The following is a 144,179-nucleotide window of genomic DNA, read 5'->3' on the forward strand; positions in this document are numbered from 1 at the left end:
TTATGTTAGCGGGGTTTTCTTTGTGTGTGCTTGTGGTCTCTCCCCCATTAGAATGCAAACACCTGGAGAGTCAGGATTGTAATTGCATCCTCAGAGTCTGGTGCCTAACATAGGGACTGACTTACGAGCTACTTGTTGATTGATCGACTGCCATGTGAAAAACAATGAGTGTTTGTTGGTTGATTGCTACGTGACCAAATTAGAAGAAAGAAAATTTGAGATCTGGCTTCAAAGAACTAAGAAAAAGAGGGGGAGTCACATAGAGGAAGAATCTTTTCCTGTCTGGAAAGGCAAGCCAATAAGCATTTACTAAGTGATTACTATGTGCCAGGCACTGTGTTGGGTGACAAGAAGACCATCGGAGCTTACATTCTAATGGAGCAAGACAACACACGAAAGGGTGATTGGGGAGAAAGAACCTGTGATGAGGCACATGTAGAAGGGCAGAGAATGGAGGGGAATGAAGGGTGGTCAGTCTGGGACCTTCTCCAAAATGGAGGCCCCAAGCAGGAACCTTTCAACTGGAAAAAGGGTTGGTATGGTAAGGAAAGGGAGAGTCACAGATGTGTGACATTGGCAAATTTTGGATCAATGTTGACTTCCCTCTCATTATGCTTCTGGAGGCGAAAGGAGAATGATTAGGGTGTGCTGGGAAATGTTGAACAACCAACTTTCAGAAAATGCATGACATACCTTTAAATTTAATCAACCTTATTAACATTTTCTCCATCACTTTCTTAACTCTAAACAATAAATAAAACAATAATCAAGCCTTGATTTGTGGTGGGATTGCTGAGTAATTAATGCTTACACTGAAAAAAATTTGTTACTCCTTATCTACCTTCTGGAAGGAAGGAAGGAAGGAAGGAAGGGAAGAAAGAAGGAAGGAAGGGGACAGGGAGGGAGGGAGAAAGGAAGGAAGGGAGGGAGAAAGGAAGGAGTGGAGGGAGAAATGAGGGAAGGAAGGAGGAAGGAGGAAGGAAAGGAAAAGGAAAGAAGGAGCATTTGTTATATATGAACATAATCAAGTCTCTCCCATTCTTGAAAGAAAAAAAAATTCTCTTGACCCAGACATCCTTTCCAGCTATTTTTCTATACTATTACTACCAATGATAATGATGACAATGATGATGACAGTGATGATGATGATGATGCTGATGATGCTGATGATGACAACTAGCATTTATATAGTTTCCACCATGTGCCAGGGACTGTGTCAAGTGCTTTGCAAATATTATCTCATTTCATCCTCACAAAAGCACTGGCTATTAGCATTTTCATCATTTTCCAACTAAGTAAACTTAGCCAAATATAGGTTATGTGACTTTCCCAAGGTCACACAGCTAATAAAGTTTCTGAGGTTGCATTTGAACTCAGGTATCCCTGACTCTATGACCAGTGCTCAATCTACTGTACCAGTTAGCTGTCTTTTCTTCCCTTTTATTGCCCAAATCCTAAAAAGAATAGTGTATCTCCTTCTGCTGACTCACACAATCACTTTTCAGGTTCTTGCGCTCTGACCTTTGACCCAGTTTTGTTGTTTGGTTTTTTTTGTTTTGTTTTTACTGAAATTACTTTCTCCATGGTTCTCGTGATCGATTACTACCCAAATCTTGAGGACTTTCCTTTCTCTTTTGGATCTTCTTCAATTTAATATGATTTCAAAAGCATGTCTCAGATATAAAAAATATTCCAAAAGTAATCCCAGACCATATTGTTCTTCCTGTTCAATTCTGGACCCAGGTCACTGTCCATCTGACAAGAATGTAAAGATATGATAAATGTAGGAAAACAAAGCTACTAATCTGTCTAAATGTTTAGAATTTTTAAAGAAAATCTTTTTGTGACTACATTTTTTAACATAACCTGAATTTCTCCCTGTGCCCTTCTCCTTCCTCTTCCAGAGGGTCATCCTTCATAATAAAGTTTTGTTTTGTTTTGTTTTAAGAAAAGGGGGAAGTTTTTTTTTTAATCAGAAAAACAAAACATTCAAAACATTGAAAAGAAAATCTGGCAATATGTTCAGTGATCCATACCTGCAGACTTCCCATCTCTGAAAAGGAGCAACGTCAGGTGTCTTCATGTGTTTCCTTTTGGTGACCATGTTTTTTCTTTGTAAGTCTGCAACATTCATTTGCTAATATTTTGTGGTTATTTTTCTTTCCATTTACATGATGTTGTAATTATTGTGTAACTTGTTTTCTTGGCTCTGCTTACTTCACTTTGCATCAGTTCATGGAAGTCTTCCCTTGCTTTTCTGTATCTATTATGTTGATCACTTCTTAAAAAGAGTAATATACCATTACATTCGTGCACAATATTTTATTTAGCCGTCCCCCAGTTTTGTTTTCAGTTCTTTACAGACGCAGAAAGTGCCACTGTAAAATGTTAGTGTATATAAGGCCCTTTTTATCAATGGCTTAACTGGGGTATATACCCCCACAGTGGATTCTCTGGGCCAAAGGGTATTGAGCCACTTTATTTCAAATTGCTTTCCAAAATGATTTTATCAATTCACAACTCCATCAATTTGGGGGGGTGGGGAAATGCTTCCTTTTGATGTATCGGTTATTTCTGAGGCAAACTTGTAATCCTTCAGGATTTAATTCCAAATATCAGTTTGATGGCCCAAAGAGACAGAGAGAATTTTAGCAGTAGGTCTTCAGTTGTTCTGTCACTTTGTGAGTGCAGGGACTTCCAGCACTGGGGCAGATCACAGCCTTCTTTTCCTTTATATCCGGTGTTCTTTGTTCACATTCTCCCATACACTGTCCCCAGAGGAGTCACCCAACACTCTGGAGCTCTTTTAAACTTGTTTTGGTAGTGGTGTGAAACAGTTGTAAGAACATTCTGGAGTCAGAGGACCAGTATTCAAATCCTACTTCTGATGCTCACTATCTGTATGACCTTGGGCAAGTCACTTATTAACTTTTCTGGGCCTCAGCATCCTCATCTGTCCAATCACACTGTTGGACTAGATGGCTCCTGAGGAACATTTGAGTTCTATCCTGGAGCCCAATAAAGCACTTTGGCCATCTCCTGGTCATTCATTTGGCAGCTGGGTGGTACAGTGGACAGAGCACTGGGCCTGAAGTCAGAAAGACTCACTTTCATGAGCTCAAATTTGGCCTCAAACACTTACTAGCTGTGTGACCCTGGGCAAGTCACTTTACCTTGTTTGCCTCAGTTGCTCACCTATAAAATGGGCTGGAGAAGGAAATGCCAAACCACTCCAGTCTCTTTGCAAAGAAAAGCCCGAATGGGGCCCCAGAGGGTTGGACACAGCTGACCAACAACAGCTGTCATTGATCATTCCCACCATCTGACTGGCCCAGCACGTTCCCAGTTGTCTTTTCTCCCCTAGATGACACATTCCTAATGGCTCTTCTTAAACATAGGTCCTCACTGGAAACGTACTGCAGACTACTTCAGGCCACCACGCACCTCAAAAACCGTACGCCTTCTGAAAGACTGAGGGTCCAGGGAACTAGGACGTAGACAATGAGACATGAGTGTCGATTCTTTCCCAAAATGACTGAATATTCTCAATCGTTTTAAGAAAATGGGGCTCTGAGTTCCTTTTCATATGAAAAGGCCTCATTTTTCCTAACCACTCATCTCCATAGATCAACTGGAAACTCTTAGTTTAAGAAAGCTAGGACACCTTGAATCTCATAGCTGTTGGGTGGTTATTGGGCAATTAGCTATTGTCTGGTCATGGGCTAGCATGCAGAGATGAAGACTTGTAAAATATACTGGATGGTTACCATAAATGAGAATGAGTTCACTCATGAAAGGGATCCAGCTCTGAATCTCAGAGTTGTCAAAAGGAGATGCTAACCTCTGCTCTCCTACTTCCTGCCTAGGAAATGACAAACTTCAGTGAAGGACTCCAGGGAGCAGAACTGGAGAGGCTTCTGCCAGTGCCTAGTAATCTTTGTCTTTTCTCCAAAAGCACGACAGTACCACCCAGATGAGTGTTACAGCTGCGTCTGGAGTTGGAGGTGGCGACTATAGCTACCCACCATGGAGCAAGGCCAAGGATTCCAGTAGATCAACCTATCTAGCAAAGATTGCAAGCCCTTCAAGGAGCAAGTGCAGCCTGGCAACAGAGCGATCCCTCTGTCATTCTCCCCGACGTGAACTTCAAGGTGATTCTCTGAAGACAGAAAGAACATTGAGACCCTGCAGCTCAGGAGAATAAAAGTACATTGAAAACTCTCAGACCTTACAGGAACAGGAATTGTTAGTTACTCATTACCAAATGTGCTCTCTACATGTGGGACTCAATACCGTTGTACTCTAAATTTATAACCCTTCTTCCCACAGACATCGTATGTGTGTGTATAATATATGTATGTGTATATGTATGTGTATGTGTATGTGTATGTGTACATGTGTATATATATATAAATATCTATATCTATATCTATCTATATCTATCTATATCTATATCTATATCTATATCTATATATATATATATATACACACACACACATATGTATATGGAAGAGTGTTCCATGCCTTACCTTTTTTGGGGGAAAGCTTTATAAGCAACTGTTCTTACTATAACATCTTAGTAAATGCCTTTACTGAAAGCAGTTTAAATTTAATACCTGATTGATAATGGAAAATACATTGATGGGGACTCATGCCCTATAGAGGTAGGAAGAGTCAGTGTTACACTGTAAAACCCTAGAGTAGCCACACACACAGCAGCCTCTGAACTGAGGAGTAAAATTGGAGGGGAGTTCCCTAAAGGAAATGTTACGTGTTATTAATCTTATAACCTTTCATAGATGTTTTCTAAGGCAGTGTGATCTCTAGCTGAAAGACACATACTCCTATGCTCAGGACCTAATAAAATTTGCCTCTGCCTTAAGTGTGCTAAAAATGACATGACCAATTACATGTAACTGAGACAACTTTCACTCTCCATCATGTTTTCGATGGGTTTTTTCTTTGTTTGTTTTACTTTGAAAGATTCCTGCCCTAGGACACCAGGACTCACAGATTTTGTACAAAGTGGAAGTGAGGGTCTTTATTGAGGCCATTATCATAAACCCAACCTCCACAAACTAGAAATTATTTCTAACAGAATTTCCAAAGAAACACACACACAGGATAACAATCCAGTGCCAAGTCATGTCCCCTTAACTGAGCAAACCAAATGGAATATTTCTTCACAGATGAAGCCTACTGAAGAGAAGAACCCAAGTCCCTGAATCTGTATTGACTCTGAATAATGGACACAAATGGTGAGATAAATAGAAACAGATTTCACCCCAATTCAAACAGATTTCTTGTTGTGGTTTCCCAGACTTGGGCTAGTTTTTTTTCCATTTTTTTTTCATGTAAGTGGCCACACAACTTCCTGTCTCTGGAGGGATTCAGAAGCAAAACCATCCAAAAGACCACTCATACAGCCAAAGATGGGGTATTGCTAGGTTGACCTAAAAATGAAAATCTTGTTAAGGAAAAAGACCATGTGGCCAATTCCATTGACTTTGGTTCTGATCTAATGGCAGTAACAGAATTCTTTCAGCTCCACCTTTGCTCAGTGTGTGTGTGTGTGTGTGTGTGTGTGTATATGTGTATATATGCATACATTTGTGTAAAATATTTGAGGCTATGGTAACAGCCATCCCAGCTTTGGCTTTCACCTTTTTGTTGTCAGAGATTGTTACTCATGGCAAGAACTGGCTAACAACCAGCTTGGCTCAGGTCCCTGGGATGCCAGAGAAGCTGGCACCTGAGGTGAAGTGAGGACAAGTGTCTACATCAGGTTTAGATCTAGTAAAGTACTGTCCACTTGATGCATCTCCTAGAAGAAGACACCTAAGGATGGTTTGAAAGCTTTCTAATTCAAAGATACCCATCGTGTCTTAGAGATAACATTCAATATTAGAACCCCAGAGATAGAGACAAAAGGAGAGAGAGAGAAGAAAGGAAACAGAGAGAGAGAGGTGGGAGGGGGGGAGAGAGTGAGAGAGAGGAGAGAGAGAGAGAGACAGAAGCACCCTTGACAAGAGGTCATCACACTTTTTTTCAAGACTTCCAATGTGGGGAGAGCACAACACTTCCCAAGCCAAGCCATTCGACTTTGGGACAGCTCTAAATATCTGATGCCTAATGAAATGCGAGGAGACTAAATGTCTCTTTGCTTCTTCCATTTATTGCTCTTGGTTCTGACCTCTGGGACCAAACAGAACAAGTCTCATGCTCTTCCACAAAACAGCTATTCAAATGCTCAAAGGTAGCTATCATGTTTTTCCCTATATCTTCCCTTCTGCAGGTTAATCATTCCCAGAACTGAACATGATACCACAGATGCAGTCTGAGTACAGGAAGAGGACAGAGGGATTATCCCAAGCCTTGGCCATTGGGGGATCTTACCTGGGATTGTTATGCTGTTGTGGTTCAGTCATTTCAGTCATGTCTGACTCTTTGTGACCCCATTTGGAGTCTTCTTGGCAAAGATACTGGAGTGGGTTGCCATTTTCTTCTCCAGCTAATTTTAGAGATGAGGAAACTGAGGCAAACAGGTTGAAGTGACTTGCCCAAGGTCACACAGCTGGTCATATTTGAACTCAGGTCTTCTTGCCTTCAGGACCAGTGCTCTAGCCCCTGAAGTGGTACCTAGCAAGTGAGGAAGCTTCCCAATCCAGATGGCACTCACCTCTTTTGCAGTTTATAATCTCAGAGAGTTGCCTGGGGCACTAAGAGTTACTCAGACTTACCTAGGGTCACGTAACCAGTAAGTGCCAGAATCAGAACTTGAATTCAGGTCTCTCTGAAACAGAGGCCACCTCTGTGTTCATTATGCTACCCTGCCTCTGGGTCCAGAAGTTTAAGCCTTTCTTAGTTTAGAAAGAGAAACATTAAAAAGCATCATGAATATTTTATCAGCCCCATCATGTATTCAGTTAGACCTCAGATAAGCAAGGCTTCCATCCCAAGGGCCTTGTCTGGCTGAATGGGCCATCACCTTGGAGAACTCAGGGCATCTGAGACTCTCTTTCCTCTTCAAAATCTCAGTGAATTTCCTCATCCAATAAAAGTTAATTTTATTTATTACATTACACATAAACACATGGTTGAGAAGCTATGTGATTATTTGGGAAGGGAAAGAGAGGAATTGTTTAGATGATTGTTGGGAAATACAATCTGGCTTGATCATTGAAAGAAATTTAATGCTTGAAGAATTTACAGTTTTATTTCACGTCTTTATACTGAAGGAAATTTGAACTAAAAGCACGAATGAAACATTTCTGTATTTCTTAAAGGTTAGGAATCCAACTTGTGTGTGGTAAAACAGTATTTAAAAACTGTCATTACATAATATTTATCCAGCCCAGAGAAAGCAGTATATCCCTCCCAAGGCACACCTACCTCTTTTTTGGGGGACAGGGAGGGAGCAAGGAGGGAATCTAAGGTCAAACCTCTATCCATTGTAGCCTGCTGCCTCAGCATACCCACCTGGATCGATAAACAGCAGACTTCTGGGATTTATAGGGCAGCTGGGTGGCACAGCGAATAGAGCACTGGGCCTGGGGTCAAGAAGACTCATCCTCCTGAGTTCAAATTTGGGCTCAGACACTACCTATCCAACCCTGGGCAACTCAGTTAACCTATTTGCCTCAGTTTCCTCATCTGTAAAATGAACTGCAGAAGGAAATGGCAAACCACTCCAGTATCTTTGCCCAAAATATCTTAAATGGGGTCATGAAGAGTAAGACGTGACCGAAAATGACTGAACAACAACAAATCTGGGATTTATACCCTCGAAGGAGAAGACAAGTAGCATGCTAAATTTGCACACAAGATGGGGTCCAGTCAAGAAGGGATAGGGATGGGGGCTGCACCTGTCATTGCATTGGTGTAAGAAATTCTCTATACCAATGCTACGTAAGACAGCACTTTCTCTGCTACTTATGGTCTTTAAGAGTTGTCCCAGGTGACGAAGAGCGAAAACATCTCACTCAGAGCCACACAATCAGTATATGTCATAGGTAGGACTTGAACCCAGGTCTCCTGGTTTCCAGACTAGCTCCACTATGCCATGCTGCCAATTAGGAAAGGGTTTGACATTGAACAAAGCTGATGATAGGATTGGAAAACTAGGATGTCAAAGAATTACAAAAATATGGGTGCCACAGTTAAAGATAAAAATTCTATCGTTTTTAAAAAAGATCACTTTGTTGTTCAGTCATTTCAGTCACATCTGACTTTCTGTGACACCATTTTGGTGTTTTCTTGGCAAAGATATTGCAGTGGTTTGCCATTTCCTTCTCTAGCTCATTTTGCAGATGAGTAAACTGAGGCAAACAGTGTTAAGTGACCTGCACAGGGTCACATGGCTAGTAAGTGTCTGAAGCCAGATTTGAACTCATGAAAATGAAGCTTTTGTTTACTGCACTCACAGTGTTACACCACCTAAAACATCTGCCTGTCATCTATAAACATTTGTATACTTCTCTTCCCTCTAGGACAGAAAGCAGAGATTTTAAAGATTTGTAGTATCCAGCAGCTGCTTGGCCCTCAAAGGACACATCTGGAAAAGTAAATGAGCTATTACTGTAAACAAAACTATTGTTTAATTTCTCTGAAATTGAAATAAGCCAAAACTTTGCATAAAGACATCTGAATGCCTTCAAAAGGGAGAACTACTTCCCCAATCCAAAGGCCCAGAATCCCAGAATTTGAAAGTTGGAAGAGAACCAGCCACATTTAACCTAATTCAGACACAAAAGGAATCCCCACTATAGATACCTCATGGTCATGCAGTATGTGCCAGAGGGAGGCTGGAAACCAAGATTTCCCTGAATCCAAGGCCAGACCCCTATGTCCTATGCTTTGCTGTCTCTGCATACCCATATGGCCTGATGGACCGCAGTCTTCTGGGATTTAGGGTCTTTAAGCAGGTGTTCTTTTAGTATTTAATTAAAGACCTGAAATAAATGGGAATCCATTGCTACTCTAGGTAGCCAATTGCCCTCTGGGAAAGGTCATGTCCTTAGGAATTGTTTCCTCTCATCAAGAATAAATTTGCATCCTTACATTTTACATCCATTGCTCCTGGTTCTGCCCTCAGGGACCCAACAGAATAAATCTAATCCCTCCTTCACTTAACAACCCTTGAAATATGAGAAGACTGCTCTCATATCTCTCCTGCTACCACACACACACATACAGAGAAAGAGAGAGAGAGAGAGAGAGAGAGAGAGAGAGAGAGAGAGAGAGAGAGAGAGAGAGAGAGAGAGAGAGAAAATGGAGTTAAGATGGAGATAAAAGTATTGCCTACCTCCCAGGGTATCAGGATCAAGTCTTCATAATAACCAAGTCCTCATAATAACAATCAAGTCTTCATAATAAGCCCAGAAGGTAGGTGCTACCTTTATCTCCAGCTTATCTCCATTTTACAGATGAAGAATCTGGTATAGAGGTTAAATGATTGAATCAAGGTCACTCAACTAGTCAGAGTCTGAAGCAGGATTAGAACTTTTCCCCTTACCTGCCTGCTATTTGAAAATTTGATGAGCATGTGCTCTACACCATTGTCCAAGTCATTAATAAAAGTGTTAGGCAGCATAGGGCCAACCATGTGTGTATCCCTGTGGCCCTCCACTGTAGACCCTGTGCCACATTGATGTGGCACTTTTAACAACCATTCTTTGAGTTCCACCATCTGACCAATTCTGAATCCACATCATTATGGTAACATCAACAAGAATGGCAGAAGATTCTTTATTAACAGCATTACCAAAATCAAGGTAACATTTCTCCAGCATCCCCCTCACCTATTAGTTTAGTAATCTTGCAATAAAGGGAATGAGGATAGTCCAACATGTAATCTCCTGTTCTCAATGAAGCCAGGATGGCCTTTAGTAATCCCAATGTTTTCCTTCCATTTATAATGATCCATTCTAGAATGTTCTCAGGAACTGAAGTTGAACTTGTAGACCTAGAGTTTACAGCCTTTATCCCCTTTCCATTTATGAAAATCAGGATAATATTTGCCCTTCTCCAATCTTATGGTACTTCTCCCATTTCCCATGATCCTCCAGATATCAACAGTGGCTCAGCAATCACACCTGTTGGCACTTTCAGGCCACGAGGATGTAGTTCATTGGCACCTGGTAACTGAGGGCATTGTGGTCTTTTTTTACTATCCCCTTACTTGTTCTGGGTATCAGCTTCCTGACAGTCATGTGTATTCTGTTAATTCCAATATAAAAACCATTTTCCTCTGCAGATAAAGCAGACACAAAGACTTGAGCTCTGACTTATCTCTCTTGTCAGTTGCTATCACCCCATTGACAACATAGCCTCCACCCAAATATTCTATCCCTTCTTTGAGCTTCCTTTTTACTCCCAGTATGGATTTTTAAAAAAAATTGTTTTGTCTTTCACTTTCCTTCCCATTAGATCATTCTGATTTAGTTTAATATTTCTCCCACTATTTTTATAGGACAGTGCTATGTTCCTATACTCATCATTTGTTACCTGGCCTTGCATCTGTCTGTACATTTGCTTTTCCTACTAAGTTGATTGATGAGTCCCTGTGCATCCACATTGATCTCTTCAGACAAGTCCCATTTTTCCTCCTTTTTTGACTTATTTCCCCTTGTGTCTACATTATTTCACTTGGAACATTTCCCATCTATCCTGGACTAACTTTTCTCTGAAACATTTTTCCCCATGGGATCCTATCAATTTATGCACTGAACTCTTGGAAATCTGCTTTCCCCAAATCTAGGGTGCATCTAAACTATGTCCGGCTTTCCTCTCCTTCTCTCTCTCTCTCTCTCTTTTTTTTTTTTTGGTGAGGCATTTGGAGTTAAGTGACTTGCTCAAGGTCACACAGCTAGTAAGTGTCAAGTGTCTGAGGTTGGATTTGAACTCAGGTCCTCCTGATTCCAAGGCTGGAGCTCTATCCACTGTGCCACCTAGCTGCCCCTCTCTCTTGTTCTCTCTTACAGATTCTCGGAGGGAGTGGTCTCTCCTCCATTCCTCTCATTTCCACCCCAGCAGCCAGGTCCTCCCTGTTAGTGGAATGAGAGCCAGAACAGAATGTCCTCATCTTTGTTTCTCAACCATTTGAAGGATAAAATTGTTTTTAAGCAGAAGGTTGGGATAGCTGAAATCTCTCATGCCGCTATGCCCAGCTTATGATCTAATTTCACTTTCTCACTTATTTCCTGTTTGTGTTCAGGTAGTTTGTGGTCTGCTCCAATGTCAAAAGTCACTTCTGTTTCTCCCTCTTTTGACCTTCATCCAAATACTCCTGTTTACGACCTCACTGGTTCCCAGATTTCCTTACTTGAGTATGTCTTCTTAAAATACTGTTCATTCTACTGTCATTCACTCCCCTTCTACTTATCTTGCTTGTTTTGAATATTGCATACCCATCCAGAGTATGGGTCCCACCAAGTCTCAGGGATACTTCTGAGGTCAAATCTGCCTTCTTTCTGAGGACTTCTAGGTTCTCTTGTTTGTTACCTAAACCCTGGGCACTCATTGTGCAGAGGCTTTCGAAGCCATGGGTTTTGCTCCTGGCTCCATTTTTGGATTATGTCTCCTGTGAATTTATGGGTGGCCCAGTTCTTTTTCCTTTTTTGTAGTTATTTTTTATAGTATCTATCTTGGTGGGTACACAGAAACAGTTTTCTCCCTCCACCATTGGTCCCTTTTATTTTAAAGGCCTTCTCATTTAGATTTGCAAGGCACTTGGCGGAGATCAAAGAAAAAGGAAAAGGCCCTATATGTACACAAATATTTGCAGTAGCTCTTTTGGGGATGGCAAAGAATTAGAAATTGAAGGGATATTCATCAATTAGTGAAAGGCTGAACAAGTTATTGCATGTGATTGTGATGGGGTACTATTTTACTATAAGAAATGATGAGGGGGACAGTTTCAGAAAAACATGGAAAGACCTCCATGAATTGATGTACAGTTGAATGAGAGGAAATGGGAGTTCATTATGTATAGGAACAGCAATGTTGTAATGATGGTCAACTGTGAAAGGCTTGGCTGCTCTGATCAATACAATCCAAGCCAATTCCAAAGGACTCATGATGAAGAAATGCTCTCCACCTCCAGAGAGAAAACTCATGAACACAGCGCAAATCAAAGTATAATTTTCTCACTTTTCTTATTTTTCTAGCTTTTTAAAAATATGGCTAATATGGATATGTTTTGCATGATTTCACTTATACAATTGATATACTGCTTGCCTTCTCAGTAGATGGGGGAGAGGGGAGGGAGGGAGAGAATTTAGAACTCAAAATTTAAAAAGAAAAGAATGTGACAAATAAATAATATTTTTAAAAGAGTCTATTATGGACCAGGAACTGTGCTAAGTTCTAGCTAGGGATACAAATAGAAAGATGTTCTCTGCCCTCAAAGATCTGACAATCAAAAGGGGGGAGGCAACACAAAGAAGAAAGCTGAAGGGGGAGGGGAAGGCAGAGTACATTGGGCACAGAGGCAGGCTGCAGAAGTCAAAGAAATCCAAAATGAGTTCAGCCCAAGAAGCCAAAAATTAAAAAAAAATTGAAAATGAATGCAGCCAGAGAAGCTGAAAAAGACCAAAATGAATGCAACTGGGTGGGAAATGAGAAGATGTCTTCATCCTTCTCAGTCTTTTTATATCCTCTTTCATCATCCTTGAACCTGCTTCTCTTATGAGCTGGAAGTTGAATCCCAGACCAATAGCTGGATCTGGACATTGACTTACTTCAAATTTCCTCAGTTATTCTCAAATTTTGCCAAATTTCTCTCCCCATATTCAATATCTATGCCACTTAATAATTCAAACCTGTCTAAGTCACCTACATAATTTCCTGCTTTGGGGGCTCAGGTTCTATTCTCTTTTTTCCTTAACATTATTTCTTTTTCCCATTGAAGTTGTAAATAGAATGGGAACTCCAAAGAAGGAAAATTCTGTGGCCATTTCTCATCAATCACCTTGCCACTAGTGGACAAGAAACTATGTCCTTGAAATATACCTTTTCTTTTTTTTAATATCTGAAATTTCTGCCCTGGGGCCCCACTGTCCTGAAGGTGAGAAAAAAAATGGCCTAACCAGCCATTTCAGGCAAGCCTCTGACACACTTCTTTTTACTCCTTATTCCCCAGCTATCTTCTCAACAGCTTCACCCCACCCTTAGTTCTAGAACTATGATCAAACCAACTCTTTTATTTCTCTTTAAAGGGGTCTGTCAATCTACCCCTATAGGGCCTCACTCACCATCCCTATGACTTTCTGGATCAAAGTGATCCTTTCTAGTCATTATTCCCCCATATATGTTGTTTCCCTCATTAGAATATAAGTTCCTTGAGAGCAGGGATGGTCTTCACTTTTTGTATCCTTAGTGTTTGGTACAAAATAAATGGACACCTCATAAATTTGCTTTCATTCATCCTGGGCCTTTTTCAGTCATTCTGATCTATATCTTGCCACTGGCCCCAGATGGCTCCAGAGGAGAAAGTGAAGCTAGTGACTTTGCACAGCCCTGCCTCACTTAAATCCAATTCACATGGCATCATCTTCCTGACGTCATGGTCCTCTTCAAGAACGAAGGACGAACAACAACGTCAACATTCATTCATCCATTCTTTCAAGCAATATAGCTTATCAATTCATCCTTAGAATAAGCTATGATAGGGCTTGATATGTTTATGCCTCAGGAAACATAACAAAACACCTGACGGAATAGAATCAAGATGGACAGAATATCAAGATTATTAAAGTTGACTGGAGTTATCAGGAGAGGTTCGATGCAGGATGTGTGGCTTAAAATTGTATTTTGAATGATGGGTACAATGACAACATAGTAGTTTTATAGTAGAAGACATCTAAGACATCATCTGATCTAATTTCCTTATTTTATTAGTGAAAAAACTGAGGCTTAAGAAGGGGAATGACTTACGCATGGTCACAGAAACAATAATAATAGCTAGCATTTCTAGAGCACTTTAAGATTTGCAAAGTGCTTTACAAATATTATCTCATTTTAGCGTCACAACAACTCTGGGAATCAGTGCTCTTGCTATTCTCATTTTACAGATGAGGAAACTGAGGCAGATGACGATTAAGAGCCTCAATGCACTAGTAAGTCATTGAGGCTAGATCTGAACTCAAATCTTCTTGACTCCAGGTCCAATGTTCCATCCAGCGTGCCACCTACCTCAAGAAAAATAACAGAAATGGGATCCTGTAATCCTCCTAGGGTTGTTTTGAGAATCACATGAGAGACTGTATGTAAACGTGTCAAACAAAAGTAATAGGATATTATGATTCTCAGGCAAAGGAAATCTCATTTATAATTGGAGCCAAGTGAGAGAGGAAAAAAGAAAACTAATAAATATTTCTTAAGAAAACAAACCTGTTTTCCCTTCCTTCAGCATTTTTAAACATCCTCCAATCTATTCTTTGTTTATCTTTTTTAGTCGTTTTTCTAATGCTACATTGAAGTGGAAGGCTGAGCAACTAGAGTGCCTGGTGATTTCAGTGCATGCTTTAGGGAAGAGGAGGAAGGCAGTGTAGGCCAGAGAGTTCATTAATGTTTCCCTCCTCGTATACGAGGCCAAGAGCTCTAAAGAGTCGGGACGTAACTCACTGCCTCTCTACCTCTCAGGACTCTATCTGTCACAGCTCGACTGATCTTAATCTTACTTAATCTGTACTTAATCTTCTTTTACCCTGTGATTTTCAGAATATCAGGGGAATTGACATGATGGCTAAAATTGAGACAAGAAAGAAAATAACTATGTTTTGGATACTGAAGTGGGTCTCTTTAGGGCAGAGCTGAGGCACTGGAGGAAAACCTGGAAATGTTTCCCAAACACCACATTCACCCAAGAAAATGAACTCAGTTCTTTAAGGGAGAACAACTTTGAAGACAAACAAGCAAATGAACACACAAGGATAACAGCCGAGGCAACCACAAAATCCATTATGGGCCCATTAACAATAGTCAAAGGAAGTATGTGGAAAGAGTCTTTCTGGTGAATTCAATTCAACAAGTATTTATTAAGTATCTCTTATACTTAAGACAGGGTAAGAGGCAGGTCATATAGTGAATAGATAGCAGGCCTCAGAGTCAGGAAGACCTGAGTTCAAGTCTAGCATTTGTGTACTAGCTGTGGAATGATGGCACTGTCATTTATCCTTTGGGTGCTTTAGACAAGGCTCTAAGACTGTGGTTGCAGAGAAGGTGCCAAACTTCCTCATCACAGAGTTCCCCATGTGGGTTAAATCACCTCTCACTATGTGCCAAGTCCTGTGTTAGGTTTGGGAAATAGAAAGATGTGATGGAAGCATTCAGGGAAATTTCCCCATCTCCAGTTGGTTCTGGCTAGATTATACTCCATTGACCTGGACTTCTCCTGGTGTCACATGTACTGTCCTTGAAGCTGGGTCACATTAGAGGCACATTTACTCTGGCTCTTTCCAATGGGTGACATGTGCTGGCTCAGTGATGAAATACTTAGTAGTTTGGGACAATGTAGTATGATAGGAACTGTAGTTACTTTATGAAGGATGGGATGGTTTTACTCTTAAGAAGGGGAGGAGTCCATTAACCATTCAAGTAAAAGTGATTTTATCACATTTTATGGTCTGCAAGTGTTTTGTTGAATTTTAGTCCCAAACTTGAATCACTGACTGTCCTGAGCTAGGCCTGCTCCAGAATTTACAGTAATCCTTGAATCCCTGTGATGGCAGCAGATTGAGAGGGCTGCATCAAAGATAACTGAACACGAAGACAATGAATGACTCACCCACCTCTCTCTGTCTCTCTCTCTGTCTCTCTGTCTCTGTCTCTCTCTGTCTCTCTCTCAGTCTCTCTCTCTCTCTCTCTCTCTCCCCATCTCCAGCAGAAATGGCAACTTCTCACACATAGTCAATGGAGTAGGTGCTTATCTAGATGAGTCTATTTTGGGATATTGGTTCTCTGCTGAACTCTTCTGTTTTGTGTTTCTTTGCCAGAATATAGTTGATTAAACAGCAATCTTGAGAAGGACATTGACAGTCTTGGTAGCAACTTTGTGAGTTCATGAAGTTAGGAGCTCCTGAGTCTCTCAGTATAATAAAGGTGGCACCCCCTTTGATTACTATCGAGCTTTCTGGAGGAGAGGGTGACCATTGACAAGAGGAGGACTCCATCCCTTACCTTGGGTGACAGAAGAGATGGACCTTAAGAGAGACAATGCAGAGCCAAGACAAGAGTGAACTGCATTTTAATAGTCATTCAAAATACTTCATATTTTAATGTTTGGAGTATCCAGCTACCCAAAGAGTAGCCCAGGATACATTATTGCCTTATGACTAAGTCTTTGTCACTATGTGCCTTTGAGTCTTCTGTGTTCTTAGCAATCTCTTTTGTGTTGTACTCTATCTAATAAAATATTCAAGTACATTGAATACTTTTCCAGCTCCTTTCAGGGAGAGCATGATAAGTATGAGCCAAACCTCAGCTTTGAGTGAATTTCCCATAAAGTTCCAGGGTAAGTGTGTAAAGCTACAGAATTCAAGAAAAAGACCACCCCTCTTTTTGAAGGCCAAGCTCCCCTAGGTTTGAACCTAATCTGCATTCATGTGTCCAGAGCCAGGGGCCCGTTGAGAGGAAGAGAACTCCCTATTCTCCCTGGACCCAACAGTGGTACTTGATTATTACAAAGACCAAAATGAAATGGGCTTTGCCCTCAAGTAGTATGTATGCTACCAGAGGGTCCAGAATAAAAGCAGGTAAGTAAATAGGTCATTTGAAGAGGAAGGAGAGAGAAGAAACAATTTGGGGGATCAAGACTGGTACTCCAGTGTGGTGGGAAAGTAATCCTCAGTTCTGGAAAGCTATGTCAGTGTTTGGCCACCAAGCATTTTGTTTTTGGTCACAGCAACTCATGAACATGACGTGGTCTGCTGCTATGAATACTACTACTAGCTAGCTAGCTACTAGCTATTATTAATCATTAATACTTCAGATTTACAACTTACCAAGTATTTTCATTAAAATTGATAGTAGCTCATAGCCATGTTTCTCTCCACAACATTTTTTTATATCAGAATGCAGTCGAGAGAACCTATTTCTTGTATGGATGTTTTCGTCGAGACTTATACATGCCTCAAACCAGAATACAGTTATCAGAGATATGAATCTCTAATAAAACTGCATCATCCTTATTATATTTCAGAATCTTCCACATACCTTGTGCAATCTCATAGGTTTTTTCTTTTTCTTTTTCTTTTTCCTGGCCCTTCTCTGTGTTTTTGAGTTGTCCCCATGGAATCTAGAAGGAGAAAAGAAAAATCCATTAAAGAGAAGAAAAGTCTCTGTGCTAGATAAATATCTGTCATGAGAAAAGACTAGTCTTCTAAACATATTACTCACCCAAAGCCATGTTTTTATTCTCACTTCTTGCCTATCACTCTCCTCTCTTCCCCTACCTCCATTGGTTGTCTGAAGATTGACCATCTGACTTGCCTTCTGCATCATTTCACTGCCAGGTGAGACATTCGTTCTAAACACAGCGTCTCAGTCCTTCATTTTGGGAAGAGTTCTTTGACAGAAGGAAATTGTCCAGGATGATAGAGCAGAGCCCTGGACATCCCCAATTAGGAGAAGCTGGCTGTGAGAACTGTCAGAATGTCAGGTTTGGCATAAAATTCTCCCCAGCTCCAAAAATGGCAGATTTTCCAGGAGGAAAGCCCAAGATTCTCAGTTCTCAGTCTTCAGCTCTCATGACACCTAAATAGTTTTCTCAGGATACCATTTTTTCCAGCTGTGTTGTCCAATAAGCATTTAAGTCATCTTTTCAGTGATATACAAAATATCAAGGGAATGCACTGGGCAGTTATAATGAAGGCAGAAAAGAGAAGTACCATGCCTGGAATCCAAGAGCCTGTATTTACAGAGTCCTCTAATGAAGACTGACTGCACTTTAAACACCAGACTGTGGTCAAACATTTTGCAGAACCTGTCGCCTTCATCAGGGCCAAAACAGACCCTCTGGCTGAAAATGTCCAAAGTGGTGTATATATTTTAGAAGCCAAATCCTCCAGGCACTTAACACATTTTAAATACATCTGGGAGGCACTAGATTACTACGATCCCTTTAAAAACACAACGCACTTCAGTTCTGTGGGAAACCTGAAGCCAGCTTGTCTGAATTTTATGAGGTTCTGTTAAATTGAGACAAAGAAAAAAAAAAACCAAACCAGAGAGTTAATTGTTACAATGCTCCAAGCAGAGAGGTTTTCTTTTTTCCTTTTTTTTTTCTAGCAGGCTGTCCCCACACAGGGTGGTAGGTGGTTTTAAACTTTGTTTTGCTTCGGGCTTGTGGGGACTGCTGAAATGCCATCCTTTCCGTCCACGGCAGTCCGCTCTTGGTTGAAATGGAAAAAGAGATGGTGGCATAGCACATCACACAGGGATGTGACCACTCACCCGTCGGAGGGTGCTTGAACTTCCCATAAGACCAGAAGCTCCTCCTATGCGGCCCTCATTGAAGGAATGACAAGCATTTAGTAAGCACTTACTGTATGCCAAGCATAGGCCACTAGGTGGCTCAGTGCGTGGAATGCCACAACAGGAGGCAGACTCATCTTCCTGAGTTCAAATCTGACTTCACACACTTATTAACTGTGTGCCCCCGGGTCACTTAATCCTATTTGCCTCAGTTTCTTCATCTGTAAAACAAGCTGGAGGAGGAAATGGCAAACCACTCCGGTATCTTTGGCAAGAAAATGCCAAATGGGGTCACAAAGAGGCAAACACAACTGGTCAACAACAAAAATATGCCAAGCACTGTGGTAAGTCTACTGGGGCTAAAAATACAATAGTACCATAAAAAGTTTGCATTCTAATGGGGGAGAGGACACACGGAAGGGAAAGGAGGCCAGTTTCATCTAGACAGTTGATGCAATAGTGAATGGAACAAGACAACGTTGTATGCAGTAACGGCAATATTGTTTGAAGAATGACTTTGGGTGATTAAGTCATTTTGACTATTATAAATATCCAAATGAACTGAAAAGGACATATGAAGAAAGATGCTATCTGTGTCCAGAGAAAGAACTGATAAATAGATATGTAGAATAATTTTGCATATATGTGTATGTATGTGTGTATATATACATATGTGTATATATATATACACATATGTATATACTCCTATTTGTGTCTAATAGTAGCCATCTCTAGGGTGGGGGGAGGGAAGAAAAAAAGGAAAAAAAGAAATTTATATGATAACTTTATTATATAATTTAAAGGAATGGCAAGGTGTGCATAATAGATTTTCAGTCTCATGTGTAATCATCTTTTTTATTATGCTATATCATGGAAATGCTTGTTTTATGCCATAAATTAAAAATAAAACAAATAAATGTGGGGAAAAAAAAAGCAGTCCATCGACACGACATTTCCAGAGGCCATGGCATGTGATTTGATTGCAGTTCAAAGTACAAGAAGTAGAGTAGACTAGAATGGGGTTGGGGGAAGGAGGAGGGTGGGAAACAGGTCCAAAAGTGACTAGGTGAAGGGGAAGAGACATGGTCCCAGGGAATACCATACTTGCCCCCTTGCAGGCCTTCCAAATCTCTGGAGGTCCAGATTGGAGAGTCGGTGTGGGAGCGGGCAGCAAGCAGCAGAGTGGAAAATGGCCGGGGTGAAGAAGAGGATTTGTGGCCTCTTCATATGCCAAGCAGATCTTCTCAGACCTGGCCTCTGCATGTCAATGATGGTGACACAACTCTGACAGCCAAAAAATTATGTGTCCCTTGTTCGAGTAATATGTAGCATGCCACTTCCCTAGCCATCACTAACCCTTAGCACAAAGGCCTAGAGAATTATGAGTTTGAATCCTTAGGACAATGAATTCCTTCAAAAGCCTTCAAAACACTATTTGTCTCCTTATTAGCAAGATGATCTCTTCAAGAAGAGCCAGACTCTACTTCCGCAACACGTCAACTGAGGGAGGCACTAGAATTAAGAGAGTCTGGGAAAGATTTCCCTTAGAAGGCAAGATTTTAGTTGCAGTTGTTCATCCTTCATTCTCAGAGGACCAATGACATCAGGAGAGTGAATTGGATTGAAGTGAGGCAGAGCTGTGCAAAGTCATCAACTTTACTCTCTCCTCCAAAGTCATCAGTCCAGTGGCAAGACGTAGGTCAAGATGACTGCTGATGGCCCAAATGCAGTGGGAGACCTTGGCCTTTTTAAGCTAGGGTCTTTGCCAGGTCTCAGTTTGTCTGAGGCAGCACCCATTCAGTGCTCAAAGGGCAGGTAAGAATTGAGACAAAAGCTGACCTATTTTGCCTTCACAAAAATATCAGTCTGGGACAGAAGACTCTCAGAGCTTCTAGGCAAAACAGAAAACAATTGCTATTTATACTCATTCTCAACCATCAAAACTCAAACAATGAGCAAGAGAGGCTGGGGCCAGGTGGTTAAACAATGAAAGCCAGAGTGATTTGGGTTTAGAAGTATAGTCAGATAGCTCCATTTGAATCACAATGGGCTTTTTCAAAGCCTGTTTTTTCAGAGTTATAGTTCACAAAAACATAAATGAAAACTACACAAGACAAAAGGTTTTGAGGAAAAAAATAATGATACAATAAATAGACAAGGAAGAAAAAACCTAACCTCCAAACCTGAAGATATCTTGCAAAGTATAAGTAATTAAAATTATATTTCTCTGGAGAGAACACCCACATGTAAGGGTATAACTCCCCATGTGCACAGAGGGACAGGAGGAGGAGGCCGGTCTGGGTCCCTAGGAGGCTGCTACTTCTACTACCAAATTTTGGTTCATCCTTCCTTCTCAAAGAGGATCAGTGACATCGTAAGGGTGATGTCTTGACTTGTGAGTGACTTGAATGTAAGCAAGGTAGAGCTGTGCGAAGTCAGCAGCCTCACTCTCTCTTCCAGAGTCATTGGAATCCAGTGGCAGGACATGAGTCAAGACAACTGGAAATGGCTCACAGAAGGCAAGATTTCAACTGGGTCTTGAAGGATGTAGGGCACGTTGTCTCTAACCTTAGTGTGTCACCTAGAGCCCTGAGAAGCCAAGTGACTTTCCTAGAATCACACAGCCAAGGTTGTCAGAGGTTGAACTTGAAGCTAGGTCTTTCTGGCTCAGAAGCTCCTCTCTGTGCCTTCCACCATGGTGCCCCTAGAGGCACTCATATTAAGAAGTTTGTAAGATGACTAGCACCTACCTCAGAGGGCAAGTCTGAAAATGCTACATATCTGCTAACTATTGTTATATTATTGTGATCACCTCCATTTTTCAACTGAAGAAACTGAGGCTTAAGGAAATATGAGTTAGTATTAAAGGCTAGAATGAAAGCTCTGGCAGATCCCAACAGAATGAGAACATTTCAAATATGGGCTCAAGGTAGGAACTGGCACAACCCTTATGTGAGGTTGAACTCAAGTCTTCCTGACTCCAAGTGCGGTGCTCTCACCCACTGTGCCAGCTAGCTCCTCCTTACTGGCTCTATGAGAAAACAGAGATTCCTCGGTGTGGTCTCAGCTCTCCTCCAAACTACATTTCTCCTCTTGACCAACTCTACATTTTGGCCAATCTGAGTTATTAACAGTTCCCTCTGATTTCAGGCAAGCCATCAGCCAAACCTGGCATATTCTCCTTGCCCATCTGGGACTCTCAGAATTCAGATTTTCATTCAAGGCTCTAGCAGAGAGAAAAAATAGTCTTTGTTTTTGCCGAGAAAAGGGTTGAAGCTTTCCTCTTCAACCAGAGGAGTTTATATTTGATCCTAGAGGTAACAGGGAATCATTAAAATTTAAGCAGTAGGATAGTGACATGGTCAAGTTTGCATTTTAGGAATGAATCCTGAAGGATTCTATGAGGATTTCTATGTGACATCTGCTTTGAGAGGGGAAGGGAACTACCATTTATTATATGCACACTATGTGTCAGGTACTGTGCTAAGTGGTTTACAAATGTTATTTCATCCGATCCCCATAACAATCCTGCGAGGTAGATGCCATTATGATCTCCATTTCACAGTTCAGGAAACTGAGGCAGGGAAAGGTTAAATGACTTACCCAGGGTCAATAGGCAGTTTGTAATTTAACTTATCAACAAGGTTTTTCTTGTTTGTTGTTCAGTCATTTATAGTTGCGTCCAACTTTTTGTGACCCCATTTTGGGTTGTTGTTTTTTGTTGTTTTTTTTTTTGGCAAAGATACTGGAGTAGTTTGCCATTTCCTTCTCCAACTCATTTTATGGATGAAGAAACTAAGGCAAATAGGGCTAAGTGACTTGACCAGGGTCACATAGCTAGTAAGTGTCTGAAGCCAGATTGAACTCAGGAAGATGAGCCTTCCTGTCTCTAGGACCTGCACTCTATCCACTGTCACCTAGCTGCCCCATAGCAACAAGGTTAATAAGTGTCTAAGGTCTAGGTCATCCTGACTCCAGGTCTGATGCTCTAGCCACTGTGTCATCTAGCTGCCTCAGAATCTTAGAGCCTTGTGTATGAGGTGATGCATTTTATAGACAAATTCACTCATAAAGATTGGTCTACAAAGCACAGGAGTGCATCAGCAGAGGGAGTATTCCACCAAAGAAATATCACATCCTCGAACTGTTGAAGCAATGCTCAAAACTGCATCAAAATTCCCCTATTTCTGCCCTGACTACTTCTGCTCCTAACTGCACTTTATGAAAGATCCCTGGTTTTGAGCCAGATGACCCTGATCCAGATGTCCCACTGGGTGTGTATTACCTGTGTGACTTTGACCAAGTGTCTTTGTCAAATGACGGGATGTGACTAATGGTTTATGAAGCCCCTTCTAGGTCTCATCCATAATCCTGTGATTTGGTAATTGGGAATAACATTCGTTGTTCAGTAATCCAGATATTAAAACCCAGGAAGCAGAAAACCTCTTGAGGATATGATGCTTTCACCTTCAATTTTCCATCCAGCTAAAACAAAAATTTAATACAAAAGGACAGTGGGAAAATGTTGTGGATTTTTGTTGATTGAAATGTTGATCATAGGTTTAGAGCTAGGAGGGCCAAAAAGTGAAGTTCAACGTGTTTGTTTTATAGATGAGGAAACTGTGGCAAAGAGAGAGATGACCTGTTCAGGATCATATGAGTAGTAAGTGCCTGAGGTGGGGTTGACAAGCTGAGGGGGCAAGGAAGGTGATCATCCCACTGTACTCAGCCCTTGTCAGATCATAGCTTTAATACTAAGAGCAGCTCTTGTTTTATTCATCTCAGCAGGCACTTTATAAAGTGCTTACTACTAGGTTGGAGGCAAGAGATAAAAAAGAATTGAGATATAACAAAGAGATGAAGAGAGAAAATGAAAACAATCTCCCCCCTCAAAGAATTTGGCTTTTGTTGAGGGATACAAGAAGGCACAGATCAAGAGTGCTCATTTTAGGAAACATTAAGTTTCCCAATCTGTAAAATGAGGATAATATCACCTCCCTCACTGGACTATTGTGAGGATTACATGAGATAACATTGATAAAGCCCAGAGCTTCATAAGCCCTAAGAGCCATTTGAGTGCTCGCCATTATCGTTATTAACAGTTAGGAGAATTAAGGAAGCAAGCACAGGGAAGGAAGCAGCTAGGAGAGCTGAGCCTTGAATGAAAATCTGAATTCTGAGAGTCCCAGATGGGCAAGGAGAATATGCCAGGTTTGGCTGATGGCTTGCCTGAAATCAGAGGGAACTGTTAATAACTCAGATTGGCCAAAATGTAGAGTTGGTCAAGAGGAGAAATGTAGTTTGGAGGAGAGCTGAGACCACACCGAGGAATCTCTGTTTTCTCATAGAGCCAGTAAGGAGGAGCTAGCTGGCACAGTGGGTGAGAGCACCGCATTGGAGTCAGGAAGACTTGAGTTCAAATCCTACCTCAGACACTAGCTGTGTAGCCTTGGTCAAGTGACTTGGCCTCAGTCTCAGTAATTTAGGGGGAAGGTCTTGCCATCTGGCAGGGGTCAGGAAAGGCTTTATGCAGAAGGAGGTGCTTGAGGTGAGACTTCAGGGAAGCTATAGGTGAGGATGGAGGGCATTCCAGATACAAAAGATAGTGCCATGGCACTGGCCATGGGAGATGTGACTGTGGATCCAGAATGGTAAGAAGGCCAGTTTTGCTGGATGGTAGAGGCCATAAAGGGAAGAAAAATGTAATAAGGCTGGAAAGATATGTCGGTGTCATATTATGAATGGTCTTAAATGTCAACCAGAGGAGTTTATATTTGATCCTAGAGGTAACAGGGAATCATTAAAATTTAAGCAGTAGGATAGTGACATGGTCAAGTTTGCATTTTAGGAAAATAATACTGTCAGTGGTGTGAAAGGGCAGATGGGAGAAGAGAGAAACTTAAGGCAGAGAGACAGGATTTTATAAGTGGATTTCCAGTGGAAAGCTTCAACCCTTTTCTCGGCAAAAACAAAGACTATTTTTTCTCTCTGCTAGTGTCCTGATAGTGATAAAGTATTCTAATAGTTATAAAAATAAAAACGAGGCAGCCATGGTGCAGTAACAAGGCAATGAATTTTGGAGTTGCAGGAACTGAACTGAAATCCCAGGTTGGCTACTTGTTACCTACATAACCTCAGGCAAGTCAAGTAACCTGTCTGCACCTCAGTTTCCTCTTCTGTAAAATAGAGTGCCAGACTTCATCTCTGCCCTTGTGGGTGAGAGTAAGCATTCACTTCTTCCTTCTCCTTCTTAGAATTCCAAATTTCTTTCATAAGCAGAACTTAACAAAATAAGGCAAACCAAAAGCCCATCTCAACTGCCACCTCCTATGTGAGGCCTTCCTTGATGCCCTGGGTGCTAAGGACCCACAGTTATTTTTCATTTACTTTGCATATATCACATATTTGCTCATCTCTGTCCATGTTGTTTCTGCCATAGAAAGTGTTGTCTTGGAAGGTGGAGAGCATTCCTGTTTTTACCTCTGCATCACCAGCATTTAACACAAAGTCTGGTACATAATAAATGATTAATTGTTGAGAGTGGAGTGTAACAATGAGAAGAGTACTGACTCTGCAGAAAAAGGTTCAAATCCTGATTGATATTTACTAGCTGTGACCATGGGCATATCAATTGGGATACTTGGTAGCTCTGGTGTGAAGACGGACGTAGAAGAGGAGCGTGAATCATACACAGAAATTGTGTAAAAAGGATTGGATTCAGAGTCAGGAAATGTGGGTTCGAATCTCAGCTCTCTTAGTGTGTATGTCAGTACTTAATACCATCACCAATATGACCTTGGGTAAATCTCTTAACCTCTCTGTGCCTCAATTTTCTCATTTCTAAAATGAGGGGGATGAACGGATGAACTTTAACTAGTTGTAAGTCAATGATTCTATGAAGCTGCCTACCTTCCTGGGCCTCAGTTTCCTCATTTACAAAATGAGAAGATTTAGACTAAACGGCCTCTAAGGTCCCTATCAACTGTAGATCTATGATTGATCAAACATCATGTCTGTTCCAGACTTTCTGTATCTTTAAATTTCAAATGCAAAACTGACCAGAAAAAATGACAAATATGTCACATTGGAAAGGATGACTATAAACTCATTCTGGTGCCTCGTATCTCTTTGTGTTTGAAACACCATTGAGTGCCATCAGAGACAAACCAATTCTTTTTTTTTAAATTAATAAATTTATTTATTTTTAGTTTTGACCATTTACTTCCACAAGATTTTGAGTTCCAAATTTTCACCCCATCTCGCCCCTCCCCCCACCCCAAGATGGCACGCATTCTGAATAGCCCTCCCCCTAGTCTGCCTTCCCTTCTATCTCTCCCCCTCTTCTCTTATCCCCTTCTCCTTCTATTTTCCTGTATGGCAGGACAGATTTATGTAACCTATTTCCTGTATTTCTATTTCCCAGTTGCATGTGAAAACATTATGTGTTTTTAAAACTTTGGGTTCCAAATTTTCTCCCTTCCTCCCTCCCCACCCACCCTCATTGAAAAGGCAAGCAACTCGATATAGGCTATACATGTGCAGTTATGCAGAACACTTCCATAGTATACATGCTGTGAAAAACTAAATCTATTTCCCTTAATCCTATCCCGCCCCCATCCCATTTATTCTATTCTTTCTTTTGACCCTGTCCCTCCTCAGAAGTATTTGCTTCTGATTACCCCCTTTCCCAATCTGCCCTCCTCTCCATCATCCCCCTACTCTCTTGTCCCCTTCCCTTCCTATTTTCCTGTAGGGTAAGACAGATTTCCATACCCAATTGAGTGTGTATGTTATTCCCTCCTTAAGTCAAATCCTATAAGAATAAGATTCATTCATTCCCTCTCAGCTTTCCCCATTTCCCCTTCACTGTAAGAGCCTTTTCTTTTCTGTTTGTTTTTTTTGTGAGATAATTTACCCCATTCTACCTCTCCCTTTCTCCTTCTCCTAGTATAATCCTCTCTCACCCCTTAATTTTATTCTCCAGATATGACCCCTTCATCTTCAACTCACCCTGTGCCCTCTATCTATCTATATATCTATATACATACACATAATTTTTTCGCTCCAACTACCCTAATACAGACAAAAGTCTCATGAGTTACAAATACCATCTTTCCATGCAGGAATGTATACAGTTCAACCTTAATAAGTCTCTTATGATTTCTCTTTCCTGTTTATCTCTTCATGCTCCACTTGAGTCTTGTATTGGAAAGTCAAATTTATCTATTCAGCTTTCGTCTTTTCATCAAGAATGCTTGAAAGTCCTCTATTTCACTGAATAACCATTTTTCCCCCTGAAGAATTATACTCACTTTTGCTGAGTAGGTAATTCTTGGTTGTAAGAATTGGTAATTGGTAATTGGTAATTTTCTATCTCCTTTGCCCTCTGGAATATTATATTCCATGCCCTGTGGTCCCTTAATGTAGAAGCTGCTAAATCTTGTGTTATCCTGATTGTGTTTCCACAATACTTGAATTGTTTCTTTCTGGCTGCTTGCAATATTTTCTCCTTGACCTGGGAACTCTGGAATTTGGCTACAATATTCCTAGGAGTTTTCCTTTGGGGATCTCTTTCAGGAGGTGATCGGTGGATTCTTTCCATTTCTATTTTGCCCTCTGGTTCTAAAATATCAGGGCAGTTTTCCTTGATCATTTCTTGAAAGATGATGTCTAGGCTCTTTTTTTGATCATGGCTTTCAGATAGTTCAATAATTTTTAAATTCTCTCTTCTGGATCTATTTTCCAGGTCAGTTGTTTTTCCAATGAGATATTTCACATTGTTTTCTAATTTTTCATTCTTTTGGATTTGTTTGACAGTGTCTTGATTTCTCATAAAGTCACTAGCTTCCAATTGCTCTATTCTAATTTTGAAGGAAGTATTTTCTTCAGTAATCTTTTGGACTTCCTTTTCCATTTGGGCAATTTTGCTTTTTAAGGCATTCTTCTCTTCATTGGCTTTTTGGACCTCTTTTGCCATTTGGGTTAGGCTATTTTTTAAGGTGTTATTTTCTTCAGGATTCTTTTGGGTCTCCTTTAGCAAGCTGTTAACTTGCTTTTCATGATTTTCTTGCATCACTCTCATTTCTCTTCCCAGTTTTTCCCCTACTTCTTTTACTTGCTTCTCAAAATCCCTTTTGAGCTCTTCCAAAGCCTGGGACCGATTCATATTTTTTGGCTTTGGATGTAGGAGCTTTGACTTTGTTGTCTTCTTCTGGTTGTATGTTTTGAACTTCTTTGTCACCAAAGTAAGATAATATAGTCTGACTCTTTTTGTGCTGCTTGCTCATGATCCCAACCAATTACTTGAGTTTTAAACTCTTTGTTAAGGTAAGAGTCTGCTTCCAATGTGGATAATGTACTGTCCCAAGTTTTGAGGGTTTGTACAGCTGTTTTCAGAGATACTTCTAGGGACCTGAAAATTTTCAGTTCTTCCAAGGTTCTACGATAAGGGGTGAGGTGTTTCCTCTCCACCTCCGCAACAAGCTCCACCACGCCAGCATTCCTCCTCGCCCCGGGACTGCCCCTCAGAACTGTGACCCAGATCCAAGCATGGGCAAAGCAAGAGATTCCTGCCTCAGCACTGGCAAAGAGATCCCTGCAATCCCCCTCTGATCAGCCACTCTATTCCCCTTCAGTCTGTGGGCCAGAAACTCAGGAGGCAGCCACTGCCCTGGGGGCGGCTGAGACCTAGCTTCTTCTGTCACTGCAGTCACAGACTTTTCCCACTGGCCTTCTAAGTTGTCTTTGGTGTTCGTGGGTTGAGAGGTCTGGAAACCACCACAGCTGCCCACAATTCAGTCCTCTGAGGCCTGCTCTAGGTTCGCTGAGGCCTGTGTGCCCAAGCTGAACTGCACTCCTCTCCCCACCCACCGCAATATACCTTTCTGATCAGCCATCCAGGTTGTCTTGGGCTGGAAATTTGTTTTACTCTTTTTTTGTGGGTTCTGCTGCTTCAGAATTTGTTTAGAGCATTTTTTATAGGTATTTGGAGGGGTTTGAGGGTGAGCTCAAGCAAGTCACTGCTTTCCCTCTGCCATCTTGGCTCCGCCCTACAAAACAATTCTTAGTTATGTTGGGGTGTGCGTGAGCAGAAAGTCTTCCTTTCACTAATCTTCCCCAAATATCTATTTTACTAGTCCTCTTCTAATTATAAAAAGCAGAGATTTGTGTGTTTTTTTCCTACCGTAGATGTATGTTGCCAAGCCAACCAGAATGAGGATATTTATTTGAAATAAATGAATCACTTGTTAGGTTACATTGAAATAAAGTGGATTCCCATTGATTGGGGAATGGATAGAAGTGAGGGATGTAAATGTAATAGAATATTACATTCCAGGAAGAAATGACTGAGTATTAGAAATTCAGAGCAATATGGGAGATTGGGAGGAACTGATGCATAATGAAACAAACAGAGCTCAAAGAGGATTATACATGATTCCAGCTATTTAAATGAAAAGACCACTAAAAGGAAGGAAATCTCTGAGTAACTGAAAAAAGAATGGAGATCCCAGAGAACAGATAATGTAACATACCTCCTCACCTCCTAGTGGAGAGTTGGGGGACTATCAGGACAAGATCGAATATCCATTATCAGATGTGAGCACCCCATCAGACTCTTTTGCTTATTAATTTTTCTTTGTCACAATGAAGACACTAATTGAAGAACTGAAATGGCTGGCATAAATGCAAAAGGCACCAATAAAACCCATTTTGAAAAAAAAATACTGAACCAAATAGCTTTACTCTAACTTGGATCCCACATATAATCCTGTCCTTTTCAGAATTTGTGATGTTTTGGCCGATCTTTCCATTTATCTTCACAGGGCTTCCGGGACAGGTAAGGAGATTGAGATAGTCTATTTCTCTTTTAAAGTTTTTCCATCTGACACGAAAAGAGCTTACACAACTTGTCCAGGCTTACTCAGTTTAAAGCTGAGCTGAACGTAGAGGACAAATCTTCCTAAATCATGGTATTTGCCCTTCCTGTCCAGTAAGCGATAGTACCAAGCCCATATATTCTCTCCTTGGAGTTCACAAAGCACCACCACTCACAGCAATTGTTTCTGTAAGAAATCAAAGGAGTTTAAAGCAAAATCCTTGTGGAGTTTCACAGAATCATGGCATCGCATGTATTCAGTCCAACATAACCTGGACAAGAATGCCCTGAACAACATACCTGAAGAGGGGTCATTCAACCTTTGCTTCAAGACCTCTAGTGAAAGAGAATCAGTGTCTACCTCTGGAGGCAGCCCATTCCATCTTGGCAATGTTCTAGTTCAGGGATTCTTAACCTTTTTCTGCTCTGAACCCCTTGGGCAGTTTGGTGAAGCCTATGGACCCTTTCTTAGAATGATGTCTTTAAAGGTATAAAATAAAATACATAGGATTACAAAGGAAAATAATCATATTGAAGTAGCCACCAAAATATTAAAATGACAACAACAAACAAGTTCACAGACCCCAGGTTAGCTCCTGCTCTAGTTGGTACAAAGTGTTGTTTTTTATTACTTTCACTCTTGTTGTTGTAGTTTTGATTTTGATTTTGATTTTTTTCACATTAAACTGTTTTAATGGTCTCAAAAATCTGTGACAGATTTTTGATCAAGCTGTTTCCATTAAAAAATCACTGATTTTAAAAACTAATAACTTAAAAGTGCCACAAAATATATGGTCCACAAAAGTATTCCTTTGCTCCTGAAGCTTTTACAATGCATTGTAATCATTAACCAGTCTTTTGCTATTAAACCTAATTGACCAACTGAGGCAAACAGTTCTGAGATCATTTTTCCACTGCTAACTAAGACTGGGGTGGCAGATGTTGTGCAGAATATTCGTTTAGCCCTTTAGGCAGATTTTGTGACCTTGCCAGTTCCAGCAGCCTTCTTGTCAACAGCCTCAATGACACCAACTGCAGGGGTCTGCCTCATACCAGGAACAGCAAAACAACTCAGAGGAGGATAGTCGGAGGAGCTCTTTACACACATAGGCTTTCCTGGAATCATGTCAACGATGGCAGCATCAGTGGATTTCAGGAATTTAGGGCCATCTTCCAGCTTCTTACTAGAACAATGGTCAATCTTCTCCTTCAGCTCAGCAAACTTGCGAGCAATGTGAGTGGTGTGACAATCCAGAACAGGCACATAGCCAGCATTGATTTGGCCTAAATGGTTCAGGCTAATGACCTGTGCAATGAAGCCAGCTGCTTCCATGGATGGGTCATTCTTCCTTTTTTTCCAATTTATTTATTTATTTTTAGTTTTCAACATTTACTTCCACAAGATTTTAAGTTCCAAATTTTCTACCTATCCCTCCCCTCCCCCCACCCCATGAAGGCCTGCATTCTGATTCCCCCTTCACCCAATCTGTTCTTCCTTCTATTACTCCCCCATCCCCTCCCCCTTCTATTTTCCTGTAGGGTAAGATAGATTTCTATACCCCTTTGCCTGTGTATCTTATTTCCCAGTTGCACACAGAAACAATTTCTAATAACATTTGTTTCTAAAACTTTGAGTTCCAAATTCTCTCCCCTCCTCTCTCTGTACCCACCATCATTGAGAAGGCAAGTAATTTGATATAGGTTATACATGTGTAGTCATGTAAAACACTTCCAGAATAGTCATGTTGTGAAAGACTAACCATTATTTCCCTTCATCTTATCCTAGCCCCCATTTATTCTATTCTTTCCTTTGTCCCTGTCCCTCCTCAAAAGTGTTTGCTTCTGATTACCCCCTCCACCAATCTGCCCTCTCTTCTATCATCCCTCCCCCTTATTATTCCCTTCCGCCCTACTTTCCTGTAGGGTAAAGTAGATTTCCATACCCAATTGGGTGTGTATGTTATTCTCTCCTTAAACCAAATCCAATGAGAGGAAAGTTCACTCATTCCCTCTCACCTCCACCCTCTTCCCCTCCACTGTAAAAGTTTTTTCTTGCCTCTTTTATGTGAGATAATTTATTCCATTTCCCTTTCTCCTTCTCCCAGTACATTCCTCTCTCACCCCTTAATTTTCTTTTTTAAATATTCCTTCATATTCAACTCACTCTATGCCCTTTATCTATATATATATTCCCTCCAACTACCCTAATAATGAAAAAGGTCTCACGAGTTACAAATATCATTTTTCCATTTAGGAATGTAAATAGTTTAACTTTAATAAGTCTCTTATGTTTTCTCTTTCCTGTTTATCTTTTCATACTTCTCTTGAGTCTTGTATTGGAACGTCAGTTTTTCTATTTAGCTTTGACTTCTCCAGAATGAATTAAATTCCTCTATGTCATTGAATGTCACTCCCCCCTCCTTACTTGATTTTCAAAATTGGTTACACTCAGTTTTGCATGGTAGGTAATTTTTGGTTTTAATTCTAGCTCCTTTGACCTTTGCAATATCATATTGCAAGCCCTACAATCCCTTAATGTAGATGCTGCTAAATCTTGTGTTATCCTGACTGTGTTTCCACAATACTTGAATTGTTTCTTTCTGGCTGCTTGCAATATTTTCTCCTTGATCTGGGAACTCTGGAATTTGGCTATAATATTCTTGGGAGTTTTCCTTTGGGGATCTCTTTCAGAAGGTGATCAGTGGATTCTTTCAGTTTCTATTTTACCCTCTGGTTCTGGAATATCAGGGCAGTTTTCCTTGATAATTTCTTGAAAGATGATGTCTAGGCTCTTTTTTTTGATCATGGCTTTCAGGTAGTCCAATAGTTTTTTAAGTCATCTCTCCTGGATCTATTTTCCTGGTCAGTTGTTTTTCCAATGAGATATTTCACATTGTCTTCTACTTTTTTCATTCTTTTGGTTTTGCTTTATAATTTCTTGATTTCTCATAGTCATTAACTTTCATTAGCCCCATTTTAATTTTTAAGGAATTATTTTCCACAGTGAGCTTTTGGAGCTCCTTTTCCATTTGGCCAATTCTGCTTTTTAAGGTATTCTTCTCCTCATTGGCTTTTTGGACCTCTTTTGCCATTTGGTCTAGTCTATTTTTTAAGGTGTTATTTTCTTCAGCATTTTTTTGGGTCTCCTTCAGCAAGCTGCTGACTTGTTTTTCATTATTTTCTTGCATAACTCTCATTTCTCTTCCCAATTTTTCCTCCACTTTTCTTACTTGATTTTCAAAATCCTTTCTGAGTTCTTCTATGGCCTGAGACCAATTCAAATTTTCCTGGAGGCTTTGGATGTAGGAGCTTTGACTTTGTTGTCTTCTTCTGGTTGTATGTTTAGATCTTTCTTGTCAGCAAAATAACATTCTATAGTCTGACTTTTTTTCTTGTTTGTTCATCTTCCCAGTCAGTCACTTGACTTTTTAGCTCTTTGTTAAGGTAGGCTCTGCTTCCAGTGTAGAGGGTGTACTGTCCCAAGCTTTGGGGGTTTTGTGCAGCTGTTTTCAGAGACACTTCTAGGGACCTGTAAGGTTTCAGTTTTTCCAAGGTGATATGTTCTAAGGAGAAGTGTTTACTTTTCTCCTGGCCTGTGCTCTGGTCTGTGAGTGACCACAAGCACCCTTTTCTACCCTGGGAAATGAGAGGAGGGTTCCCTCTCCACTACTGCCACAAGCTCTGCTATGTCAGCACTCCTCCTCACCCCAGACTGCCACCCAAGCCTGGGACCCACATCCAAGCATGAGCAAAGCAAGAAAATCTTGCCTAAGAGCCAGGAAAGAGATCCCTGCAATCCCTCTCTGATCAGCTGCTCAATCCCCCCATCACCTGTGTGGTCTGACAGCTCCAGAAACAACCCCTGCTGTTGTGGCCACTGCCCCAGGGCTGCACTAGAGCCAGGGCTGGACCATGCTCCTCTCACACCCAGGTCTGACAGACGTTTCCCACTGACCTTCTAAGTTGTCTTTGGCATTTGTGGGTTGAGAAGTCTGGAAACCACCTCAGCTCCCCTTGATTCACTCTCCTGAGGCCTATTCCAGGTTTGCTGGGCCCCGGTATTTGCCAGCCCAGGTGAACTGTGCACCTCTCCCAGCCCAGAGCAACAGACTTTTCCCATTGACCAGTCAGGTTGTCTTGGGCCGGAAATTTGTTTCACTCTGTCATTTTGTAGGTTCTGCTGCTCTAGAATTTGTTTAGAGTCATTTTTACAAGTATTTGGAAGGGTTTGTGGGAGAGCTCAAGCAAGTCTCTGCTTTTACTCTACCATCTTGGCTCTACCTGCATGGGTCATTCTTGTTATTACCAGTCACATTACCACTGTCGACATCCTTGACAGATACATTCTTGATTTTAAAATCAATATTATCCCCAGGCAGAGGCTCACTCAAAGCTTCGTGGTGCATTTCAACAAGTTGTACTTCAGTTGTAACATTGACTGGGACAAAAGTGACCACTGTGCCTGATTATAGAATACCAATCTCCACACAGCCAATAGGTACAGTAACAATATTATCAATGTTGTAGACATTTTGGAGGTGTAGACACGGGCTTGTCAGTTGGACAAGTTGGTGGCAGGATGCAATCCAAAGCTTCAAGCAGCATAGTTCCATTGGCATTGCCATCCTTATAAGTGACTTACTCTCCCTTGACCTAAGGTATGTTAGAGTTTGGCTCCACCATGTTATCACCATTTCAACTGGAAATTGGCCCAAGAGCTACTATGTCAGGGTTGTAGCCAATTTTCTTAAAATAGGCACTATCTTCCTTGACAATTTCCTCATATCTCTTCCGGCTATAGCAGGGCTCTGTGGAAACCATTTTGTTGATCCCAATAATCAAAGGTTTCACACCTAGTGTGTAGGCCAGAAGGCTCATGGGGAAGCCCCATTCTTTGAGATACCATTCTTTGAGCTTCAAATTCACCAACACTAGCAGCAACAATCAGGACAGCATAATCAGCCTGAGATGTTCTGAGATCATATTCCTGATAAAGATTCTGTGTAATAGAGTATCAAGAATGGTCACAGATAATGACAGGCAGGATGATTTCAAAAAACCTGGAAAGACATGAACTGAGGCATAGTGAAGTGAACAGAACCAGGAGAATTGCACACAGTAATAGCAATATTGTTTGATGAAGAACTGTGAATGACTTAGTTATTCTCAGCAATACAAAGATCCAAGACAATCCCAAAGAACTAAGGAAGAAGCATACTATCTGCCTCCTGGGAAAGAACTGATATTGTTTGAATACAGACTGAAGTGTGCTATTTTTCTCTTTCTTTCACTTTTTTCTTTTATTTGAGTCTTCTTGTATAAAATGACTAATATAGAAATGTTTTACATAATTGCACATATATAACCTATATCTGATTGCTTACCATCATAGGGGAGGAAGAGAGTGATAGAATTTGGAACTTAAAACTTTAAATAGAAATGTTTAGAAATTTTTAAAAAATGTAATTGGGAAATATTTAGCAAGACAAATAAAAATAATGTAAAACATTAAAAAAAATGGTCACATAATACTTCCTGGCCTCAAATTTCCACAGGAAGATATTAATATTGACACCACACTCATGTTCAGCCTTCAGCTTACCCAAGACCCAGATATGTTTGAAGGAGCTCTGTTCCATCTCAGCAGCTTCCTTCTCAAACTTCTCAATGGTTCTCTTATCAATTCCACCACATTTGTAGATGAGGTGGCCAGTAGTGGTGAACTTGTTAGAACCTATAAGTCCAATAATGACAATGTTAACTTGAGTCTTTTCCTTGCCCACTTTTGTGGAGGTTTAGTCATGGTTTTCATGATACTTATGTTGGTGGCAGTCCATTGTGAAAAAGTGGTTTTGGTTTTTTATTGATACCAAGACAAAATTTCCCTAGTAGTATTCCACCACCTCCCTCCTCCACCAACCTCATCCCTCAGTCTCACTTCCTCCATCTGCTTGTATTCACTGAAATCTGACTCCCCCTGTCCTCCACCCACCAATGACACAGCTTCTTTGGCCTCCCTTTCCAGCATTGGTTGCACATTCACTCATTCCTCTGACTTAATGGATAAGGTAGGAAAATTCCAATATTCCTAGCTCCCCGTTGACACTTCTAGGTTGTCCCTCTACCATCATCACTGAGTCACCACTCCTCCTTTGAAATTTACCCAGTCCATATATACCACCCTATCAATATTCTGCTAACTATTGTCTACCTGCCTCCAAGACACTCTTCCTTACTCAATGAATTCAATGACTGAGTCACAGTCTCTCTCCTCTTCAACTCCTGCCCTCATATTAAAGAACACATATACATATATACAATATATACATATATGCCATATATGTATATATGTGTATATATGAATGTGTGTGTAGCATCTCTCTTCATCTGATAATCTATTGGAAGTCTATTATTGTTCTCATTTTTGTCATGTCTCACCCTTCATGACCCCGTTTGATGTTTTCTTGGCAAAGATACTAAAGTGGTTTGCCATTTCCTTCTCCAGCTCATTTTATGGATGGTGAAATTGAGGCAAACAGGGTTAAGTGACCTGCCCAGTGTCTGAAGTCAGATTTGAACTTAGGAAGGTGAATCATCCTGACTTCAGGTCCAGCACTCTATCCACTGTGCCACCTATCTGCCCTATCGAGTAGATAGGGAAAGATTAAAGAGAGAATGAAGACCATGGAAGGGGAAAGATGCAGGAGAAGATGGAAGGAGTGGGGATCAAGGGTGCATATTGAGGAATTTACTTTTGCAAGGAGAAGGTCCACCTCCTCACATGAGATGAGTAAAAGATGAAGTAGTGGGGGAAGATGTCTCCATGATGTCATACAAGGAGAAGAGGAGAAGAGGGAACTCTCAGCAAATTGCCTCAGTTTTTTCAGCAAAGTATGATATAAGGTCGTCAGCTGTGTTGGTGGGTACTCTAAAGAACCCAAAAAGAAATGAAAGTGTTTGAAATAGCAGCTGTGGTGGGGGATAGCAAATTGATTAGGGAGGTGTGAAAGGATTGCTTTGCAGCAGTGAGAGAAAGTTGACATCATATAACATAAATTTGTAGCAGAACCAGTCAGCACAGTTTTGTCATTTCCTCTAGATCAGTTTAGCAGTACATGAATAGGCGGGAAGAGGATGGATAGTGGCAGGAATCCAGGGTTGGGATTTGGCAAGACATGATCTTCAACTGGACAAAGAGACAAGAGACTGCAGTGTAAAGTATAGTGCAGGGTTGAACCCAGATACTGAGATAGGGATGAGAGCAGTGCATGGGGTGATGGCCTCAGAAAGAACTGAGGTATGGGGGGCTTGAAGGACATGGTGAGGATGACAAACAGGTGTTGTAAGGCAGAGGAAAAAATGAAATAATCAAATATTGTGATCAGGGAAAGGAATCTCATGAACATCCAATGAACATGGAAGTCGAATTCTTATAGGCAATGGTAAAGGCATGACCATTTCTGTGTGTAGCTGAGATGGGGTGGAGAAATTGGTCATGAAAAGTGAGCAGTTTGCAGAACTGGGAGATTGAGATATTTAAAGGATCATTAGTGGGGTCCTTAATGTTGAAGTCCCTCAGTAGGAAGGCAGAAGTTGGGGAGAAAAGACTGTGAGCCATCACTGAACTCATTGAGGAAAGAGACATAACCTGGAGCTCAATAGGTAACAGCTGCCAGCATCTGGATTGGGTAATGCATTTGAAAATTGTGGATAGCAAAGAAAGAGAGGTTGCTGATTGGTGGTGCTGCAGGGAGATTCTGGATGCAACAACAGAGGGCAAGAATAAAAATTCTCTCAATCAGTTAACTATTCCTGGAAAGGAAGGCCAGGGATGCATCGGCAACAAAGACACAACCAAGACTCAGTGAGGGCCAGAAGGTGGAAGCAAAGAGAAATGAAAAGGTTTAAAATGAAAACAAGTGTATTCATTATGAAGCAGACATTCCAGAAAACACTTTGGAAGGGCAGGTAGATCTGGAGAGGGACTTTTGTGGGGAGGGGCTAAAAGGGATTTAAGTAAGGGAGTGGATGGTCGGGAATGAGGAATGGACTTTGTACATCACTAGAAAGGAGTTTGGAATCACTAAGACGGGGAAAATGAGGGGGAGGATGGAATATGTTGACCATTGCGAAATGAGGCCAGGGAGAGAAACAGCAGCTAGAGAAATTCAGTGTTGGAGGTGAGTGATTAGACGTTCAACCCCTCAAGATGCAACAATGTGGGAAGTGATGACATCGTTTACTGTGAAGTCCAGGAACCTTGCCTCACAGAAGGCAGGAGCAGATGGAAGAAGTGTGGCCTAGGGTCATCTGCTCAGGAGGCAGGAGGCAGCATTGGGAGGCAGGACTGGTCCAGGGTTAGCCTCTGGAGTCCTGGAAAGGCTGTGGGGTGAAGATCAGGTTCCAGCTTGATACCGAGCTCAAGGGACGCACTGGGAGCCCTGAAAGGAAGACTGAGCCCTGAGGTGGGGGGCTAGATCCCAGACTGGCACAGGACTTGCTGAATGCCCCAGAGAATTTCTTCCAAAGGAATCTTTCCTGTAATGGAGAAACAAGAAAACAAGACACTTCCTTCTCAGCCAGGAGGGCATATCAATGGGAAAAAAAATTTAGATCAAGACAGAGGCTTTTATATTTGGTCTTGAAGATAATAGAGATCCACTGGAATTTATTGAATGGCAGGGAGGCAGGAGATAAAGAAATAAGTAATGGCAAATCATGCATAAGGATGATATAGTCACACTTGCGTTTTAGGAAAATCAAGTTGACAGCTGAGAGCACCAATATGTATGCTGAAGGAGTGCAGAGAGATTGAAGTCTATGGACTGGAGTGGGGAAAGACTTGAGGGGCCATTATCTTAGGGTCATGTGGATACTAAACCTTCATAGAATCCAAATGAAAATATTAATAATTATAATAATAATAAATTATATAGGGGAGGGGAGTTCTCGAACTTTTTGTGCATTGTAGACTCCATTGTCAGTCTGATAAAGCCTACTGATTCCTCAAAGTAAAGTTTTTTAAAAGCAAAAAATAAAATGTGTAATAGGATTACAAAGGAAGCCAATTTATTGAAACACATTTGTCAAAATATTAACAAAACAAGTTTTTGGACCCCAAGTTAGGAACCTTGAAAGACACATTCCATCAGGAAAACCACGAAGGAGAACTCCATCCAAAAGGACAGATGTGCACTGATGGGAAGATAGATCGGGCGCTGAGGTTTCGACTGTCTGAAAACGGCGGAATCACTGGGTCATAGAGGTGGAGCTCTTAGGGGCTAGCTGGTCAGCCCCTTCACTTCAGAGAGAAGGTTACAGAGGAGCAGGGAAGGCGCATGCCTCTCCCTCCCCCATTCCAGCTCACCCAGGCAGTAAATGTCAGAGGGACAACTGCCATGGCTCCCATTCCTCCACAGACCTTCTCCTTTAACTTTCCTGCCTTCTAAACTTTTCTTCTTTGCAGCACTGTGATTTATAAATTCTGGACATTTTGTTCATCTTAGAAGAAGGAGGATCTAATCAGTAAAAATGGTAGTGGAGGCAACAGGTCCAGTGCATGAGTCTTTCAATGTTAGTTGCAGGGGACATCAGAGGTTCAGCTGGAAGGGACCTTAGAGATCATCTCATTCAATCCCTTTGTTTTGTAGCTGTGGAAACTGAGACCCAGAAAAGTTAAATAAGTAACCTCAGGCCAAATGGAGAATAAATAGCAGAGATGGGAATTCATCCCAGAACCTCTGGCTTTTGTTGATGGCTATTATTTAGAACAAAATTGTCAATACAGGGTGTCCCAAAAGTTTTAGTGCAGCTATGAGCTTGTTATTTAAGTCACTAAAACTTTAATAGATTAAAAGTGCACCAAGATTTTTTTGGATACCCTGTATCCAAACTAGTAACTCTTTTGTCTCTCTATATTTCCAGCGTCTAGCATAATGCCTAGCATGCTCTAGGTGCTTAATTAATGCTTCTTAAATGAAATCAAATTGAATGTGGAAGTTGTGTTCTGTTCTTTAAAAAAAAAATTCAGGAAGATTTCTGAGTCTCTCTTGCCTTTTTGCCTTTTTAAGGAAAGTAAACTCATTACCAAAAACAAAAATAAAGTGATATTTTTCGAAGGCATTACCAACCCTCATGAGATCACAGACAGATGGAGGTATCAAAGTCTCCAGGAAAATATTTGACGATTCTCCTTGATAATAACAATTATCCTAAATTGACTGCCTGGCTTCCTCATTTTATAGGGAGTCAAAGAAATGTAACATGGAGGGGTAAAGCTAGAGCTGAATATACAGGTCTGTGAGACATCAGTATAGAAATGCTAATGAAACCTTAATGATCTGAAGAGGTCATCAAATTAGAAAGTATAAAGAGAGAGAGGAGGGCCCTGATGAAATCTTGCAAGGCCATCCACAGCTAAAGGCCACGAAATGGCAAAGGAGGTTGAGAAGGAGCAGGCGGATGTAGTGTCACAGAGGGCAGCTAGGTGGTACGGTGGAGAGAGTGCCAGGAAGGCTCATCTTCCTGAGTTCAAATTCAGCCCCTGACACTTACTAGCTGTGTGACTCTGGATAAGTCACTTAACCCTGTTTGCTTTAGTTCCCTCATCTGTAAAATGAGCAAGAGAAGGAAATGCAAGCTACTCTAGTATCTGCCAAGAAAACCCCCAAAAAAGAGTCGAAATCGACTGAAAAATGACTAAGAAACAACAAAGTGGCACAGAAGCCCAGAAAGGTTAGAATACACAGAGGTAGGAGGGTTGTCAATACTATCAAAAGCAGACTGAGAGTAAAGGTCATCAAATTTGGCAATGAACAGATCATTGGTAATTTTGGGAAAAGCAGTTTCAGCTGAGTGGGGTCAGAGGCCAGAGTGGAAAAGGTTGAGGAATGAGTATGAGGAGAGATAGCTCAGTATAGAATAGAGATAGCTCTGTGCGTGTGTGTGGTGGGGCTGGGGGAGGGGACGAAGCATAATCTCTCTCTGTTTACAGGCTCTCATGTTTATGAACACTGGCACTTGACTAGGGGAATATCAGTTTTCCTCCATTGCTTTTGGACTTCCAAATGGGATCAGTGTCTGTTTTTCCTCCCTTCTCCTGCCTCAGCCACCTAAGTGGGGGTGTGTCCCCCTGTCCCTCTACTGAGACCAAAATTTCTTCCCAAATCTCTAACTGCTACAGAAAGGATTTAATAGCACTTGATTTCCTTTTCTACTAAAAGGCAACAGGTCTAATACAAATAACAATGATGATAAGCAATCAGGGAACAAACCATTTGTAAGGAAAACCTATCTGAACTGCCTTCAGTGGGGGATAGTAGTGCCCTCTTCCCTTACATTCGGTTGCTTGACAAAGGGAAAAATTATATCCACCAGATTAACAGAGTCAAGCTTTGCATTAATCCCTCTGAACAGTCAAGTGAGGAGAAAAATGAAGCTCTCTTGAATTTTTCTGCCATCTCACCAGGGTCAGTCCTCTACTTTGGACTCCCAGTGTCTGATGCAAGAGTTCAGAGGTCAAAGAACCAATCTCCCTTAATTATTCTTCCTCTCTTCTGTTGATTACCTCCAATGTATACTGTAAATAACTTGTTTGTACATAGTTCATGTATGTTGATTTCCCCCCCCCATTAGTCTGTGAGTTCCTTGTGAGCAGGAATTGCTATTTTTCCTCCTTTTTATTTATTTTTTTAAGGGCAGTAGAGTTTTATTAACACAATAAACCACCAGGAAACATCCTCAGCCAAACTAGTTACTTGAGTCTTTTGGGAGTGTGGGTGACACTGAAGAGAGTGAGGTGTGTACACTCACTGTTTTCACTGAAGAAAGCATTTCTTCCGTATTTCTATGGAATGTAGCTTTGGCTTCTGGTCCAACAACCTCCCTGAAGAAATTCTTAGCAGGTCGTATCCTTGAGATCTAGGTTGTTTCCACCTTCTGTTGCCCAACAAAGACAGCAATGCTGCATGACTTGCTCAATAAGCACCATTTCCTCAAGGAAATCAAGTGATTCTATTCTGCTCGTTTCAGTTGGGATAGACTGACATAGAATTTCATCGTGTCAATGGCAGAAGCTTTCTCCAATCTATTTGACCACAGACATTGTTTCTGAGAGTCTGAAGATTTTCAGGGTTTGTGAAAATATGTTTAATAGGAATGTATATGTACAGCCTATATCAGATTGCATGCTGTCTTGGAGAGAGAGGCAGGGAAGGAGAGGGAGAAAATTTAAATTCAAAAGCTTGTGGAAGTGATTGTTGAAAACTAAAACTAAATTAATTTTTAAAAAATTTTAAAAAAAGATTTTTCAGGTTTCAACTCCAGCCGGGTCATACTGTCACCTTTAAAGGTTCTCCATCATGATCTGCCCACACTTATCATCCATATTAACCTGTTCATAGTTTATGAACATCACTCTTTCAAAGATGTTGACTGCCCATTTTATAAGACTTGCTGACTGCTCCAACGTCATGTAAACCAGTACACATTCTGCTATCAGCCCAGTTGGTAATTGTGCATTCACGTGACATTTCTTTAGTTTCTCTTCCATTCGGGTTAAGTCTCTGAGATCTGCGCCCACAATTGCAAATCTCTTTGAATCTAAGACACATCCATCCCGAATGTAATTCCTGGATTGGTTTTGATAGAGAAGATTTGACTTTGACATTACATAATTTTCTTATAACTATCATTGGAAAGTCAACTTCAAATTATTTTTGGTAGAAGATTTTCATCCTTTAATCTTCAGAATGTAGTATCCATATCAACATCAAGATTTATAACTTGACAATTACATTCTGTCTTCTTTAGGAAAGCCTTTAGCAGCTGATTGACACCATGAACCAGAGCAAAGTATCCTCTGTTAATTTCAGGAGCCTTCCTTTCTTTTGACAGCCTCACAAAATATTGAATGTAAGGGTCATGCCAGTAGCCAACACAGCAAAGCTCTTGCATAGGGAGGTGCCATCATAGGTGCCTCTCATGCCCTCCTTCCCATGTCACTGTCTGTGTTGGAGATAGGGGGCTCCTGGAGGCTCCTGGAAGCCATGGCAGGCTCCAGTTTGGCCTCTGCATTAGACTCCAGGGTGGGCTTCAGGGCGTGCTCACAAAGGCACACTCCTGGGTGGGAGGAGAAGGAGACCTGGACTCCCAGACCAAGATCAGCAGGTGGAGAAGAGGGGCTGGCCCAGACTGGGTGCCCCAAAGTTGTTCTCGGGCATCTTCCTCCAGCAGCAACTTCCCCCTTCTTTTTACCCTCAACATTTAACATAGTATCTGGCACATAATAGGTGCTTAATAAATGCTTATTACTAACTGACTGCTTAACCCTACCTATCTGCTCCATTCTGCTCTATGCATATAAAATGGAGGGTGATGTCTTCTCCATGGCTTCTTTCTCCTAGAAGTCTCCAATCCCAGAACAATAAACTCAAAGAATATCACCAAAATGGTAAAGTCTGTATGGTAGCACTATCAGGCCAGGAGCCTTGGAACCTGAGGCTACAAAAAAGATTAAAACACAAAGTCAAAGGACAAAGTATACTGGATATGTCTGTGTCCAGTGGATGCCTATAATAAACAAATGGAACCATTTGGGCTGATCAGTAGGACATCTAACCTTCTTTGTATCATACACTGTAGACCTCGGCCCAATTAACTGTTAGCTTAGGCTATGTGAATGGCTTGGTCCTCAAAAATCAATTAATTAGGTGACAATAGCTATGATTTAGGAAATCAGTGGGAGAGTTCCACTTAAAAATGATAAGTTCAGGGCAGCTAGGTGGTGCAGTGGATAGAGTACCGGCCCTGGATCCAGGAGGACCTGAGTTCAAATCTGGCCTCAGACACATAACACTTACTAGCTGTGTGACTCTGGGCAAGTCACTTACCCCCACTGCCTAGCAAAAAAAAAAAAAAAATGATAAGGTTAACTTTCAAGTATGAAATTTTGAAGTCAACCACGAATTTCAAACTGACTTAGTGAAAAGTAAGCTCACTGTTGCTTTCAATACAGAAAAACAAACAAAGAAACAAAACATTATCTCAAACTGGAACTGAGGCTCTCTAAAGAATTTTGTGTCAAGCCAGTTTTAACTTTAAGCCCAGAAAATGTGAAGAGGTTGAAGGGTCTTGTAATGCCTTACCAAAACAAAAAAATCCCATTGGGGTATTTAGTGACAGCAGGGAGGGTTATGTTCAATGGTGGCAGCTAGATGGCCTCCCCCTTCCTGAATGACAAAGGACTATAAAGATGTGTCTAAGGCACCTTTGGAGGCACCGGAAGGAATGTTGGCCTGAGAGTAAGGACAGTCGGCTTCAAATCTTCCCTCAGATGGTTACTAATTGTGCGATGATGGCTGAGTCAGTGAACTATTTTCAACTCCAGGTACCTTATCTTTAAATTGTGATAACAATAAGAAAACCTGTATTACCTTATACAAAGAGTTGTCATGAGGGTCAGGTTAGATAATGATAATAACAACAACAACAACATAATCATGCAAACAGCATTTTAAAATCTGCAAAGCACATTATCTCAAACCTTGAACTGTTATATGTCTTAGTTGCTAATATCTTGTCTTTAATTGTAGACTCCTCTCCTTTGAAGGGCAGCTAGATGATGCCATAGTGCATAAAGCATTGCATCTGTAGTCAGGAAGACTCACCTTCCTGAGTTCAAATCTGGCCTCAGACACATAACACTTACTAGCTGTGTGACCCTGGGCAAGTCATTTAACCTGGTTTGCCTCAGTTTCCTCATCCACAAAATGAGCTGGAGGAGGAAATGGTACACCATTGTAGTATCTTTGCCAAGAAAACCCCAAACAGGGTCATGAAGAGTCAGACATAATTGAACAACAACCCCTCCTTTGAAGGTTATGCTATTATTAAAGATAAGTAAATTTATTAATTTTTTGACAGCATACTAAACAGGGAAAGCATTTTATTTTTTTCCTTTTTTAAAAAAAATACTTAATTATCTTTTGTTTGTACCTTAATTTCCAAAAAATCCTCCCTACTCCCCACCCAGTGAGCTATCCTTTGTAACAAAGAATAAAAGGACAAAAAATACAGTGTGTGTGTGTGTGTGTGTAGAGAGAGTATGTGTGTATGTGTATATATATGTATGTATATATGTGTATATGTGATGTCTAACAGTATATGTAACATTCCATACCCATAAGTCTCCCACCTCTGCAAAGAATGGAGGGAGGTGCATAAGAAAGCCATATTCATAAAGGGTGTAGAGAGAGAAATATATTAGTTGATAGGAAATAGAAGGGAAAATTTCTTCTGACCTCATGGAGGTTTTGTGGGGATCAACCCAAGCTCCTAGTTTCTTTCCTCAACCTCCCACTCTTCTGAAGAGGAAAGAAGAAGCTTTCATCATACCATCATAAAATGCAAAGGACTGATTGGTCTTTAAACCACATTACTGCTTCTTGTGGCCATCCAAACCATTTAATATCTCCTGAAATCCCAGAGCTGGATACCAGCCATCCAAATGAGTTTTATTGTCCACAGAGGAGCTATTAGTTTAGAGATTTGACTTCAGGGAAAAATAAGGAAATGAGTTAGAGAGAATTTAATAAAATTTGAAGATGACAGCTTAAAGTACTTGACACAGAATGTTTTGCACATGGCTCAGCAGAGAGGAAAGTGTCTTAGGTGGAGAAAAAATAAAGGTGGAGATGGGAAGGAAAAAAGAGACAGAGGGACATTGGGAAGAAAACCAGAGCAATTTAGAGGCTGAGGTTGGGTAAGAAAGAAAACCTTAAACTTTGCTTTGACAGTAGAGAAGAAATCTTGAAATGCAGGAAGTTCCTGAGATTGAAGATGGGAAAGAGATATGGCATTGAAAAAACTCAGCTGGAGTCTTCCCTCAATAATTACACCGCTGAGTCTTTTTTTTCTGTTGTTTTTTTTTTTTTTTTGAGTCTGGGCATCCCCATGTCACCCAGGCTAGAAAAGCATCAACCTCCATATACCCAATCCCACTGACGACCCATTGAGGACATTTGTCCTGCTATTTCTGACTTCTCCTGATAACTTACCTTTACCCTAACCTCCCACCACCAACCCCCAGTCCTGGGAGCTTACCATATTGGTTCCAGACTTAAAGCAGATATCTGATCAGTTTTAGCACTACTGCAGCCCAGAACTGCCAAGCTCAAGCAATCTACCAGCCTCAGCTTTCCCAATGGCAGGGTTCTCGAGTCTGCATCACCAGACCTGGCTACTATGTCTTGAGACTAAAAACTGGCTTCCCACAGGTGTCTTCTGAAAGACAAGCAGAGTGCTTCCACAGGCTTGACTTTTGGCCAAGTTACAGGGATTCTTTAGTCTCTGCAGGGAAATGCACATGCAACACACACATATACACACACAATACATAACATATCCAAATGGGAGATCATAAATGGTGTCACTATGGGTGAGGAATCTATTGCAGATGTGTCTGGCATTGTTCCATGGAGAATTTCCCTAGGACATAACCAAATGAGTGCAGGAAGGTGAGCAGCACAGCCATTCATGGAGGGGATGACGACAGGTACAGTCACAATGGTGCCAATTATACTTTGTGTAGGGAGATGACTTTTGGAAAGCTTGGAGTTTATAGGTCTTAGATATAGAGCTGGAAAGGATCCTAGAGACCAGCTCGTCCAGCCTCCTTGTATCCCCCAGAGTCTAGAGTGGGAATGGGGAACCTGCGGCCTCAAGGCCACACGTGGCCCTCTAGGTCCTCAAGTCCACCTTTTGACTGAGTCCAAATTTTACAGAACAAATCCTTTTATTAAGGGGCTTAGTTCTGTGAAGTTTGGATTCAGTTAAAGGGCCACACTTGAGGAGCTAGAGGGCCACGTGTGGCCTCGAGGTCAGAGGCCAGAGGTTCCCCACTTCTGGTTTAGTGCAATGTCTGATTCATAGGTGATTATTAACAAACACTGATTTACAAATGAGAAAATAGAGGCTCAGAGATGTTAAGTGACTTGCTAAGTCTGACGGAGGAGTTGAACCCACTTCCTTTCCAACACTTTCTCCAGTAGCAGGAAATGTCTCAGGGCATATAGAACCTGACTTTGAGGTAGAGAGACTTTGGAGAGGGGCCTGATCATTGGATCTGACCTTAACTTCTCAAAGAGGCTTCAAAGAAGAAAAGAAAACCAATTAAACAGGTCTAAGTGAGTAGAGGGATAGAGGAAAGGCAGCGCAGACAGCAGCTGTGATGATCCCTGAGACAGGACTGTTCCCTTGGGAAGAAGTAGCCAAGAGGCCCTCAGAATCATCTGCTGAACTTGGGTTTCTCTCTGGGCACCAGCATGCTCTCCTTGCCTTCAGGCTGCAGTCCCTTCTACTTTCTGGTTTGTCTTAAGTCTTTTTTTTTCTAAAGATAGAAAGGAAGATGACCAAAGGTCAGGCCCCTCACCCTAAATCTCTCCATTTCCAAGGTAAGCTTTAACCAATACATTGCCAAACTGGTTTAAAGCCATTGCTTCTCCCTCAGCCTAATTCTTTGAGAATGATGGAGTCAATCCAGAGAGCAACTCCACCCCCTAAACAGGCACACATGATGTTTATGGAGATCATGGGTTCATAGAGTATGAGGCAGGAAAGGAGCTCTAAGATCATCTCATCCAATCCCCCCATTTTACAGAAAAGAAAACTGAGCCCTCACCAAGTTAAGCAGCTGGCCCAAAATCACAGAGGTAGAGAATGAGAGAGCAGGGGAGCAACAGAATTCCCAGTCCACTCCCTGGGGTGTTGGCTGTGCTTTTGCACCAAGCCCACTTGGGCAAAGTCCACACTAGTCCAATCAAAGGAGTCCAATCTCCCTTCCTTAGATGAAGAGAACTACCCCATTCCCAGAGCCATTCCCAATTGTCTGCTTCATTAATACATCACCTTTTGGATTCCGTTTTTTAAAGTAAGGTTTCTTGACGTCTTTTGTTTCTATCACAGTCATCCCTGTCCCCCATATACCACAGAAATGTCCCCTCCCTTAGGACTATGCAAAGAAATTAAGCAAAATTAAGTCTATGCAACATTTGACCTTGTAGTTCCCCTATCTCCTTACTGAAAAGAGGGGCTTATGACCTGCTCTTGATCAAAATCATAAATTTATAGCTGAAAGTGAAATTAGAGGTCATCTAGCTCCACCTCCTCATTTGACACATGAGGCAAGAAAGAAAGAAGTTGGTCAACTAGCTGAGGGTCAAGTCGCTGGGATGTCCTGTTTTCTTCTCTCCAGACAATTCAGACAAGTCTTCCCATGTTGTTCTGAATTCCTCCTAGGCATCATTGTTATGGCCCAGTAACTTTCCAGGGTGTTCATTGGGCACAGCTTGTTGAACCACTGCTGAATTCTATTTCCTTTCAAGCACAGCAGTATGATTAGCTGGTTTTATTGTAAGATGACTAAATAAAAGAAGACAGAAAATCTGGGTCATCATTACTTACAAGACTTAGAAACAATTATGTTCAGCTACAAATTAGTACTGACATTTTTATTTGCATTTAGTTTTCAAGAGAGGGATAAAATCAAGGACTTAAACAGTTCTCTCCATTATGCTAATTTCACTCCTCCATGCCAAGCCTTTTACAATTCTGAATCTGACTCATGGAATATCAATACCAAACAACCAGCCCATTACAATGTAAAGTTTTCTTGAAACTTCAAAGTCTCTTGAAGACTTTAGTGTTTTAAACTTTGATGGACATAAACCCACATGAGGGTATGAGAGTCTTCTCAAAAGAGTTCAGGGAATATTTGGTAAGTAACTATAACCTCCTATTAAAATATTCCAAAAGTAGTAGTGTTAGCAAAAAAAAAAAAGTTTATGATATTAACAGTGCCTTTATGTTACAAATAGTTTTCATTATAAAAAAAGTAATCTATTTCTTATGTGCATATTTGTATGGTAAACTCTAGGATTTGCTTCATTTCATACTGAACAGAAGATATGGGAAAGTTTATTGAAAGCTAAAGGTTAGAGAGACTAAAAAAGATAGGGCCTCCCTGCTTTACTCACGCTGTTGTACCATCAATGTGGGCATTCGCTCCTGGGATACAGATTGCAACCCATCCATGCCTGGTCATGCTGAGTGACTCCTGTCCCCATTTTCCCATCTATCATCCCAAGGGAATCATTCAAGATGAGAGAGGTCTTCCAGGTCTTAGGGATTTAGTGGAAACCTAGGAATGGCTCTTGTGCAATGGACACGAAAGCTGCCCATTGGCCATCCTTCCCTCTTGCTATATGACTAGCCCACTAATCCTCTTTTCTGGTCACATGTTGCTCAACAATGCCTTTTAAGCTGCTTCTGTGGCATGGTTCTATATTGGAAATGAGTTGTGGTCTACTCACACCCACTTTGGCTTCCCTCTCCACTGCATTATAGATAAAGGTCATCTGTAATTCTGGAAATAATTGTATTCTATAAATTTAAAGTTGAAGCCATTAAAAGATGTAATTTTACTGTCTTAAATAAGGACTAATTACAAGTCAGCAAAATTCTGCTCAGAAGAGGACCTGAGGAGACAATAGAAAAAGGGGCACTGTCCCAAGAGGGTTTTCCATAGAAGATGAAAGGAAAATCTGGATCAGAAATGCAGCTCTTTGGGAGGACATCAAGGCTTTCCTGCCCACCCAATCCAGGAGGGACAGCTCTCTCGGGAAAGGGAATCCCAGGTGCTGACAGGATGAAGAGGCACTCTGAGAACCTCCAGACATCCAATCCTTTTGACTTTTCCCCTCCTCACAGCTATGTCCTTTCCTGTTGTCAATATGCACAGAGACACTTTCTCACCCTCAGGCAGGGGCCCTACCTGTTTTTCCCATTACATACATCTTTGATCAGCTCGTGTGTGGTTGGGATTACCACCCAGAAAGTTCTAACTTAGAGCTAAGACATTTTGGACCCAATTCTGTCAGACCAAAATAGAATTATTTACACGTTTTTCTTCCAAGGAAAAATGAAGGTCAGGGATGGAATGCTTGTGCACATTGTTTGATGAGAAATTGTCTGAGTACTGTTTCCTGTTTCTCCTGGAAAAGAGAGAGAGAGAGAGAGAGAGAGAGAGAGAGAGAGAGAGAGAGAGATTTCATTTCCATCTTCTGCCACCCTCATTTGCAGAAAATCACACTCCAAGGAGCTTCAGATTTTATCCCACTTTATTGATCAGGGGTCTTTTACACAGGGGAGTGCTCAGGAGATCTGGAAAAATGTAGAACTGGAGAAGAGGTGTAACAGTGTTTGTACCACATGGAGCATGAGTGGGAATGGACCTATGGGGCCATCCCACAAACCAGAGAATCTTAACCTTTTGTGTGGATAGCAGCCCCTTTGGTGGTCTGGTAAAGTCTATTTGCAAGAATAATGTCTTTTGAATAATGGAAGGAAATGCTCAATTTCAGTGAAAGATTAGTGAAAATAAGGATGTAATTTTCCTTTTCCCATCCAAATTCTCAGACCCCCCTCAATGGGGTCTATGAGCCCCAGGTTAAGAATCTTTGCTCTAGAGCCTGCACCGAGCCCCTCTGGCAACTTTGGGGGTCATATGTGGTTCAACTCTGACCAGATTAGTGCTTGGGCTTGTACAGCAAACTCTGGGTGGTCCCTTGGTCTTCTCCTCCTGCCCTATGAACTAACAGCAGCAGAAGGCAGAACATTATTTCAGTTAAAAGGAAAAACAGTTTTCTTACGTTCTCTTACTTTGACTCTCCAGAATTCATGGTGAGATCCTCTCTCCTCTCCTGTGTAGTACAGGCTACCCTCCCTTCTCCACCACCTCCACACTGTACCTGAGCAACCGATGCCATATGGTTTCAAGAGCAGGGCCTAAGCTGGGGAAGCTTGAGCCTGGGCCTTTGGCTTACTTTCTATTTTGAATTCTCTGCCTGATCATAGGTGACTGAACAGTGATCTAGAGATTGGCCTTTGAGAGTAGAGATGTCAGTGCCTCCAGAATTCGTGGTTTCCTCAGTTAGTGCAAGCTGCCCTTCAGGAAGGGTCTTCCCTACACCTACTAATGTGATTCTTGGAGGACATGAGGATGATCCCAAGCCTAGGGCTGGCTTGGCAAAAGACACAGACCTGGAGAGATCAAAAGAGTAGGGGACTTGATTCAGAGCTGGATGCGACCTTAGAAGACATCGTTTAAGGCCACTCAATTTACAAGGAAGAAAATGAGACAGAAAAGTTAAATGATTTGCCCAAGGTCATGTGAGTATCTAAGGCAGAATTCAAACTCAGGTCTTCCTTACTTAACTGCCTCTCAATTATGAATTGTTTGTACATCATAGAGAGAGGTATAGGACCCAGAAGTGTACTGGAACCAGCTCAACTGGGAGAGCTGATTGTTAAATGTTCAGTGAGCATTGCACCTCAGAAATTAGCTAACACTACAAGCCAGGTCTTGAATTATTGTTTTGTTCATTGCCTAGACTAATAAAAGTAATGGACAAAATATTCATAGAGTTGGTGTACATTTTTTCTCCAAGGAGTCAGTTGTTAAACATTTACCTGTATGCCACTGAGACAGCTATTTATTTCTTTCGCACAAAAGGAGAGTTTAATAGAAGTACAAAGGCTCCTATTGACAAAGACTTTAATCATGATGCAGTAACTTCTAACTACTGCTATATTCTACAAGAACATTGAAATTTTGATGGCCAAAGAGTCTAAGAAGAGCCTCACTCACTTCTTCAGGGCCCAAGCTCCCCCAGGAATGAATCTGGAACCTTTAGTGGGAAAGGGAGAGAGTAAGTGCCCCAGCTTAACCTAGATCCAGCTACGGTTCTGCGCTGTCATACCTGGATCTACAATACAATAATTGGCTTGTATGGAGTCTTGCCTGGAGCTGCACCATGGTGTTTCCAGTGCAGTGGCATTGAGCATGTACATCTCCAAGAATCCCCTAGTAACCAACTTGTTTTCACTGAAAAAGGTAACCAGCACAGCACCACTCAGATTTATTCTGTGACATGAAACCCATATATTGTTCTGTTTTTCAAAGAGTCCTCATACAAACTGAGAGAAAACTTCCCAGAAATAGGAATATACTCTGTTCTCTTCAAGGCCTGAGTGAATGTGATGATATCCAAGATACCTTCCAACTCCACACTCTATGAAATTGGTGTAGACTAACTATCCTGGTAGGCAGCCAGACAGGTAGGCATCAAGGACCAGCCCATTGCTGGGGGGCTGGGGCTGGGGCAGGGCCTGAACCAAATCACACTTCTGGGAATTCCCACCTAGAAGCATTCTTTCAAATTGTTAACATTTTTATTTAAGATTTTGAGTTCCAAATTCTCCCTGTCTGCTCCCTCCCCTCCACCCTCCCTGGGGCAGTAAGCAATCAGATATAGGCTATACAGGAGCAATTATGTAAAACATTTCCATATTAGCCATCTTGTACAAGAAGACTCAAATAAAAGAAAAAAAATGAAGGAAAAAAAGTGAAAAATGGCAAGCTTCAGTCTGTATTCAGACAGTATCAGTTCCTTCCCTGGAGGCAGACAACGTGCTTTATCATTAGTCCTTTGGTATCGTCTTTGATCATTGCATTGCTGAGAAGAGCTATGTCTTTCACAGTTTCTCACAATTCTTCATGGAACAATATTGCTGTTACTGTGTACAACATAGAAGCATTTTTAAATAATAGAAATCAAGGTAACATCAAGGGCAGGCAACCTCACTGAATTGAAGGTTAAATCATAGGCAGTTGCATGGGAGTGGAAAAACTGCCTGAGCTTTTTATGTGTTAAGGAGAGAAACAGTACATGGTTGCCTGCCAGGCAGCCCCGGTCCTACCTTCATTGTCTCAACAGTGAGTTTTAATCCACCGATTGCACATTGCCAATTCCAGATGCTTTCACCATCAAAATGGTGGCCTTCTTCCAGTCACATCAAATCTCATGTGACCTTGTCTACAGAGAGGCTCAAAATCTGGTAAAATTTCTGGTCTAAAGACTATTCTCTTTCATACATATTAATATTTTCTAACCATAAATCCAATTAATCTAAATCTAAATCTAAATCCAATCCTCTCACTAATAGCCTGGAAGAATTAGGCCAATTTGTTCTACTTGGACATAAGCAAGAATTCTCCCTAGAGCAAGGCTTCTTGACACTATGTGTGTCTTCTTAAGATTTTGGTAGTCTGGTAAATCCTATCCTTGAAATAATGTCTTTAAAGATATATAAAATTTTAAAAAAGGATTGCAAAGAAAACCAATTATATTGAAATACAGTTACCAAAATTAAGAAAAAAACCCAAGGTCATAGACCCCACATTAAGAACCATTGGTACATGCCTCCTTAAGGTGAGCTTGGCATCTCACCTTAACATTTTTTCTAAACACACAGTATATATCTTTATTATGAGCTTAAGAATCATTAGCAAACATGTTCCAATATTCAAAGAACAGCTAAAAAAAGAAGCTTGTATATGTATTTTGCTATATACATTTGTTTTTTATGAAAAGTGTATCTTAAACTTAACCAGCACAGCACATAAACTCTGGGTGTGCTGTCCAATCTGTACACAGACTAGCAAATTGAGTCTCCAGAGAGAAGCTACTTCTCCTATCCCTGAGTGGTGTGTGTGTGTGTGTGTGAGTATGTATATGTGTGTGAGTGCATGTGTGAGTGTGTGTGTGAGTGTGGGTGTATGTGTGTGTGAGTGTGTGTGTGAATGTGTGTGAGTATGTGTGTGTGTGTGTGTGTGTGTGTGTGATTATACTATAGTTCACAATCCCCCACCAAGGTAATTTTTCCCAAAGATTATCACTTGATACCAATTAGCTAGCCAGATTTAATTAGCTTTTAGGAATAGATTTATTTTTTAAATGATGTGGTGTTTAGTAGTAGTAGTAGCAGCAACAGCAGCAACAGTGAGTATTTATTTAAGGTTTTAAGGTTTGCAAAGCATTTTTCTAAATATTGTCCCCTTTTATCATTACAACAACCCTGAGAGGCGTGTGCTATTATCTCAAAACATTCATCAAAGCACGGGTATACTCTCCACAAGTCCATACCAAGTCCGTGGCAAAGCGGATTCAAATTTAGAGCAGCCCCCAATTCTGGGAAGCTCTTCTCCCCTCTTTCATAGGCCCTCATGAAGTCCCCCAGGACTGACACAGCTTTCTGCTGGGGCCGTTCTAGAATGTTGGAGCTGCCCTTCTTCAGGATCTCGATAGGCTTTAGATGTCATTAGCTGTTCTGGGGAGGCTACTCGGACGCCCATGAGAAATCCAAAAAATCTTTCAACCTTCTGCAGTTCCCAAGGTCATCCTCTGGTCTAAGGGAAGCTGGGACAGAGGCCTCCTACCATGTGATTTTCTTTCAGGGGATTGGCTAGAGCTGCTCTCTCCTCTAGGGTGACATGCACTGAAAATGCTTAAAATAGCTTACAGGACCCACAGGCCATGACTGAATCTGCTCAAGCAATCCCAATACATTTCATGAACAGTGTCACCTCTTTTCACCCAATGGTTTTCACTTTTTCCAAACCGATCAAGGATTTCTCATGCCTTGTATAATATCATTGGTTGGTTGATTCAGTAAAGATGTCTAACTCTTGCTCATACTTAATCCATAACTCTGATTAATTCCATGGAGAATTCCAGGATCTCTATAATTATAGAAATAGGGGTATGGACTACCCCCGACACAAAATAGTAACACAATTTTCTTGTTTGGTCCTGTCTCCTTCTAAACGATTGATTTCATTTGTCTGTGTTTTTATTTTCTTTTAAAAAAAATTATTTCTATAGAGTGAGTTTCCTCACCAATACCAGTGAGATCAGAGGTCTAATACCTGTTGCTATTCCTCTTGATGGCAATTGTAGGCAACAGCTAAGTTTGTGATAATACTGAAGTTCTATTCTGGTTTATTGGTTTCATTTACCTGGATGATTTTGGTTCTGAATTTGTGGCATGGAGATTTGCCATTTGTTAGTCCATAAAAGGTAATGAGCTCCTGTTGTAGAATTCTAATCAACAGGTTAACTCTTCTTTGCCTTTCAGTTGGTGCTACATTTTTATAGCCTGCAGTGATTTGGCACCCAACTTCTAACATTCCTTAAATAATATGCATACACCATTATCTGGCTTCCTGAAAAATCCAAATTCTTGCATAGTTACTTACTTGTTGTGTGACCCTGGCTAAATAACTTAACTCATTTACCTCATCTGTAAAAATGAGAGGGTTGGACTCTGACCTCAAAGGTCTCTTCTTGCTCTAAATTGATGATGTTTGAATCTTTCTGTACTTTCTGTTGATAATGACCTGATCCTGAAATGTCATCATAAGCCCTTCTGTTTCCATAAATAAATCTACATAATTCAGCAATTTGTTTAATTTTTATGGGGAAGTCAAAGTATTATTGGAAAAGTTTATGCAGATATCATGCCTTTCGATTCTACTCTTGCATCTTAGCTGTTTCTCAGGATCCATTTGGAGGTGAACCATTTTCAAGTTAAATTCACCAAATTCAATGGAGCATATCTCTTACCAGTGTAATGCAGTGGGGAGTGTCTAGTGCCTGTGCCGACATCATAAGTTTGCTAAGATGTGTCATCTCACATGGAAAATCACTAGCAGCAGCTTCTGGAGGTCTGGAGCATGTATAGACTGTTCATGGTTGGGAACAGCCTTTTTTGTATTGGCCATGTAGCTAGAACTCTCAGCTTCCTGACAGCACTAGACAGCCATGGTTTTTGTGGCATCAGCATCTGATGGACGAGATTGCTCCTTCACTCATATGATAAGGGGATGGGAAAGGCCATAGAGTCTTCTTTCTCCTTCCTTGAGGCCATATGGTACCCCCAAGAAATGAGCCTGTGACTTTAACCTTTTTGTTAGTTCTTTTCCATTTTAGGGAGTAAAACGTCCAATGTGGCATGACAGTTCAAGCTAAAAGAATCTGGGAGGTCAGGAATCCAGATTGAGTGGTACAGCTAGCCCAGCAGAAGCCAGCAGTGGTGGTATCTTTGGACATGAACTCGGTGAGAACAACACTATATAGAAACTGAGCTAAGGTGTAAGGTTAATTACTTCCTTATTTCCAGAGACCAAGGTTGTATGCACCTCTGAAGTTTTGGTTTAAATGCTTGTATTTTTGTTCTTGTCATATCTTTGAAGTAAATACCCCTTTGAAAAGCTAATCTGACATTCTGTGGTTAAAGGCAATTAGAGTGCTAGTCATTGGGCCCCTAAATGGGGGGGAGACATGGCTCCTGCAGGGTTAAGCTGATGGCAGAGAAGAGATACTTCCCACTCTTTTCAAAATACCTAAGAACTTTGGGGAAGATAAAATGTGATAGGCCTGCCTAGCCCTGAGAGAGTGGAGCCGGAGCACCCACGTTAAACCAACCTTTACTATTATTCAGGGATGTGATGTCCACCTCTAAAAGTATTTCTGTAGGTGCTTGAACTGATTATCGTGTGCTCCTGGAATGCCTATCAATCCTCTTCTCCCTTTTAGATGAGGAAGTTAATCTTACCACAGCTACCTTAAGGTGATGAGCCCTGTGTTCCATTAATGTTGTATAGATGTTTTGTTAGCATAACCATTGTCTGAATAGATACCCCACCTCCCAAATTCATTTAAAATTTACTAAGCATTCTGGGCCTTGTAGTTTTCTTTTTTCTCATCTTAACCAAGAATCCTCACACAAAATAAAGAGAGGACTTTGGGGAGGCTTGGAGGAGGAGCAGGAGGTGGGGGGAGGAAGAGGAAAACAACAAGAATGAGAACAAGAGTTGAATAAGAACAAGAAGAACAAAAAAGAGAAGAGGAGTGGGGGGAGGAGAAGGAGGAGGAGATAGTATGAGAGTGGTGGTGGGGTAGTCATTCGCCCTGCCCCAGTTGCAATGATCTTGTGGAGCTAAAAGCAGTCTGGAGACACTTTTAATAGTGATAGAACTAAGGGTAGTCGCAGCTAAGATGGAGTTTCTCTTTCCAGATGGGGAGAATTTTAAAGTCTGTTGTACGTAGTTACAGTTGTAGGAAGCTCTAGTCAGGATACACGCATTGTAGGCAATGTGAAGGAACTGAACTGTCATCATCCATCCCTACCCTGCTGCTCCCACCCATCCATCCCTTGCTTATTAAGTAACAGGTGTTAATTTGTAATCAGCTTGTGTGTTAAAGCTAAGCTATTGTCTTTATAGTGACTTTGACTGTCTCTATAAGTTGACCTTTATATGTGTATTTCCTTGTGTCCCTCTGTTCCTGGTTGGAGTATGCCTTGGCAGCTTCCAGTCCAAGGATGTTTTGATGGTTTTAGCCATGCAGAAGGATATTAACTAGTTCCTTGCAGGGTGGGAACCTCAATCCCTAGATCATTGTTAGAGAATCTCTCTTCCACTGGGGGCATGTGTGATGAGCCATTTCACAAATGTTTTCACAAGTTAGAAGCATCCCCAAAACAGGTATTTAATGGGGAATTTGGGACCTATCACTCCCTAAGATGAAAGAGCTTGCCTTTTATTGCAAACCTACTGGTGGGAGTGGAGTGGGGGAGGGGGCACCTGAGATAGATTGGGACAGAAGAGTAAGTGATGTGGTTGTAATTTCCATTTCTCTTTCACCCTGACCTCCTAAACCTTGTTGTATAGTGACCCCTAGTGTTACATTAAAATATCTTTCAAATCTCTACCAGTCCATTTGAGAGTTGCAAAAGTAGTATGTTAAGACTGGTATTTCCTTGGTACTAATTGCTATAAATGGATTCTTCTCAATGAGTTTTTATTTCAAGGTTCCATTCAGTCTCTTGACAGGCAGAGCCAGCATTTCCTCCATGGTAACTTTATGCTCCATGTGTCTTTCCTGAAAGACACTAAGAGATTACTAAGGGTTGCCTTTATCAGTGACTCAACTGGACCTCCAGATTCAAGCTTGAAGCCTGCAGTCCCCATCATTCCTTGGTGTGTATTAATAATGTTGAACTTCTTGAGTCCCAGTAATATTGTTCTATTATTGGAGAAGCCCACAGGATGATGGAACTGTTTAATGTGGAGTCAAATAGCTTGATGTCGTTTGTATATATCAAGTGATTCAGATGACGATTTTGTTTGTCTCTCTCTCTTTATTTGGAAACTGTACTTTGCTTCACTTAGAAGACATAATAATGGATTTAAAGCTAGGCTGAAAAAGCTTGAACTGTCACCCTGAGAAATAACACATTTCATATATAGGTATATATTTTCTTTGAAATTATTAGATTGCAGCTGCTCTGTGTGTGTGTGTGTGTGTGTGTGTGTGATTTATATCTTGGCACTTATATAATGCTTTAAAACTTGCAAACTACAAATGTTATCTTATTTGATCCTTTCAACAACCTTGGAAAGTAGGAGATATTAATACCCCCATTTTACAGATAGGAAAACAGAGGCACTGAGAAATTTAACTGACTTGCCCAGGATCACATAAAGAATAGTTTTCCACTTAGACATCAAGGCCCCTAATGATTACACTATAGTTGGACTTATTTTATATCTTTTTATTTTCATTTTTTAAATTTTTATTTTTATTCTTCTTTTTAGTTCCAGATTGCCTCTCTCCCACTCCCCCCTCCACTACCCAATGAGAAGTCAAGAAAAATAAAACCTATTACTATTATGTATGATCATGCAAAACACATTTCCACATTAGTCATGGCAAGAAAGAAAGAAAGAAAGAGAGACAGAGACAGAGACAGAGGCAGAGACAGAGACAGAGACAGAGAAAGGAAAGAAAGAAGGAAGGAAGGAAGGAAAGAAGGATATATGCTTCCATCTTCACTCTTCATATGTCAATACTTTCTGGAGATGGACAGCATTTTTCATTGTGAGTCCTTTGAATTATGCTGGGGGTCATCATGTTGATCAGAGTACTAATTCTTTCAAAGTTTGTTATCTTTACAATATTGCTTTACTGTATAGATTGTCTTACAGGTTCTGCTCACTTTATTTTGCATTAGTTCTTACATATATTCTCAGGTATTTCTGAAATCATCCCTTTTTTCTTATAGCACGATCGTATTCAACTATATTCATATATCATAGCTTATTTAGCCATTCCCCAGTTCGAGCATTCCCTCAGTTTCCAGTATTTGCTACTACAAAAAGAACTGCCTTAAATGTTTTTGCATATGTGGTTTCTTTTGCTCTTTCTTTGATCTCTTTGGAGAATAGCCCTAGTATCAGAATTGCTGGGTCAAAGAGTATAAACAGATCCAAATTGTTCTCTAGTTCACTGCTCCACTGAGAGTGTATCAGTGAAGTTATTTTCCCACAGCCCCTCCAAAATTTGTTATTTTGCTTTTTGTCATCAGACATAGTACCTCAGAGTTGTTTTAATTGGCATTTATCTAATTCTTAATGATTTTGAGCATTTTTTAAATATGGCTGTTGATAGTTTTGATTTCTTCCTCTGAAAACTACCTATTTATATCCTTAGACCATTTATCAATTGAGAAATGACTCATATTCTTGTAATTTGATCCAGTTCCTTATATATTTTAGAAATGAGATTTTTATCAGAGAAACTTGCTACAAAGATTTATTCCCAATTTCTTGCTTTTCTTCTAATTTTAGCTGCATTGGTTTTATTTATGTGAAAACCTTTTAAATTTTTATTATCAAAATTATTTATTTTGTTTCCTATGAATCTCTCTAATTTGGTCAGGACTCTTCCCCTATCCATAGATCTGACAGGTAATTTCTTCCCTGCTTTACTAAATCACTTAAGATAACACCCTTTACATCTAAACCATGCACCCATTTTGAGCTTATCTTGGTACAAGGTGTGAAATGTTGGTCCATACCTAGTTTTCTGCCAGACTGCTTTCCAATTTTCCCAGTAGTTTTTGTCAAATAGTGAGTTCTTGCCCCAATAGCTGGGGTCTTTGAGTTTACCAAAAACTAGGTTACTATGCTCACTTACTTCTGTATATTATATACCTAATCTATTCCACTGATCAAGTACACTATTTCTTATCAAGCATCAAATTGTTTTGATGATTATCCTTTTATAGTATAGTTTGAGACAACCTAGGTTGTCTTCTTCATGGTTTTTTTTTTTTCCATTGATTCTTTTAATATCCTTGACCATCTGTTCCTCCAGGTAAATTTTATTATTTTTTTTCTAGTTCTATAAAATAATTCTTTGGTAGTTTGACTGGTATGGCACTGAATGAGCAAATTCATCTAGGTAATTCTGTCATTTTTATTTTATATATTTTTAATACATGAACAAGTCAGGAGTATTAAACTGAGTTAAAGTTTTTGCAATATTCAATAAAGGTAGTATAAATATTAGAGACAAGTGATAATTTGCTGGGTTTGGGATCCCTGGAACTTTTTGTGCACATCCTTTTTGCTCTTCAGTTAATATACTGTTTTAGATCATTTTAATGATGCAAGTTATAAATGATTTGTGTAAAATACATAGATATTTAATGGAGCTATACTTGGAGGGGTCATTGGTTTTCTCATCTTTTGATTGTAGATAGGTGATACATTGTGTTGAGGAAGCTAAGTGGCTACAGAGTTGAACCAAGAGTAAGGAAGATGAGTTCAAATATGTCTTCAAACACTTACCAGTTGTATAACCTTGGGCAAGTCACTTAACCTCTTTCTATCTCTATTTCCTCATCTTTAGACTAGCACCTACGTACCAGATAGAGTTATTGTGAGAATACAGTGAGATAATATTTCTAAAGCACTTTGCAAACCTTAAAGTAATACATAAATGCTAGCTATTGTTCTTATTGTTAAGAAAGTTGAGATGAGACTTGCATCAGAGAGGAAGCTGGGAAAGTGTTTGCTGATAATTCACAAGCCACCATGAAATGTGAGCGAATAATTACAGATCTTATCAAACCCAGCTGTTTTCCAGTTTTGCAGAGAAGCTAGATTCAGTTGACAGCTTTAATAACTAGTCTGCCATCCATTATATTAACAACATGTAACCTTTCTGTTTCTCATTTGACCCAGCTTCTGTTTTCATGGTGTTAGGCTTCTTGCAAACATATAAATCAGTGGTCTACAGAATGAGAGATGAGGCCAGCCCATGGCCTAGCCCCAAGTTGGCCATGGCCTGATCATAAGGAATGTGAGTCATTTCCTATCCTCAATGCAATAGCCAGTAATGGGAATTGTGTCCAATACAGACATATTTGCCCTTATCCCCCACCACTCTTCCACACTGCCCCTTCCCTCTAGCCTCTGTGGGCTCCTCAAGGGGACTTATTTCCTAACTAAATTTTCATAGGTTCCATTGAGAAAATCCTCCCCTACCACCTGTCCTCTAGATGGCTTAAAGGCAGTGACTGGTGAATAACATCTCACTACCTTCCTCCTATTGATTGAGAGAGAGTGAGTCACACAGAATGAGCAGTCATGGATGGATTGGGACAATATCATGGGTCTCATTTTATAATCTTTCCCCTCAAATTCACTTCTCCCAATATTCCCTATTAATGTTGAGGGCACCACCATCCTTTGTTCAAACAAGTTCATAGCCTCTGTATCATCTACTCCTCACTCTTCCTTACCTCACATATGTGAGTAGTTGCCAAATCCTGTTATTTGTATCTCTACATCTCTTGAATCTGTTCCTTTTTTGCTACCCACACAGCCATTAATCTAGGTCAGGCCCTTTTCACCTCTCACCTAGATTGTTATGGTGGTCTTCTGGATGGTCTCCCTGCCTCTAGTCTCTCCCTTCTCCAATCCATCCCCCTCAGAGCTGCCAAAGTGATTTTCCTTAAGCATGGGATTCATCATGTCACTCCCCTACTCAATAAACTCCATCGGCTCTCTATTGACCAAACGTAATTTCAATTTTATCTCAACCTTTTTAAATGGCTGTTTTTGGACAGTTCTACAGCATATGTAATTATTTGTACAGTAGTATATGTATCAAATGTATACTTAAGTATACATATATTGGAGTGCATATTCAAACTATTTTTAATGGGTGGGGTACGTAAGCAACAAATTTTGGACAATTTCCACATCATCCATCTTCAAAGATTTTCTCTCCTTTCATTACTTTGTTTCTCAGACTTCAGTAGTGAAGTTTTTCATTGATGCTAAATTTTTATTTTCCTCTTTGTACTGCTTTGACTCTTTGTAACACTCCAACCTTTGAACAACTTGCTTTCAATTAAGGGAATCTAGAATCTTTGATATACTTTTGTTTTCTGAATTCTATTCAATGTTTCCTTTTGCCTTTAGTTGGGCAATATGACATTCACGTTTTCCACTATGTACCAGATGTAGATGATGCCTTGCTATAAAACTTCAACAATTCTCTCAAAATATTTCTCTCTCGGCGATGATTGATGCCTGTCTTTAGGGCTATTCCTCCATAGTACTGCCTTTCCTTTCAACAACCTTACTATGCCAATGCCATCACAAATACTATTCTATGTAGGTCCTGGATTTTTTTTTAATATTATCTGTCAAATAGCGTAAGAAACTATGTTTGTTTTTCATGGTTAATAGCCACTGAAAATATTTTTATTCTACTCTCAAAAATAATTTGCCTGGTAGATCAAAAATATATTCTTCAAAATTTCAGACTGGGCATGTCTACCTGCCTTTCAAATAATTAGAGGCATCAGTATTGATTTTGCCATTCATTTTGTTATTAGACAAATGATTGCAATTGCCAATGTTTATCTCACAGAGACTAGAGAGTCTTTTACTGTCTCTTTAAATTCCAGAAGTCAAATAGAATGTCGAGAAAAACAGTTTGCGTTAGCAGTTTTGAAGTGACAGTTGAGAAAATGGCAGCAGTGACAGTTTCTCTCTGGAGGCATGGAGAATATGGTGTTTTATAGGTTATTCATGAGGATCTATGAAGAATATGTGGAGAACACATATAGGAAGGAGATGAGGAGAAACTTCTTCCTTTTTGAACGATTTTGACTGTGATGTTATAGAGGGACCTCAGAAAGAGAATTCTCTAAAGAGTCCATGAGGGATTGGTAAAGAAAATATATTCTGGAAAGATTGTTTCCTATTATTATTGAGGAGAAAACAAAGAAAAAGGAAAAATCTGGCTTATTTCTGGAGAGACTGAATTTAGCTCTTATTTTGAGGAGAATTACAAAGAAGGTTACTAAGAGACTTCAATCAGCATCTAGAATTAACTGAATGGTATAAGACTGTTTCCAAACAAATAAAGAAGAGACATTTATCATTATGTCTAGGTTTTGAGGTGACTCAGTCTGTGAAACATGCTTCAGTGAAAATGTTGTAAATAGGTATACATGTCTGCTTTATTATTGCTTTCATTTGTTGATAATATATATACCTATTTATTAATATTTAATCATGGATAAACAAGAATAGTTTAGTGAAGGGTGGTTTCTCTAGTTCATTATGTAATTTTCAATGAATTGAGGTAGGGGATTTAACTAATTAATTAGAAAGAAATTGTGGGGGAGGGAAATTGAGAGGTTTCCATTCAGGCCACAATCAAGAAGCTGTGGCAGAAACTACCCAGCATCTCCCTCCCTATCTGAAGTGACAAGGTGACACACCCCCTGGAACTGCTTCCTCCCTCTGTGGCTGGCCTCCAAGTGATGAATTCTTGTGGTCACACTAACTTATAAAGGCTGTCTATTGAGACTGAAAGGGGTTACATTCTGCATCAGCAAATGGAGTACCCACAATATTTAAATCATCCATTCTTCAAAGGATCAAAGTTAATAGTCCCAAGACAACCTGGATGGCTGATCTGAAAGGTATATCATGCCAGGCTGGGAGAGGAGCACAGTTCAGCGTGGGCAAGCAGGCCGCAGCAACCCTGCAGCAGGCCTCAGAGGATGGAATTGCCCTCAGCTGTGGCGGTTTCCAGACTTCTCAACACACGAATGCCAAAGACCACTTAGAAGGTCAGTGGGAAAAGTCTGTGACTGCGGTGACAGAAGAAGCTAGATGTCAGCTGACCCAAGGGCAGTGGCTGGTTTTTGAACTTCTGGCCCACAGACTGAGGGGGAATCAAGTGGCTGATCAGAGGGGGATTGCAGGGATCTCTTTGCCATGGCTGAGGCAGGAATCTCTTGCTTTACCCTTGCTTGGATCTGGGTCACAGTTCTGAGGGGTGGTCCTGGGGCGAGGAGGAGTGCTGGTGTGGTGGAGTTTGTTGTGGCAGTGGAGAGGAAACACCTCGCCCCTTATCATACCACCTTGGAAGAACCGACATTTTTCAGGTCCCTAGAAGTATCTCTGAAAACAGCTGTACAAACCCCCGAAGCTTGGCACAGAACATTCTCAATATTGGAAAAAGGCTCTTACCTTAACAAAGAGTTTAAAACTCAAGTAATTGGTTGGGATCATGAGCAAGCAGCGCAAAAAGAGTCAGACTATATTATCTTACTTTGATGACAAAAATCAAAATATACAACCAGAAGAAGAAAACAAAGCCAAAGCTCCTACATCCAAAACTTCCAAGAAAAATATGAATCAGTCCCAGGCTTTGGAAGAGCTCAAAAGGCATTTTGAGAAGCAAGTAAGAGAAGTAGAGGAAAAACTGAGAGTGTTGCAAGAAAATCATGAAAAACAAGTTAACAGCTTGCTAAAGGAGACCCAAAAAAATACTGAAGAAAATAACACCTTAAAAAATAGCCTAACCCAAATGGTAAAAGAGGTCCAAAAAGCCAATGAGGAGAAGAATGCCCTAAAAAGAAAAATTGGCTAAATGGAAAAGGAAGTCCACAAGATTATTGAAGAAAATACTTCCTTCAAAATTAGAATAGAGCAATTGGAAGCTAGTGACTTTATGAGAAATCAAGACACTATAAAAAAAATCCAAAAGAATGAAAAATTAGAAAACAATGTGAAATATCTCGTTGGAAAAACAACTGACCTGGAAAATAGATCCAAGAGAGAGAATTTAAAAATTATTGGACTATCTGAAAGCCATGATCAAAAAAAGAGCCTAGACATCATTTTTCAAGAAATGATCAAGGAAAACTTCCCTGATATTTTAGAACCAGAGGGCAAAATAAAAATTGAAAGAATCCACCGATCACCTCCTGAAAGAGATCCCCAAAGGAAAACTCCTAGGAATATTGTAGCCAAATTCCAGAGTTCCCAGGTCAAGGAGAAAATATTACAAGCAGCCAGAAAGAAACAATTCAAGTATTGTGGAAACACAATCAGGATAACACAAGATTTAGCTGCCTCTACATTAAGGGACTGCATGGCATGGAATATAATATTCCGGAGGACAAAGGAGATAGGATTACAACCAAGAATCACCTACCCAGCAAAACTGAGTATAATTCTTCAGGAGAAAAAATGGTTATTCAGTGAAATAGAGGACTTTCAAGCATTCTCGATGAAAAGACCAGAGCGGAATAGAAAATTTGACTTTCCAATACAAGATTCAAGTGGAACATGAAGAGATAAACAGGAAAGAGAAATCATAAGAGACTTATTAAGGTTGAACTGTTTACATTCTTGCATGGAAAGATGGTTTTTGTAACTCATGAGACCTTTGTCAGTATTAGGGTAGTTGAAGGGAAAAAATTGTATGTATGTATATATATATATAGATAGATAGATGGATAGAGGGCACAGGGTGAGTTGAAGATGAAGGGGTCATATCTGGAGAATAAAATTAAAGGGTGAGAGAGGATTATACTAGGAGAAGGAGAAAGGGAAAGGTAGAACGGGGTAAATTATCTCACAAAAAAAAACAGAAAAGAAAAGGCTCTTACAGTGGAGGGGAACTGGGGGAAGGTAAGAAGAAATGAGTGAATCTTATTCTCATAGGATTTGACTTAAGGAGGGTATAACATGCACACTCAATTGGGTATGAAAATCTGTCTTACCCTACAGGAAAATAGGAGGGGAAGGGGACAAGAGAGTAGGGGGATGATAGAGAGGAGGGTAGATTGGGAAAGGGGGTAATCAGAAGCAAATACTTCTGAGGAGGGACAGGGTCAAAAGAAAGAATAGAATAAATAGGGGGGGTGGAATAGGATTAAGGGAAATAAAGTTAGTTTTTCACAGCATGTCTACCATGGAAGTGTTTTGCATAACTGCACAAGTATAGCCTATATTGAGTTGCTTGCCTTTTCAATGAGGGTGGGTGGGGAGGGAGGAAGGGACAAAATTTGGAACCCAAAGTTTTAAAAAACACATATTTTTAAAAAAATATATTTTCACATGCAACTGGGAAATAAGAAATACAGGAAATGGGTTACAGAAATCTATCCTGCCCTACAGGAAAATAGAAGGGGAAAGGGGGTGAGATAACAGGGAAAGCAGACTAAGGGAAGGGGTATTCAGAATGCATGCCATCTTGGGGTGGGGGGAGGGGTGAGATGGGGTGAAAATTTGGAACTCAAAATCTTGTGGAAGTAAATGTTGAAAACTAAAAATAAATAAATAAAAGAAAATTTTAAAAAAAGAAAAAAAGAAAACACCAAATTAAAAAAAAAAGAAACATATTGCAAGATATTGATGAGAAGTAAATTGTCATGATATTGGATTTCAATAGAGCTTAAGAGGAAAAATTAAATGTATAGAAATGAATCAAGAGGCGGTTCAAGGTTGGATGATGTACAAGTGAGTATAGTCAGACCCAAGATCAACCTTAGCCACATACCTACACATTTAGAAAGTATTTACTGCTGTGTGTTCTCATTGGCTGCTCCCCATGTCTGGAACACTCTCTCTTCTCAACTTTGCCTCTTAACTTGCATGGCTTCCTTTAAGTCTCAGCTTTTTACAAGAAGTCTCACTTTCTGAAAGAAGCCTTTCCCAAACTAATGCACTATTGGCGGAGTTGTGAACTAGTCCAATCATTCTGGAGAACAATTTGGAACTATGCCCAAAGGGTTGTAAAACTCTTCATCCCCTTTCACTCAGCAATACCACTACTAGATCTGTATCCCAAAGAAATCACAGAAAAGGGGAATGAACGTATTTGTACAAAAATATTTAAAACAGCTCTTTTATGGTGGCAAAGAATTAGAAATTGAAGGTATGCCCATCAATTGAGGAATGGCTGAACAAGTTATGGCATATGATTGTGATAGAACGCCATTGTGTTATAAGAAATGATGAGCAGGATGATTTCAGAAAAACTTGGAAAGACTTATATCAACTGATGCAAAGTGAAGTGAGCAGAACCAGGAAAACATTGTACATAGGAATAATGTTTTAAGGATGATCATTATGAAAGACTTACCTACTCTTATCAAGACAATAATCCAAGACAATGTCAAAGGACCCATAGTGAAAAATGTTATCCACCTCCAGAGAAAAAATTGATGAACTCTGTGTACAGGTTGGAGCATATTTTTAACTTTTATTTTTCTTTTGTGTATATTTACAACAGAGCTAATATAGAACTACATTACACATGACTTCACATGTATAATCGATATTATATTGCTTGCCTTCTGAAGGGATGGGGAAGGGACAGAAAGGAGGGAGAGAATTTGGAAGTAATTATTTTACATGTAATTGGGAAATATTTAATGAAATAAGTAAAAATATGTTAAAAGAAATGAGTGTGACATAAAAGCAAAAGTCAACAATGAAACTTATTTCAAAAAAAGAAGCCTTTCTCAATACCCCTCAATGCTAGTGCCTTCTATCTGAGACTATTTCCAATTTGTTCTGTATATATCTTTTTGTACAGTTATTTTCATGTTATCTCTTCCATTAACTGGTGAGCTCCTTGAGAAGAGGACCTGGTTTTCACCTTTCTTTGTATCCCCAGAACTTGGTATAGTGCCTGGCAGGTGCTTAATAAATGCTAGTTGACTATGTTGATGAAATGTCTTAGAGGGAACGATCACATCTTCAAATCTCAAAATTAGCCCTTCTAACCTACAATAAATATCATGTTATTTAGCTGCAGAACCCCCTCTGCCACCGTCTATGGGGAGTCCCTCTTCCATTGGACTTGGTACACAATATTCTCTATAGCAATAGAACACATCTTTGGTGAGCATGCATCTCTGTTTTATGTCAATTTCAGTTTTCTCCAAATAAGAAAGGAAACAGAAAGCCAGAAGTTACAGTAGGAACCAAAAAAGAAAAACAAAAAAAAACCCATTAATCATTCTTGATACAAAACCCCAGAAACATTTGACTAGAGAACTAGGGATTCTTAACCTAAGTGTCCAGGAAATTAAAATCTGAATTGTTCAATGCCCATTTCCCAGAAATATATTTGGCGGTATCATAGAACAACATTTGAAAGAATAAATCTATGTGTTTTCCTGCAAGTTTTTGACACATAATGTTATGTTTCTGGATTTCCTCCTGATAGATATATCCTTATAAAATTATAGTGATTTGACGTTTGGCCATAATTTGTTGTTAGAATCCCCCAAAGTCTGGAAGACTCTAAAGAGTTGATCAGTTTCCAAATCTCCATGGGAAAGTGGCTTCTTGGCTACTAATTCCACAAACATTGGGCCTGTACTCTACATCTACTGTCATTTAATCTTCATAGGATCATAATAGGCTCAAGATAGTATGACTAGAGAGTTGAAAGGGACCTTAGAGGCCATATAGTTCATATCCCCTCCCATTTTTGCAGATAGGGAACCTGAGGCGCAGAGAGATTAAATGATTTGCCCAATGCCACACAGATATCAAGTGGTAGAGTAAGGCTCCAAACACAGCTCATTTGACTCCAAACCCAGAGCTCTTTCCACTATGCCAGGAAATCTCTCTGCTGATACTCGAGGGGTTCTTAAATAAACTTACCCTTGTGTTGTGTCTCTCAAGGAAACATATGACCTTAGCACATGCGCCTTATTTGAAGAGAGTCCCTGAAGGTATGTTTTTTTTTACCTTTTGGGTCATGCTATATAGCAATGATTCACAATTGATAAACAAGTTGTGTAAATGATTATAATTAAGATTACTTCTATAAGCTCATCTGGTTTCATATAGAGGAAAGAACGACCTCAGGAGGGAAAAGAGGAGCTAATGTACTCTGTCCCTTATACCACAAGGAGGCATGGAGAATTAGTGAACACTGGTTTCTTCTCCTTCCTCTTCTTCTGAAAGCTTCTGATTTTGAAACCCAGTGACCAGGTTAATCCTGTTTAATCTCAGGAAAGGCTACTGTCCTAAATTAAAGCAATGTAATTTCTAACCTGCTCTGGTTCCTTTTGCTGAACTATGCCATCAGCCACTGCTTCCTAAAATACATGGACTGTGAATAACTCCTCCCAGATGCATGAGGAATCTTGAATTCAGATCACTTCCATCTTCAAAATAGTCTCAGAAAAGCTTTTAGTTCTGAATGGTTCAACTCTTTTTTCTCTCTCCTTCAAACTTGCAGGAGGTTCATAAACTGGGACCCATAAAATCCCAAAAGGGGCAGGGAAGTTGTAAACTTTTAAGATATTTCTAATTATATTTTAATGTAATTCATTTCCTTTATGATCCTAAACATTTTATATTATTCATTTAAACTTTCTGGTAAGGGATGCATAGGCTTCACCAGATTCTCAAACGGGGGTGAGGGGGTCCATGATGGTTAAATGGCTAAATTACCTATATGACATTACATGTACACACCATGATAGCATATACAAAATCTGAGTAATCATAAAGAGCAAAATAAATGTTTTGCCAGAAATAGTCATCTCAATAGTTCCATATAAAAAGAAACATGCTTAAGCTTTTGAATATAAGCAAAAAAACAAACAAACAAAAAACCATTCTTAGTTATAGGCAATACATGTTGCTAACACATAAGCAAATGAATAAAATTAGAAAAATAACTCAAAAACACCCAATAGTTAAGACATGCATCATTATATATCAACGTGCAAGTCCCTGCAAAGGACAAAGGACAAAGGACAAATTTGAGCATTGTCATCTGGCTACACTTCTCTGGTTTTTGCACCATTATAGATTGCATTGGTCACAGGTTGGATGGATCTATCTGCCTTGTGACCTGCTGGCCTTTCTGCTCCTCTACCAGAACTGGTGGATGATATATGCTCATCATTGCCATCACCATTGGCTCTACAGGTTTGATTTCTATCTAACCCTGTTGAGGGGACAGGTTGGCTAATAACAATCCCAGGTTCTATTGATTCTCTCCAAATATTACGGATCTCTATAGGTTTAAGAAAGAGCAGCTAGTTGGTATAGTGGATAGAGTGCCAGATCTGGAGTCTGGAGGACTCATATTCCTCAGTGTAAATCTGGCCTCAGACACTTACTAGCCTTGTGACCCTGGGCAAGTCAGTTAACTCTGTTTGTCTCAGTTTCCTCATCTGTAAATATCTGGAGATACCACTCTATTAACTTTGCCAAGAAAACCCCAAAGGGGTCAGGAAGAGCTTAATATAACAAAAAATGACTACACAACAACTATAGGTGAAGCTCAAGGTGGAAAAGGTGCTACCTCTAGGTTTAATCCTCTCTCCCTGTCTGAACCTTGATCCATCTCAGGTCAAGGCAAGTTGTGAGTTACAGTACACAGCATTTCCACCACTCAAAACATCACTTCCTGATTGAGCCATTGTCTAATTTAGAGAGTGTTTGCTCATCTGGAGGTGGCCTCTTCCTCAGAGTCTGCTGAGATAATTGCCCATTGCTTCTTTTCTCCTGCTCGTCAGAGAATCTGGCTCCCTCTCCTATGGAGACTTAGTGGTGGTGATGAATTGTCTTAAAGGGTCCCCATCAATCTCTGGGGCTATTCTGTAAATAGGTAAGTTTCTCATTTAAGTTAGAGTAACTTTCCACTGATCTTTCAAAATCATGGTTTCTCAGAAAAACATCTGTATCTTTATGAGAGGTCTTGAAAATGTAGCTATTACTTGTTTCTGTCAGAGCTCTTCTGAGCTAAAATCATAACCTGGCAAGCTTTTTTCAGACTCCTCTCAGCCAATTAATGTGCTGGGTTTGAGTGTGTGTATCTTTTCTGTCGTCTAAGACTAAAGCACAAGTAAATGCCTACTTGCCCATGGGGCAAAGCCTCTATGAAACAGACATACCCATTCAGAAAGTAGAAAACTGCCATGTTTCCCAAAAGGTTATGATGGAAGTATTTCTCAGTACATGAATCTGCTGTCAGGATCCATTTTTGGCCAAAGCAGAGACTTTGAGAGCCTCCTACTCAAGGAGATGCTACCTTTGGCCAGTATCAAAAAGCGTGGCATTCCACTTTACCATCCACGAGAAGATCCATAACCCAAGTTTCAGTTTTCACATTAATGAGCATGTTAGGAACAATGAGAGCTATCATTGGAGTCAACATGTGACATTTCTAGTACATGTGTTCAATTCTTGTTTTCTTTGAGACTAGTGCTCCTTATCTCACCCAGGCTGCAAATGCAGCTGTCACACGGACCCAATCCCATGAATGATCAGCATGGGAGCTTTGACCTGCTCTATTTCTGACCTGATTCAGTTCACTCATTCTTAGGCAGCCTGGTGGTTCATCATACTAGCGCTGGACTTAGTCCAGACACCTGAATGGATTTATCTCTCCTAAAGTTCAAAATTCCTGAGCTCAAATAATCTACCAGCCTCAACCTCTGCATTAGCAGGGACCACAGGAATGCACTATCATACTTGGTTGTTTATATGGTACTACTAGGATGTCACAGATTTTCTACCATACTTGTTATATGTATCTGGTGAAAAGATCAGTCACCATAAAGATATGACATTATTATCACCTTCAGAGATAAAAAAGAAATAAATCCAGACAAGTTCCTAAGGTTTACTAATTCTCATATTATCTATATATGGAGCACGTGTTGCTAAAACTTTTCTTTGTGTGTCCAACTTCATCATGTATGGTCATAGAATGATGTGGTGATAGAAACAACTGATTCCAAGTACACTAGGTGGGATCAGTTTTAGTCCAGTATAGAACTTTCTTGAAGGCAGGTACCATGGACAGAGCATGGGACTTTAACTAAGGGAAAGCTGATCTGAATCCTGCTTTGGAAGGTTACTAGTCATGGTACCCTGGGAAAGTCACATACCCTCTGCCTGGCTCAGTTTCTTAACTGAAAAACAGAGATAACACCTATATCACAAGATTGTTGTGGGAATCAAATGAGTTCATATATGTAAAGTAATTTGCAAACCTTAAGGGACTATGTAACTGCTAGCTATTAACATTATTATTATGATTATTATTATTATGGTGGCTAGGTAGCACAGTAGATAGAGCACTAGGCCTGAAGTCAGACTCATCTTCCTAAGTTCAAATCAAGTCTCAGACATTTACTAACTGTGTGATCCTGGGCAGGTCACTTAACCATATTTGCCTCAGTTTCCTTGTGTGTAAAATGGGCTGGAGAAGGACATGGCAAAACACTCCAAGATCTTTGCCAAGAAAACCCCAAATGGGATCATGAGGAGTTGGACACAGCTGAAACAACTAAACAACAACATTAGTAGGAGGAGGAGGAGGAGTAGTAGTAGTAGTGGTGATGGTGGTGGTGGTGGTAGTGGTGGTGGTGGTGGTAGTGGTGGTGGTAGAGTTCCAGTTTTTTGCTACCATCTCAGTAGTTAGGTGCCCTCTAGGGAAGGTAACTTGAGTCTTTAAGCATCATTTCCTTATTTCCTGGTCTGTATCATTTCTCACCTTCATCAGCCACTTTCTCTTGCTACCAGTAATCCATAGACAACTGAGACACAGGAGATTGGCCTAACAAGATGAGGTGACATGCCTGCATTTATGTAGCAATTTAAGGATTGCACAGCTCTTTACAATTATAATCTCATTTTACCTTCACAACAACCCTGGGATGTAGATGCTAGTATTAGCCCTATTTTACAGGTGGGGAAGCTGAGGCTGAGAAAGCCTGGGACTTGCTGAGGGTCATAGACTAGTAAATGTCTGAGGCTGGATCAGAATTCAAGTCTTTCTAGTTTTCTACACACTCTGTCACCTAGATGCCTTATGAGGCTGGCATGCTGCCTGATGGAAATCTCATATCCTCAGCAGCATAGATACTTGTCTGTGGCCCAGTTTTCTGGTTGTCATATACATAACTGTCACTCTTTCCTTTGGTGTTACCATAGGGTCAGTGTCCCATGGCCTTCAAGATGATAATCTCTGTTCATGCTTTTTTAATTTTTTTAAACAATGTAGTCTCTAAAGAACATGTGTTCTCCCTGGCCCTGAAAAAGGCCATCCTTTCCCATAACCTCTCATTGGTATGAAGAATACTTTAATGAAATACATCCACATTAAGTACTTTATGAAAAAGTGCTACATATTTTCAATGGTCTTTTAATGTCCTTTTTTTTTTTGGACAAGGGACTTCTTGATTAGGCTCTACACAGAGTACACAACAGTATATATTATGTATGTCAGTCAATCATTTTCCAAGTGGCTGAAGCAATAATGGTATTTACCAAACCAATAATGCTAGATCAAGCATGAGACATGCAGTATAATAGAATAACACAATGAGCAATAGTTGCCGGTGATTAGTACATACAACAGTGATGTGATGCACACATGGGTGATTTCACAGTTTTCAAGAAAGCAACTAGGCTCCTCTTATCAGCACAATTGATGGGCTGAAGGACTGTTTCCATTAGCTCTCAAGTGTGCCCACCCAAGAGCCACATCTCTATCATTCCTACTTGTAACAGGATCGAACTTGCTGGCAAATGATACATGCAGATTTCTGAGTAGGCTTATGTTGCTTCAAGACTCTTAGCACCAGTCAAAAGGTAAATTAGTGAATTAGTATCAGTCTTACTTGAAAGTGTTGCTCTGTGCCCAACAGTTTTCACACTTTTCAGCAACAGTCCAAATCAAATCCAAGAATCCCCTTTTATACAGGGGGTAGGGGGTCTCATCATCACTAAATTCTCTGCTGGGGATTGCAGTTAGTATGGACCATCAGTCTCAGTACAGAACTGCCCCTTGGGGGCTGCAGGCTGCTGAACAAAAGGCTTGCATAGGCCAGGAGAGGTGCATTCAACCTAATCTTTGCAAGCTTTGAAGAAAAAAAAGAGATAATACCTATATAATACTTGACACATTATAGGTGTTTAGTAAATGTTTTTTCCCTCCCTCCCACCTTCCTATATTTGTCTGTCCTTCTATCTCCAAAAGCCTTCACAGATTTTAGAGCAATGTGCCTTTGCTTATATTTCTGCATCTACCTCTCTTCAGTCATATTTATGAGATTGAAATCATTCAGTGGTCTAGCAATAGCAGCCCCATTCAGAAAAAATTAGGAAAAACACCTACAAATCCTAGGAAAGTCTTTCGATCTTGATGGTTCTTTGATGGGGCTAATTCAGGAACATTTCTGTATTCTTTGGTCTATTGCTCGCTACCTTGCTGCAACACCATATGACTACATTCTTGACAGGAGTTTTTCAAATAATTCCCAGTTTATTGATTCCAGTATCTTTCTAGTATTTTAAATACATTATTAGTATTGATTCCAATCAGTGCTAATGCTCCCATGATAGTCAGTGAATACAGACTTGCTACAGTCTACCTTCCTGATGTTACCAATAACTTCTTTAGGGATCTTCAACCTTATTCTGATGTAACTCAAGTGTAGGGATAATTTTTCATCCAATCCACCAATACTTGACCCTGACTTAAGCTACAAAGCTCTCTGCTGTTTCTCATGAAATAATTGGAATATAGTACAGTTATCCCTTCTACATCACAACCTTCCCCATCACAGTTTTGATATATTTCCAATCGGCATAAGAAATTAATTGGGAATTTTTTGGGTGTTTTGCAGAAACTGCCGATGACACCCAAAGTCCAGCAGATGACATAGAAAAAATTTAGAAACTCAGAAATGCACAATATAGCATTGTATAATATCCACATTTTATCTTTTAATACCATAAATATGTGCAACTTCTTTTTTAAAGTTAAAATAAATAAAAAGTTAAAAGAATGAGAAAACCAGCAGACAACACCCAAAGATTACTACATCTTACATGGGTTTTCCAGATCATAGGAGCACTGCACCTTTAACCCCTTTGATGTGGAAGGGATAACTGTAGTTCCTATCTCTCTCTCTCTCTCTCTCTTTTTTTTAGGCAGTTGGGGTTAAGTGACTTGCCCAGGGTCACACAGCTAGTAAGTGTCAAGTGTTTGGTCTGAGGCTGGATTTGAACTCAGGTCCTCCTGACTTCAGGGCCAATGCTCTATCCACTGTGCCACCTAGCTGCCCCCAGGATAAGTGTAGTTCCTTGAGATCCACTTGCAACTCTAGTCAAAAAAATACTTACTCTGTGCCAGGAACTAAGCAGAGGGATGGGGATACAAATAAAAGCAAAAATAAAAACTGTTCCTGCCTTTGAGGAGCCTATGTTGCATTGATAATATATAAAAGGAGTTAAAAAAAATGGTGAGGGCACTAACCATTAAAAAAGTCAAGAGAGCTAAGAGTACAAAAGAGAAGAATGAAGTCCATAGTGAAAATGACTGAGCTGGGGGGCCCTCTCTTAAAATGAAGCCTCCAAGAGGAAATGACCAATCAGAGGAAAGGACCATGAAGAAGGATCTTCCAGGATGAGAAGACTCCTGAGCCATGGTAGAGAAAGAAGTAAAGAGGGTCAGGAACAGGGTTTGGAGAGACATGAAGGTGCATTCTACTAAGTTAAACCTCAGATTAGCTATTAAGACAAATCACTTTTCAATGGTCTTATAATGTCCCTTTTTTCAGACATGGGACTACTTGATTAGTCTCTACATAGAGCATGCAATGGTATATACTAAATATGTCAGACAATCATTTTTTCCAAGTAGCTGAAACCAAACCAATAAAGCTAAATCAAGCATGAGACACACAGTATTATAGAATAACACAATAAACAATAGCTGCACATGATTAGTATATACAACTATGATGTGGTTATACGAATGTGATAATATGTGCAAATAAAACAATAAAGTAAGTATGCAAATTAGTGACAACCTTTTGATACACACAGGATCATGGGGAAAGCAGTTTTAAAAGCTATATTCATGTGTCTCCCTGCTGGAAGTGATCCTGGATTCTTAGAGGAATGAAAGCAGGAATATTGGGTATCTGGGTTAGGTCTGTTGTTCAGACATTTATTGAAGAGAGAAAGTGAGTCTGCAAGTGGCACAAAGACCCCCAGAACTCCTTGTCTTTGGGGGTGTACTTAAAACCTTTGTATTCTATAATTTGATCAAGTTTCTTCACTTATTTATTTTCCATCATTTGTGAAAGAAGAATAAGGGCTTTTTTTCAGCTTAGCAGATAAATGGGTAGCTTTTGATGCCTAACTGAAATAAATACTATGAAAAAATTCTAAGAGAAATGAAGGAAACTGATATCCTAAGAATTTGAGTTTTGAGGGGAAATGATCCCAGGTAAAAGATGAGATAATTTAGAGACTATGGTCTCCAAAAACTTCATTTTCCAAAGGAAAAAACTATGGCTCCAGAGAAAGGCAATCACACAACTGCTAAGTATCAGAAATCACTTCTAACAAGAAGGCATCTAGTAAGAAAAGCAATCACTGGTTGTCAGTCTACTTATCCAAGACTTTAGTGCCCATTCTCTTCAATAGAATGAAACTGAACAGGACTCTTGACCAAAGAGTAGGAGGAGGTAGAAGTGGTGCCCTCTGAGAATGAAAGAATCATCACATTTGAACAGAGCATGCTATGCAAGAGTACAAGCTAGCTCCTTCATTGGAGTGGTGGGGAGGGAATAAGTTGGCTCTGACAGGATAATTTGCCAAATGACCTTCTGTTCAAAAACATGATTTTCCATAGAACACTCCTATAAAAAGTGAGTTGAAGTTGATCGCCAGCAACGTGTGCTGGAAATCCTCACTACAGAAGGGACAGAGCAAGTTATGGCAATGAAAAATCTGTATATGAAGAGTGGTCAAGAGTTTGCATTCATATATTCTATTACAGGTGGTTATTTACAGGACTTGAGTCAGATTGTCAGAATGAAGATCTGTTGTCTAATTGGAAAGTGTTAGCATTCCAGACTTGGAAAAATTGATTAATATATCTGAAGAGACTTCTGGCCTGTGAATATTATGTGAAGAATTGTTGAGTTGTTTCAGTCATATCTGACTCTCTGTGACTCCATTTGGGGTTTCCTTGGCAAAGATTCTGGAGTGGTTTGCCATTTCCTTCTCCAGCTCATTTTACAGATGAGGAAACTGAGGCAAAGAGGGTTAAGTGACTTGACCTGGGGTTACACAGCTAGTAAGTGTCTGAGGCCAGATTTGAACTCAGACCTTCCTGACTCCAGGGTTGGTGTTCTGTCCATTGCACCACCTACCTGCCCTAATTATGTGAAGAATTTGGATCTCATAATGGTTTGCACAAGTTTGCTGGAGAAAAAAATTGCTCTGTGTATATCTCTTGAAGAGTAAGACAATAATATTTGTCTTTTACAATAACAGTTATAACATGAAAATAAATGTACTCAATCATAATATGATTAAACAATGGAGCATGAATATATTTTATATGTTAGTTATTTTTAAACTAATAATTAGATGATTTCATATTGACTTTTTTTATTATAACTCTTCCCCCTTCAAGTACTAAACAGTTAAATCATTATACTTTTATGAATAATGATATTGATGTAGAATATGAAGTTTCCCCACAAACTCAGTGCAGCAAATAACTTTGATCATTGACTTTATTTTGTATTTCAAAAGTTATGGGCTATCATCCTTTTATTATATTATAATTTAAAATTGTACATGAAACAATTAAACTGAAAAAATAAACTGTATTCATGTACCACTAATTAGTACATAACAAAGCAAACAGCAGCTAGTAAAGCAACACCATTTTCACATGCAAACTTAATTTGCTAACTAGCAATAATGATAACAGACATTTTGTCTATAAGTCCTACGACTGCAGGAGATGAATGAGAACAAAAATAAAAACAAAATATAACAAAAAACATAAACTAAAGTAAAATAAACAGGGTTTAAAAGAAACACAACTAAACTAATAAAACAGATTTTTCCCAATTTCCCAACATTTTTATTTAAAGTTTTGAGTTCCAAGTTCTATCCATCCCTCCGTTCCAACTCTCTCTTAGAGGGGAAGCAATCAGATATAGCTTAAACATGTGTAATTATGTAAAACATTTCCATATTAGTCATTTTGTACAAGAAGACCCAAATAAAAGAAAAAGAAAGAAAGCAGAAAATGGCATGCTTCAGTTTATATTCCATCAACATCAGTTTTTTTCTCTGGAGGCAGATAGCATTCTTCATCATTAGTCCTTTGGGATTGCCTTGGATCATTGTATTGCTGAGAAGAGCTACATCATTCAAAGTTCTTCATTGAACAATATTGCTGTCACTGTGTACAACGTTCTCCTGGTTCTGTTAACAGATTTTTTTAAACTCAAGGCTAGAAAAAAAACTTCTGAATAAACATAACAATATTTTGTTCTTTATTGGTGTTAGAAGTTATTAGGGTAAGAAATTTATTAGGGTTAAAAATAAAAAAGGAAAATATTTTTTAAAAGACAAAATCTGGGCTAACATTCAGCTCGCAATTTGAAAGTATCAAGGAAAAAGAAATCATCAAATGAGAGTGTTCCTCAATGCCACCAGTTTGAGTGCTGAGAAGCAGTTTGCTTAAAAAGTCTATTTGAATAGTAAAAAGGATATGAAATATACTTTTAAAATTCAAAAATATCAGGGAATAACTTTAAAATCCTATAAATGAAGCTCCCATGTGTCTATAGGGTGTGTTTTAAAGGGTCCACCAATAGGGGGTGGTATGTCCTTTGTGTACTTCCCTTTGTGTGGTGAACCTTGTTTTTTATGGGCAGAAGTCTTGTAGCTCCAGGAGCATGGACCAAAGGCACCTTCAGGTAAAAAAATTGCACAAACTTTTGCTCCACATCCTTTTATCAGGGGAGAACTCAAACTTCTCTCCAGATCTGACTATTAAATTTTCTTTTTTTTCCTCAGATTTTATTTATTTATTTTTAGTTTTCAACATTTATTTCCACAAGATTTTGAGTTCCAAATTTTCATCCCATCTCACCCCTCCCCCACCTCAAGATAACATGCATTCTGAATACCCCTTCCTCTAATCTGCCCTCCCTTCTATCTCCCCCCCAACACCTTATCCCCTTTCCTTTCAATTTTCCTGTAGGGCAGGATAGATTTTTATATCCCATTTCCTGTATATCTTATTTCCCACATTTTCCACGTGAAAACAATTTTTAACATTTGTTTTTAAAACTTTGGGTTCCAAATTTTCTCCCTTCCTCCCTCCCCACCTACTCTCATTGAGAAGGCAAGCAACTTGATACTGGTTATACATGTGTAGTCATACATCCATAGTGGTCATGTTGTGAAAAACTAAGTATATTTCCCTTAATACTACCCCACCCCCCATTTATTCTATTCTGTCCTTTGACCCTGTCCCTCCTTAGAAGTGTTTGCTTCTGATTACCCCCTCCCCCAGTCTGCCCTCCTTTCTATCATCCCCCTGCTCTCTTGCCCCCTTCCCCCCTATTTTCCTGTAGGGTAAGATAGATTTCCATACCCATTTGAGTGTGTATGTTATTCCCTCCTTAAGTCAAATCTGATGAGAATAAGATTCACTCATTCCCTCTCATCTTCCCCCATTTCCCCTCAACTGTAAAAGCCTTTTCTTGTCTCTTTCATGTGAGATAATTTGCCCCATTCTACCTCTCTCTTTGTCTTTCTCCCAGTATAATCCTCTCCCCCCTCCTTAATTTTATTCTCCAGAACTCACCCCTTCATCTTCAACTCACCCCTGTACCTTCTATCTTATCTAGCTAGCTAGCTGGTATCATCTATCTATATCTATATCTATTTATATCTATCTATCTATCTATCTATCTATATATATATACACATACATACATACATACATACATAATTTTTTCCCTCCAATTACCCTAATACTGACAAAAGTCTCATGAGTTACAAATATCATCTTCTCCATGCAGGCACATAAACAGTTCAACCTTAATAAATCCCTTGTGATTTCCCTTCCCTGTTTACCTCTTCATATTTCTCTTGAGTCTTATATTTGAAAGTCAAATTTTCTATTCAGCTCTGGTCTTCTCAGCAAGAATACTTGAAAGTCCCCTATTTCACTGAATGACCATTGTTTCTCCTGAAAGATTATACTCAGTTTTCCTGGATAGGTGATTCTTGGTTGTAATCCTATCTCCTTTGCCCTCTGGAATATTATATTCCATGCCCTGTGGTCCCTTAATGTAGAAGCTGCTAAATCTTGTGTTATCCTGATTGTGTTTCTAAAATACCTGAATTGTTTCTTTTTGACTGCTTGCAATATTTTCTCCTTGACCTGGGAACTCTGAAATTTGGATACAACATTCCTAGGAGGTTTCTTTTGGGGATCTCTTTCAGGAGGTGATTGGTGGATTCTTTCAATTTCTATTTTACCCTCTGGTTCTAAAATATCAGGGCAGTTTTCCTTGATCATTTCTTGAAAGATGATGTCTAGTTTCTTTTTTTGATCATGGCTTTCAGATAGTCCAATAATTTTTAAATTCTCTCTTCTGGGTCTATTTTCCAAGTCAGTTGTTTTTCCAATGAGATATTTCACACTGTTTTCTATTTTTTCATTTTTTGGTTTTGTTTTACAATGTCTTGATTTCTCATAAAGTCACTAGCTTCCAATTGCTCCATTCTAATTTTTAAGGAAGTATTTTCTTCAGTAAGCTTTTGGACCTCCTTTTCCATTTGGCCAATTCTGCTTTTTAAGGCATTCCTCTCCTCATTGGCTTTTTGGACCTCTTTTGCCATTTGGGTTAGGCTATTTTTTAAGGTGTTATTTTCTTGAGTATTCTTTTGGGTCTCCTTTAGCAAGCTGTTGACTTGTTTTTCATGATTTTCTTGCATCTCTCTCATTTCTCTTCCCAGTTTTTCCTCTATTTCTCTTACTTGCTTCTCAAAATCCTTTTTGAGCTCTTCCATGGCCTGGGATCAATTCATATTTTTCTTGGAGGCTTTGGATGTGGGAACTTTGACTTTGTTGTCTTCTTCTGGTTGTATGTTTTGATCTTCTTTGTCACCAAACAAAGAATATACAGTCTGATTTTTTTTGCACAGTTTGCTCATTATCTCTGCCAATTACTTGAGTTATAAACTCTTTGTTAAGGTAGGGGTCTACTTCCAGTGTGGAGAATGTACTGTCCCAAGCTTCAGGAGTTTTGTGCAGCTGTTTTCAGAGATACTTCTAGGGACCTGTAAGTTTTCAGTTCTTCCAAGGTGGTATGATCAAGAGTGAGGTGTTTATTACTTTCCTGGCCTGTACTCTGGTCTAGGAATGACCACAAGCACTGTTTTCTGCCTTGGAACTGTGAGGAGGATTCCCTCTCCACTGTCACTACAAGCTCCACCATGCCAACACTCCTCCTTGCCCTGGAACTGCCACCTAGAACTGTGACCCAGATCCAAGCACAAGCAAAGCAAGACAGTCCTGCCTTAGCACCAGCAAAGAGATCCCTGCAATTGCCCTCTGATCAGCCATTTTATTCCCCCTCATTCTGTGGCCCAGAAGCTCTGGAAGCAGCCATTGCCCCAGGGCTGTGCCACGACTGGGGCTGGGACCACACTTCTCTCTCACTGCAGTCACAGACTTTTCCTACTGACCTTCTATGTTCTCTTTGGTGTTCATGGGTTGAGATGTCTGGAAACTGCCACAGCTGCCCATGATTCAATCCCCTGAGGCCTGCTCCAGGTTCACTGAGGCCTGTTTTGCCTATGCGCCCATGCTGAACTGCGTTCCCCTCCCCACCTTCCATGATAGACCTTTCCAATCAACCATACAGTTTGTCCTGGGCTAGAAATTCATTTCACTCTGTCTTTTTGTGGGTTCTGTTGCTTTAGAATTTGTTTAGAGCCTTTTTAACAGGTATTTGGAGGAGTTTGGGGGAGAGCTCAAGCAAGTAACTGCTTTTACTCCACCATCTTGGCTCCACCCCTGACTGTTATATTTTCATTGTGAGCATTCATGACTCAGCAACCAGCCAATGCTAGAAACCACAGCTTAATTCATTGTTTTGTGGATTGCCCAATCTTTAAAAATAAATGGAGAAAATATTAAAACTGTAGATTAAAATTAAGCATACCCTACACTTGTTAAACATTTACCAGCACGTCATTGTTCCCCTTCCATGCCTTATTGCTCTTACTTGATCTTCTCGTCCTAAGTTAAAAAAAGTCTGCTAAAATATGATTTGATCGTGTATCTTTACAAAAGCACCTAAACAATTTTATATTTTTTAAAATAGCAGGCACACCCACCACAGCCAAAATGTTGAAAGGAAAAACATATAACAAACAAACAAACAAAAAAACTCTCTTTCCCTTTCAAAGAAACTTCCTTTCTCTTAATCTTGACCCCTCACTCAAGGTGTTGGATGCAAATGATAGCAAAGGGCCAGAGGTTTCTTAACAGCTTTAAATAAAATGAAAATGCTGATGAGTACCAACAGAAGGAATAAGCTTTTGATTGTAGTTTAACAGCAGCCACGGGGTCTTTGGGTCCCTTTTACTTTCCTTTCCTTCCTTCCTCTCTGATCTCTTCATGCTCACAGAGGAATAATGGGAAGAAAATAGCTGAAGAGCCAAACAGAGAATAGGTGGTGGCTTCCACTAGCTAAACTCCTATTAAGGGGAGGGAACAAAGAGGAATTCTGATCATCTTCCTGGCATCTCATGGACAACAGATTTCCTGATCCTCATAGCGTCTCACCAGTCTCTAGACTGGGACTGCTTATCCATCGTATCTTCCCATCTGGCTGCTGCCCTCCTGTCCCTTTTCTCCTCTTAGTCCCAATGTCTTCCACATGACTGCTCAGTTAGTAATGGTGCCATGCCACCATTCTACTCACCATTTGGTTGGGCAAGATGGAGTCTGACCCTAAGGAAAATTGATTATAAGATTCATAAACTGGCAAAGGGGAAACCTAATCCCTCTTTAAAAACAAAATATCTACTTTTAAGAGCTATCTGTTAATAGCTGAAGTATATAGTTGAGGAGGCATGGGGGTGTCTGGGAACCATTTGGGAGCAGTTGAAGGTTCTTGGTGAAGATTAGTGAGCATTGCTAGAAGGGGTAGTCTACATGGGGGAGACTGAGCAGGAGAGGAGCAGGAAAAGTAGCAGGCTAGAAAAAAAGCAGAAATTATGGTAGAGATGTATTTCAGAGGGTAATGCTGAATGTAACATTATAATGAGAACACAGTCATTACCATGGGAGGGGGGTAAGGACAGAAATCATTGGGAATACTGAGAATATTCATATTGAATTAGAAATGTCACCTAAAGGCAGCCACTAGCTTTGATTAGATTGCCTTCTAACACCTGAAACTAGGGGACTGGGAGAATGGCACATATGTGGTGTGGGGGGTGTGGATGGCTGTGTGTGTAGAAGCATGGGACATAAGAAGAAAGGAGAGAGACCTACGTGGAGAGATCTGAATATACTGCTACAACAGAGAGAGCTGCATGCACCCAGTTTACAGATGTGCTATGAATAGGGTCTCCAAAGCCAAGACTACAGACAGTCATTCTAGCAGAAGAGGGAAAAAAGCACTTTTCATTTTCTGCTAGAATGACTTGCTGTAGTAATCTGTAATCTCATAGACTGAGAGCTGGAAGGGACCCTAAAGGCCAGGCTGGTGGCCCCTCACATTTTCCAAGGACATTGAAGACCAGAGTCATAAAGTGAACAGAGCTAGAGTTTAAACCTAGATCCTTGGAATCTCAACTCTTTCCAGGGCCCACCCTCCTTCTGTGATTGTGCCCAGAGTGGCCAAATGCCAAGTATGGAGCAGCCCCAATTCTGAGGAGAATAAAGGGGTTAGAGCAGTGAGAAGGCTGCAGAGAGTAACAACCAAAAGGAAACCCCACATCTCTACTGGGGCAGTTTGCCTCCTGGATGACTTCTCTTCACTAGCAGACAGGGCAGTTGTTGGAGTTATTCAATAACCTCCTATCTCTCTGTCTCTCTATGTCTCTGTCTCTGTCTCTCTTTGTCTTTCTGTCTCTCTGTGTCTCTCTGTCTTCCTCTCCAAGTCTCTGTGTGTCTCTGTGTGTCTTTCTATCGCTGTCTTCCTGTCTCTGTCTGTCTCTGTCCCTCTCTCTCTCTCTCTCTCTCTCTCTGATTCTCGCCCTCTCCATGTCTCTGTCTTTCTGTCTTTGTCTCTGACTCTGTTGTTCTGTCTCTCTCTCTCTGTGTCTCTGTTTCTCTGTTTCTCTCTCTCTTCCCCTCTCACTTTCTCTTCCCCCTCCCCAAGTAAGTAGTATAGTAGAATATAGTAAACAGGATGACCTGAGATTGAATCTTGTCTATTACCAGTCATGTGACCCTGGGCAAATTGCTTAAACTCCCTTTGCCTCAGTTTACTTATCTGTAAAATGTAGATAATAACAACACTTACTTCCCAGGGTTGATGTGAGGATCAAATGAAATAATATAAAATTTTATATTATATTAATTATAGTATATTATGTTATGCCAAATAAAATAATATAAAATATATTGTTATAACAATAAATGCTCTGCAAACCTTGAAGTGTTAGATAAATGCTAGTAAATGCTATTACTACCTTACTGTTACCCCCACTAAAGATTGCACCATCATCACCACTACCTACCACCACCATCCTTACTCTTAATGAGTCTTGATTATGGGCTCTAGATTTTCATGCTACCAAACTTGAAAGAGTGTACAATTTGAGGGCATATAGTAGTAGTAGTGCCTGAGGATTACATTTCTAGCCACTATCTTTGCCCGTTATTAACACTAATTAACACTCGAGAGAGAGAGGCAATGTGGTGTACTAGTAAGGGTAATGAATCTAGAATCATAAAATTTGAATTTAAATCCCAGCTCTGCCTCTTATGCCCCTTGGAAAAAGTCATTTATTTTCTCTAGACCTCAAGCTCCTTGTCTACAAAATGATGGTCATTAAGACATTCGTGCCATGTAAGGATCAGTTGAATGAACCAATGGGCGCTTTGGTGGGCAAAGAGAAGTCTTAAGAGAGATAAGAGAACTGTCTATAAATATTTTAAAGTCAATTACATGGAAGAAGGATCAGGCTTGTTCCATTCATCCCCAGAAGGCAGAACTAGGCATAATGAATACAAGTTCTACAGAGGCAAATCCAGCCTTTAAAACAGAGAAAATTTCCTAATGGTCTGATCCCAAAGCAGGAGACTGTCCCAAGAGGTGGCAGCTTCCCACTCCCATTGGATGTCTTCAAACAATGGCTGGATGGGGATTATTTTGGACATCATGGGTTAGACTAGATAACCACTGACACCTCCTCTAACTCTGACATTCTGTTATATATATATGAAATGATACTGAGATTGACCCAGGGCTATGAATTAGATGAGTATGGATAGTAGAAACACAAGGTAGCAAGGGGATTTCAGTGGTAGAGAGAGAGCAAGGAATAGTTGAACTTGTTGGCAATAGGATAAAGACTGAAGAGTGAAAGCAAAGTGGTAGGGATTCTGAGGACTGAGAAAATAGAGTGAGAAGAAGGTAACGGGGGTTTTGATAAGGATGAAGGAAATGTGTAGGAGGGGAGATGGAAGGACTAGTGATCATGATAAAACAGGAGAATTTCAAAGTTCAAGAGTCTGAGACATCATTTATGGGTACAAGAGGTCTAAAGTAGCCACCATGTAGGTGGCTGAAGTAGGATAAGGATAAAGATTATAGAAGTAGAGAAAATTAATTATCTGGGAGGTCAAAGGGTATTTGAGTGAAAATCATTGTAAATAGTAAAGTCCATAATAATAAGAACAGAGTGGAGAAGATGGTAAGCCATGGACAGACAAAAAGATTGATGGTCAACCTAGGGTTCAATGTTAGTATCTACAATATTACTAGTTCTTTTTCCTTTTGTTAAGTGAAAGTTATGTTTCAGATTTTAAAAATTCTTATTATTTTGAGTGCCAGATTGTGTAAATATCATATACTGTGTAGCTGTGTTACTTTGTGAGTGTCTGGTTATGTAAATAGAAAATCCCTTGGACTGATCCTCAAGACCTAGAGTGGTGAATAAGGGTAGTATATTTCTCCTCAACAGTGTTGCCCTAGGATTTGAGAGTTTGAATGCAACTATTAAGTGGTAATCTATTTATGGTAATATCGACCAGCTATGGGGAGAGCAGTTTGGAGAGAGGGAGCCAACCCAGAGAATAGTAAGTATGGACACATCTCATGAGAGAGGTAATGGATTTGTACATTGTGTAACATTGGGGGTTGTCATGTAAAGGAATATGCCATACCCAGGTACCTACAGTGTTCTGGCATTGCTCTAATAATGAGTATCATTGTTCTCATTGAGCAGCCCCTGTGAACTCCATTCCCTCCAATCAGAACACAACCCTGAATAAACTATTGATGCCTGTCACTGGCTCTCTACCCTTGTCCTTCAAAGAGGGATTGGATTTTCAATTTTTATGCTTCAGAAAACAAGAAAATAGAGGAAGAGAAATAAAGCAGCATGTAAGAAGTACAGCTGACCTAGAACTCTCAGTTTCATATCTCTACACAGAAGTGATTCATTGCCAGTGGACTTGAGGCAGGGGTGGGTAAGGAGGAGAAATGGAAGGGATTTCCTATCAAACCAAAATATGAATTTTTTAAATGTGCCTAAAGAGATTTGTCATGGTGGAATTGTGGGGAAGTATGGACAGAAAGTGAAGGAATGGAGGAGCTGTGATCTACATCTGTGAAGTGAATGCATAGCCCAACAAAATAATGAATCTTTCCAAGCCTAGGGATGTGGGGTAGAAGGGAAGGAGGGGGAAAAGAGAGGAGGGGGGAGAAAAGAGGAGGGGAGAGAGAGAGAAACATGGCTCTCAGATAACTGTGAGCCTTGGTGATGAAGACAGCACAGAGCAAGTCATGTGGACCTAAGTGGAAAGAGTGTTGGATCTGAATTCAGTAAGACCTGGATTCAAATCCTGCCTCAGATACTTAATGGTCATATGATCTTAGACAAGTCACTTTACTGCTTTGTGTCTCAGTTTCCTTATCTACAAAATGAGAGAGGAGAGAAATTGATTTTCCCCTAAGGAACATTCAGCTCTTAACCTATAATCATATGATTCCTTTCCTTTCTATGTCTTTCACCATTTGAACCTTCACCCTCTGTCAATGTACATATTTCACTCTTGAACTCTCAAACTGAAATATTAACTCTGGAGTACCTAGTCCTGATGAGTACCTACTCAGATTTTTATTTTGGAAATTGGAATGACTGCTTTATTTACTTCTGAAGCTGCTTTAGACCTTCTTTTCCTCCATGTGGATTCATAAAACATTAACAAAGCTAAGTTGATTAATATGACCATAGTAGTTTCTGAAATGCCACTGAGAACTTCAAGTCAAAGATAAAAGGCCACTTTTCAAAACATTGAAAACCACTTGAAAGAGGAAAAAAGAAGAAAGAAAGCCCCAAATTTAGGCTACTAGGTAAATTACCAAGATTTCATATTCAGCCTCCATTTCTGATACGGAAAAGGAAATAGTGGCTCATCACAGTTTTAACCTCACCCTAGAATGGTCAGTATCATTTTGGCTAGACTGGATCAATCACAGACTTGAGTAGAAGGGCGTATAGGAGCCATAGATGGGAAGGGGAGGCAGGCTTTAAAATGCTTTTATTCTTTTCATTTATTTGTTAGTATCACATGAGTGCTCAACAGCTGCATCCAATGCCCCATTCACTTCTGCCATGTCGAGCTCCAATCTCAAACCTAGGTGCTCCGGTTCCCACTTGGAGTTATGAAACTCAACAGCACAATCTCAAATCACTCTAGCCTGGGGATTTTCAACTCCCCCAACCGTGTGCCAAAGGCACTTGGATCACATTTGGCTATTTCCAAACCTATTCAGTTTTTATCTAAATTGGCCACTAGAGTGACCCCCATATGATTTCTTGTTTAAAACTCATCAAAAATCAAAGTGGAATTCAACAGGGAACATTATAGTGACTTGGGACCCCAGGGCTCTCACACCTCACAGAGGAGCTTTGACTCTGGCCTCGATATCCATACTCCCTGGATGATTTTTTGCCAATAAGTCATTTCCTTCTCTGGGTTTCAGTCTCCTGATCAATAAAGTGAAAGACTGAAATGAGATGAGGCCTCTTCTATCCAGGATTGTTTTTTTGCTTATTTGTTTTGGTTTTTGGTTTGGTTTTATTTCCTCCATTTACAAGCCCTTTTCATGTTTGTATCTTGCGTTCCTTTCCTACTTTCTAAGGTTTCCTAAGGCCTTGAAGGGGTAGCTAAATGGCATGGTGGATAGAGCATAGGGCCCAAAGTCAGGAAGACCTGAGTTCAAATCTGGTCTAAGGCACTTACTAGCTGTGTGACCCTGGACAAGTCATTTGTTTATTTCAGTTTCCTCATCTGAAAAGTGAGCTGGAAAAGGAAATGGCAAACCACTCCAGTAGGTCTGCTAACAAAACCCCCAATGGGGTCATGAAAAGTTGGATGTGACTGAAATGACTGAACAACAATAAGGCCTTGAAAGTGGAAAATCACAAGGGTTAGCTTTGCTTTATCCCCACTCCATCTCCTCCCCCCCCCCCAGCAACAATGCATCCAATTTAAGGTGATTTATAGGAGGTTTGCTAGGAAATACCATAAGCAAAGATCAAGACAAGTTAGGTAGGGTAGAAGAGGCAGGCCACTGGTACAGGTGAATTGGGTATCAGTGTCACAAATTTCATATTCTTCAATTTCACCTTGTTCCCTGGGTAGTGACATCCACTGTTGTTCAAGGCCTCCTTCTGCCTAATTTTCTTTGACCCCATTTTGGCTTTCCTATTAACCCAGCACTGGATCTTTTGATGACTTACCTCCTGCCCACAACTGCTGTCCTCAGTGCTCAGGAATTTGCATCTGCAAATCTCAGGTATGGAACGTGAGAGCCTAGGGCTTAAGTAATATTTATATATTTATATATATATGGTAATATTACATATATATAGTAATATTATATATATATGTACATATCTATATATTTATATAGGTGCTTGCTTGTTTAGCTATCCTTGACCACACCGTAATTCCTAGCTGTTTGTAAGGCATCTTTCCTCTACTCATCTCTAATGAGGACAACAGGTCTCAGAAAAAGAAGGCAGCCGATCACATTAAAGGATTGTGTGGGTAATCGTCTCTGTTAACAGGTTTGGATCTCCCTCCTTGATCTGAAATCTTTTTCTCATCAAAAGGTAACATCACTTAGCAAAAACCCTTTGATCTGGCACAGAACATGTAAGCATGAAGGGATATTTTTGCCTCCAATCCTCATGGCCTTTAAAGGTACAGATTTTAGAGATGCCTTCTTAATAGAAAAATAAAAGGGAGAGTCTCTTGGAATGTATGCCTGTTTCTTACAATTTTTTTCATAATTTAGACTTAGAAAAAATATTCAAGGTGACCTGGTCCAACCCTTTCATTTTGATACATGAGGAAACTGAGGCCTTGTGACAAAATATGTCTTGCCCAAGGTGACAAAGATAGCAAATGGCAGAGCCAAGGATCGAATTCTAGTCTTCCTATTTTCTATATTCCCATAAAATATGAAGTGTGCCTCTAAGTGGAATCAGGACAAGTACTCGAACACTCTAATCCAGCTAAAATTTTAGTTAATGGCAAAGGAAAATGGAAATGAGGCTACGTTTGAAGGTTCCTAAAAAGGTTCTAAGACACAAACTGATCTTTGAGTCAGAAAATCTAGCCTTCACACCTGGCTCTAACATTTTCTCATTGTGTAACTGAACAGGTCACTACCTTTTCTAAGGGTCAATTGACTTACCTGTAAAATACACATAAAGGGCCTTCTGTAAGCCCAATACCTAATCAAAGAGAGTAAGGCATCAGTAAATTATGCATTTGAAGAGTTTGCCATGTCCAATAATCCTTTTCAAAAGACTGAGCAAATCTCTGGAGTGCTTTAGAAAGGCCAAAGAATGATTGGCCACACCTGCAGGTAACTCTTAAAAGACAGAGGAACAATACAAAAGGAAGCTGGTTCAAGTGGGTCTAGGCAGGGACTAGACTGAAAGAGGAAACCGCTCCTGATGAGAGGGATAGAAGAGGTATACATCTGAGAAGAGGAGACTGCAGGAAGCTACATGTAAAAGGGAGAGTACAAGCACTGGAGAATCCTCTCTCTAGTCTTCACTCTTTTCTTTGGGTCCATCCTCCAAAGAAGGCCCAGCTAATGCATTAGAGGATTTCCTACAGTTCTTTCAATACTTTATGCATAGCAGTGCAAAACCGTTACAGAACTATTCCTTGTTCTCAATATGGCCCAGCTCCATTTGCAATCAAACATGTGCTTCATGGGATCTTTTACATCACAAGTCACTCTTGGTAATATGCTCCAGCCTGATTAGATGCAGAGACAGAGTGGGTAGAAGCAAGAACAGGAATCAGGAACAGCTCAATTCAAATCTTGCCTCTTATACTCACTAGCCATGAGACTATGGGTGATTTTAATCTCTTGGTTCAGTTACCCATTTGTAAAATTGAGCTAATAACATCTGTACCTACCTAACAGTGGTACTGTATGGCTCAAATGAGATAATCCATGCAAAGCACCATGGGAAAATCAATTGAGGCAGGTCAACAAGCATTTATTATATGTTATATATATATTATATATTATGTGACTGGCACTGGACTGATCACTGGCTGGGGGGGGGAGAGACAAATGATTGTCTTTGCTCCCAAGGAACTTGCAGTCTAATGGGGGAGAGAATATACAAATAACTATATACATATAAGATATATACAGGATAAATTGGAAATAATTTCAGAGGGAATGCACTAAGATTAAGGAGGGATTAGGAAAGGCTTCTTGCAGAGAGTGGGACTTTACCTTAGACTTGAAAAAATGCAGAGAAGTAAGGAGGACCTTAATAGGGAGAAAGTCTGAGAAATGGGACCAGGCAATGAAAATTCATGGAGTTGAGAGACACAGTGTTGTGTTTGAGGGACTACAAAATGGCCGAAGCCCCCAGATCACAGAATATACAGAGGGGAGTAAGGTGCAAGAAGACTGGAAAGATAGAATGGGCTAGGTTATAAAAGGCTTGAAAAGTCAAACAGATGATTTTATATTTTATTTTGGAAATAATAGGGAGACACTGGCATTCACTGAATGGAAGTGGGGAGGTGTGGAGTCAAGACGTGATCTGACCTGTGTTTTAGGAAGGTCATTTTGACAGCTGGGTGGAGGATAGAATGAAGTGGGGAAACACTAGAGGCATGGAAACCAATGAGCAGATTATTGTGATAATCAATGCATAAGATGAGGATGGCCTACATCAGGATTATGGTAGTGGCAGAGGAGAGAAGGGGTGAACACATGAGAGTTATTACAAAGGTGGGAAAGAGAATTTGGTAACTGATTGAATACGTGGCATGAAAGAAAGTGAGGAGTTGAAGATGACACCTAGCTTGGGAGCCTGATTGATTGGAGGGATCATGGCACCAGGAATAGGAGCAATAATACGGAAGTTGGGAAGAGGAAAGAGTTTGGGGGGAAAGATCAGTTCAGTTTGGGACATGTTGAGTTGGATGTTTATGGAACATCCAGTTCAAGATGCCCAATAGGCAGTTTGAGATGTGAGACTAGAGGTTAGAAGGGCAGGTAGGGCTGGATAAATACGTCTGAGAATAATCTACATAGATAAGAAAATTGAATCCATGTGAGCTGAAGAGATCACCAAGTGAAATAGCATAAGGGGAAAAGATAAAAGAGCCTTGAAAGAAGCCTTGGGGACATCCATGGTTAGCTATCTCTGAGATCTCTTATAAAGAGAGGGATTTGCCTAGGAAAGGAGAAGGGCAACCTTTTCATGTGAAACAGAAGTGAAAGAGGAGATAGTGTCAGAAGGCATCTGAGTGATGTGAGATGAGGAGGAGGAGGAAGGAAAAAGAGAAAGCTTTTGACAAATAACCCCAATTTTTCAGTGAAATATGAAGCAAGATTCTCACCTGGGGAAAAGGGGAGAGATGGGAGACTTGAGGAGGAATAAAAATGTTTGGAGAAGTTGCTGTAGAGAGTTGGAAAGTGAACTGATTAGAGAGTTGTGAAAGGGTTACCTAGTCTCAGCAAGGGGCCAATTGAAATTGTGTAATGTAAATTTGTAGATGACCCCGTCAGCATGGTTGCAAGATTTCCTCTAGATTCTTTCAACAGCACATGAGTGGGAACAACAATTGGTTATTGTCTTTCATTCTCAAAGAGGACCCGAATGACATCACTATGTTGGAGTCAAGGTACAGTGGGTCTCACTGTGGCTGATTAGACCAGTATGAGCTCAGAAGGCTCTACCCCAAGTTGGGCACAAATAGTCCACGTAAACATTTGGAGATGTCTCTACATTTGCACGCCTCACATTTGTTTTGAGCTTCTGTGATTCTGCTTTGCTCATAGAGCACAGCACCTTCTTTAATGAGAGCACATCATGCTGGTCGGTCCTGTGCCAGTGTCTCCCATGTCTCACAATTAATTCCAAAGTCCTTCAGAGAGACCTTGAGAATGTCCTTGGATCAGTTCTTCTGACCTCCATGTGAGTGCTTGCTGTGTGTGAGTTCTCTGTAAAATGGTCTTACAAGCATTCCAACAATGTGGCCAGAGCATTGGAGTTGCACTGTCTGCAGCAGAGTTGAAATGTTTGCCAGTTTAGCTTGAAAAAGGATCTCAGTGTCCAGTACCTTATCTTGCCAGGTGATCTTCAGAATCTTCCTAAGACAATTCAGATGGAAGCAATTCAGTTTGGCAGGCAGTCTAATACCTCTTTTTTTCCACACTTAACTGCCCGCCTTCTTTACATCTGATGGTTTTCTGCACTACGCTCAACACCTCAAATTAGAGCCCCTTGGGAGTCACTGATTCATCTTTTCTTGTGAGGTACAACTCATTTAATCTACCTTCCCATCACTTATGAAACCACTGTCCTTATGTTTAATCACCTCATAACCTCTAAAAAGTGACTTAATTGACCACATTGTCACATTTTACCCCTCAAACTCCCCAACACAGTGGCATGCAAATGAGCTGAGGAGCCAAAAAAGTTCTTCAGCCTCAGTCATTTCTTTATCCCTAAACAAGCTTTCTCGGTACCTTCATCTCTGGGCCAGGTCCCTCTCCATTCTTCCTAAGAGTCTGTCTCACCTTGATACTTCCGTGGAAATGCTGTGCTTCTTTACATGAAGATTTTATCAGTTTTTCATGCACAAAAGTTATTTTTCTACCCCCTTTTTCATCACCAATTTGCTTACATATGGAAGGGGGAACCCTTTATATACACATAACATTGCATTTACATTACAGAAAAACAAATCAATCATACAGAATATGTATGTATTATATACTGTTGCTGTCTAATATATACGTTTAAATGCATGTGTGTGTATATAATATATATTCGCTAACGCACTTAATATATTAATGGTCATCTAGTCACATTTGTAACAGAAAGCAGTTCTGATTCTCTGCTCATATCTTGATGGTGGTATTTTTACATCAAATTCTTGTGATCTAACCAATGCTCAGGTCATGACTTCTGTCTCTATGCCTATTTTCATTTCCTTGTGCTGATGTTTTGGGCATCATCTTTGCAAACACCCAAACTGCATTCTTTTCAGTGCATAACCAATCTGTTCAGGACCATCTTCTCTGCAGTTGTAAGAGGGTATGGATCTTGCCAGGAGTTACTGAGCAGTCTCCTAATGTTTTACTTTCCTTTTAAATATTCTTATAATCTCCGTATTTGTATTCTCTAGGACTAAAATCAGGAGACCTCAATTTATTTCCAGATTTAAAAAAATGATAATGCTAAGCATATCAATTATTATATTGAAATAGTGATAAAATAAAATTCAAAGCTACCAAACCAATCATGCTAATCATTAAATATGCAATCTCTACAAAAATAAATAATGAAACAAGAATTATATGCAACTAATATGTTGCCAACCTGAGGGTAACATGGCATAGTAGAAGAGAGCCCTTCTCAGACTTAGAAAGACCTGCATTCACATTCAACTTCTAACATATACTGGCTGTGTGATGGGGGCAAGTCACGTAACCTCTCAGTGATATATGTAACTCTTGAATAGCATAAATTGAAGAGAAGGTGGTGACTTGCATTGGTAGAAGGAGTTTTTTTTCTTCTAGGGCTTCCCCATATTAATGAAATCCCAGGTGCAGTCCTCATCCATAGAGAAAATGGTTTAAGAGTCATTAATATTACTCAGCAGCAGCAGTACTGTCAGAGACTTTGCATTTATGAGTCTATGAGAATATTTCTAAGAGAAGAAAGGAGAATAAAATATTTTAAAATTTGGATGAGTACCTACACGTATGTAATAGGATTTTAGGATGAACCTGTCTCAATGGTTAGCCTACATGGGATAGTAAGTCCTAAGCCACTATGTGCATCATTACATTTTGCATGATCATTGTCCCAAATTCCAAGGGCATCTTTGGATATTTCCTTAATAAACATTAAGATTGTAACATCTTTCTCACTAGTGAGTTAGTTCTAAAAGCCCCTGCCCCAGTATATTAAACATTAATAACTTTGTAAACTGGTGAAATCTTTATTCTCATAAGCAGTTGCTTCTCTCTCCCTCTTTGATTCTATCTCTCTCTGTCTCTCTGTCTCTTTCTGTCTCTCTCTGTCTCTGTCTCTGTCTCTGTCTCTGTCTCTCTCTCTCTCTCTCTCTCTCTCTCTCTCTCTCATGTCCCTTATGCCTAAATAAGCATCAAAGTTACTGATAATACAATCTTTTAACCACAGAGAATAATAACAGAAATATATAATTATTTAAGATGCTTCATTATAATTGCAAGCAACTTCTCATCACTTCTGAAAACATAGTCATACTATTCAGTTTACTGAGGACACCAATTAAAGTCTCTACTCAAAACAATTTTTTCCTCCTTTTTACAAGATGTGGGAAAAAATGAAAATAAGCCCATCAGGAAAGGTCTCTTCCTCTTTTTCTCTTTTCTCAGGCTTCTTTTAACTCATCACTTTCAACAATCACATTCCCCTGAAGTCTCTGCTTTCTCATAGAATGACAATTACACTGTCAGTCCCTAGACTTTCTAAAACCTCTTAATTATACAGTAGTAATACCTGTAGTCCCTGTGGGAGAGGCTATTAAAGATGGTGTTGCAGATGTTTTTCTTCATCATTGAGCTGAAATCTGCCTTTCACTAACTTCTACTTATTAATGCTCATTCTGTCTGCTAGTGCTAAGAAGAACAATCTCTGTTGAATCCCTTATCTACATCAAAGTCCTATATGTGGTTGGAAATAGCTACCATGTCTTCTTTTCGCAGGTTATACAACCTTAGATTCTCCTATTAATATTCATATGGCATGTAATCGAAGCTTCCTGCTGTGCTGACTCGCCCTCTCTGGTTGTTGATAACAATAGCTGGTATTTATGGAGAAGCAACCATCTGACAGGCCAGCATACACAGAAGCCAGCATCTCAAGCTATGTGTGTGGGGATGAGATCATAGAACATGATCTGGAAAGAATCTCAGATGCCAACTAACCCAACCCCCTCCTTTTACCTGGGCTGCATAGAGTTTTCCCAATGTCACACTGGCATCAGTCAAAATTTGTGCTGAGGGGCTCTGACTCAAGTCATTTTCTTTCCCTAAGCTACTGCCTACACTGCCTTCTTTCCCTCACTGGCCAGCACTTGACTATTATCCAAGGTCATTTTGCCATGACAAAAGCCCTCTCCCAGGGCTGGCCTTCTATCACCAGATACCCTGCCTGACACCTCCTCCTCTTTCTATCTTCTCCTTGGATTTGAGGATTGAAGGTACAGGATCATTACACAGTCCCCAAAATTGTATTTGCCATCCCCATCCCCACCCTGAGACCCAGGATTCCTAGTTATGGTTAGTTCTAAATGAATTTATGATTTAATAAGGGGAATTCTGATGTCTTGTTGAGTTCATTCTATTATGATAAACTGACATTTTCCCATTAAAATGTGACCTTTCCCTTGTCCTATGACCAGCTGCCATATTTTTTTCTTTAGTGGAAAAATGCTGATGTTTCTTAAAATTGTCTTTGACCCTTACCTCCATTAGCAAATGCCACTACATGTTTGTTTGTTTTTCTCTTCAGACTTCAGAACCTTTTAATTCCAGTATGTAGGAAGACAAGGTTACTCAGCTAAGGTTTTAGGCTAAGCAGAATAAAACAATACAAAAATGACACAGGCTCAGCTGACAAACTTTCCTGTCTTTCTGATTCTAGGAACACAAATAAACGATCTCGAAGTTTACACAGACAGAACAGGTTCTGTCTTGGGGCCTCTCTCCAACAACAAAAATATCATATTGGTTTGGTTCATTTCTCCCTCCCCAGATTTTCTTGTCAAACAAATTGTGTTAGAAGGTGCCCTTTATATATGTAGGTTAAAAGGGATCCCATCTCCCATGTAAGTACTCATTGGAATAAGAAATAACTTTTATTTTTCCCCCATAGAAAATGAGAGAAAAAAAAAACAGTGAAGACTTATAGCAACCCCAAATAAATAATTCAGTTTTTTATACTTCTCCAATGAATCTCACCTTCCCCCACAATACCCTAGATGATCTAGTCCCTCAGATTCATAGCACCATCTTTTGAATTTAGATTACCCTTGAAAGAGAAATGAAGTTGAATTGTCTAAAGAGGCAATTCTCCAACACTTCCATGACTTCCATTATTACCCCTCAATGACGTATAGGCCTCCAGTCTTAAAATACTACCCAAAGGTTTTGGACTCTACTGCAGAAGAAATATAAAAATTTTTATTTCTAGAGAGTCCAACTTCATCACCAGAAGCCTGATCACAAAGCGAAGATACTGGTTTGTTTGTTTTTTTCCAACAGAGCAACTCATAGAGACATTCAGATAAGTTGTAGAAGGGCTGGAATCCACAACGGTGGAGGTAATATACACAACCAGCAACTCTCGGATCCTCAAAGGAGAGTTTTTGCTAAAGGTGTAGAATCAAAGCTGAGATTAATTTCTTAATAATTACAGTGATGATCACAGTTATTCTGATTCTCTTAGTCCAGCTCCTTGGGATTCAATAGCATAACTGTCAATGTTGCATTAAGGGAAAACCTTCAATATTTACTTCTAACCCAGGAAGAGCTTGATTGTCCAACCTCTGCATAAATTCTAGCAAGGATATCCAGTTCTCAGGTAATAGCTTGAGCTATGATCACAATCATGATAACTAACATTTATATAACACTTAAAAATTGATTAAATTCATTAGCTCATTTGATGCTTAGGGGAAAAAACATGATATAGCTGCAATTTTTATCCTCATTTTACATATGAAGAAACTGAGATAGAGGAAATTAAATGACTTGCTCAGGGTCACATAACTAGTAGGCTGGAGATGGACAGAGAGCAATAGTAGGGCATGTCCAAGGCCAGAGACTCTACTAATCTGGCTGGAGTACAAATTACATAGATATAAAATAAGGTTGCCAAGGTAACCTGCCAGAAAGAATGAGAAGTCCAGGTGCAGAAGGGGCAGGGCCTGTGAAACACCTCACCGGAAGAGCAGGCTCAAGCTGGGCTTTGTCCACAAGAATTTATGGAGGCTGCTGCAGTAATTTAGGAACTTGGAGCCAAAGGAGAAGCAGGGGCTCAACCCTCTCCCATCTCCAACCCCATGACTTGTCCTTCTCTATCTCTTCCAAGTGGGTGTGACTTTCCACACCCGCTCTGCTTTTGACACTCTTCAGTGTCAGAGACACTGAAAGAGTTAGCGGCAGAGGAAAAGTGACAGAGACAGAAATATAGGGTATGGAGATGGAGACAAGGAGAGGGTTGGGAATGTGGGGAGACAGAGACTGAGACAGCAGAAAGCTAATAAGGCAGATGCATCACAGGGGAGGCCAGATTGGTCCTTGGTAGGCTGGGACAATTGTTCCCGCTTCAGACAGTTCCAGGTCTCTGCTTCCCTCTCTCTTTAGGACTCAGTGCTTCCCAAAGCTAGAAACCAAGAGAGGCCATGCCCATCACTCTAGAATGGGGTATTCAGTCCTCCTGCAGCCAATCAATACCTCTCCTTTTCTTCCACCGTTATGCTTACCACCAAGAGGAACTCTGGTTCTAGAACTCTTGGTTCAAGGAACTCTTGGGTTCCAGCATAAAAGAAGTCCCTGAATTCATCATTGAATCCCATGGGCACAAGGTTCAAAAGTTTAGAGTCCAAGTAATAGGTGCTACTCACCTGCCAAAAGATCACCAAGTGTTTCAGCCTCAGACTCAAGGACAGCAAGACCCTTCTTGTGCTTCACTTGTGTCTTATGTTTGAATGTCAAATTTTCTATTCTGCTCTGGTCTTTTCATCAGGAATGCTTGAAAGTCCTCTATTTCATCAAATATTTATTTTTTCCCCTTGAAGAATTACACTCAGTTTTGAGTAAATTATTCTTGGTTGTAATCATAGCTCCTTTGCTTTCTGAAATATTATATTTCAAGCCTTCCACTCCTTTAAGGTGGAAGCTGCAAAATCTTGTGTGGTCTTGACTGTGGTTCAGTTTATTTGAATTATTTCTTTTTGACTGATTGCAATATTTTCTCCTTGACCTGGGAGCTCTGGAATTTGGCTATAAAATTCCTGGGAGTTTTCATTTTGGGCACTTTTTCAGGGTGTGATCAGTAAATTCTTTCCATTTCTATTTTATTCTCCAGATCTAAGGTATTGGGGCAGTTTTCCTTGATATTTTCTTAAAATATCATGTCTAGGCTCTTTTTTTTATCATAGCTTTCAGGTACTCCAATAATTCTTAAATTTTCTCTCCTTGATCTATTTTTCAGGTCAGCTGTATTTCTGATGAGACATTTCACATTTTCTTCAATTTTTATTATTCTTTTGACTCTGTTTTATTGCTCTTTGATGTCTCCTGGAGTCATTAGCTTCCAGTTGCCCAGTTCTAATTTTTAAGGGGTCTTTTTCTTCAGTGAATTTTTGGACCTCCTTTTCTACTTGGCCTATTCCACTTTTTAAAGAGTTCTTTTCTTCAATGAATTTTTGTGCCTCTTTTAGCAAGGTGCTTTTTTCCCCCAATATTTTTGTATCTCTTTTACCAAGTTGTTAATTCTCTTGTCATAATTTTCTCGCATCACTCTCATTTCTTTAGTCCATTTTTCCTTTACCACTCATCTCTTTCTTTAACTATTCCAGGAATTTTTGTTGGGTTTGGGTCCAATAAGCATTTTTCTTCAAGTTTTTGTTTGTTGCTATTTCACATTGTTACCTTCTTCTGAGTTTATGTCTTGGTCTTCCTTGCCACCATGCTAGCTTTATATGGTCAAATTCTTTTGTTGATATTGTTATTGTTTGCTCATTTTCCCAGCCTTTTTCTTGACTTTGCACTTCATGTTAAAGTTGGGCTCTGTTTACCTAGAGGTGGTAAGGTACTGTCCCAAGTTTCAAGATTTTTTGTGCTGCTGTTTTTAGAGTCAGTTCTGGGGGTCTGTAAGTTTTTTGTGCTCCCAAGATGGTGGATTCTGGAAAGAGGTATGATCACTGCTCTCTTGGTCTGCATTTTGCTCTTTACTCAGGAAGGGCCCCTGCTTTCCTACAGCCACAAGTATTAGTGCTCCTCTTTGTCTTGGAGATGATATCAGGGCTGCGGCTCCTTTCTGACTGACCACAGGTGCTCCTCTAGAACTGTGACCCAGACCTGTGTATGAAGAATAGAGTTGCCAATCAGCACCAGTTGTACCAGTGCCAGCAAAGGATCTCCTCTGTAATCTGTGTCCACTCGCCCAACCCCCTTATCCTCTCTGGACTGTGAGATCATAAAGCTTCTTCTAACATTGTCACAGATGCCTCCAAGGCCCACTCTTGGTGCTGCCACCATGTGTATTGTGGGCTTGTCTCCCAACCTGGTGTCACAGACCTTTCCTGCTAACCTCCTAAATTGTCTTAATCTGGAAAAACATCTCACTTTGCCATTTTGCTAGTTCTGCCACTCCAAAATTTGATTTGAGGAGTTATTTTAAAATCGTTTGGAGGAGAACATTTGAAGAGTCAATAGGGATGTTGTCTGTATGTCACCATCTTGACTCTGTGCCCTCCTTATACCCTTAAAAATTATTGAGGACCTCAAAGAACTTTTATGGGGGTTATATCTATTGATATTTACCATATTACAAATTAGCATTATTATAAAATAATTCTGACTTCATAGACCCTTTGAAATGGGGACCCCTGGGGGCCCTGAGACCACACTTTGAGAAACATTGCCTTGGAGAACTGAAGGGTTAAGTAACTTACCCAAGGTCACAGGACCAGTATGTCGGAGGCAAGACTGCCTCTGACAAGTCTGACTGGAACCCAGGTCTGGCTGGATTTCTATCCACCACACTGTGCTGCCTCTTCCTCTTCCTCTGCCAAAGCTCTTAATAATATGGTGCCTTTACATTTACAACCTGTTCTCTCTTTTATTCCGTTCAGCCTGGTCTCCTCACTAACTTCCCCACTTGCCATTCTCCTCACTATTTCTATGGTGTTGCTTTGCAGTCACCTGGCTTGGATGACTTTTCCCTTCCTCCCTAACAAGCCCCATCTAATTCACAAAACCTGTTCCCACCTCTCCAGAACACACTGATCCCTTCCTTCTCTGAACTTAAATTGCATTTATTGGACAGGAAAGCTGAACCACAATTTATTCGCTATTTAATGATCTAATATCTCTATAGTTTGTTTCCCAAATTAGATTACAAACTCTCTATGTGCAGGGACCAGGCTTTGTACTCTTTTCACACCCTTACCAGCATGTAGCCTGACATTAGGAACATAGACACTCAACTCATTTTATTCATCAAAAGTAATGTCATTCATCCTGTCTGCCACTCACGGGTGCTTGCTGGAATTTGAGTGTGATTCTTCTCTTCTATGGTACTCAGCTTCTTCTTTGATAAATGAGAGGCTGGGACCAAATAATGATCTCTAAGGCTCTTCTAGGTTTAAATGTATGATCTAGAACCCTAGAGTGGTCTGAATTTTCTCCACATTTATTTTCCCTTTAAATGGATGAGGCAGATGGGTAGACCAGATAGAGGAGCCCAGGACTCCAAGTCCCAAAGACCTGAGGGCAAATTCTGCCTGAGACACTTTGTACCTATGGGACCTGATCCTGGTTGGGCAAAACACTGAACCTCAGCTTTAGTTTTATCTTCTGCAAAATGGTGATAACAGTGCCTTCTTCCTCACCAGGTTGTTTTGAGGATCAAATGGCATGACGTAAGTAATATGCTTTGCAAGCCTTAAAGTGCTATATAAATGTCAGCTCTTATTATTAAATAGAGGATTTATTAACTGTAGCTTACCAAATAAGAACACAACACATTTCAAAGTAAAAGTTACATAAATTATTAACTAATGTCCCATTAGGGCAACTTATTCCTGACTTGTCCTAACCCAATTTGAATACAATGAATAAAAATGTAATTTCTATGTGGGTTTTGGTACAAATTAGTCATAACATACAAATAATGCCAGGAGGGGCAGGGAAATATGTGCAAATATCATGGAGGATCCCTCTCATTGGTCCATTAACTGAAGACATGATGTGGACCTGGGATCATTGAATCCATCATCTTGACAGGAATTTGTTGTTAACCTCAACATTTTGGAAAACATAGACTAGAATTCCCAAAATAAACATGGGAAGGCATCCAAGGACTTGATTTAATGACACTTTGCTCTTCTGCATAGAGGAGAATGCTGAGGTTTTTAGTCAGAGAGACCCTTCTTGCTCAGAGGTGACAAATGTCAGAACCTTGGCTCCTCCTCTCCTCTGAGGAGAGACACAGAAGTTTAGGGTCATTGCCCTCATTGACAGTGTACAATAACACTCCAGCTGAAGAGAGCATGCTAACACTCCAGTGGAGAGCCAGAATACCACCCTGCTGAGCCAGGGGTAGCTGCCTATCAAAGAAGGAGCCAGGTGTCCAAGCACACTGGCCCATCCAGCAGAGACTCTGTGCCCTCCAAGAGCCCAGTAACAATCTGGCCCAGCCAACACAGCCACAACCCAAGTGCACTGGCCGAGCAATCTATCCTGTCCAACCCAGACAGTTACAGCCCAGCAGCAGAGCAGCCTACCCAATCCAGTGTGGCAGCAGGCTGCTGACCAAGTGACCTCAGGGCAGCTTCATCAAGCAGCAGCCTAAGCAAATGAGGAGCCAGCACAGCAGCCTAAGGAACTATTTGACCCAGCTTAGGCACACTTTGACTCATTGAATTGAGACATTGTGCTCTACAAAGAGCAAGCCCAACTGAGACCTCTGCCTACCCCATCAGTGGAGACACCAGGCTCTGCAGGAAGTCTGCATGCCTGGGTCAGATGTGAGGTCACACACCTGTAATCTTAGCTACTAGGGGGCTGAAACTAGTCAATCTCTGAGTTCTAAGCTGAGTTGGGCTGTGCCAATCAGCTGTCTACTTAAATTTGACATTAAGGTGGTCAGCCTCCAAGAGCTGGAGGCTACTAGTTTGCCCAGGGAGGAGCAAAGAGGCCCAGGTCAGAAACAAGCAGGTCAAACCTCTCGTGCTCATCAGTGGTGGGGAGGAGGCCTTCTACTTCCAGCCTGAACAACATAAGGAGACCCATTCTTTAACCTAAAATATACAAGAAGCCAGCAGAGCTGAACAGCAATATGGCACCTTCATTGGAAACATCCCACCCCCACAATAAACATTGTGAGAATCCTTCCAAAAAACAAAGGACCCCAAAACTCTGCAATTCCAAAGCTCTGGTTTCCCTTACCTATATGTGCTTCCTGTGCATGTGCTATGCCTCCATACCACTGCTTTGTAAGGTTGTATTCCTTTTTCCTCCCACAGACTTTGTGTGCATTGATGCAGTCCGGGCACCCCTGGTTTTCTGGAAAATGCTTTGTGACTACTGCCCTTGCTGAGCTATTTGAGTAAAAGCCTTTGCTTCTAAATGAAGTGCTGACTGAAAGGCAAAGGCCTTGAAGTACAGATTAGGATAATAGTAGCATAGAGAGGACTATCGGAGCAGAGAAGCCACCCCATGGAGACCCAGATGCCACTGCCAGTTTAGCTGATGGAGTGAGCCCCCAGGGGTATTACAATTATATATGCATATACATCTGTATATGTACACACCCTATTGTATATATTATTATAATAGGATGTTATTATAATGGATATTATTATACATAATTATGTTAGTATAAATAGTATATTATAAATATATAATGCAAACATATTGTGCATAATTGTATGATTGCATATATACATGATTGAATGACAAAACATTTATTAAGGCCTTATGTGACAAGCATTGTGCTAAGATCTGAGGATAAAAATACAAAAGGAAGGCAGTCTCTGCCCTCAAGGTGCTTGCATTATATTGGACGAGACAATCTCAAGGGCAGAGTGGTATGCAGTGAAAGATGTTTTGGTCCAGAAACCAAATGACATCCAGAACGATTAGGCAGTAGACTGATGTGATCCTTTCCAGAGTGCTGACATGATTGCAGTTTTCAGAACAATATACAGAAACATGGGTTGGAAGGAGTGCAGAGGTATGGGGGGGGTGAATATATGGCAGCAGAGTGGAAAATTATCTGAGTGAGGAAGAACCATGGTTCTAGAGTGAAAGTTCCAATGATTTAGCCTGTCCTAGCCATGGAAGTTTCATTTAGAAAACTGGGCAACAACAGAGGTAGTATGATGGGGAAATGTATGTGTGTACCGTCTGTTTGTGTGTTTGCATGCATGCCAGAATCAAGTTTACACACAAAAGAAATGATGCAATGTTCTCCCAGGCCTTTCTTTCCTGGCAGTGAGTGAGGCAAAACCATTATGTGCTCTCAGGTAGATGAGGAAGGTGGAGTACTGCTCTACCCCACTCCTCCCCCCTGGCCACCAAGCATTGCATATAAGCATCCTTGTTTTTTGTGTTTAGTCTTTCCTAATCTTGAGTGAGTGTCCCAAGATTGAATTGTATAGGCAGTAATATTGTGAGTTATAGAGATTCTTAGGTCTCAAGTCCCTCCAGTAAACAGTAGCATTAGCAGAATCTGATGCAGAGATAGTCACCCAAAACAGAGGAGGCACCTGCAGGTGTACGTGGAAAGGCAATCACGCGAGGAGGGCAGTGACACTAAGGAATATGATGCCTCATGATAGAGAGAAGCACTTACCAGGTAGGCACTCTAGAAAGGCAATTATCCATGGAGTCCAGCAGAGCTACATTTATATAAGTGGTGCATGGAATGCACTCTGTAGTGCCTCATACCTCTTATCTGGGTGTTTAGACACCAAGATATTCTCTGGATTGGTCTGATGATTCTAATCCTGCTCTCATACTGACAGGTCTAGATTCCCAGAGAAGGACTACCACCTTGTGGTCACATCCACATTCTCTCAAAGTCCTAGGGGTGACCCTGCTTGGGGGAACTATACCTCCCTTGCTTGCCTCTCTAGCCCTAGAGCCCCCACTGATGTGTTTCTATTTACCACACAAGGCACTTCACAATGATAACAATTAAAGATAACAATTAAAAATTTAATTTAATTAAAAACTAAAGACAATCATTTAATTAAAAGTAAAGCAAAAGGAATATCACAAGTAGTCATATATTAAAGCAAATGTATAAATAATAAATACATTAAAATCCATACCCCAAAGAATGGGAACACATTAACATGAGTGAAAATTAAGAAAGTCCATGTAGTCAGGGTAACTCAAAACTCTGGAACTAGAAACTTTGCTATGCTCATTCTATCTCAAGAACTGTCCATAAAAGTTCTTGGATGAATGTGGCCTCTGTGCTGAATACATGCTTCTATGACTAAGCTGAGTTGGTCTACACTATGATTGGCCAACACTTCACTGGGCATGATGTCTCAGCCAAGTTTGGTGATCTGATGAGAAACTCATCTGATTCACTGCTTCCAATATGACCCTCTGCTTAACTGGATTTTCATATCATTGGCAATTGTAATATCTATCATTTCCTTCCTGAAACTTAGCCATTAGGAAATCTCTCCTTTTTCTTAACTTTCTGGATTCAGATCTACAATCAGATATTTAGACATATTTGTCCCCTAATTATATAAGAATTCTGCTTTATGTATTGCTTCGATATATAACAGCTTGTCATATTCAAAACTCAACGACTACTCTCTCAGAATTTTGAATCAGGCTCACCCTCCAACAATTCTGTCTCAAAGAAAAGTATTTTCATTTAGAACTCTGAACAAAGTCATTCTAGTTCAATAATAAGCCTTAAATACACTGTATATTATACCTGTAAAAATACTTAAATTTGGGTGTGCCACTTATTCCTTCTCACTTACATACCCAGTACTCCTCTGCTCATGAAGTAAAATAGGAAGGCAATAGGGTGGCAATCAATAGAAATTTATTAAGCACCTGTCATATACCAGACACTGTGCTTAGCTCCAGGGATACAAAAAGAGAGAAAAAGACAGTCACTTCCCTCAAGAAGCTTACAATCTAATAAGGTACAGTGAAAAGAACTCCCAATCTGGAATCTGAGAAACCTGAGGTCAAATCTGTTTTGATATTTTCTACCGGTATAATCTCAGGCAAGTTAATGCCACTGGGCCACAGCTTCCCCATCTAAAATGGGGGAAAAGAGATAAGAGTTGCACTATATGATCTCATAGGTCCCTCCCAGCTATAAATCTATCATCCTTTTGGGGTGATGGCAACTCTCCTAGATCAATCAATAGTGTGAATGTTGAGTAATGTGTTTGTCTTTTAATAGTAGTGATATATTTACACTAAATAATACAACTCCCCCAACAAAACCAAGATAGTGTAATGGGAAAAGCATTGTATTTGGAGTCAAAAGACTTGTCTTGAATCCCAGTCCTGTCATTCTGTTCCTTCCTTCTGAGCCTCCGTGTCATCCCTTATGCAATTAAGCATTTGGTCTGGACGCCCATTAAAGTTCTTTGGAGCAATAATTCAGTCTTATCGTCTTATTCTATGAACAAGCTTACTCTGTGTTAAGCCAAGGAGATTTTTGCAAGAGGCCAGGCACTGGCTGGTCACGCATAGAAAAGGTGGGAGGACAAATTATTCTTTTATGAGCTGCTCTTGATGAAACCATGTTGGCTCTTATAGGTCACTGTTTCCGTTTTAAGATGTTAACAAATCATATATTCATATGTTCTACAATTTGACAGGTTTACATATTTCACTACTAGTTGACAAGAGAAATGCTGAGTCCATGGGGCCCCCTCCTTTTCCTGTGAAGAGGATCATAGAAAAAAAATGAACTGAATCACTTAGCATCATGTTTGATGACCAGATCTATTAGAAACAATATTTGATTTTAAAAATTAGAAAATAATATTCAAACAGCAGTTTGTAGGATAGTGGTCTGACAGAGATCCATTTCTATCAACAATTGTCCTAGTGTGACACAGGAGCCTTTTCTAGATATGAAAAGTTCTAGAAGTGACCTCATGGTGTTGGGTTTTAAGTTAGAATACAACTTAATATTAGACAGAGCATTTGTCAAACATAAGGGAAGACAATAAAAGGAGCATTTCTCTTTTTTCAGGTAGAAGACAACGATGTGTTTCTTCTACACAAAGGAAATGCTAAAAATACGAAAGACTCACACTTGCACATGGACAAATTCCTAAACATGAAGCAACAGTTTCCAACTATTATGCTGTCCTGTGACACCGAGTGGGAGAACAAAATCAGTGCTCCAATACACAAACCTGGCAGAGCCAAATTAAGTCAGTTCTTCTAAGTGTCTTCTTAAAGAAAATTCAAAGGAACAAAAATTCATACTGCCTTGAAAATTTCTATGCCCAAACCATTTTCTTTGTTTTGTTTTGTTTCCTTACTTTTTTAAGAAACAAGGTTTTTTTTTTATTATTATTAATCTATCTCTGTGATCTCTCACCAAGTGGGAGTAATCTCTAAATGTATGTAATATAAAATCAAAACATATCAATAAAACTGAAAGTGACAAAAAAATTAATCTATCTCTCCCACAATTACTTATCCCCACTGAGTACATATATGTACACACACATATACGTGCACACCTGCTTACATATGCATATGTGTATACACATACATATGTTTCTATATACATACATATATGTCCATACCTATATGTATATATGTGTGTATAGACATGAACACGAGTGTGATACATGTATGTATGAGCACATGCACATGTGTGCATGTGTGTGTGGTATATGATACATAAATTTTGTATTGTGAAATACACAATTTAACAACAAGAACAATTTAAAATATAGTCAGATAAATCCTTTCGTGGTAACAGGATGACATCTGGTTATAATACAATTGCAGTGACTATGATCTATTGGAATTGACCTTCTGAGGGAAATATGCGAGAATCCTGTAGTCTGTTCACTTAGAGACAGATCTAATTAGGAATGTCAGTGACTTTTTTCCTCCGATGAATTTGGATAACACCAATCTTTAAACTGTCCATCGTCCCTTTCAGAGTAGTTTAAACAAATGTGATAGCGTCCTTGCTCACTTTACCCTGTTTGCCTCAGTTTTCCTCATCTGTAAAATGAGCTGGAGAAGGAAATGACAAACCACTCCAGTATCTTTGTCAAGAAAACCCCAAATGGGGTCATGAAGAATCAGATACAACTGAAACAACTGAATAACAACAGTGTCGGGTCAGCTAAGAGTGTTTGTGCTGCTGCATCACTAGGCCACCATGCAAGACAAGAGGCCACAGCTGTCTTCAAGCATTTCCAAATTTTACACATGGCTATAGATTTCTAGGAATGGCAGAAGAATAGGGAATGGCAGAATCCTCTGGATTCAGTATTTTTGACACTTTGAATGGGAAAGTTTCTACCTCTTTAGCCCATGAGTTCTTAACCTCGGGTCCATAGTCCCCCAAGGGGTACATGGATAGATTTCAAGGGATCTGAAAAAAATTATCTTTTTATTTAAACATAATAAGTTTCATTTCTAAACATAGGTATTGTATTTTATGCACTTTACAACATGATTCTGAGAAAGGTCCAGAGGCTTCACCAGATTGACTGCCCAAGGGGCACAGGACACAAAAAAAGTTAAGAACTCTCATGGAATCACAACCAGACCATGGGTCTGGTTATGATACCATTTTTAAAATGTGGAGTTCTGATAAATGACTTGGATGTTACCAAAAGTATCTGCCAGTTGCTTGGAATTAAGCAGAGCTAAGTGAGTTTTGTCCCATTATTCCTATGATACGTCAATCTATTTATCTCAGGTCCAAGCCTGAAAGAGCAGTATTAATGTTACAAGCACAAACGTTTTCTCTTTTCACAGAACATTTCTGTGACAGAGGCAAGAGTCACCCAAATATACATCTATATCAATATCTGCATAGCTATCTGCATCTGCAGCTATATTTTTGTAGCTGTATAAAGATATCTAGAGAAAAGTGTTAAATTAACTGAGGAATTAAGATATTGTAATGAGATTCTTAAAGAAGTGTTTGCAAAGAAATATATAGCATATGCTTGGCCTTTTTACAAACCCATTGATGTTACTGTTTTAGGATTCCATAATTACTATGTCATCGTTTAAAAAAATCTAATGGATCTTAGAATAATTTTTTAAAATGGATAACTAAGAATATAAGGATGTGCATGAATTTGATGCATATGTTTGGTTAATGTTTATGAACTGCTGCAGGTATAACCCTCCAGATCCTGAGGTTGTAGTTTCAGGATGTTTTTGAGATGCAGTTTGCTAAGATCCCAGATGAACCCATTGAAAGAATGCCTATATGTTACATTAAAAAGGATGTTGCAAAAGTTTTTTGTAGAGAAAGTAGTAATGATGCTTCTCCTGAAGAGTCACCTGATGAATGAGTACAGCACCTTGTGAAGCATCAGAAGCAGCATGAAGCCATTCGTCAAGTTAGTTCTGTCACAAGTACCTTACCATAAACTAAAGAAAAAGAATGACAGATCTAAAAGAGGGAAGAGGAAAGAAAAAAGACATTTGTCAAGAAAGATGAAAGTCAGAGGGAAAGAATAAGCAAAGAAAACTAAAGAAAAAGCTGAAAAACAGTCAACCAAAAAAGGCCAAGCAACAAATGTTAGCCTATAAATCTGAGGATGAAGATAAAGCTAAGCCTATGAATGATGATGAGAAAAGACAATTAAGCTTGGATGTAAGCAAACTCCCCAGAGACAAGCTCGGGCAAGTGGTCCATATAATAGAGTCAAGAGAACCATCTTTAAGGAATTCTAATCCTGATGAGATAAAAATTGACTTTGAAACATTCAGAGCATCAACTCTGACAGAACCGGAAAAATACATCATGCCCTGTTCGAGAAGGAGAGCCAGGAGATTTCATGCTGAGAAAACTCAATTGTCCAAGGCAGCAGGAGGGGCCACAAGGCTGAGCAAGAGCAGGAACACCAATTGCGGTGTGGTGTGGTGTGGTGTGGTGTGGTGTGGTGCGGTGTGGTGTGGTGTGGTGTGGTAGCAGTCCCTCGGGCTTGGGCAGCAGCACCAGTGACTTGAGCTCTTCTGAAAGCAGCCATTCCGAATCGGGTTAGCTGCCCTTTTTCAGGTTCTCTCTCTGCGTAGGTGGCACATCTGTTCTTTGAAAGGCTAGAACTGTTATCTTTAAGGAATATTTGTTGCACCTAACAGGAAGCTGTGGTTTGTAGTGCCAGATTCATTCACCTTGTTTTACATCCCGATCTCATTGTCCTGCCTTGAAGTATGTGAACTTGTATAAGTCTCTGATGGGCTTGTAACCGCCAAGAGAGAATTAACAATTGACTAAAATAGGGACGATCACTTAAAACATTTTGTTAAATATTAGATCTATATTAGCTAATCACAAAAATAAAAGGTCACTAAAGGCATCTCATTTTATAGTGACTGTAACCTGGTTTATCGTGGATAGGAAGGTTGTAAACTGTATTCTCTATTGTGTGATACTTCATTCTGAATTGAATCAGTCTTTTGAAATGAGAAACCAATGAATTAATTATATATTAAGTAGCACCAAGGCTGAGCCCTAGTTCATAATATAATATTGTCTCCAGACCTGATGGGTTCCACACTCTGTGCACACTGAACTGACCCTCGCTCAAATGTCAGATCTGTGAGGATCTAGGGGAGGTGCAGGTACTTATGAAAACCACAGTCAGTGCCAGAAGCGTCAGTAGGAATCTTCACCCTTTGTTCGACACAGTTTCGTCATAATAAGCTAAGCAAACTTTCTTTAATGCTCTTTGTTCATGTCAACTTATTCACTGACGCCATGGAGATTTGAAGACCCTCGCCAGTGGGCCCCCTAAGACAGGGTGGAGGAAGGCCACACAAGAGCGCAGGAGTGAAAGAGCAAGTCAGCTAGTGTGGCAGGAATGGAAAGAATATGTGGGGGAGTGAGATGGAGCTAACCTGACAAGATAGCTTGGAGCCAGAATGTGAAAGGCTTTAAATGCCAAGCAGAGGAATCATCTTCATCTTAGAGGAAATAGAGATCAATCCACCGAATAATCCTGACCTTATTGAGTTTCTCAGTCACTCAAAGTGCTATTTCTCATGAACTGTTATCTCAACACTTGTCACACTTTACCCAAAATATATTTGTATGATTTTCAGTCCTTTTTTTAAAAAAATCAGAATGTAGATCTCACATTTATCACTATTAAATTTCATCTTATTAAATTTAGCCCATCGTTCATATTTGCCAAGCTCCTTTGAGATCCCATTTCTATGTGTTTCTAGCTGCTTACTATTTCTAAGGTCTGCACTTGAACAGCATTGCACTTGTTTCTGACACCTCACAACCAGTGCCAATGAATTATGAATTCATAATTAGTAAAAATCCTTCTGGATGAAAACGTACTTCAGAAAAGGCTCTCAATCTCACTTCCTATTCTGACCTACACTTAAAATTATATGACTTCAAGATTAAAAACAGAACAGATCTGCTTAAAAGCCATCTGGAATCAACTGATGGACCATGCCATCAGTAATTAGGCCCAAAATTCAGCTTAAATCTTTTTTTGTGAGGCAATTGAGGTTAAATGACTTGCCCAGAGTCACACAACTAGTGAGGGTTATGTGTCTGAGGCCAGATTTGAACTCAGGTCCGCCTGACTTCAGGGCTAGTGCTCTATCCACTGCACCACTTAACTGCCCCAGCTTAAATCTTAATGAGGTCTCTGAATCAGTAAGCCAGCCCTGCTGGACAGCAAGGAACTCTTGGGGATAAGAGGTAACATTGCCGGGAGAGTCAAACCACCATTGCCATCTCAACTATCACAGAAACAGCCCAGAACCCTGATCCTAGGAGCCCTCTGAATATCTGTGTCTCCCTCCCCCAGTCTACCAATCCTCCTTCTAGCCTGCCCCCCATTGGAGAGTATCCCCTGTGGAGAATGGATCCACCATCTTCCCCACCACCAACATCTGACCAACCACCATCAATGACCAAGTAAACTCTCTGCTTTGTTGCTGCATGCCAAGGACCATGGGACCTTTCCATCTACCATCAAGTGCACTGGTGCTTCCCCCCGTTAGCATGTGAGCTCTTTGAGAGCAAGAGCTGTCTTTGTTTTTCTGCTCCTACTCCCCAGTATGCTCAGGACAGTGTTTTACACATAGTAAGCCCTAAATAAATGATTTCCTATTCAATCAGTCATGATTTTGAGTTTGCAAGGGGGCTCAGGAGTCTTCAAGGTCAGTCAACCCATGCATGAAAGGAATTCTCACCATAAAATACTTGATAAGTGATTGTCTAGTCTCTGAAGACCTCTAAGGATGAGGCCCCGACCACCTCTTGAGGCTCCCTATTCCACCTGGAGCTAGCTGCACTTCTTAGGAAGTGTTTCCTGACACTGGGCCTAAATCTTTCTCTTGGCACCTTCCACCCATTGCTCCTATTTCTGGCATCTGGGGCCAGGCAGAACGTGTCTAAATCCCTCTGTCTCATGACAGACTTCAAAGATTTGAAAATGCATTCATGCACTCCACCCAGCCACACCCATTTGTCTTCTCTTCTCCATGTCCTTCAACTGATCCCTAAGTGACTCAAGGCATTTCACCACTCTGCCTTCCCCTGGTCATTGTCCACCTGATCAGTGTCCTCCCTAAGTTATGATTTCCCCAAACTGAATACAGTAATCCTAATAAGGGCAGATTATAGAGAGATTTACCCCTCCCATCCTGAAAGCTATGCCTCCCTAGTTGCACCACAAAAACTCTACAAATTTAGAAGTAGAGGACATTAATGAACTAGAAATATAAAGTGCTGAAACTCTGAATAGGAGCTACCTTCTGATTAGATGTTGTAAGGGATGATACATATGGCATGAGATGAAGAATTTAATTCAGTCCATAAGTATCTATGAATGGCCTTACAGATGGTAGGTCTAAGAAAGGCCCCTTGAATCATAAATATCTCCCCACTACGTGTCTTGATACCTGTAATACTGAGAACTTCTAATAAAATGTAGACATACATGAGAAGGGTAACACCCTATACCTTAGCCAGATTAATGTAATAAAATCTCAGGGCAAAGCTTCATTAAAAAAAAACAAAACAGAATAGGACACAGGTAACAGCAGTCAGTCAACAAACATTTATTAAGCAATTATCATGTGCCAGATACTGTAACAAACCCTAAGGATACAGAGAAAGGTAAAAATATATGGCTTGGTCTCAAGGAGTTCACATTCTAATGGAAGAAATAGCATGCAAATAACCACACACATCCAAGATATATACAGTGTAAAATGAAGGGAGTCTCTGAAGGAAGGTCTAGCAGTGGGGAGGAGGGGGAAGAGGGAGAAAAGGCCTTCTGCAAAAGGTAGAATTTGAGCTGAGTCTTAAAGGAAGCCAGGTGAGGTTGGAGAGCACTTCTAAGCGTAAGGGGACAGGTAGGAAAAAAGCAGTCAGAAAATGGAATAGCATGTGTGAGGAACAGCTAGAAGACCAATATGGATGGATTGCAAAATCTGTGGAGTCAATCAATGAACATTTATTAAGTACCTACTGTTTGCCAAGCATTATAAAGAGCATTGGGAATACAAAGAAAGGCAAAAGAGAGCCAGGCTTTGCCCTCAAGGGGCTCACAATCTAATGGGGGGTGACAATATACAAATAACTATGTACAAACAACTGAGATAAAAAATACTTGAGAGATAAATTGGAGATTATTAACAGCTAGAATTAAGGGGGTTTGGGAAAGGCTTCTTGTAGAAGGTGGGATTTTTAGCTGGGACTGGAAAGAATCCAGGAATTGAAGATGAGGGGGGAGAGAGAGCTCCAGGCATTGGGGACAGTCAGAAAAAAAGTTCTGGGATCCAAGAGATGGAGTGCTTTGTTCATGGACCAGCCAAGAGACCACTATCTCTGGTTTGAAGAGTATAGGGTGGGGATCAAGGTAAGAAAAGTGGAAGGGGGTTATGAATGGCCTTCAATGCCAAATAGAAGATTTTGCAGTTGATCCTGGAGTTGAGAGGCAGCCAATGGAGTTCATTGAGTGTGGGAGTGACATGGTGAGTCCTGCACTTTAGGAAGATCACTCTAATAGCTTAATGGAGGATGGGCTGGAGTAGAGAGAGACTTGAGACAGGCAGTACAAACAAAAGGCTATTGTAATAGTCTAGGCATGAAGTGATGAGGGCCTGTACCAGGGTGGTGGCTGTGTCAGAGAAGAAAAGGGGATATATATGAGAGATGCTTTGAAACTAAAATCAACAGGCCTTGGTGACAGATTGAATGTAAGGATAAGAGAGTCAAGGATGACATGTAGGTTGTGAGCCTGAAGGACTGGGAGGAAGAAGATGCCCTCGATGGTAATAACAAAGGTAGGAAGGTTCGAGGAGAAATAGGAGTTCAATTTTGGACATGTAGCATTTAAGATGAATGTCTACAGGACACCCAATTTAAAATGTCCAATATGCAGTTGGAGATGCCAAACTGGAGGTCGGGAGAGAGGTTAGGTGGAGAAAAGTAAGGTTTAAGAAGACTGAAAATGGAACAAGCATTTATTAAGTTCCAAATCAGAGAGGGACAAAATCAGAGAGGATAGAAGGGATAGGACAACCAAGAACTAAAGAAGGAGTCTAGCTGCCAAGCCCTGCCCCCCTCAAGAGCCCCAGAAGGCCAAGACCAAGGTCAAGGGGGAGCTTTCAGCTCTTGCTGCCTTCCTAGGAGCAAGGTCAGAAACCATGGAAGGAACAAGAGTGACTCAATGCTCCCTTCTCCCTGAGCAAGCCAAGGACCCAAGAAAGAGCCCAACTAGGAATTTCTGCTCTTCAGGATAGGTTCTGTGCCAAAGGGCTCAAGCTGAGGCAGAACCTCAGGCTTGTGATCCCTAACCAAGGGCAAAAATAGAGAAGATAGAAGTAGAAGGAGAGCTTCCAGGACATTTTCTTCCAAGGGTCAGAGCAAGCAAAGAGATGAGCCATCCACCCATCGTTTAATTCACTCATCCATTTCCCTCTCAATTAGGATGCCTGACCTGTGGTGGGGAAGGGGAAGAATTGACATCCTGAGGCCATACCTGGGTCCAGAAAAAGTCCCTTCACTTTCCTAGACCTCTATTTTCTCCTTTGAAAAATGTGGGGTCCCACACAATGGCCTCTGACATCTTTACTAGCTTTAAATCTATGATCCTGGGAGCAAGCAATCCTGTCTCTGGATAGCTCATGGAAGAAGCTGCTTAGAAAAAATCAGAGCAAATATGAATCATTCCATCCATTCATTCATCCATCTACCCAGTTACCACTCTTTGACTTAGGTGCTAAGTCTTTTTCTTCTTTGTTTCTAGTCTTGTGGCTTATGGCAGATAGGAAAGGAATGAGACATTCACTTGTCTGGGTATAGACAGAAAAGAAAGATTTGTCAGTATACCAAATTATCATGGTGGAATGCACTGAAAAATCAGTACTTTCCTACAGGAATACATATGTACACACATTCTCTCCTCCTTTCCAGCTTGAAGGTCCACCTCATTACTCTTGCTGGGAGGTATGGGTAGAATGACTTCCTAGGTACTGACCAAAATGACAATCACCAAAAATTTCATAGAGGCAGCTTAGAAAAGTAAGGACAAAATGGATTCAAATATTACCTGAGGCCCTGAACACATGATGTTCTTTGCCTCTGAGGTCTCCAGGGAACTCTCAAAGACTGTGAGTGGTAGGTTTGGTGCCAAGAAGGACTACTATATAGATACTAAACATTATATACACTTTCAGCCTGAATGGATGAGTTGGAAGCTTGTGATGAATTGCCTCTTTCCTCTTGCCCTCTAATTAATTCTTTATCTAAGGAATAACTGTGGGAGGGGCAGAGGGTTCTTCCAGGAAATGAAGGTGATGTACAAACCAACAGAAATTTCTAAAAATTAAGAACAAAAAGTAGAACCCAGACAGACAGAAATCTATATACACTGCGAATTAAACCAAACCCAATACCACCCTCATGACAGAGGGAGGAATGTGGACAAGCTGACTGTCTGAGGATAGGCCAGCTGATTAATCCAGGCTTAAAAAAAAAGAAAGAAAGAAATCCAGGATAGACTGTACCTCCAGCTAGAAATCATGAATTCAAAGAGTCTTTGGAAATGGTAGGGACTTATAACTTAGGTAAATAAGAGACCATTCCCTTTAAAAATAATTAATTTAAAATTTTTTTTTTAAATTAAGGGAAAAAAGAAATGAATCAAAGGCTGTGGAGGAGGTGGGGGGAGATTTCATGGAGAAACTGACTGTGCTTAGCTCACAAGGAGAGTCAAACAAAATGAAACATTCACACATTAAAAATGAATAAATATCACCCAAACCATGCCTTCTGGGTCTACTACCCCAATTTCTGTTCATGTCAGCAGACTGAATCACTGGAGAGTGGCTGACTACCATGCCCCTCTAGGTTCTAGGGGTAATCCCAAGGGTCACTGCAGTTGCTAGTACTATTGCTGATGAGTGTCTCTAAGTGTGGTCCCCATTGATTATCATTCAACCTTAATTGGATTTTAGGGGGAAAAAAAGTATTTACTACGAAGGGATAGCAAGGACGGTTGTTCCAAAAACAATCTCCCTAAACCAGAGGTGCGTTCTCCTCTTAAACACACGAGGTCGCTATGGAGTATGCTCAAAGATATTGTAAAAAGGTAGTAAAGTACCTATGTAGGGAGCAAACATGTGCAGGTCACATCTCCGTCCAGAGTTTCCCCTGCCCCTAGGTGTAGCAATCTGGCAGGCTCTTTGTCTTTGTAGACTGTATTGCTGATACTTTGTCTATGAGTCAATGGTTCTTCCAGCTACACCCAGAAAAGTGCTTCCCTTAACCCCTGGACGTCCTGGGGATCCTTCCTTTCCTCTTCCCTTCACCACAGACCCCTGTACCCAGCCAAGGTACTAAATCTTTAGTAGGGAACAGAGTACTCCCTTCCCTGCAAGCTGGAGGAGAGGGCAGGACAGCTGGAGCCCATCATAGCCATCTCATTCTATCTGGACAATGACAATAGTGGAAGGAACATCCCAAAGTACATCTGGGACTGTGTGGAGCCAAACTCACCTAGTATGGGGATGGGAATACTCTCTCAGAACAAAGCCTGGGCTCTCCTGGAGGAAGCCTCCTGCCCACAACCAGAAGATCAGCTGGAGTTCTCTGTGGGGCAATGCTTCATTCCCCAGCATATACCCCATGAAAACAGGACCCCTTGGGATACGTTCCAGAGCTCCACACAGAGTTAGGTACAAACATACGATCTCAACATAGACACATACATGTAGAACAAGAAGTGATTGTTTAATTTTTTAACATCCTCCCTTCTATCTCTGGCAAGCTTTAGCACAGTCGGATTCGACTGGGGTGGACGTGGACTGGTTGGATTGGACACAAAGAAAGATTCGCTTCCTCCAAGGCTTTTGCATTCCTTTTCAATGACATACAATGGATTTGATGTTGTTGTTGTTGTTGTTGTTGTTGGGTTGTTTTTCAGGTGTATCCAACTCTGTGACTCCATTTGGGGTTTTCCCGGCGAAGATGCTGGAGTGGTTTGCCGTTTCCTTCTCCAGCTCATTTTACAGATGAGGAAACTGAGGCAAATAGAGTTAAATGACCTGCCCAGGGTCACACAGCTAGTAAGTATCTGAGGCCAGATTTGAACTCAGGAAGATGAGTCTTCCTGACTTCAAGCCCACCATTCAATCCACTGTGCCACCCAGCTACCCTTGTGGTGGATAGCTACTCCCAATACCAGAAGATCTCTATATATTTATACCAAAAACAATACAATATTTTTCAACCAATTCAATATCCATCCTTTAAAGAAACAGTTCCATGTTTTAGAAATCCAACCCAATCAGCAATGTCCACTTTGCTTCCATCACTTGGAAACACGTACTTAGTTCCCCTAGCAACTTCCAGAGACATTAGCACTTCTGGATATATTCCAACCCAACACTCACTGCAATAAATTTCCAAAATAACCACTGACCCATTAAACATTCTACCATTCAAAGCTGACAAAAAGCCTTTGACCTTTCCTCCCCCAAAAGGAAATCACCCAAAATGATTCTGTATAATGCGTAAAAGTGCCAATGTAAGCTACAATTAATGTCCATTTCAAAATACAGAGTTCTCCAAATAAAGAGTTCTCCAAAAGGTCAGAGCTAAGCAGGTGAGATGCCTTTGGGCCTTCGTGCTACTTCTGGTTGCTAGCACAATTTGACTTCAATGTTGCCATCGCTGAAGGCTTCTCTCCTCACTGCCTCCACTGCTCCCTTCCGATGACTCAGCCTGCCCCGCCTTCTGCCTGGAGCGTGGGACCCTTTGACGATGCAAAAGCAGATCGCAGAGAGGTAATTCTTTTTGAAGTTTTCATTCATGAAAGCATAAATGATAGGATTGCAGATCGAATTGGAGAAGCCAATGATTTGCACAACAGCAAAAATCATCTTGATGGTAACATCATCATATTCCTTTTCAAAATTACCTGGAAAAGAAGAGCAATAGTTTGAGGACACAACTTCATCAAGTAGGGCCAGTGATAAGATGTCCCCACCCACTTTCCTGGTTTTACAAAAGATATCCTGGTATGATGGGCCGTGCATTGGTGGGAGTGGCAGAAGATGGGACTTGGCTATTGGCTGCTGAAACTCACTGCCTGTGTGAGTCCATATAAGCTCCTAACCCACAAAATGGATAAAACACACTTGTTGCTTTTTTTCATAAAATCAATTCTAGTTGTATTTATTAATTCACTATTTTTTTACACTCAATCTCATTAATCTCACCTTTAATCTTCAGGATTTCCAGTAGTTATTGTTAAGAAGGCACTTTGTAAGCAGTAATGCACTACTTGAATATGAGCTGCTGATACCTCAGAATTCCTCCCCTGGGTCCAGCAGCTCTGTTAGATGAGCCTTTCCTTTATCTTCTGAGGACTCAGGCTTCCACACTACTTCCCTGCCCACTGTCTACCACGCCTCTTTTACTCTGGCAATCACCTCCACTTTCTACCCAGGGGTGATTGGACTCTGGCCTTGGTTTAAAGTTGTTTTTTATCTTACTCTATCTACTTCAGAGCTTGTTCCAACCGTTCCCCCCCATACTTCCAGATACTGAGTCATTTTTGGCCACAGCAACTTTTGAAGACACTTCATGGATGGGGGGAAATGAATGGGAAGGAAGCACCCACTCCAATTAAATCCAAAAACCTTGAAACTGAATAACACAGCAGCTTAGAATTTGGAGGCAGAAGTGACACAGATCATCTATTCCAACCACCTCTTTTTACAGATCAGTAAACTGAGGCTGATGTGAAGTGACTTCTCTAGGGCCACCTAGCTAGCAAATGATAGAGCTGGAACTCAGAACCAGGATTTTGGACTCCAAACCCAGGATTCTTTCCACCAAGCCATAAAGTATTGCGTGTACTTCATAGGACAATTTTTATGGACTTTTGCAATTTAAAAATCCTCTGATATAGTAACATTATCAGTTACATTGGAAGCTGCAAATTTTTTCTCTTCCTGGCAAGGCAGTATTAGAAAAGGGCTTGCTAACCCTTCCCCTCCTTCTATTCTGCATGTCAAGGAAATCAGGCTCAGGTAATTTGAGTAATTTCACCCAGGGTTACTCAAAGAGACTTACGGGTCTTACGGACCCAAAAGAAAGGGCAGCATTAAACTGAAGGGTCTGCTGAGCCTCTAGACCAGAATCTGAGGTCCATGGATGGTTTGTAGTCAAATTTCAGGGGGTCCATGAACTTGGACAGGAAACAACTTACATCTGTATTTTCACTAACCTCTAGCTGAAATTTAGCATCTCCTTCAATTATAAATTTTTAAAGTATTCTGAGAAAAGTTCCATAGGCTTCACCAGGTTGCCAAAGGGGTTCATGACACAAAAATAGTTAAGAACCCCTGCTGTAGACTGATGGGAGTCACTAAGACAGGTAGGAGACAACTTGTCCTGATATTGGGGGGGGGGCGGGAAGCACTGAGCAGTCAACCCTGACCCAACCTGATATTGGGGACAAGGCTACAATTTAGATCAGTGGAGGTCAAGTGGTTCCATCTATTGAGAAGGATTCTAAGGTACAATTCAGAAAGTCTGTAGGAATCCTTGTGCATCACAGAATTAAGAGTGGGATGGATTCAGAAGGCCAAGTATCTCTGCTAAGATAAGGCAATTTTGGAATATATCCTATGGTTCCTGGACTGCTCTCTGGGATCACCATGAGCTGGGAATGACAAAATAAGGCCAATGTCATCTGCTGGAGAGAGGTACTAGTACCCTGGTCAGCAGCAGAACCACAATGGGGAAGGGGAATGAGGAGTGCTTACCCACTTCCCTCCACCTATGGCAGGGAAAGGCATAAGTTATATTGTGTAATTGTCCAAAGGAACTGGGAAGTGAGTGAGAGACTAATTAGAGACAACCATGAGAGCTTCAGCAGGAGAATCATGCTGAGGAACACACAAGAAGCAACACTTCCTGGGAGACTACCAAGGGCGTGGCTCTGTTATCCAGGCTTCTTATTTAGGTGGCTTCTAGATAAATGTCACTGTTTCCTGTGAGGTCTGTGAAATCTCATTTGCTTTATTTATCCTAGAACAGAGCTTCCCAAACTCATTTGGCTTACTGCCCCCTTTTTAAAAAATTACTCAGTGACCCCCTGGAAAACTACATTCTTTAATCCTTTAATTTTTTTTAATTTGCATCATTTCAAAAAATATATTTTTTAAAATGACATATTTAAAATGAATAATTTATTGGAAATTTGTAGATTTTTTCCTGCATTGAAATTTTGATGATGCAATATTATGTCATGTAACTTTATAGTATCATATTGTAAACAAGTCATTACACACACATATTCCTGCCAATGCAAGCTGGACTTCCCAACAATGAGAGACATACTCACCTGCCAACACTTGCTTGTAAAGAGAGAACTGAGGCAGAGATTAAATGACATGTCCACTGATTGGTTATAACTTGCGTTTTGTGTGTTTATTTAGAAAATAATGTAATCACTATGATTTTAACTCTGTTACACAACAGATGAAACATGTACAAATGCTTTTTTCAAAATTCTTTTTTCTTCTTTCCTTACACTTCCACTGCCCTGTTATTTTTATTCAGTGCTCCCCAATTGTCCTCAAGCTATGACCAACCCCCTGGATCATTCCAGCACCCCCAGGGATATCAACCACTTTGGGAACCTAGGTGACCTAGAAAGAAACCAGTCCATTCTTTGAGCCTTGTTGAACCCTATGATTGAAAAGAGAATTTCTGACAATAACCTGGGTGGTGGTAGATTGTGAAGTATTCTGATGACCTGAGAGGGCAATAAGCCAGAAAAATGAGAAATCCCTCAAATTCAACCCATACCCTTTATGTCATGTGAGATCCTTAGCCAGAAAGATTACACATCCCAATTTTCCCTGAGTTATGTTTAGGTCAATCTGAAACCTCTAGGCTCTAAATAGTGTGGGTTTTTTCTCTGTGCTTTTCTAGTTCATTGGCATATTAATAGAACATTAGGTTGTAAGGGCAAAAACACATCGTGGAAAAATAAGGTCTTAGGTAATAAAACACAGAAGCCTTTGAGTGAGATGCAGGACACTGGAACAAGCCAGGACTTCAATTGGGACAGTTTTTATCTCTTAAGTCTCACAACATCCATACTCTCTAAATGAGAATGAGAAGACTGACTTTTGGGGATGTGTGTTCATCTAGTATGGCTAAAGAGTGTTGGGATCTTCCACAGTATCTGTAATGATTCAAGCCCCAACTGCAGGAATGCAGCCTAATTACCACCCTGAGCCCTGGGCCCTGGGCCCAACAGTCTAGCATTTCTGAAAGAGTGGGGAAAGGGGCAGTGTTCGATATTAAGTACTTTCTGCCCTCAGTGACAGGACCCTGTGTTCAATTGTTTTATATTATTGTTATATATAATTGTATGTTCTTAGCAGTGTACTCATTATCAGAGGCAAGGGAATAGTACTATCCTGAGACCAGGAATGATGAGCACTTACTGTATTCCATCATCATATGAATTACATGAAAAGGAGCCCAGCATACAGTGAAGAGGGAAACCACCATCACCATCATGATGACAGCTCGCTTCTTCTTCCTGGGAAGAAAAAAGCAATCGGCTCCAGAATGATTGTGAATCCACGCATCACTACATTTATTATTGACATTATTATCCTGCTTCTTCTGCAAATGAGTATGTTTATCTGCTAGCTAGCCAGCTGAGCCTGGAATCCTCAGCCATCATTTCTCAAATACTAATCCAGAAATCAGCAGAAGAACCAGCTCTGCTCTTAGTCAACAATTCCATTCCACGAGTGAAGCACCATGGCTTGGTGGATAATACTGCACTTGGAGTATGTAAGTCTAGGGTTCAAATCCTACCTCAGATGATTCCTACCTGTGTTACCTTGGGCAGGTCATTTCAGCTCTCTCAGCCTTAGTTTCCCCATCTACAAAATGGAGATAGGAACAGTATTTACCTTACAGGGTATTGTGAGGATCGTATGAGATAATGAATATAATGTGCTTTGTAGACTTGAAAATGCTTTGTAAATATAAGTTATAACAGACAGAGTCAGAAGGAGCTTTAGAAATCATCTAAATTCTACCAATCTAAGCCAAGTCCTTCATATTACAGATGAGCAAACTGAGGCTTCAAGAAATTAAATATATTACCCACAGCTCTACAGGTAGTGAGTAAATAAAGACAATCATGACCATTTCTACAGCGCTTTGGGGTTTGCAAAGTGCTTCATAAGTTATCCCATCTGACTCTCACAATAACCCTGGGAGGCAGGAGCTAATATCATCCTCATCTTACAGATGAGAGAACTGAGGCAGAGGTTAAATGACATGTCCAGCGCCACACAGCCATTAAGTGTCTGAGGCAGGATTTGAACTAAGATCCTTCTGAATCCACGTCTAGCACTCTACCCACTGTGCCTTTTTTTTTTTTAAAGAAAAACATGAGTGTGTCCCCAGGAGAGCTGACAGTGAAGTATGTAAATAACAACAATAACAATAATAATAACTGCAATATATTCAATGTGTTTTACCTTGAAAGGTGCTTTCTATATGCAGTAGAAAGGGCACATGATCTGGAGTCAGAGGAACTGGGTTCAAATCATGGCACTGTTAAACACAAAGCACTTTTCAAGCTAAAAAGATTTCAATACATGCCAATTATTGTTGTTGTGGTTGTGGTTGTGGTTGTGGTTGTGGTTGTGGTTGTTAATCACATGTTCTTCTGTCAGCTATCCTGGGCACACGTTCATGGTTTTCTAAAAAATAAAATAAAAAGGGAAATTCTCTGAGCTCTACTTCTTTTAGTTTCACTTTTTTAAAAAAAGAATCATTTGTTCTGAAAATGAAATACTTGAAAATATTTAAAAGCATAACATAAGAAGAATGTAAAGTAATATTTTAAAAAAAGATACTCCTACCATCTCAGAATCTCAGGACTGGAAGGAATTTCCAAGATCATCAGGTTGAACGTAAATTTCAATGATGTCTCCAGTAACCATATGGACACCTGAAGTGAGGGGGAACCTATTATTTTCTAAGGTACCCCATTCCACTTTTGGACTGTTGTAATTGCTAGCTATGTGACCCTGGGCAAGTCACTTAATCCTGTTTGCCTCAGTTTCCTCATCTGTAAAAATTAACTGGAGAAGGAAATGGAAAAGGATGGTCTAGTATCTTTGTCAAGGAAACCCCAAATGGGGTCACAAAGAGTCAGACACGACTGGAAAATGACCAAACCACAAAAGAGGAATAGGCATGCATAGAATCCAAAGTGGAAAGCAAGTGTTTATTTTAACACAGAGACCACTAGAGCTTGCTACATGTGTACCTCAAGAAAGAAGGAAGCTTCTGACGATCCCTATGGTGCTCTAAACAAAATGCCTATTTGGAAAAGATTACACATGTGCATCTTTGTGTGGATACGGAGTGTGCCAAAAGTTTTAGAACTGAAAGCAGAAGCTGCACTGGGATAGATAATAGATATATGTGGGGTGTCCTGGGAAATGCTTAGCTGCCTCTGCCCACTCCAAAATAATGTTTGCAAGACAGACTTTTAAGGTTGACCTGTATTATGAACAGTTTCTCCATCGCTTTCGTAAGTCTAGACAATCAACAATGATGAGAACAACACAAATCAAGCCCTGATTTCTATCTCCACTTTCTGAAGTGTATATTTAATGTTTAACAATTGGCTGTGGAAAACTGCTTCAAGCTGGCTCCAGTACACCCCTGAACATACATATATATATATATATATATATATATATATATACACACACACACACACACACACATACATACATACACATATATAGATAGATCTATAGATTATATATATGATGTGTATGTATATATATACACATATATACACATAATATGTATTGTACATGTATAAATGTGCATGTGTAGGTAGGTGGGATACATGCATAGATAATGTGCACATATGTAGGTATATATGTACATGTATACAGACAACTATACATATAAGTGCATTCTACAATACACACACATGCACACACATGTATATGTTCAGGAAGGTATTAGAACCAGCTCCAGTGGATAGGTGTATACATGTATGCATGTGTGTATGTATCCATGCACTTGTACCATGGCTATAGATGGACAGCAATACTGGGGAAGTTATGTCCCACCCTATTCCCTTTCACCTGGATGGTTTAGGAAGAAGCCTCAAGAAATCTAAATAACCCCATCCAGTGGCTCCTCAGAGAACCTGGGTGAACTGAGAATTACTGGGAAAAGAATAGGGTCACTGAGTGGGAGGTGATTTGGAGGGTTAGCAGAGAGAGTGTAAGCCGGATCAGAAGAGGGGCCTTAAAGAAAGTTGGAGCAAATGGTTTTGATCTGGAGGAGAGGCTACGGAGAACTGAGGGTTGGTAATGAAGACTCCACTGCATGGTGATGTGTGCCAACTACTCATCCTTGGGTTTCCCCAGGGCTGAGGCCTGAGATTTGTCTTAGCAACATTCATTTTTTCCAAATGTTCAATTAACAACAGTGCAATTCAATTGAACTCATCTGAGAGGCAGTTTGAACTAGTAGATGTTGTGCTGTACTGAGTCAGGAAAGACTTGGGTTCTAATCTCGCTTCTGATCGTTCTGATCGCTGACCCTGGACAAACCACTTCAGCTTTCTGAGCCTCAGTTTCAACAACAGTAAAATGGGGAGATAATATTACTCCATAGATTCATTAAGTAGATTCTCATGAGATAATGTATGCAAAGAGCTATATCAATGTTCATTTTTATTATTATGCCATTTACAGGAACGTCTTTTAAGTGGGAGCAAATATGTCAACACACCAACCTGGTTATCTTCAACATTTCATTTCCATGAATAGCTTTGAGAACAGAAGAGTCTCCTACTCTTCTCTTGAGCCAGAGCTCATAGGCAATTTTACCATAAAGGACAAGCATCGCCACAAGAGGCAGCAAGAAGATGATGATGAGGATGAATGTAGTGTAGATCTTCTGGTGGACAGGACTGCTCCATTCTTCCAGGCAACAAATGTGTTCTTGTTCATATAGGAAGTCATATTTAATCTATAAAAGAAAAAAGGGAATCAGAACTCAGAATCCAAGGAACATAATGGTCCTCTTCTTTGTTTTGATGTATCATATAAAATTGCTTTTATCTCCTACAATTGAATGAATTTTAAAGCATGATAAATTTGCCTTCCAATGATCAAAGTGATTGAAGAATGATGCTTTTCCAATAAGGTACTTCACCATCACCACCCATCATGGGCTCATAGGATGATAGGTTAAAGGTTGGAAGGGATTTTATAGGTCATCAAGTTCAAATTATTCATTTTACAGACAAGTAAACTAAGGCCCAGAAAAGTTAAGTGATTTACCCAAGATTTGCATATGCAGCTACTGAGACAGAACCATGATTTGACTCTGATCTCCTCACTCCAAACCTATCACTCTTTGGACCGGAGGTGGGGAACCTGTGGCCTCGAGTGTGGCCCTTTGACTGAATCCAAACTATTCAGTCAAAGGCTCCCTATCCCTGTGACTTTGAACCACACCCTGTTGCTTCTGAATTTTTCTCTTCTAGTAGGACATAGCTTGTCTTTGCAGCTTTTAAATCCCTTAGAGTCACAGGTCTGCTTTTGAGCTCTGAGAGGAGATCAGATCAGTGGATGGTATGACTCTGTGCTTACCCAAGCGGATATAGAAAAGCTTTTTGTATTCCCAAGCCTGAGACACCCTTCTTGCTCCCTGAGGCAGGTTACTCCATTTCAAGGGTTGATGAATGGACCTTGCAGACCTAGGGGATTCTCAAGCTCTGTCAGGTTTGCAGTGGTTGCAAAGTTCAGAAATGTTAGGATTCTATGAGTAAATGCACCTTTAACCTGGGCCAAGAAAGCCAGGCACCTCCCTGGGATGGGTGATGCACTGTCATGGTTGGCATAACAAAAATACTCTTTCATTATGCTTTTTCTTGGCCTTAGTTTCCTCCTCTTCAAATGTGGATATCAGATCAGTGGTCATCACCTTTTTGCAGCATTCTTTGGCAAATCAAAATTTTAAGTTGGTTTAAAAAATAGTACAGTTGAGGCCTCTAGACTCATTACCCGGACTTTGGGAATCCCCAGACTTTCCTTCCCCTTTCCCACAATTATCTTTGCTTGCCCAGGATCACAATGGAAGAAGCAGCATTGTGCCTCCATGGAGAGAACTGCACTGTGACTTTCCTGACAACAAGCCAGGAAGAGGAGGAAGTAAAAGTGCATCCGGGGTGATAGACAGGGAACATGGAAGCTTTGGGGTGCAGGGAGGAGTTTCATAATACATCTAGCAAAACTGATGGTATCTTCTTTGAGAATCATTGAAATAGAAGATTTTGGGTGCCCCTTCTAACTCTAGATCTGATGGTGCACTTTGCTCTTATGCATCACTATGGGCACCTACTTCCTCAGCTATCCTTAGCTAGTTCATCATTTCAACTGTCACCAAGTTACCTTCTAGCTTATTGTAAGGTGGTGGGAGTAGGGAAAGCAGGGCTGGTGTGCAAAAGCTCCCACCTTCTTACCCAGCTCCAGGAAAAGCACAGGACTCAGTAAAGTGGCCCCCAAAACCAGTCAAGTGACTCAATTGAGCAGGTGGTTTTCTGTTATTAACAAGGTAGGAATTCTTAAATTCATCTCTAATGACCAAATTTGACAGAATGAGGAGGCCACAATGAGCTATGTACCTGGATGAAGGAGGAAGCTTTCAATTATTACTAGGGCAAGGTCCTTTAATGAAAAAAATAAACTCATTCCTTGGAGGGAAATGGGGGCAGAAATAAGTGCAGCTCCTGCTACCTTCCATCTGGAATGTAGGAGATAGAGTTTTTGTCTTTAACACTTAGAGCAGCTAAGGAGGCATATGATCCAACAGATGAGAAATAGGGGGCAGCTCTCTCCTGCTGAGTCTGCTCTCTGGGATTGGCTTTACCCAGAGGAAAGAGAATGAGAGAACTGCACAGTCTTCACATTCTCTGTTGGAGGTCCTTTAGCTATCAAACTCTATGACTTTAAAATGGAGCTAATCCTTGGACTGTTACAGGGTCACTGTGCATAAAATGCTGTATAAAACTTAAAGTGCAATTGAAATACAAGCTATTATTACTGTAGCTATGAAGCTATGGAGGAGAGGATCCTGGATCTTAGAGGGAAATTTAGAAGAAAATGGCTTGAATTAGAATTTAGAATTAGAATTATTATAATTTTTTAAGTCGTGAGATGTAAACAACTCAGGAGAGCAATCTCTAGAGCATCACAATAATAAATGAGCAAAAGTCCTACTACTTGATGGAAAATGTTTTCTACTATGAAGATGGGAGTAGCAATGGGGAATGAGGAAAAGTACTCTCAGGGGGCAGAGTTGGGGAGATAGAGGCCTTAGCATCTATTTTTCAAAAAATAATTTCCCACCAGAAACAAGGCTTGGGTGAAACACTAGGTGACCCCGTTTACAAAACAACTCCTTCCTATCTGAGCTTCCTGGCAGATTCCCAAGAAAATATATGAGTCTGAGCAGTGTTGCAAAAGAAAGAGAACATGGAAGAGCTTCACAGCAAGTGGGGCAGGGGAAGATTTCCAAAATGCAGTGGTAATATGCCTGTATACCTCCAGCTGCTGCACGTGCCACATGGGAGATCCAACGATCACAGCGACCAGCCAAACAATGCCTGAAAAGCCATCGAGTTATTAACAACCAGAGTAATTAATAATAACAATAACAACAACTAGCATTTATATAGTACTTTAAGGTTATTAAATCACATGTATCGGTTACTTTATAATTATATTCAAAGATGAGCCATGGTAGTAGATGACATCTGCAGTCACGACTTACTTCAAACTTCAAAATCTAAACCACTGAAGACTGGTTCCAAGGTCAGTGTGTTTTCACATGGCACCTCTCTACCTCTTAGTTTATGCAAGAGCTTTATTTAGTCCTATCATGTGGTAAGAGAAGAGAGAGAGAGCTAATACCATGTATCACATCAACCATCATTTCAATTCAATTCAATAAAACTTCTATTATCAAGGCACGCTATAGAATTCTGACCAATAACCCATGGGTTGGGAAGAGAACAAGACCAGAGAATCATAAAGTTATAGGGGGAAAGGACCTTAGAGATCACCTAGTTCAACTCCCCATTTTACAGATGAGGAAACTGAGGTCAAGAGAGGTGAAGAGGTGGGAAACATTGAATATAATATCAGACCGTGGCTGTGTTGGTTAATTTGGCTGACCTGTTTATTTTTTCCCCTCTTCTTTATTCTTTGCTATAAAAGGTGCTGGAGATGGGAGAGATGGCTACATTGGAAACTCTAAATAGTGTGAAAACAAAAGATTTAAATGCAATTATTTTAATTTTTTAAAATAAATCAATGTTGTGTTCAGGTGATTGCAGGTAACAGCTCTGTCCGCAAATTGGCCCAGTGCCAGTACAGTTTATTTTTGAATGCTCAGAGATATTTTGAGGTTATGTTGGGGAAAAGATCAAATGATTAATATTCTATTCCATGGAGAAGAATGTTCATCCAAAATTGTGTTTTGTCACATTGCCACCTTTTCCCTTTTCAAGACTTTTATAAATGTTACATCAAATTGTCTGGCATTAGAGAAATGTCTGAGGACATGGGCTGGGGGACTACATCTGTTTAAATGTTTATTTCTCTGGACTAGAAATGTTTGATTCTGAACAATAATGTATTATTCTAATGTATTAGAATAACAAGAATTAATAAAAAATTGTCTCAGACACATCTAAAGCACAGAGTGCAATATTAATTTTTTTCTTTAAAACTTTCATATGTATAAAACATTTATAACATTTAAAACATTGTGAAACATAAAATTTCTTTAAAATCATGCTATCATTGGAAAACAAAGAAGCAGAAAACCTGTCCCCCTTTGGAACTTGCCTTCTAATGGGAGAGACAACATGTAAACATATGGGCATATACAAAACGCATCATCGTCATCATCATCATAGCTAGCATTTAGGTAGCAATTAAAAGCTTTCAAAACTCTCTATATATTATCTCATTCAGTCCTAATAATAACCTTTCAAGGTAGAGCATTTCCACTTTACAGATGAGGAGACTGAGGCTAGAAGTTAAATGACTTGCCCAAGGTCACACAGCTAGTAAGTGTCTGAGGCAGGATTTGAACTCAGGTCTTCCTAACTCCAAGCCCTTTACTCTATTGGCTGTACCACCTACCTGTAACATACAAAGATGGATTTCATATAGATACTATCCAAATATAATTCACTATCTTTATTCTTTTATAGTCAGTGTTCTGCAGACTATTACACAAGCCAATTAAATGCTAGCTTTTGGTAGGTGAATTGGAATGTTGGATTAAAGATTATCTTGAGAAAAATTCCAGTTACAGATAGGACAAGAGGCACACACGCCTTATCTTGTGTCCGTGCATTTTTCATTTCTGATGCTCTTAGGATCAAGGTACTTAGTATGTCCAGCCTCACAGAGGCAGCTAGTGGAACAGTTGCAAGAAATAGAGCACTGGCCCTGGAGTCAGCAAGACCTGAGTTCAAATCCAGTTGTGCACACTTATTAACTTTGGGTCCCTGGGTAAGGATTTTGTCTCTGTTTTCTCAACCTTAAAATGTAACAGTAATAGCACGGACCTCGTGAAGGGTTGTTGTGAGGATCAAATGAAATTCTATTTGTAAACAGTGTGTGGCACATACTAAATACTACATAAATATTTGTTGCTTTCCCTTCCCTCTCAAACTCACAAAGTTGCCTCCACAACCCCTTCCCCTCTTTGGTGAGTCACTCACTTAATGATCAATATGGGATTGCTTCATCATTTCAAAGAACAAGACTTGCAGTAGTCACATAGCCTGAAAGTTTCTAAATGAGTTCCCTGGGCTGACCCTTATGAGTGTTCCCCCCGACTACAACTTCAAATTCAACCCTAGAAACACGGAGCCACCAGGTAGCATTGGAGCCAATCATTATGAATCTAATCCAGTCTCACCATTTTCCAATTGTGCAGAGAAACTAGCATTTCAATGATCTCCCTTGATGTAACTATTCTGCCTTTCATTATGTTAATAGCATGAAAGCTCTCCATTGAATATTTGACCCAACTTTCATTCTGTTATGATGATCTCTTTGTAACTATATAGGGAACCAGAAATTTTCCATATCTTTCTTTATATCAGAGAGAATGTTATGCACCATACAGACCTCATGAGACATTCAAAAATGCATACCACGGTGGAGGGGAAACTGGCCTTATCGAATTTAATCTGAATATAACTATTTGCATGAAATGTGTATCCATTAAGTGTTATGAAAATTTTTCATTTCTTTATCCATTCTTTAACTCTATCTTTTGCTAATGAGGGAATTGAGACTATTTGTGTTCAATATTATTAGTAATATATTGCATTTTTTCTGAAATTACAGCTATGAAGTTCTATATGTCATGCATTATTATTCATGAAATTATATATGTATTATGCCTGTGGGTTTTTTTTCATAAATGTTGAAATGTTTATTTTGTTCTTTGAAATTCTGTGATTTTTTAGATCACCTTGACCTTTTGGCTTTTGCTTTCAGTGACCAGTTAAGGATATCAAGGGTTTCAGATATTCTTTTGTTTTCCAGATTTCATCTCTACATGCTTCTTTTGTGTTATCATTAATTGGTCTATATGAGTTTCAGATATTCTACAGGTACTGCTGAGAAGAAAACTTCCCTTCTATTAAATCACAGACATTATATAAACGTCTCACTTCATTTCCCTCCTGAACCTGAGTCAGGTTGGCCCAGAAGTCTTGGTGTTACTTAGCAAAATTGAATCATGATGGCCAATGAATAGACTAGTTCAAGGAGGGGAAGGTTTATGTTGACAAAGCAGAGCCACCAGTGATCAGATGATTGGATGTAGCAGACTGGCCACAGCTTTTCTTGTGATCCCATTTGGAGTTTTCTTGGCAAAGATACTGGAGTGTTTGGCCATTTCCTTCCCCAGCTCATTTTACAGATGAGGAAACTGAGGCATACAGGGTTAAGTGACTTGCCCAGGGTCACAGAGCTAGTAAGATCCAGACTTGAACTTATGTCTTCCTAACTCTAGGCCCAGTACTCTATCCACTGCACCACCTAGCTGCCCTGTGGCCACAGCACTTCTAGCTAATTTAGTGGTGAGTCCTCTCAAGGGACAGAGAGGGGTCCTCCTACTAGTTCCTAGCCTGTTATTAGCCTAATGGCTGCTTAAGGAGGTTGATATGGGGCATAAAGATGTCATCACCCAGATTATATCTTGCTAGGTATTTCATGTGTGTTAAATTTTTTACAACTTACCATGATACATTATGTAGTCACCGCCATTTCCTTGCACAATCTACATAAATTACCACATCTGGGCTCTAGGCTAACCCTACTGTAATTTCTGATTGCAACATCCTTGGACCTGTATTATCATTACAAACCCCTTCACTTCACAAAGAAATGTGCGTTACTTTGTCATTCTTTTCATTCTCCTCTAACAACATAGCATTGATTGAGTTCCTATGGATGTTGCCCAAGGAGTGGCTTTACATTCTATTTTGGATCTCAACTATTTCACAGATTACATCTGGAGGGAAGTCCCTTGAGGTTACATTTGATGAATCCAAATGCCATATACCCATTATCTGCCTTTATTTCTTGGTGAAGCAATAATGTCTGCTTCTTCCAAAAGTATTTCCGTACCTCCTTTTTAACCTTTGTTGTCTCAGACAAAATGAGACTTGGGAAAGACCTAATTTAGAAAGGTCAAGGTCCCCCACTGCCTCCTGGGCCATCACCAGTCATCTTGACTTTTGTCTTCCCGTTGCACTCTGATGACTCTGGAGAAGAGGGTGAGGCTGATGACTCTGTACAGCTCTGCCTAGCTTAAACCCAATTCCCTTGCAAGTCAAAACAGCACCCCATGATGTCAGTGGTCGTTTTTGAGAATAAAGGATGAAGAACAACAACCACCTCTGGATCATCTCCTCTGAGACTGTCACTTCTCTTTCTCCTTTTTGGCAGGGAAGTGTTAATCTATTCTTTAATTGCCTTAGGACAATGAGGTCTAGGATTAGTTAAAATTCTACAGGTTTCTTTCTAAATGCTTACGGTTCATCTCATACTTCAAAGGGTGTGCATTGCTTGGTATCATTTACGCTGGGAATGCATAGGTGTTAATTGCTCTAGGTGTCTTCCTCCCATCAGCTTTTGTCTCAGAACACCAGCAAGTGACTTCATGCATGCAGCCACTGCTTTGTGCTTGCTATGGTAACACTTGCTATGTTTCGCTTGGAGGAGGTCAACACATTTGTACATATTGCCTTCATTCAGTGGTTCAGAGTTACCTCTGGATTGAAGCTTAAAGACATCACTCTCCATCCTTCCTGGTATATGTTCAGAACTTATTCAATATTTTAGGTAACATTGGAGAAAGTTTGCAAAAGATGAAAGAGTTATTTAATTGGTTCCCTCCATTCTCCCTAGTGAAACCCAATAGCTTACTGTCATCTACATTCATCAAGTGGTTAATAAGATGTCTTAATCAACTCTTTGAATATGGAAGCCAGACTTATTTCTATTTAAGAGAATAATGAATCTAAGGATAGGCAGAATCACATAGTCTTAAATTGTCTTCCTGAAAAACAGTACATAGACCCCCTACGGCAGAAGGAGCTAGCTCATCTGTGAACAAAGGAAAGGCTAGATCTTCTCAGCTGATAAGATGCCATGCCTGTGTGTAAAGGCCAAAATTAGATAAATCATTGCAGAGAGACATTGTAAACCAGTGTTAGGAAGCTTTTCCAGGAAAGTATCATGTCCTTCCTGGCAATGATGGTGAGAAAATTGGGCTAGCAAGGTCAAAACATCACCATGGAATCAAACAGGTATCAGAAAACATAATTAGATTAATGGAATACTTCAGCCTCTGGATTGGCATAGGGTTAAAAAGCTACCCAGCCTGGACTCGTGTGGCAAACCTGTTTAGAAAAACTAAGAGAGAGGATTGGTGGGATGCCACAGGAAGCAAAAAACTGTTTTGTTTAGGTTACTCCTCAGCATAAAGAGGAAGAGATTGCTAGCTTTGTAGTTCATGCTAACACAAGTAAAGAGATAGCTACAGAGGGGAGCAGTGAAACCTGAGATTAGACTGCATTAAAGGCATAATGACTTGATACACAGCCCAGGGATCATCGGCATCTAGTTTATATCAAGGGGCAGCTAGCTGGTACAATGGAGAGAGTGCTGGCAAGATTCATCTTCATGAGTTCAAATTCAGTCTCAGACACTTACTAGCTGTGTGACCCTAGACAAGTCATTTGACCCGGTTTGCCTCAGTTTCCTCATCTGTAAAATGAGCTAGAGAAGAAAATGGCAAACCACTCCAGTATCTTTGCCAAGAAAACCCCAAATAGTACCACAAAGAGTAGGACGTGATGGAAACGACTGAACAATAACATTCCCCAGATCAGCTAGTTTTGGGCAGCTAAGTGGTGCAGTGGCTAGAGCACTGTGCTTGAAATCAGGATGACTCATCTTCATGAGTTCAAATCCAGTCTCAGACATTTACTAGCTGTTTCACCTTCAACAAGTCATTTAACCCTGTTTGCCTCAGTTTCCTCATTTGTAAAATGAGCTGGAGAAGTAGATAGCAATCCACTCTAGTATCTTTGCCAAGAAGACTCCAAATGGGGTCATGAAAAATCAGACGCAACTGAAACAACTGAACACCAAATTGACATTAATCTGTACCAATCTCCTCCAAATTCTGAAAAGTTAATAGACATAGTGGTCAGGATGGAGTATGATACAGAGCTTCCCAATGGTACTTGGGATAATTCAACATTACCTAGCTCTATAGTATCCCCTTATTTTGGGTCTAAAGAAGCATGAAAAGAGAGACAGATAGTAACAGATTTGAAGACACTTTTATAGAGAATCTGTAAATGGATTTTACAATTTAGCAACAAAGTATAATGACAGACAAAATCGTACTATGTGAAAATAAAAAAAATAAAGGTAAGACATTTTAGCTGAAGGCTAAATCGGAAAGTGTGATAAAGTGAAGGTCTGTGTTTAAAAAAAATCAAGATGTTTATATTTTAGATGCAAAGAGACAGTCCATTACTGAAATAAGACCGTCAACACGATACAAAAGAACCACTAAAACATGATTAAAAAGAAAGTACTACACTGAAATAGCAGCTGGAGAATATTGAAGCTCAGCTTGCTTCTCAGATAAAAAGGTAATAAAGCATCCCTTCAAATAAAGAAGATACTATATTGAAGAAGGAATAATTTTGTCTAGGACTGAGGACGCACAATTCAGACAAGATGGGAAGGGCTGAACCAGAGGCCCAGCCTTTGATACCTAAAACCTTATCTACAGAGTTCTTTAAGATAAAGAGAAAAACTCAGTTTAGAAATAGGGGCAGTATGCCTATTCCATCAGCCAATTTAGGTGCAGATGCAGAAAAAAATCAATAGGTCAAAAAATAGAACTATTAAAACTATGAATTGGCTAAATTATGATGTTGCAGAAATGGTTACTCATTCAGTTAGAGTTAATTCATTGTTAAATTATGTGTCACGTTGCTTTGTACTTTTTATGTGTACATGCAGTGTTATGAATGCATAGTTTTCCTTATTATCATTGCTATTGCTACTGCTGTATTTCCTTTCTCCTTATTTGAAGCAGCCTATTAAATGGTGCTTTTCATTAAATTTATGTTGTATATAATGTTATTTGAACTTGATGTACCCCCAAATGATTTTCAGGGAATGAAATTACTTGGCCATGGAGAGAAATTAATACCAAGCTACAATGGCCTCTCCCATATTGATATTTGTTCTCTATCTTTAAGAGGCAATGGGATCTTAGAGTAGGAGTTTAACTAACTGGTATTGTTTAAGGAATCTCTAAGGGGACTGGGATTCTTAGCTGTTGTTCTGAAGGAACAATTGTGATGACTGAAGAGAGGACAGAGGAATAAAGGACTAAAAGGACTTGTTTCCTGACAAGCTGGGTTTAACCCTTATCTTATGTTGAAACATGAAACTAATTCTTGAAAAAAAGACTTTAATTGGTATTGTGAGAGAACTGAATGGTGGGGCTGTGTTTCTACATTGAGGCCAGCATTGATGGTGATGGCTAAAGGTGACTGTGATCTGTATTATGTTATAAATAATAATGTACGTCTTTGTTTAAGCTTTAATAGCTTAAAACTTCGCTAAGACTTTTGGAACACTGTGTGTATGTGTGAGTGTATGTACACATGTACATACATACACATTAAGCACGTATATATGTTTATACATACATTATATATACATGTTTACATATACATTATATGTATACATGCATGTACAACCATATGTATATATGAGAGAGGAAAGAAAGGCAGGAAAGAGGGAGATAGACAGGGACAGGGAGAGAGAAATGCTTATGGAAAAAGAAGTCTCCAGTTTATTAAATAAGTAGCATTTAATAAATTGTGGTAGGACCTCAGACCTGATGTTTAATATTTAATGAGAAAGTTGTTACAGTTCTACTAATTAACATAGAAATACCTCAGAATCTGGAATTAGAGAATGAATAAGGAAAATGAGGTAGTAGCAGGCAGAGGGAAGGATGATCACTCCACCCAAGCCGCATATGGGGAGCAGTCAACCCTAAACCTATGCCACACTATATATTTGTAGCAGATGAATAAATCATAAGTGTGGAAGGCTTTGAGATCATCAATAAAGGCAATATAAATGTTATGTCAATAACATATTTATTAGTAATATGTTAAGAATTTAATAATATGTTGCTATTTTGTAAATTCCCTCCATATCTGTACTTTTCATATCCATGCTCTACTGTTTTCTGAGGTTAATGATGTAAGAGGGATGTTAATTCTTCATAGTTCCAACTCTTTGATCTCTTCAGAGGGCAGATGGAAAACAAATATTAAAATACATATAGCAGGTCTGGCTCAATTGTCTTCCCTATTGATTTCTCCCTCTGTTTTAGTATTTCTGTAACAAACATAAAGTTATCAAATCTGCGGAGAGGCTTTTATTCCATGGTGCAACACTGTTTCCTTCTTATGCTGAAGATAAAATTTTAATCGCCCCTCTCAAGTGGGCGATTAGGAGAATGTGCTTTCTCTGAGTATCAGGAAAATTGATTGGGAAACCTCTCATTACTGAGAGCAGACAAGCATAACCCTCAAGGAAACTTATGGGGAAAATTAAATGCATGTTGTTGAGTCAAGAACCTTCCCTATTTTGTTGCAATGGACTTTAAGACAGCCTTTCAAGTTTCTCATTTTTTGCCAGATTCATTGCCTGTCCATTATTCTTCCTAGGCAGAACAGAAACAATTGTGTAAAGCTGAAGTTCGTGAAAGAACTCAGAAAAAGATAGGGAATGGATGTTACTGGTCTTGAGTCATCTTTCCTGGTCCCATTCTGAGGTGCCTAGATCCCAGGTGTCAACAAATAGCTTCTCATTTGACTTTCTTCTTAAAGCTTCAGCCAGGCCTCCTTTCTTAGGCTTTATCTTCTCTCCAATATTTTCCAAAGGCCCCTTTCCCATCCCCCATACATGTCACTAGAATTTGTTCTGTGCTATATCTCTTCCTTCATGGTCTAACCAACTCACAATCACGATTCCTTCAGCAAATGAACTTAGTCATGCAAATCTAACAGAGGTAGGGAATAGACTTGTGATTCCATTTACATAGGGGACTCCCAAGTGAGAAAATTCCCTTTACCTATGCAAACCAGCATGTTGTTTGTAACTTATGGCCTCAACAAGCTGCTTAGAATAATGAGGTTAAGTGACTTTCTCTGGGTCATGGAGCCAATGTGTGTCAAATGGAGGAATTGAGCTCAGGGCTTAGTGAATCTGAAGGCATCCACTCAGTATGCTATGCTTCCATCACACAGTATCTAACAAAATAACCCTTTTAACCTTTCATGACAGGTTTTAACATAGACCTTCTACAGTGAATGCCAGTAGTAGTGTGGTATAATAGAGAGAGTGCTGCATTTCATTCAGAATATCTGCATTCTAATTCAAGCCCTGATACCTAAAACCTATGTAACCCCAAACCAGTCATAGATCACAGTATAACAAACTTTGATGTTAAAGTTATGTCACCTCATTTTACAGATGAGAAGCCTGAGCTTCAAAGAAGCCAAATGACCTGCCTACAGTCATACAGACAATGAGTATCCAAGCTGGGATTTTTTTTTTATTTTAAATAATTTATTTATTTTTAGTTTTCCACATTCATTTCCCTAAGATTTTGAGTTTTTTAATCCGCCCCCCCTTCTCTCCCCTCCCCAAGATGATGTGTAATCTGATATAGGCTCTACTTATACATTCATATTAAGCATATTTTCACGTTAGTCATGATGTATAGAAGAATTAGAACTAGTGGGAGGAATCATGAGAAAGATGAAATAAAACAAAACAACAAAAGAAAAGGAGAGCAAATAGTATGCTTCCATCTGCACTCAGACTCCATGGTTCTTTTTCTGGATGTGGATAGCATTTTCCATCATGAGTCTTTTGGAGTTATCTTAGGTCCTTGCATTGCTGAGAAGAGTTAAGTCTATCAAAGTCAATCATCTCACAATGTAGCTGTTACTGTTTACGATGTTCTCCTGGTTCTGCTCATTTTACTCAACATCAGTTCATATAAGTCTTACCAGGTTTTTCTGAAGTCTGCCTGCTCATCATTTTTTTTTGGTTAGGCAATGCGGTTAAATGACTTGCCCAGGGTCACACAGGTAGTGAGTGTTATGTGTCTGAGGCCAGATTTGAACTCAGGTCTTCCTGAATCCAGGGCTGGTGCTCTCTCTACTGTGCCACTTAGCTGCCCCCATCATTTCTTATACAAGCTGGGATTTGAATCCAGGTCACCTAACCTAAACTATAATGCTCTTCCCAGGGAAAGATCACTGGATTTAAGTCAGAAGGTCTCAGTTCAAATTACAACTCCAGGATTTAATAACAATGTGGGCCAGAGAGAGTCACAAAGAATTTCATCAGAGCCTTGATTTTACCATTTGGAAAATACAAGTAATCACAGAATTGTTGTGAATCAAGTGCTTTGTAAATGTTAGGGCATTATTCCAATATGGGTTGTAAAGATGCCGTAACTCCAAGAATTTGGTCTGCCCTGTGTTGGCTCTGTTTCCACTGAGGCAAATCCTAACTTTTGAACACATTGGTCTTCATGGGTTGGGGTGGCCAAAAATGCCATGCCCGGTCCTATAGATGTGAAAGACATTGTTGTGCCTATGCTAAAGGGTTTGAAGTGAAGCCTCTTTGGGATGACCTGCCTAAGCCTTGGTTTTGCCTTCAGAGCTTTAGAGAACCCATGAGCACCTTTCCACTAGAGTGAGGATTTGGAAGAGGGATTTGTAGAGGATCGTTATGACTATATTAATGCTGTCAGTGGAAGGAAGAAGGAAATTAAGGCAGTTATGTAGTAAAATGTATAGAGTTATGGACTTGGAGTCAAGAATACCTGAATTTGAAAACTGAATTTTGAAAACACATTTGCTAGCTGTGTGACCCTGGGCGAGTTATTTATCCTCTCTGAGACTGAATTTCCTCATCTGTAATAACAGCACCTCCCTCCCAGGATTGTTGTGAGCCTGAAGTGAGATAATGAATGCAAATCTCTTTGCAAACTCTAAGACACTATCTAGTTGCTAGTTATTATTTATTATTATCATCACTATTCATTACTATTCTAGCTAATACTGGTGAACTATAGCTGAAATATTGGTGCACAAATATAGTTCACATTTATATGACACATTAAGATTCCCAGTTCTTTCCTTGAAATTGAAAGGAAGCTAGGGAACGCGGGCTTACCTGGCACCTTAGAGCGGTGCCAAGATAGCTTACTCTACTAGCTATTCCATATCATTGCCCAGGGCCTTCTGATTGCATAGAATATAGTAAAAGCATAGAAAAAGCCCAGTTTCCTCACAACCTCACCCAGCATTGTGAAGGCCCTTTTGTTGGTATACTGCCGTTTCATTCTCAGAGGGTGCACAATTCCCTGATGCCTCTCCACAGCAATGCAGGTCATAGTCAGAATCTCAGAAACAACAGCAGTAGATTGGACAAATGGCACCATCTTGCAAACAAAGGCACCTGTGACAAGAGGGGAAAATAAGGAATTAAAAATAAGTCTCGTTTAAGCAACGTATGACAAGCATGATCAATGAATCTGAAGCTTCCGGGTTTTTGCTAGTGCATATAGTATGCAAATATAATGCAGGTTTGGCACTGGCCCACTTGCACAAGCAGCCTGGCCCCTGGATGGAGCATTCGTCATGGCACTAACAAACCCCTTTCTCTCAGGGTTGGTTTACTTGTCTCACCTTGCCTTCATACTAACAACTCTGGGAGTGTTTGTTCGTTTGTTCCCCACAAAAGGGCCATTCAGATCTATGACTACCATTCAACTTGTCCCTCAGGGTCCTTAGATACTGCTGGTGTGGGAGGGATATACTTCTACTACTCACCACAGTAACACCTAAGCCCCCACCAGAGTGCTTCTTATTTACACAAAATCAGTCAGCATGACACCAATTATATAAAATATTTAGTTAACAATAAAACAAACATAAAAATAATCATAGCATTTGTACTCAATAAAAGGAAAGAGCAGATGTTGTCAAGCTGTGAGTCCACACATAAACCTGAATTAGACTTCGCTGTCAATGTTCACAGTGTCTGTGGGGGATAGTGGGCATACATGTAAAAGAAACCATTCAGGGAGGCTCCTGAATAGGGGAATCAGTGTGCCTGGAGCAACTCAGAATGTTGGATGGCATGTCTTGATGCCAGGCAAGGTCTCTTTAGATAACTGTCTGCAAATAAGAGTCATTCTCCAATGGATAAATAGTCAAAGGATATGAATCGGCAGTTTTCCAAAGAAGAAATTAAAGCTATCAATAGTCACAAGGAAAAAAATGCTCTATTGATTAGAGAAATGCAAATTAAAACAACTCTGAGATATCACCTCACATCCATCAGATTGGCTAACAGGACACAAAAGAAAAACGATGACTGCTGGAAGGGATATGGAAAAATAGGCACATTCATGCATTGTTGATGGAGTTGTGAATGGATCCAATCATTCTGGAGGACAATTTGGAACTATGCCCAAAGGGCCATAAACTTTGCATTCCCTTTGACCCAGCAATACCACTACTAGGTCTGTATCTCAAAAAGATCAAAGAAAATGAGGGAAGGGGAAACCTACTTGTACAAAAATATTTATAGCAACTCTTTTTGTGGTGACAGAGAATTGGAAATAGATGGGATGCCCACTAATTGGGGAATGGCTGAACAAGTTGTAGTATATGATTGCAATGGAATACTATTGTGATGGAATACTATCAAAATTGAAATAATGAGCAGGACAGTTTCAGAAAAACCTGGGAAAATTCATACAAACTGATGCAAAATAAAGTGAGCAAAGAGCCTAGAGAAAAGTGTACACAGTAATAGCAATATTGTAACAATGATCAATTGTGAAAGACTTAGTTATTCTGGTCAATACAATGATTCAAGATCATTCAAAAGATTCATGACAAAATATGCTAACCATTTCCAGGAAATCTGTTGAGCTCTGAGTGTGGATTGATGCATACTTTTTCAAACTTTTTTATGTTTCTTACTTTTCATTGGTTTTTTTTGGCAATGTAGCTAATATGTTTTGTATGACTTTACATATATAATTGAAATCGTGTTGCTAGCCTTCTCAATGGGGTGGAAGTGGTATGGGAGAGAGAGAATTTTGAACTTAATTTTTTAAATGGATGTAATTTTTTTAAAATAGTTAACTCTGCAACATGCATTACTTTTCTAGGCAAAACAACTATTGTGTTATCTGCTCTGCTACAAAGATGCTTCTTTGTGCTGTACTCTGTGCTGTACTCTGGCTACTGAAGAAGTGACAAACTTTTTAGTACACAGCTAGAAGTAACAAGGGACTGAGAAAGTGTTACACTCCTTTAGTGACAAGCAGTTCCCTTAAGCCAGAAACTGCCTATCTGCTCAGATCTGCAAACAGCAATGGATTTTGCTTTGTCCAATCAGTTCTTAGCAAAGCCAAACTTGTTTTTTCTTTTTTTCACACCAAAGCCTCTCCTCTGCTGCTCCCTCTCAAGTCAGAAAAGGCAGTAGAGAGCAACAAAAGCATCTGTGAGAGGTTGTCCCTTTCTTGGGCTGTAGATAGGACTAGGGAGCCATCACCCCCAATGGTTCTTCACATAGCAACAGTATTCAGCCTTCTTCCAATGAACTCCTAGCAACTGTGGAGCCTATCAGACGTCAGTCAGATATCACAGCTGACTCGGACTCAGTCAGCTTGCTATATATTGTGTCTTCTGCAAGTAACTTTTCTCCTCACTTTCTGGGCCTTGTTTCCAACTCCTCTTGTCCTTGCCTTCCTTTCCTCCTTTTCTACTCTTTCTCTGCTTGCTTCCTCCTACAGGTTCTTCCCTTGTTTTGAGGCACCGCCTCGAAGCCGTGACTCCTAATAAACAATGACCCATCTCTTACGATGAGAAACCGAATAATTCCACCTTTTTGTCAAGTATGACTCCAATAGTCCTTAAATCATTTCCCCATAATACTCAGTTACATTGTTTACTATGTTTTGATTATGGCCTTTAAAAATATGAAACTCTTCCAGAATTATTTTGTGAATTGTCCATATTTGAAGTCATAAAAATTCATGAAGAATAAGGTATGAAAGGAGTGGGATCTGCTTGTATCACATTCAAATTAACAGATGGACCACAATGTCCTACAGCAATTAGTTCAGTAATTGGTTTACCTTTAAATAGGTCACTTCAGTGCATTCATCTGAGCAACAGTTCTCTATTTGCACCTCAGAACAGTATATGTCTCTCCTCAACATTTTATCTTAGAGGATGGGCTTCTTCTCAAGTTGATTTTTATAAGGTTTTCTTTTAACACAAAACTCCTTTTCTGTCCTTTGAAATGGGATGTACCTTACATATATATGAGAAGGATCTTTGATTTCTCAGCAAGAGTAATTCTGAATGTAGGAAGTCTCTCTATCAATATGGAAACAACCCATATAACCCACTTGGGGCCCGCCAGAACCATATAGAAGTTAGGTGACTTGGTTAGGGTCACACTGCTAGTTGGTATCACAGATGGAATTTGAACCTTGTCCTTCCTACTTAGAGCTTAGCACTCTACACACTGTGGTACACTGCCTCAGTTTACATTATTACTATAAAAGAAGAGACAATACTTCTTTCATGCGTGTTTGTCCTCTCACCTCATTCAGACTTTGGATACATGCAATTTCTTCCCATTTAGTTGTTAAGCTTCTAAACCATTGATTATTATTCAGTAAAGACAATAAATGATCAAAAGCTAGCTGTAGGGAATTGACAATAATTGCAATAGGAAGGAGGGAGGGAGGGAAAGGAGAAGTGAATGTATGTTGAAGTCTTCAAAGAATTCTTCAGGATGAAATTACAGCTGAGCCTTAGCATTAAAATTCTAGTCAGTGACACTGCCATGCTACCAATGCCCTATGCTAAAAAAAAAAAAACCTTCAAATCTTCTGTTCCTCCTTAACCCATAGAGATGATTGCTAAAAAGGAGTCCTCCTTGGAAATGTCTTTCAAATCTGTCTTCATCTTGGGATTCATGGTCATTATCAGTCCAGGCACTCATATCTGAAGTAAAACAATACTTTTACTTGGTGTCTTTTGCTCTACTCTTTCTTGACTTCAGTCAATCCTGAATACTGTTGGCAGATTATTATTGCAATAGTATATTAGTAATAAAAGTGTGCGGTAGTGGAGTGAGGTAGTTATTCAAATACTCCATTTTGTCTTTCACTCCATTACCACTAATAAAAATGCTCTTACTCTTGAATGCTACCAAATTGTAATTCTCTTTATCTGATTTGTTCTCTGTGAGCCCCAAGCTAGAGACAACACTTCTGGCAAAATGACTTCTTAGATCTATCTCTAGCTCTTCCCTGGAGACGTTTCCCCTTTAGTTAACTCCTCCCACTTGTTTCCAATTAGTACACTCGGACTAGCAAACACCCATTATTAATGCTGTTTATAAAGAAAATGCAATATCTAAACCAAAGAAAGATTAACAGATTTTCCCCATGCCCTGGAGGGAAATGTTTCAGATATCCATGAAGGAGCCTAGGAGTATAAAGAAGAAAAAGTGTTATCAAGTCCAGATGGATGATAGGAAGATATTTCAGCACACAGCATCTATCTACCATCCCAGGCTTCTTTTGCTTTATGCCCCTCAATGTATTCTATGATCCAGTATCACTAGCCTTCTTGCTGGTCCTCAAACAAGACACTCTGTCTCCTAAATCTATGCCTTTTCACTGGCTGTCCCCCATGCCTGAAATGTTCTCCCTTCTCACCCTGCCCCCACCTACCTGCTTCCCCGGCTTCCTTCGAGACTCATCTCAAATCTCACTCAAATTTAAATGATATTTATTAAGTATAGACAAGTGCAAGGCATCGGGGATACTGAGACAAAAAATAAAATATTCCCTACCATCAAAGAACTTATACCTACTGAAGGTACAACATTAATGAATGAATGAAGGTGGGCATTTTACATATGCACAGATATACTCTGTGCAAGTACAACATGGTTCGAGGGGGGAGAGAATATTAATAATAGTAATAACTGATATTTATTACATTAAAATTTGCCCTTGTTATCTCATTTAGTACTTACAGTAACCCTGTATTTTGTCCTAGAGGCAAGAGCTAGGAACTGACAATTTGCAAGAAGATTGACTTGGTCATATCTGTTTTTAGAGGGTTTATTTTAGCAGCTGTATGGAAAATGTATTAGATAAGACAGCTACTGGAATAGGGAGACCTGTTAATGTTCAGGTAAAAAATGTTGAGGGCCTGAACTATGGTGGGGGCTGAGTGGAGAGAAGGGGGTGTCCTGGGAGGAAGGAGAGTAAATTGGCAAGACCTGATAACGAGTTGGATAGGGAGGGTGAGAGAAAGGGAACCATCCAAGATGACTCTGAGATTGCAAACCTTTGTAACTGGGAGTGTGGGAGTGCCTTCAACAAAAATAGAGGAGTTTGGCTCTACCCTCCCGGACCCAGTCCGCGCCCACGTCGGGCGTCCGCCTGCCCACCTTCTCGGTCTCCTCTGTGACCGCCAGCGCCGGCTTCGTTACTCGGGAGAGCTGCTCTAGAGCCCGCTGCTCCAGCCCCCGCAGCCTGGGCTCGGCCCCAACCCCGGTTCCGTCCAGCTTGGACAGACGCAAGCTCAGCGACCTCCGGGCCTTCCTTCATCGGGCTCTGCCAGCAGGACCCGGGCCTTCTGCGCACCGACCAGCTGCGGTTCCTCTGGGACTGGGTGGAGAGCATGCGTGGTAAAATCCCGCCTGCTCCACATCAAGCAGAATCAGAAGACAAAGTCAAGGAGGAAAAGACTGAAAGAAACCCGAGCTAGCAAGAGCGAGGAAAGTGACGTTGAGATTGATAATGAGGGAGTGATGATCGTGGCAGATACAGATTCCCCTCAGG

At 40.1% G+C, this 144,179-nt stretch overlaps 1 protein-coding gene and 3 pseudogenes across 1 annotated transcript in view; 1 reads left to right on the forward strand and 3 right to left on the reverse strand.

Annotated features, from left to right (window-relative positions):
- Positions 1–5,720: 5,720 nt before the first annotated feature.
- On the reverse strand, positions 5,721–38,750 carry LOC114036967 (annotated as a pseudogene).
- A 2,496-nt stretch (positions 38,751–41,246) lies between these two features.
- On the reverse strand, positions 41,247–42,398 carry LOC114036968 (annotated as a pseudogene).
- Positions 42,397–109,032, forward strand: LOC114036969 (annotated as a pseudogene).
- An 8,137-nt stretch (positions 109,033–117,169) lies between these two features.
- The window catches only part of QRFPR (pyroglutamylated RFamide peptide receptor), a 77,957-nt gene continuing 50,947 nt past the window's right edge, over positions 117,170–144,179 (reverse strand). Inside the window, exons 2-6 of the mRNA XM_027853772.1 lie at positions 138,587–138,745; positions 127,163–127,224; positions 124,348–124,583; positions 120,998–121,095; positions 117,170–117,447 (exon numbers count right to left, since the gene is read on the reverse strand). Of these exons, the coding sequence (XP_027709573.1) occupies positions 117,170–117,447; positions 120,998–121,095; positions 124,348–124,583; positions 127,163–127,224; positions 138,587–138,745 (833 nt within the window). The remainder of the gene's footprint in view (positions 117,448–120,997; positions 121,096–124,347; positions 124,584–127,162; positions 127,225–138,586; positions 138,746–144,179) is intronic.

Source organism: Vombatus ursinus, unplaced genomic scaffold (assembly GCF_900497805.2).
Source record: "Vombatus ursinus unplaced genomic scaffold, bare-nosed wombat genome assembly UNPS02010193.1, whole genome shotgun sequence".
Lineage (NCBI taxonomy): Eukaryota > Metazoa > Chordata > Mammalia > Diprotodontia > Vombatidae > Vombatus > Vombatus ursinus.